Source organism: Arabidopsis lyrata (genome assembly GCF_000004255.2).
Source record: "Arabidopsis lyrata subsp. lyrata unplaced genomic scaffold ARALYscaffold_6, whole genome shotgun sequence".
In the NCBI taxonomy this organism is placed as follows: Eukaryota; Viridiplantae; Streptophyta; class Magnoliopsida; order Brassicales; family Brassicaceae; genus Arabidopsis; species Arabidopsis lyrata.
Window position 1 is genome coordinate 19154908 of NW_003302550.1, and position 117939 is coordinate 19272846.

At 35.4% G+C, this 117939-nt stretch overlaps 19 protein-coding genes and 2 pseudogenes across 24 annotated transcripts; 15 read left to right on the top strand and 6 right to left on the bottom strand.

Annotated features, from left to right (window-relative positions):
• The first annotated feature begins 4316 nt into the window (after window positions 1–4316).
• On the top strand, window positions 4317–5180 carry LOC9310629 (RING-H2 finger protein ATL39). The gene has a single exon (XM_002872380.2). The coding sequence runs from the start codon at window positions 4605–4607 to the stop codon at window positions 5004–5006; it is 402 nt and encodes a 133-aa protein (XP_002872426.1). The 5' UTR covers window positions 4317–4604; the 3' UTR covers window positions 5007–5180.
• A 1477-nt stretch (window positions 5181–6657) lies between these two features.
• Window positions 6658–7721, top strand: LOC9308496 (putative RING-H2 finger protein ATL35). Its single transcript, XM_021023122.1, has one exon. It carries the CDS (start codon window positions 6765–6767, stop codon window positions 7575–7577), a length of 813 nt encoding a protein of 270 aa, XP_020878781.1. The 5' UTR covers window positions 6658–6764; the 3' UTR covers window positions 7578–7721.
• Window positions 7722–7754: 33 nt separating this feature from the next.
• On the top strand, window positions 7755–9427 carry LOC9308497 (putative RING-H2 finger protein ATL36). Its single transcript, XM_002872382.2, has one exon. The coding sequence runs from the start codon at window positions 8069–8071 to the stop codon at window positions 9119–9121; it is 1053 nt and encodes a 350-aa protein (XP_002872428.1). The 5' UTR covers window positions 7755–8068; the 3' UTR covers window positions 9122–9427.
• A 10975-nt stretch (window positions 9428–20402) lies between these two features.
• On the top strand, window positions 20403–24459 carry LOC9308499 (annotated as a pseudogene).
• A 151-nt stretch (window positions 24460–24610) lies between these two features.
• Window positions 24611–26032, top strand: LOC9308501 (putative RING-H2 finger protein ATL37). Its single transcript, XM_002872386.2, has one exon. It carries the CDS (start codon window positions 24944–24946, stop codon window positions 26009–26011), a length of 1068 nt encoding a protein of 355 aa, XP_002872432.1. The 5' UTR covers window positions 24611–24943; the 3' UTR covers window positions 26012–26032.
• On the bottom strand, window positions 25995–30261 carry LOC9308502 (DNA mismatch repair protein MLH1). 2 transcript variants are annotated; one of them, XM_021022909.1, is made up of 16 exons: window positions 29956–30261; window positions 29657–29829; window positions 29496–29568; window positions 29269–29403; window positions 28954–29164; window positions 28715–28863; window positions 28441–28539; window positions 28275–28344; window positions 28026–28161; window positions 27717–27811; window positions 27523–27631; window positions 27218–27383; window positions 26908–27069; window positions 26639–26795; window positions 26342–26542; window positions 25995–26258 (listed from the first exon to the last, which is right to left on the bottom strand). In XM_021022909.1, exons 1-16 carry the CDS (start codon window positions 30193–30195, stop codon window positions 26245–26247), a joined length of 2190 nt encoding a protein of 729 aa, XP_020878568.1. In that variant the 5' UTR covers window positions 30196–30261; the 3' UTR covers window positions 25995–26244. The 2 variants fall into 2 exon arrangements, with proteins under 2 accessions (XP_020878568.1, XP_020878569.1); XM_021022910.1 differs by having other exon boundaries at window positions 26000–26258; window positions 26379–26542; window positions 29269–29568; window positions 29956–30257.
• Window positions 30262–30416: 155 nt separating this feature from the next.
• LOC110227692 lies at window positions 30417–31127 on the top strand (annotated as a pseudogene).
• A 1758-nt stretch (window positions 31128–32885) lies between these two features.
• Window positions 32886–38040, top strand: LOC9310630. Of its 2 annotated transcripts, none has more exons than XM_021021423.1 (12): window positions 32886–33310; window positions 33389–33507; window positions 33587–34031; window positions 34107–34222; window positions 34304–34985; window positions 35192–35330; window positions 35409–35569; window positions 35690–35878; window positions 35963–36190; window positions 36482–36806; window positions 37098–37281; window positions 37372–38040. In XM_021021423.1, the coding sequence occupies exons 1-12, from the start codon at window positions 33125–33127 to the stop codon at window positions 37829–37831; spliced, it is 3234 nt and encodes a 1077-aa protein (XP_020877082.1). In that variant the 5' UTR covers window positions 32886–33124; the 3' UTR covers window positions 37832–38040. The 2 variants fall into 2 exon arrangements, with proteins under 2 accessions (XP_020877082.1, XP_020877083.1); XM_021021424.1 differs by having other exon boundaries at window positions 32887–33310; window positions 35412–35569.
• An 11489-nt stretch (window positions 38041–49529) lies between these two features.
• On the top strand, window positions 49530–49881 carry LOC9308503 (defensin-like protein 155). Its single transcript, XM_002872388.2, has 2 exons — window positions 49530–49581; window positions 49706–49881. The coding sequence occupies exons 1-2, from the start codon at window positions 49530–49532 to the stop codon at window positions 49879–49881; spliced, it is 228 nt and encodes a 75-aa protein (XP_002872434.1).
• Window positions 49882–52393: 2512 nt separating this feature from the next.
• Window positions 52394–52786, top strand: LOC9308504 (defensin-like protein 155). 2 transcript variants are annotated; one of them, XM_021020868.1, is made up of 2 exons: window positions 52394–52445; window positions 52566–52786. In XM_021020868.1, the coding sequence occupies exons 1-2, from the start codon at window positions 52394–52396 to the stop codon at window positions 52742–52744; spliced, it is 231 nt and encodes a 76-aa protein (XP_020876527.1). In that variant the 3' UTR covers window positions 52745–52786. The 2 variants fall into 2 exon arrangements, with proteins under 2 accessions (XP_020876527.1, XP_002872435.1); XM_002872389.2 differs by having other exon boundaries at window positions 52575–52786.
• Window positions 52787–58864: 6078 nt separating this feature from the next.
• On the top strand, window positions 58865–59218 carry LOC9308505 (defensin-like protein 155). Of its 2 annotated transcripts, none has more exons than XM_002872390.2 (2): window positions 58865–58916; window positions 59037–59218. In XM_002872390.2, the coding sequence occupies exons 1-2, from the start codon at window positions 58865–58867 to the stop codon at window positions 59213–59215; spliced, it is 231 nt and encodes a 76-aa protein (XP_002872436.1). In that variant the 3' UTR covers window positions 59216–59218. The 2 variants fall into 2 exon arrangements, with proteins under 2 accessions (XP_002872436.1, XP_020876811.1); XM_021021152.1 differs by having other exon boundaries at window positions 59046–59218.
• A 2366-nt stretch (window positions 59219–61584) lies between these two features.
• LOC9308506 (defensin-like protein 155) lies at window positions 61585–62209 on the top strand. 2 transcript variants are annotated; one of them, XM_021020634.1, is made up of 2 exons: window positions 61585–61746; window positions 61871–62209. In XM_021020634.1, the coding sequence occupies exons 1-2, from the start codon at window positions 61697–61699 to the stop codon at window positions 62049–62051; spliced, it is 231 nt and encodes a 76-aa protein (XP_020876293.1). In that variant the 5' UTR covers window positions 61585–61696; the 3' UTR covers window positions 62052–62209. The 2 variants fall into 2 exon arrangements, with proteins under 2 accessions (XP_020876293.1, XP_020876292.1); XM_021020633.1 differs by having other exon boundaries at window positions 61585–61740; window positions 61865–62209.
• A 4813-nt stretch (window positions 62210–67022) lies between these two features.
• On the top strand, window positions 67023–70085 carry LOC9308507 (patellin-5). Its single transcript, XM_002872392.2, has 4 exons — window positions 67023–68667; window positions 68747–68871; window positions 68964–69114; window positions 69569–70085. The coding sequence occupies exons 1-4, from the start codon at window positions 67192–67194 to the stop codon at window positions 69824–69826; spliced, it is 2010 nt and encodes a 669-aa protein (XP_002872438.1). The 5' UTR covers window positions 67023–67191; the 3' UTR covers window positions 69827–70085.
• A 634-nt stretch (window positions 70086–70719) lies between these two features.
• On the bottom strand, window positions 70720–71383 carry LOC9308508. Its single transcript, XM_002874517.2, has one exon. The coding sequence runs from the start codon at window positions 71183–71185 to the stop codon at window positions 70811–70813; it is 375 nt and encodes a 124-aa protein (XP_002874563.1). The 5' UTR covers window positions 71186–71383; the 3' UTR covers window positions 70720–70810.
• A 323-nt stretch (window positions 71384–71706) lies between these two features.
• LOC9310631 (putative nuclease HARBI1) lies at window positions 71707–73748 on the bottom strand. The gene is made up of 2 exons (XM_021023112.1): window positions 73511–73748; window positions 71707–73015 (listed from the first exon to the last, which is right to left on the bottom strand). The coding sequence occupies exon 2, from the start codon at window positions 72776–72778 to the stop codon at window positions 71765–71767; it is 1014 nt and encodes a 337-aa protein (XP_020878771.1). The 5' UTR covers window positions 72779–73015; window positions 73511–73748; the 3' UTR covers window positions 71707–71764.
• A 286-nt stretch (window positions 73749–74034) lies between these two features.
• LOC110227792 lies at window positions 74035–75624 on the bottom strand. The gene has a single exon (XM_021023401.1). The coding sequence runs from the start codon at window positions 75444–75446 to the stop codon at window positions 74211–74213; it is 1236 nt and encodes a 411-aa protein (XP_020879060.1). The 5' UTR covers window positions 75447–75624; the 3' UTR covers window positions 74035–74210.
• Window positions 75625–82196: 6572 nt separating this feature from the next.
• Window positions 82197–84640, top strand: LOC9310632 (transcription factor bHLH81). The gene is made up of 5 exons (XM_002872393.2): window positions 82197–82719; window positions 83298–83444; window positions 83650–83715; window positions 84136–84204; window positions 84357–84640. Exons 1-5 carry the CDS (start codon window positions 82261–82263, stop codon window positions 84405–84407), a joined length of 792 nt encoding a protein of 263 aa, XP_002872439.1. The 5' UTR covers window positions 82197–82260; the 3' UTR covers window positions 84408–84640.
• A 1298-nt stretch (window positions 84641–85938) lies between these two features.
• LOC9308509 (putative F-box protein At4g09190) lies at window positions 85939–87728 on the top strand. Its single transcript, XM_021023186.1, has one exon. The coding sequence runs from the start codon at window positions 86384–86386 to the stop codon at window positions 87548–87550; it is 1167 nt and encodes a 388-aa protein (XP_020878845.1). The 5' UTR covers window positions 85939–86383; the 3' UTR covers window positions 87551–87728.
• A 4285-nt stretch (window positions 87729–92013) lies between these two features.
• LOC9308510 (nucleoside diphosphate kinase 1) lies at window positions 92014–93075 on the top strand. The gene is made up of 3 exons (XM_021021746.1): window positions 92014–92143; window positions 92281–92329; window positions 92555–93075. The coding sequence occupies exons 1-3, from the start codon at window positions 92093–92095 to the stop codon at window positions 92899–92901; spliced, it is 447 nt and encodes a 148-aa protein (XP_020877405.1). The 5' UTR covers window positions 92014–92092; the 3' UTR covers window positions 92902–93075.
• A 117-nt stretch (window positions 93076–93192) lies between these two features.
• LOC9308511 (ran-binding protein 10) lies at window positions 93193–96469 on the bottom strand. Its single transcript, XM_002874519.2, has 10 exons — window positions 96077–96469; window positions 95337–95483; window positions 95157–95243; window positions 95014–95059; window positions 94549–94625; window positions 94274–94430; window positions 94085–94153; window positions 93941–94000; window positions 93740–93826; window positions 93193–93634 (listed from the first exon to the last, which is right to left on the bottom strand). Exons 1-10 carry the CDS (start codon window positions 96397–96399, stop codon window positions 93344–93346), a joined length of 1344 nt encoding a protein of 447 aa, XP_002874565.1. The 5' UTR covers window positions 96400–96469; the 3' UTR covers window positions 93193–93343.
• Window positions 96470–110986: 14517 nt separating this feature from the next.
• On the bottom strand, window positions 110987–112254 carry LOC9310633 (NAD(P)H-quinone oxidoreductase subunit T, chloroplastic). Its single transcript, XM_002874520.2, has 2 exons — window positions 111586–112254; window positions 110987–111506 (listed from the first exon to the last, which is right to left on the bottom strand). The coding sequence occupies exons 1-2, from the start codon at window positions 111903–111905 to the stop codon at window positions 111083–111085; spliced, it is 744 nt and encodes a 247-aa protein (XP_002874566.1). The 5' UTR covers window positions 111906–112254; the 3' UTR covers window positions 110987–111082.
• Window positions 112255–117939: the final 5685 nt, after the last annotated feature.

Here is a 117939-nt window from a genome sequence, read left to right on the forward strand (position 1 = left end):
CGGGGTATTACATACATATATGTATATATTGTTATTTTTATAGTTATTCAACACTTTATCAACCCTTTGTTGATAACGTATTGAATATTACATAATAATAAAAATAATAATAAATTTTGTAAGAGGAAGAAGGAGACGAGAGACCAAGAGAGAGTTGTATTATTAACTTGTTTCTCTTCTCTTCTTCTGATTTTGTCAATGTATGACAAAGATTTTGAAGAGGGATAGATCTTCACTGTGATTTCTATCTTCCGTGTTATTTGCTGTCTCGTTAAAAACTTTGTCATGGAAAATCCTAGTGGAGTAAAAACCATGATAAGAAAAAAAGAGTGCAGCCACGCTCACCATCATATGTCTCCCACTGAAAGCATCATCTTCAACAACTGTATTTTGATATGTGAAGATGCTTTCTAAATGTTGTACTAGGAAGCGCCTTTGAACTAAAACTGCTACATTTCTCGAGCATATGAATCAAATTTTTGATTCTTCTCGGATTCTTGAATGTAAGAGAATAATCTTGGACATAGCTTCCTTTGAGTTGGAAAACATATGCAACAATGTCTTCTACCAATAATGCTGGCTCTGGTGAGTATCTTGCTTGCTTCTTGATACATTTGGGCATTAATTTAAGCCTGATGTATAAATCTTGATAGCTTCACCCCAACAATCTGGCGAAAGAGTAAAGCTCTTAATGTTGACCAGACATGCCTTATAAATCTTTTTAAGGATTTATAGGCAATGTATAAATCTTGATAGCTTCACCCCACCAATTAGTTTGTTCTAAATGGTTATTCAAAGGGAACTTCATGACCGATTAGTTTTAGTGACGATTTCTAGGGTTGTTTCGCTTACACTGTTCTTCTTCTATTCTTAATCTTAATGCATGTGATTGATGTCAAGAATTAATTGTTAATTCTAGAGAAGTAGAACTCGTGTACATCTATTTACTTAAACCTAGAATTAGACGAGTTTGATCTCATAACATGCACATACCCATTAGTTATGGTGTTCATGTGAACTTATCGAAACTTGCTTATAATGAATGTTTTGTTGAGTAACGGAGTATCTAGACCTTAGATAATTGCTTATGTAAATTGTAGGTCTTTTATTCACTCTTGTTTCGAGCTTGAGAACTTAGAAGTAAACGATTACATATCTTAAGTTTCCTTGCATGAAATGATCATTTGAATCCCCAGAAAAAAATCTTGAAGCCCAACGCTCATTTTATTGATTTCTTTAAGGTTCTATTTGTCTTGCTTACATCATTTATTTGTTGTTTTCGTTTGTGACAAAACCCCAAAACCAACTTCATATTTTTGTCCTAGCCTTATTCTTTTCTGACGGATTTGTAGTGCAATTCTCTCTCTCTCTGAGATTTGATCCTTAAATACTACACACGAATAGTTAATTGTGTACTTAGAGCTTTATGTAGTGTCTATTCGAGGTAAAAGATTGAGACACATCACCTATTATCAAGGACCTCTCCCAATCACAGAGATTTTGTTCTCTGGATTACACGGCCAAGATCGTCACCATCCTTTTCAAAACTAGGGCTCCCGTTGACCAAACTAACTCTGCTTTCGAATACATGGAGCAACACGGCACAACAAACACATTCCCCAAATGCTGAATTGACTACTTAGATGGCTCCTATTCTTTACTCTATCGTCGATCGTGACATCCATGTTTGCTATATCTTTAATTCCAGATATAAAATCCATAACCCTAGTCTTTACATTGATTGTTCATCCCTTTGATTTACTTTTGATTTAGGACATCATTAGAATGTGTAATGAAGATCCGACTAATCTTATAATTAATCCTTTTAATTGGTTTCTTGATTTTTATATGATTTCCTTGAGGTTTTATCTGAAAGATTGCTTGTTCTATTTGGTAAATAATGTGGGGAGAGGCCATGAGCAAACTTGAAGGAATGGATTGAATAGAAAGAGAGCGACTGTGGCCTCAGCTTGTGCAAAGTTTCAAAGATCTTTCTCATTGCCTTATGGTTAATTTCATCTACTGCCAAGTTTCTATGCATTTTGTTTGGTGGTTTAGTGCCTTGTCCAAATGTGATGAAGTGTTGTGTCGTGTTGTAACCAATTTGATTGGGCTTGCAGGATCCACTTACGTATGAAGAGTGTTAACTGAAGTTAGAAAAACCATGGTTGAGGAACGGACCTTATGTATCTTTAGAGGTTTCCCAAATAGGACTATAGGAGAAAACTGTGATTTGATTATTGCTGTTCTTGATTAAATATATACAAATCCTTCTGATCTCTTATTAAGAATTACTAGATTTCTAGCGGAATTTTCAGCATAATATATATTCATTAAAATTTAAAAGATAAATATTTGAGCATAAATATAATAAGCGATATACAATATATACATGATAATGTTTTCTTGACAAATAAATGGGTTGATATATATATCATGTGGTAACAAAGATCACTTAAGAAATTCGCGAAAATAATAAACAGTATCGACGACCATCTAATGATCCTTTTATCTTATCTCTAAAAAAGTTTTTTCTTATTCATATTCCATGAACACATTTCATTAAAAGTCTTGAAGTTAATTATTGATTGTTGACCTAATTATAGATATTTATGATTAAATTTTGATACGAACATAGCATCATTCCATATAAAATAAAAATATACCGCGTTTCATAAACATTATTTAGTGTAAATGTACATATATAATACCATGTTGCTAGAACAGCTGTAGCGAGCTTGTGTTATCCATCAAAGCAAGTGCATCATGCCATAAGAAATTTTTTGACTAAGTCATCAATGTGTCTATCTTATCTCCATGATTACATGGCTAAACGGTTAAGCCCAAGTTTGAATCTAATAATCTGTTTAATAATATATGTCATGTATTTTTCTAAGAAACTCATTCATACAATGAATAAGATCTCGAAGACTTTATCTTAGTCATGTGCATTACCTTTCTAAGTTTTAGAAATTTATTTTCAAATACTTTTAACTATCATTTCTTTCGACATCTTCTATGATAAACTCGTTGTCTCTTGACATCTACTTTCTTTTCACCTTCAATTGATTCACATATAATATATATTGGACTTTGAATTTATTTTCAATACATATCATAACTATTTTCTCTATAATTCATATCTTTCAATACTCAATTTTTTTGGGTTAAAAGCATTTGATTCAATAAATGAAATATCAAACTTGTTTTTCGTTTTGATCATGTTATAAAGTAATAGTTCTACTTGAGAATATGCTACACAAATTATATATTATTTTTTTAACAGTTTACATATTATTTTTTGTATATTTTGTTGTAGAACTCATGAATATGATCATTGATTTTATTTTTTAAAATGTATAATAATGTTTTAAAATTTTCAAGATTTTTTTTTTATAATTTCGCAAGATAAAATGTGACTCTTACAATATCTTTTGTTTTAATTATAAATTTAAGTTGAATTTAATAATTTCCTCTTTTTTCTTTAAGTAAAAATATGTAGTATAGTTTTCCAAGAAACTAATGTTTACTTTAAGTTTAATCTTTGTTTTTAAAAAAAAATTTACATAGAGTATTGCATAAATTTAGTTTTATACTTTTATTCTACAATGGATTTAAATTTACTTTCAATCTAATTAACACATTTAAAAACTGGAAGTATGATCATTTTTAGTTTTTTTTTAATCTAATAATAGTTTAATTATATTATTACTACTAATTAAATTTTTAGATTATTATTTTTCTTCTTTTAAAATCCCTTTTATTTTACATAATTTGTTTTTTATTTATTTTATTTTTTATTAATTATAAGTAACATAAATATGCACTAAGTGAATGTTTTGAATTATATTATTACTACTAATTAAATTTTAAGAGTATTATTTTTATTCTTTTAAAATCCCTTTTATTTTACATAATTCATTATTTATTTTTTTTATTTTTTTATTAATTATAAGTAACAGAAATATGCACTGAATGAATGTTTTGAATTTATTTTAATGTACAATAAATAGTATTGCTTAGGTTGATATGTTAGATGGAGTAAAGACTCTCTTATATATATATATATATATATATATATAGATTATTACTATTATTGATTATTATGTATTAGATTATATCCCACATCGAGAGATGAAAGATTTATGAAGAAATAAATATAGTACATGAGCCTCTCTACTCATGTCAACTGATTTTGAGTTGAAAGTCTATGTTTATTAAAACTTTGTGTTCTTGTAAATTAAAAAAGTTAAGACTTTTCGGAATTTTATTCAAACTCAGATCCGTATATTATATATTGAATGTGATTATGAATAACATGTTTACAAATGGACATATTCAAAACAATATCTCATAACTAACCAATCTCATTTAGATTCCGTCAAATTAGTTTAGTCTAATTAAGAAACTAAAAAAATATTAGCAACTGGGAAAGTGCAAGAGTCATTGCACTTGTTTATTATGAAACACAAAGAAACACGGTGGCGCGTGGAAATTACCTAGAAACTACGAAGCAGACGTGAACCCCACGTCTCTCTCTTTCTTCTTCTTCTTCCTTTACGTCTTCCCATTACAAAACTCAAGAAGATGTTAAAATCCGAAAAATGTCATACTTTAAAAGAAACGAAGGAGCAATTGTTTTTGCGTTAGCAAGTGTCGGGTTCATAGCGTTTTATTGCATTAATTACTACATTCGGCGATGCAGAAACCAGGCCGCAGCAGCCGGGGACAGTGAGGAAGCTCGAATGAGTCCGAGGAGGCCACCGCGAGGGCTTGACCCTGAAGCCATCGAGTCGTTTCCTTCTTTCATTTACACAAAAGCTAGAGGGATTGAGCCAGGAATAGGAGAGCTAGAATGTGTTGTGTGTTTGAATGAATTCAAAGACGATGAAACGCTGCGTTTGGTACCACCTTGTGTACATGTGTTTCATGCTGACTGTATAGACATTTGGCTTTCTCATAGCTCCACGTGTCCTATCTGTCGTGCTAATGTAGCTCCTTATTAATCGAGTCTTTTAATTAGCCTTTGACTATGCATTTTGCGGCGTTACATACTTTGCCTTTGTAAATAAGATTATCTTTATAGCGTTGATATTTTTACCAACCGTAATGATGATACTACTCCATGGAAGGAAAATATCTACAAAGGAATAAAAGGCATATTGAATTATTGTTCAAAATGGTGCTATTGATCGATCTGTGTAGTTTGGTTGAGTGTTAGAGATTTAGGTTTTGAATGATTCTTATCATCAGTGTTTTCACGCTCGACCCGAACCGTCCGGTCTGACCGGTTAATCCGCGACCCAAACACTTTTTCGGTTGGGGTTTAGTACCAATATCTGGCAATTTTAAAACCGGAAAAACCCACAAAAAACCCACCATTAACTAGCAATCCAGTGAACCGGTTGAACCGGCCGAGCCTCGGTTTAACAAAATTTATTTGATTTTGGTCTTTTGGAATAAAATATAAAGTTTTAGGCCTTTGGTGTATTCACTATTCAATTATTTTTAGATTTTTTTTCAGTTATTCGGTTCTTCTTAAACTGATTTAGTTGGATTTAAAAAATTTAATCACTTTATTATTAGTTAGACTTCATACCTTGTTAAACTTGATATAGTTATTTTTATTTTATATTTATAAAACTATATAATCTGATCAATCTCTATAATTGACCCGTAGTTGAACCGGTTGATGATCTAATTATCCGGTGATCCAGAAGGTAGTCCGGTTGACTGTCCGGATCGGATTTAAAACATTGCTTATGATCAAAACATATGTAAAATTGTTTATTTTTTACCTTCGAGATTTTTGAGTTTTATTTTGTTAAAAAAATATCTTTAATACACTAATATCTACAGTTACGCAAACGAGTGGTAAAAATCTGGAACTTTCTGTGATGCAAAGAAAGCCAAACCACAACAACACCTATTGAACCGGAGAGACTCGGTTATGAAGAAAAGAAGAATCGTTTCCTGGTTTTCATAATAATTAGATAAGAGTCTTTAGAGCTCCTTCCTTAGATATATGAGCTCATCTCCATAATTCCACTTTCTCATTTTCATTATTCAGTTTCCATATTTGTAGGATCGGTCAATTGTTTTCCTTTGTCTAATTATAGATCTCAATGTCATGATGATGAATTAGACTAGAAAATTACAAAACATAGTTTATATCTTTGGTTACTTGTCACGTAACACATCTATTTGGCTTTGAACAGGGACCACCTATTATTCTGTGTACAACAAATATGTAAGTTACAAGTTAATGAAACGTTCGGATATATGCCATACATTTAATTAGTTAATCATATGATGTAATACAATATTTGTTTTGGTCCGAATGATCTAGCTTGTACCAAATACATAAACCTTATTGGTCCGTCACATCCCATTGAGAGGACGTAAACATCAGAGGATGTAACTGACCAATAAGGACTAGGTCAAAACTGTTGGAAAAGTCTTGTTGCGTAGACAACAAGTTAATAGAGAGGGCATGAGTAATGTAGTACTTTTTCTACTTCTACAGTGAACGTAAAGACTTCTTCAAAGTCAAAACGTTAGAGGAAGAAGCCAAACCAATAATTCCGACCAAAACAAATCAAACTAAACATAGTAGTAATACAATATGTACTGTGTCGTGACGAGTACAAACAAAACTTTGTTTAGTATTATAACAACGTACGGCTTGTTCTTATTCTCTTCTGATCACGCTCTAGAAATGAAGCTCAAGTGATCCACCAAACAGCAAAAGGACGGTTCACATCATGGCTATCTTCGCGAGAGATCTCATCTATGGGATCGAAGCAAGGGTTTTGTTGCCGCTCTTCCTTGTCCATTTTTTGCCTTACGTAACATGCCAACAAGAGTCAAAATCCGCAGACCGCAACAGAAATACCAATTTTCCGACGGAATCGGTAATTGCAATCATTGCGCTTGCAATGTTTATCTCAATAACCACGCTCGCTTGTTTCTTGCACAACACATTCTATAGAGCAGAGCTTGAGGCCGCAAGCCAAGAAGTGTTTCACAGTAGAGCGAGGAGTGGGCTCGAGAAGGAACTCATCGAGTCCTTTCCATTATTCCTCTATTCAGAGGTTAAAGGGTTCAAGATAGGCAAAGGCGGAGTCGAATGTGCAATTTGTCTTAGTGAGTTTGAGGATCAAGAAACGCTACGTTGGATGCCTCCTTGTAGCCACACTTTCCATGCTAATTGCATCGATGTGTGGCTCTCTTCTCGGTCCACATGTCCGGTCTGTCGTGCAAATCTGTCTCTCAAACCTTGTGAAAGCTTTCCATATCCGATCATGGATCTTGAAACAGGAAATGCACGAAGAGATGTACTAGAACCCACCGACGAAACTAGATTTCATTCGACCGGACGTTCATTGCTTCAACTAGGTAAGAATCTAGATCGGTTCACACTACAGTTACCAAAGGAGATGCAAAGAAGATTGGTTAGCTTGAATCTGATAAGGATGAGAAACACGGCCTTACCTCGAGCCATGAGTTCGAGACAGGGCTACAGGAGCGAGAGAAGCGGTTTCTCTGAGGGACGCCTCATGCCAGAGAAAATTTAATCTGTGTAGCCATCTGCTCTCTTATCGCTCTACGTGTCATATCTTTCGTGCTGATGTAGTTCTTTAATCGTGTCTCTTAGCCTTTGACTATTGATTTTTTTCGTTCCATGCTTGCCTTTGTGAATAAAATTATCTTTGTGTTAGTCTTTCAATTTCTGTTGTCCACAAAGTAAGGATTAGGTCAAAACTGTCAAATAAAGTCTTGTTGCGTAGTCAACAAGTTAATAAAGAAGGCATGTACGGGAGTAGTACTTGTTCTACGTCTACCAAGAACATAAAGACTTCTTCAAAGTCAAAACGTTGGAGGAAGAAGCCAAACCAATCATTCGGACCAAAACAAATCTAACTTAACATAGTAGTAATACAATATTTAGTGTCGTGACGAGCAGATCTTATTGATCTACGATATCTAAAGTATAACGACTTCTTCTTCTCTTTCTCTCGCTATAATCAGAATCAGAATCTTATTGAGGACGTACACACTTCACATTATGAATATCTTCACGAGATATCGCCTTCATCGGGTCGTATCAAGTGTTATATTGCCGCTCTTCCTTTTCCATCTTTTGCCTTACGTTACATGCCAGCAAGAGTCGGGATCCGCAAAGCCTAATGTACAAACCGATTTCTCGACAGAATCGATTATCGCAATCGTTATGCTTGCAATATTTATTACATTAAGCATGGTCTCTTGTTGCTTGCACTGCACATTCTATAGGGCAGAGACCGAGGCGGCAGGCCAAGAAGTGTTGCACAATAGGGCAAGGCGCGGGCTCGAGAAGGAAGTCATCGAGTCATTTCCGGTTTTCCTGTATTCAGAAGTTAAAGGGCTCAAGATAGGCAAAGGCGGAGTAGAATGTGCAGTTTGTCTAAGTGAGTTTGAGGATCAAGAAACGCTACGTTGGATGCCTCCTTGTAGCCACACTTTCCATGCTAATTGCATCGATGTGTGGCTCTCTTCCCGATCCACCTGCCCGGTCTGTCGTGCAAATCTGTCTTTGAAACCCAACGAGAGTTTTCCATATCCAAACATGGATGTTGAAACGGGAGGTGTTCAAGAACCCCCCAATGAGAGAAGCTTGATAGGTAATATTGCAAATTATACAACACCTCGATCGAGGTCTACAGGTCTATTGGCAAACTGGAAAATGGCTGAGATATTCGTCCCTAGATCTCATTCGACCGGACATTCATTGGTTCAACTAGGTGAAAATCTAGACCGATTCACTCTGCAATTACCGGAGGAGGTGCAGAGACAATTGGTTAGCTTGAATCTAATCAGGAGAAGCCACATGGCCTTACCTCAAGCCATGAGTTCGAGACAGGGCTACAGAAGCGGGAGCGTTGGGAGCGAGAGAGGTGGTTTCTCTGAGGGACGGCAAACGCATCTGCGGGCCTTATCTATGTCTCTCTCTTTCTCTTTTCAAACTACTTCTGTTAGGTCAACACGTGACAGGAATGATCAAGTCCAAGAGACTTCCCAAGCCAAGGACAAATATTTTGGTGAACGGTCATTTGAACGCCTCATGCCAGAGAGGGTCTAATCTATTTACTTTTGTTTCCCTTCAATTGACGAATATAAGTCAATGAAAGGGACGAGTTCGGTCAGTCATGCGTGCCACACTTGGTTTAACCATTAACTAGTTCCAGTTTTTCATTCAAAGGTCTATAAACATAGTTAGAGTATAAGAAGTCTACTCATATCAAACGTTCCATCTCCGATCAGCCCATCAACGTTTTCAATTAGCATCGATCGTTCGAATAGCTTGTACAGTTTTTCAAGGGATGCTACCTGCAAAAGAGTTCAAAGAATGTAATTAATGTCTTTATAAGATTTGATTTTTCTCATCTTTGACTTTGCATTATCTTCCTTTTTTTTTTTTTTCTAAAAATGATATTACTATAATTCAATGTTTACGAGACTTTTCGACAGTTTTTTCAGTTGTCTACAAGTAGGATTAGGTCAAAACTGTCTGGATAAAGTCTAGTTCCACAAGTAAATAAAGAGGGTATGTGTGGCCGTGTGGGAGTTGTACTTGTTCCTCGTCTACGAAGAACATAAAACTTTTTCAAAGTCAAAACGTTGAAGGAAAAAGCCAAACTAATCATTGAATTCAGATCAAAACAAATTTTGACCAAAACAAATCTAGCACAATAAGAATATTATATACACAAAACTAAAGTTTCACTCTCTCTTTATTGATTTACTTGGAAATATAACTTAAAAAAAAAAATTATCAATTAAATAACAAATAAAACATATTTAATGATATTACATTTAACTCAAACTTTAATATAAAACTGAAATCATATAAGTTATGCATTAACTATATTTCTCTACTTCATTTTAATCAACACACAATAAATTAGAATTATATCTCACATAATTTACTTTTTAAACTGTAACTTCCATCACTTCTCATCCTATAAATACTCATATATTTTCATATTCTCATTCTCTCATTCTCTCATACTCTTCCATTATATTTCAAATCTTAAATATTTTTTGTTTTGTTTTGTGTTTTGTTTTTGTTTTTTTTTTTGTTGTGGTTGTTGTTTGGGTTAAAAAAATCAATTGAAATATTATTATAAAAGCTTAATTCTAAATTTTAATGTTAGAGACTATATGATATATATTTTGCGGGTTCGTAGGTTACCCGTAAATTTTGTTTTTAAAAAATATTAGTTGTTATTATTTTAAAAATTTTAGTAGTTCAAATTTAAAAATATAATATTTAATATAGAAACTTCTTAATTATGATTTTTTAAAAAAATTTATTTTCATAATTTATGAATTTACATTTTTAACATTAAAATTTACATATAAAGATTAATTTTATTAAAATGATATATATTTCAATTTTTAACATGATTTAAAAACTTATGGATTATCCACGGGTGTCCTAAAATTATAGTAGGATGAATGCGGATCAACTATATTAATTTACAAATTTGGCGGGTTGGGTTGGGTAGGTAGAAAACTTATATAACCCACTGCGGGACGGGTTGTGTGTTGGACCCGCTTGACAGGCCTAGGTCGTTCAAAAAAAAATGTAAAGGGTCGAACTTGTACTCTTGTTGACTAAAATGATAACTTAACCATTACATCAAGATAGAGTTTTTTAAATTAATGCTTTTAAAGTTTTATATAGCCATATATGGTGAACTTGATTTGAGGGTAATAGGTATTCAATTAAGGGAATATGTACAAAATAGCCAAATTTTTGAGGATAATTAAGAAAATAGTCATACGCTACAGTAACTTGTCGGTATCATGTCGAGAAGCACATGTAATTACGTACATGCCCTTTATAACAAGTTTTTTTTCTCGAATTACATGTGATATAATAATATATCTCTTTTATTATATTATTTTGTCGTATTACACGTTATTTAAAAAGAGCACATGGTATTTCTTGAAAAAAACACTCTATTCAGTTTAATATCTCTCTCTATCATGTTATTTTGTAGTAATACTCATTTTTTTTTATTATGATCACATATGATTTCTTTAAAAAAAGATTCTTATTTTATAATAATTCATGGTTTTTATTAAGATCACATGTTATTTCTTTAAAAAAAGATTCTATTCAAGTTTAATTTTTCTATAACAATGTTTTTTTTAAAAAAAACACTACGTAACAATGTTTTTTCTTAAAAATTCACAACGTTTTTTGAAATATCATGTCTTTTAGTTAAATATAACATGTGAAATTTAGATCTTACGTGCTATTTTGAAAAATCTCACGAAACAATCTCGCCTAATGTTGATCTCAAAACAAACGGAAGATGATTTTGTTATTTCACATCCTCTGACAACGTGGGTCCATCGTTGTTTTCCGACAAAAACCTTTCTCTATGCTAGTTTCTTAATTTATGTGTCTAATTTGGCTATCTACTAATATTACCCTTCAGTTAAATAAAATATATCTCACCGACGAGACTTCAGCCACAAATTATTTCTATCATTGGATTTCTCTTTTTTTTTTTTAACATAACTCATCACCGTTGAATCTTCTCTTTCTTTCTCCTTCTCTTTCTTTTCCATCGGATCTCTTCACCACCAAATCTATTTTTCTCTATCTTCATGTCTCATATCTTTTAACTGTCGTTTCTTTCTTTTTCAATGGAAATCTCTTCCTCACTCATCATTTGTCTGCTCTCTGCTTCCCTTTCTCGCCAGATTTCTCCACCATTGACCGGCATGATATTTGAATTTAGATCTAATTTTAATACACGTATCTGATTTTGAAAACACATGTATTTTAAAGATAAAGCATGCTATTAACATTGATATATAAATATTTGTCACGCTATCCAACAAAAACCCATGTATTTTTGGTAACAATTATACATATTTGTCAATACTTCATGATTTGTAATTGCATGTGTTTTGTTAATATATCATGCTATTTCACATAATCACGTGATTTTTCTATGACCACTACACACAATCATTAAAAACTCGTTAATCACTAGTTCACTACCATTGGTGTTGTTGTAAAAACAAGATAATAGAAAAATATTTTCGTATTTACCCTATCCCAGAAAACGTTATTTACCTAAAAATTCTGACGCAAAGCTATTCTCTTCATTATTTTTCTATTCTATGGCTAGTTACTAATATATATTACCCTAATATGTATACCCCATTTTATACCTTACCCAACCTATTATCCGTAACCGGCTCAATTTTATTAAAGTCCCTAAGCTTGGAAAAAAAATGGGCATTTTTCTCTATGGTTTTTGGAAAAAAAAAATTTTGGACCGTATTTTATTCAGAAAAAAGACAAGAAAAAGTAATAGACCCTGTGCCAAACCATGTGTGTGATTTGAGTTTGTGGTAACAAATATTGGATTTGATATCAAACTAAGATATATTGTTATTAGAAGTAGACAAAGAAAATATTTCTCTCTCGGGCACGAGCTCCCAAATAACTATAAAATGCAAAGAGTTTCAAATTGGGTAGATCTCACCCACCTTTTTTAGGTATTTTGGGCAAGTCTCCTTTCTCTTCTAAACCCTCTTGCTTTAGGTTTTCCAATGGACTTTCTTCTAGATCGCTGCGTCCGTTGTGTCCTCTCGTCTCCTTTCACCGCCTCTTTTCCCTCTGGTCTCCGTTCTTCTTCTTTCCTCTGCTTTTCCCAGTCTAGCCTGTGAGAGTCAAGAGTTGTGCTCCGTTTTGAAGATCTCCTGCAATAGCAGCGCCATTCCCTCCTCTTCTAGCGTAAAGCTAAGATTCTGTCTTCTTTTTCTGTGCTTCTACTCTCTAACCATGTCGAAGAGAGAGACACCAAGCTGGTATAGGGATTCTCCTCCAAAACAAGCTCCCTTTGCTTTTGAACCTGAGGATGAAGAGGATGTCTTTGTGCTCCCTCCGGTTGATAACACTGCTATTCTAGCTCGCCTTAACTTGAGTTTGGTGGGACGGATATTTCATCAAGGTGGTCGGAGCATCGACGCTCTTGTTTCCCTTCTCCCTAAAGAACACATCTGGGACGTTGAAGTACGTGTTAGAGGTTTTTCTCTCAGTGAGTCTCGGTTTCAGTTCTTCTTTGAATCTGAAGCAGACCACTTGAAGATCTTGAACAAACGCCCTTGTCACTTTAACAAGTGGTCATTTGCTCTTGAACGTTGGGTACCAAACTCTGGAACTTCCTTCCCAGAAACATGACCTTTTGGGTCAGATCTGAAGGTCTTCCAGCTGAGTTTTGGGAGGAGGTAGCCTTAAGGAACTTTGCCAGCACTCTTGGGGTGGTCCATAGAGTGGACTCTACCAATGGTAGGTTCCAAATCCCTGTTAAAGCAGATGCTCCTTTCCGCTTTAATAAGAACGCTCAGCTTCCCACAGGCGAGATGGTGAAAGTCAAATTGTTCTATGAGAAGCTCTTTCGATGGTGCACCTATTGTCGCCGTATTTGTCATGAGCTTGACTCGTGACCTCTTCTTGATTCTTCTCAACGACGCGCTCTGCTTGCTGAGGAGGAACAGAGGAACCCGCGGTTCTCCAGTAGAGGGGAGAGCTCAAACATTCCCCCTCTCCCTTCTCTTGACCTCTCTGTCTCGCTTCGTTCTGGTCATGGAAGGAGGAATCTTCTTCTGGCTGTAGGTCATTCGTCTGAGAAACTGCTCTCATCCACAATTCACGCTGCTAGAAGTGGGAGCTATCGTCAGCAACAACATCAGTCCCTTAAGACTTTTCGCCGTGTCCCAGTGTCTACTAACCTAATGAATCATTCGTCTCGAAGGCGCCCTCCCTCCTCAGAAGTCTCTAGGGGAAGCAGAGGTGAGGATGGTCGGAAACGACGCTTTGATTACTCTTTCTCTCAGGAGAAGAACATGGAACCAACCAGTAAGGGTCGTAAGGGTCTCACTCTCTATCATCCTTCACAACTTCCTAGTCACAAACCTTCACAAAGAGTTGAGCCATCGCCATCTCAAATCTCAGACTCTCAACTCACCGTATTAGACGCTCTTGTTGCTCCTTCAAGAGCAAAGCAAGGAAATTCTTCCCCGAAGTTTAACAGGGAACGACCATTTAAACTTCATCTCTCTAGAAGAAGCTCTTCTCTGGAGAAAGGGAAAGGCAAGGTCGGCGAGCAATCTCTTCCCAACCCAGCAGTCTCCTCGGAGACGGGGAGCTCAGCGAAGAAGTCGCTTAATTTTGATCACCTGATGCCCTCCTCTCAGATCCCTTTATCTCCAATCCACTGTGCGCCTCTGTCTATGGACCCTCATACAGAAAAACGTAAAAGCTGGTATGATATTACGGTGGAGGAGGAAGAGGAGGAAGCTAGGATTCTTGCCGTCGGTCCTGATACGATTTTGGCTGCAAAGTTTTCTCGGGCTGTCTCCTTTTCCAGTCCAGTTGGTACTCAACCAGCTCGATCTGAGTTCAATCCCCACGTTGACCCACTCTCTGAGGCTTTAAATCTTGAATGGACGGCGGAGGATGCAGCTGCTTACTTCGACGATGATGACCTTCTAGGCGATGAGATAGAAGAGAGCCTCCAGGTCTGTCCGGTTTCGACGACTCAAGAAGATAGCGGTCAGACTACGTTTCCGGCAACGACATCAACTCCTCCGGTGGCTGCGTTGAAGATTCAAGCGACTGGATCGAAGAAGGAGTCTGTTTCCGTGGATCCACCTATTGCTGGGCCTTTGGGTAAAAAGGAGCCCACTAAGAGAAAGTCTGAGGCCCGTCAAAGGAGAGCCCAGGACAATCCAGGCCTGCTGGTCAATATGGCCTCAAGAAAAATCCAGAATCTCAAAGGTAGATCCCCGAGTAAGAGGCTGGCCAACAATGCCGGTTCGTCTAAATTGGGTTCTTCTCGTCGTGCAGCCTCGGTTCCATGGGGAAGAGTTCTCCCGTCTTCAAAGACTAAGACTTCAAGTGCGCCCGGTGTTTTGGTGGGATCCCCGATTCCCCCTGCAACTAACCCATGAGACTTCTAGCTTGGAATTGTCAAGGGGCGGGTTCCCAGCTTACCACCCGCCGACTGGAAGAGATGTGTCGGATGTACTCTCCAGGTTTTCTGTTTTTTATCGGAAACTAAGAACGATCTTGTACATCTTCAGAATATGCAAGTTTCGTTAGGTTTTGATTGCCTTAAGACTGTTGAACCGATTGGTAACAGTGGCGGTCTCGCTCTTTTGTATTCGAATGATTATCCGGTTGAGTTTGTTTTTGTGAGCGATCGGCTTATGGATATTTCTACTATTATTGATGGAAACAGAGTTTTTATTACTTTTGTTTATGGTGATCCGGTAGTTCAATACCGAGAATTAGTTTGGGAGCGGTTAACTCGTATTGGCATTTCACGCTCTGATCCATGATTTATGATTGGTGACTTTATTGAGTTACCAGAAACCATGAGAAGAAAGGTGGTAAACGTCGATCGGAACTTTCTTTTCTTCTTTTCCGATGTATGATTGAAAATTGCGGGATGATCGAGGTTCCTTCCTTAGGAAACCTTTTCTCCTGGGTGGGCCGCATAAGTTGTGGGCCCTTAGGCCGTCGAGTTCGCCGACTTATCAAAGCCCGGCTTGATAGAGCTTTGGCAAATGAAGAATGGCATTCCATTTTTTCCCACAAAATGTGGAGTATCTAAAATTATGGGGTTCTGACCATAGACCCCTTCTAGCTTCAATTCAAAACAGTCCTCCCCGAGCTTTTAAGAAGTTCTTTTTTGATAAACGGTGGTTAGGTAAACCGGGGTTTAAGGAGTCAGTCTATGAAGGCTGGAATTTCCCTTCGCTTGAAGGAGGTATCTCTACACAGAAAGTAAAAAATTGCAGACGATCCATTTCTAAGTGGAAAAAATCGAACTCTACGAACTCAGAGAAACTGATTAAGGAATTACAAGATAAAATTGATAGCGCTCAAGAAGATGATTCCATTTCTGCTGAAGAGCTTCTCGCCCTAAAATGGAGACTCTGTGACGCTTATAGAGAAGAAGAGATCTTTTGGAAAATGAAGAGCAGAGAGACTTGGTATAACGAAGGGGATAAGAATACTAAATTTTTCCATGCTATTACTAAACAGCGTCGAGCCCGAAATAATATTTTGGGTCTTTTGAATAAGGATGGTATGTGGGTGGACAAGGAGATGGGTATTGAGCGCCTAGCGGTAGACTACTTGAAGGACCTTTTTACCACCTCTGACCCACAAGAATTCCATTCTGTTCTTCAGGATGTGCCAGCTATGATCTCGGAGGATATGAACCAAAAGCTCATTCGAGAGATATCCCCGGAGGAAGTTAAAAAAGCCCTCTTCTCTCTCCATCCAGATAAAGCTCCGGGTCCGGATGGGATGACGGCCCTCTTCTACCAGAAGTTCTGGGACTTGACTAGACCAGACCTGGTTAAATTAGTCCAAGATTTCCACTCTTCTGGTTCTTTTGATGACCGCCTCAATGCGACAAATATTTGCCTGATCCCAAAGACGGATAGACCAAGAAAGATGACGGAATTTCGACCAATCAGCTTGTGTAACGTTGGGTACAAAGTTATCTCGAAGATATTGAGTCTTCGGCTCAAGAAGCTTCTTCCTGATCTTATATCCGAGACTCAATCCGCCTTTGTGGCTGGCAGACTTATCACAGATAACATTCTTATAGCCCAGGAAAATTTTCATGCACTCCGAACAAATCCAGCTTGTAAGAAAAAATTCATGCTATAAAGACAGATATTACGATCGGGTGGAATGGTCTTTTCTCAAGGCCCTAATGCTGAAAACTGGTTTTTCTCAACATTGGGTAGATTGGATCATCTGCTGTATCTCTTCGGTATCTTATAAAGTTCTTATAGATGGGTCTCCGAGAGGCATCATCCGTCCTTCTAGGGGTCTTTGCCAAAGTGATCCTATCTCCCCATTACTGTTCATTTTATGTACAGAGGTATTAGTGGCAAAGCTAAAAGATGCTGAATGGAACAGTCGTATTCAAGGCCTTCAAATTTCCCGTGCAAGTCCTTTCACCTCACATCTTCTGTTTGCCGATGATAGCTTGTTTTTCTTTAGAGCAGATCCGACGCAAGGTCGAGAAAGAATTGATATACTCCGTACCTATGGCCAGGCTTCAGGACAATAACTGAACACTGCTAAATCTTCGGTAATGTTTGGTCATGACGTGGATAACTCAACCCGGAATATCATTAAAGCGACAATTGGAATTCATCGAGATGGGGGTATGGGATCGTACCTGGGCCTTCCTGAACAGATTCATGGCTCCAAAGTTCAAGTATTCTCTTTTGTCAGAGACCGGCTTCAAAAAAGGCTTAATACCTGGTCCGCAAAGTTCTTGTCTAAAGGTGGCAAAGAAGTCCTCATTAAGTCTGTTGTGCAGGCTCTTCCGACATACGTAATGTCGTACTTCTTACTCCCCAAAGCAATTCGCTCAAAATTAAGTAGTGCCATTGCAAACTTTTGGTGGAAAAATAACGAAAATAGCAATGGCATTCACTGGATAACATGGGACAAATTCTGTACACCTTATGTTGAAGGTGGTCTTGGATTTAGAACGCTAGAGGAATTTAATCTAGCCTTATTGGCTAAGCAATTATGGCGTCTTATCATATATCCTAACTCTCTTTTAAGTAGGGTCTTAAGGGGACGTTATTTTCGCTTTAGCGACCCTTTGCACATAGGAAGCTCGAATCGGCCCTCATATGGCTGGAGAAGCATAATGGCTGCCAAACCGCTTCTTGTCTCGGGTCTTCGGAGAACCATCGGCTCCGGAATGCTAACCAAAGTCTGGGAGGACCCATGGATTCCCACTATTCCTGCGAGAGCTTCCAAGAGTCTTCTTGATACTAGAGACCCTCTTCTCTATGTCAATGACTTGATTGATCAATCAACAAAGCTTTGGAAGTTGGATCGCCTTCAAGAGTTGATTGATCCTGCTGATATTCCACTGATTCTCGGGATTCGGCCAAGTCGCACCTACTTGAGTGATGGCTTTAGCTGGTCGTATACCAAATCCGGAAACTATTCTGTTAAATCAGGATACTGGGCCGCGCGAGAGTTATCTCGTCCTACATGTGACCCCTCTTTTCAGGGACCTGGTGTTTCGGCACTTCAGGCACAGGTATGGAAGCTAAAAAATACGCGAAAGCTTATGCATTTCGCGTGGCAATGTGTCTCAGGATGTCTAGCCACATACCAGAGATTATCCTATCGCCATATTGGCAATGAGAAAGGATGCCCTCGTTGTGGGGGTCCTGAAGAATCTATAAACCATCTTCTCTTTGACTGTCCGCCTTCGAGGCAAATTTGGGCCTTTTCACCCATTCCTACCTCAGGGCATATTTTTCCCAGAAGTCCCTTCTTCTATAATTTCGACTTTCTTTTCTGGTGTGGGAAAGAATTCGGAATAGAAGAGGACACTCTAGAACTCTTTACATGGATATTATGGTATATCTGGAAAAGTCGTAACAGATTCTGCTTTGAAAACTTTAAAGAACCTCCTCAGGAGACTTTGGCCCTGGCCTTACAAGAAGCCTCTGTTTGGAAGAAAGCAAACCCGAAAGAAGCGGAGGAGCCTGAGCCTCTCGCCGGTTCGGTTTTACTACACTCGTCCTTTTCCCGGATCTCAGAATGTCAGACGGATGCTTCCTGGCATTCGGAGGACTCCCTAAGTGGACATGGTTGAGTTTTAGTTGACCAAGACCATATTCTCCAACTTGGCTTAAAGAGTTCAAGACGAAGTCTCTCACCACTCCATGCGGAGATTGATTCTCTGCTTTAGGCAATGGATTGTCTGATCTCGCTAGGCATTACTACTTGCGCCTTCGCATCCGATTGCTCGGACTTGATATCCCTCCTTGACAACCAAGACGCTTGGCCAACCTTCGCAGCAGAAATGGCATCTTTCCGGTCACTCGTTTGTTTTTTTCCCTTCTTTTAGTATTAGATTCCTTCCTCGTAGTTCTAATACTCGAGCAGATTGTTTAGCTAAACATGCTCGATCTTGAAACAGTCTCTTTTCCCATGTAAGCTCGTCGGTTCCTGATTGGCTCTCCCTAGCGGAGAGTCTCTTTCCGATATCTTAATATAAATGGTGTTTGAGGAAAAAAAAAAAAAAAAAAGACCATGTGCTATGACACCCAAGGCACATGCCTAGAGCCGGGCGACCGTAACACTAGATTAAATATTCATAAATAGTAGATCATTATTTGAGAGGAAGCGGATATGAGACTGAAAATTGGGTACGTGATGGGATGGATTTTACGTCCTAAAATGGAAAGGTCAAGACATAGTCCAAAAAAGAAAACAAGTATTAATAGAGGAATTGGCTCATTCCTTCACAAATCCATGTTTAGGAGACTTTTTCGACAGTTTTTTTTTTTTTTCAGTTGTCTACTAGAAGAATTAGGTCACAACTGGGGGAAAAGTCTTGTTGCGTAGTCGACAAGTAATTGAGAGGGCATCACTGGATAATGAAGATGTACTTGTCTTACGCCTACGGTGATTCCGTGAACATATATACATAAAAACCTCTTCAAAGTCAAAACGCTGGAGATAAAATCCACTTAATCAATCATTCGGACCAAAACAAAACTAACATCGTATAGTGACAGGCAGATCTTAGTGATCTACGAATCAGAATTTGTATAGTATAAGAACTTCTTTTTTCTTCTCTTTCTCTAGCTCTTAACAGAGACTTGGAAGTTGGAACTTAAGTGATCCAACGTGATATAATCGAAGAGCCGTTCTATTCACATCATGACGACTATGTTCACGAGAGATCTCATCCATCGGATCGTAGGATGTGTTTTATTGCTGCTCTTCTTTATCCAATGTTTACCTCGCGTAACCTGCAAGAGGTTAAAGGGCTCAAGCTAGGCAAAGGCGGAGTGGAATGTGCAATTTGTCTAAAGGAGTTTGAGGATCAAGAAACGCTACGTTGGATGCCTCCTTGTAGCCATAATTTTCATGCTAATTGCATCGACGTGTGGCTCTCTTCTCGGTCCACATGTCCCGTATGCCGTGCAAATCTGTCTCTAAAACTCGGCGACAGCTTTCCATATCCGAGCATGGATCTTGAAACAGGAAATGCTTGAAGAGATGTACTAGAACTCCCCGACGAGATAAGCTTGACAGATAGTAATGTGACATGGAACAATAATGCAAATTATAGAACAACTAGATCAAGATCTACAGGATCAGGATCGGTCCGACAATATTTTCTAGATCCACGCGTGGCCGACACGCGCGCGACTTTTCTCCCAAATCGTCTTCTTCCGAGAAACCTAGATCCACGCCGTTGTTTGCCTCTCCGGCTACCGGCTCTCCTCGCCGTGGCTGTGAGAAGGCCTCCTTGAGTCTCTGCGTTGCTTGGGTGCCTCTCCTCTGGCGAATTGACAAGCTTTAGAAGAAGGTCGCGGTGGCTAGGTTAACGGAAAATCTCTTCTCCGGCTCCAATGGCTTCGGCTCGTCTTGACTCCTCTCGGTTAACACGGCAGCTCCACCTCCACGACGAGCTAGCTCTTCCACAGTCTTGCTCGAGGACAGCGGCTAGGGTAGCGTTAGTTTTTCCCGTGGTGGTTCACGGCGGTTTTCCCACACTCCGTTTCTCGGTGTCGTGACTGCTTGGCTTGGCTCAGGTGGTGTTTGGGTCTCCTCCGGCGAGTGGTTAGTGGAAGGTGGTCCTTTGATCTCTCTTTCTCTTCCCTTTTGGCGTTTGACGGATCTTCTCAATAGATTTCAAGGCGGTGTCTCTCGCTCCGTCAGGGGTTGGTAAGCTAGTCTCTCCTTCCCTCCGTGCCTACTACTTGTTCTTCCGATCTGTTCTATTTGCTCCCGCTTTGTGGAGGCACCGTTTGGCTCCCTGTCTCGTTGCGTCTCTCACGAGCGCAAGGAGCTCTGTTGATTGCTTGAGTTTTGGTTGGGTGGTTTTTGATTAGGTCGCAAAATCCCGGCTTTTCCGATCTTCAACTCTAGTCTTCGCTGGGGGAATGGATTTCTGGAGTTTGTTATTGTTGTGTGGCCTCCTTTCAAGAGCCGGCTTCTCTTGTTTCCTTGGGTCAGTCACCTAATAACCTCGCCAGTCAAGCCATCTCCCAAGCCAAAGTGTGGACTTGGCGTTGTAGACTTGATTTTGTCCGAGACTTGATTTGCTTGTACAAGTTTCTAGTGAGTTTCGGTTGGAAGGAGTAGCTGTCTCTGCTTGATCACGGGTTTGAGGACTGCCTGGCGTCGCAGATTTGATGGCAAATTCCACGCATCTCCGGCCATGTCACACTCGTTTGATTTGTTCTTGATGTTCGGGTTCTTTTGCTACCTTAGTTCGCCTCCACCTTTGCCATTTGCTCTCTTTCATCAGCTAAGTGAATGTTTTTGTGGCTCTTGAATCATCAGTTTGGCCGAGGTATTATGTGTTTGATCTTTGCGACATGGAGGTGTTAGTATGGTTTTTGGAGGATATGATGTTACTTTAGTCCATGCTAGTGACATCAAGGGGATATTGGTAGAGGACAGTATTGCCTGCCGACTTTAGCTCGTGTAGCTCCGCTTCTTCTTTGATTTGGGCTCACGTTGAAGGGACTTCCGTTTTGCTTCGTCTTTCGTCATTTGATCTCTTTCCCTTCTGCTCTTGCTTCTTGCCATGTTTTGCTTAGGATAGTCTTTTTATCGAATTCAATTCATAGCCTTGCCATAAGCCTCACCGCTTATGGTTTTAGTGATGATTTGAATTTCGAATGTTTATGCTTCCATGTTTTTTACTCTTTTTTGACATGGGACCATGTATTTAGGATTAACATCCTAAACTTTCATTTCTTGAAATGATATTTACATTCTTATCAAAAAAAAAAAAAGATCTACATGATCATTGTCGAGCTGGCGTAGGGCGGAGATATTCTACCCTAGATCTTATTCGACCGGACATTCATTGGTTCAACTAGGTAAGAATCTAGATCGGTTCAAACTGCAGTTACCGGAGGAGGTGCAAAGACAGTTGGTTGGCCTGAAGCCACGTCGGCTTACCTCGAGACAGGAGTTCGAGACAGGGCTAAAGAAGCGGGTGTGTTGAGAGCGAGAGAAGCGGTTTCTCTCAGGGAAAAAAAAAAACTTCGGCGGGACATATCTATGTCTCTCTCTTTTCAAGCTGCTTCTGACTTGGTAGGGACGATCTAGTGCTAGAGACTTCTCAAGCTTACAAAGATTTTGGGGAACAGTCGTTTCAACGCCTCATGCCAGAGAAGGTCTAATCTGTGTACACATCTGCTCTCTTATCGCTCCACGTGTCCTATCTCTATCTGTCTTATCCTTTGACTTTGTGAATAAGATTTATCTTTTTTTTTTTTTGAATCAATGTAAAATTACTTATTCAAAAAAGTCCTTTTTGTTACAACATATGCAGCTTTGAGCAGATTCCTTTTTGAGTTTCGGAAATTTTAAACCAAGAAAGCAGAGCATAGGTTTTGACGCTTAAGTTCTCGAGTGAAACCATACAATCTATAGTGGCAATGTGATTATCCTTTTGTTTTAGTCTTACAATTCTCAATTGTCTACAAGTACGACTACGTCAAAACTGTGAGAATAGTCTTGTTGCGTAGTCAACAAGTTAATAGATAGGGCACGAGTGAAGTAGTACTTGTTCTACATCTACATTGAACGTAAAGACTTCATCAAAGTCAAAACGTTAAGAGGAAAAAGCCAAACCAATCATTCGGACAAAAACAAATCCAACTTAACATAGTAGTAATACAATATTTAGTGTCGTGACGGGCAGGTCTTATTGCTCTACGAATCAGAATTTGTTTAGTATAACAACGACTTGTTCTTGTTCTCTTCTTCCCTCTAAACCTATAAACGGAGACATGGATCATCAAGTGAACTACCGTGAGAGATCATCAAGTGAACTACCGTGAAACGGATACTTGTTCTTGTTCACATCATGACTATCTTTGCGAGAGATCTCATCTATCAAATCGTTACAAGAATTTTGTTGCCGCTCTTCCTTTCCCATTATTTGCCTTACGTAACCTGCCAACAAGTGTCGGAATCCGCAGACCGCAATAAAAAAACAAATCTCCCAGCGGAAACGGTAATTGCAATTGTGATTCTTGCATTATTTATCTCATTAAGCATCGTCGCTTGTTGCTTGCACAACACATTGTATAGCGCAGAGATTGAGGCGGCAAGCCAAGAAGTGTTGCACACTAGAGCGAGGCACGGGCTTGAGAAGGAAGTCATCGAGTCCTTTCCATCTTTCCTTTATTCAGAAGTTAAAGGACTCAAGACAGGCAAAGGCGGAGTAGAATGTGCAGTTTGTCTTAGTGAGTTTGAGGATCAAGAAACGCTACGTTGGATGCCTCCTTGTAGCCACACTTTCCATGCTAATTGCATCGATGTGTGGCTCTCTTCCCGATCCACCTGCCCGGTCTGTCGTGCGAATCTGTCTCAGAAACCCAACGAGAGTTTTCCATATCCGAACATGGATGTTGAAACGGGAGGTGTTCAAGAACCCCCCAATGAGAGAAGCTTGACATGTAATAGTGTGACATGGAATAATAATGCAAATTATACAACACCTCGGTCGAGATCTACAGGGTTACCGTCGAACTGGCGTATGGCTGAGATATTCTTCCCTAGATCTCATACGACCGGACATTCATTGGTTCAACTAGGTGAAAATCTAGACCGGTTCACATTGCAATTACCGGAGGATGTGCAAAGTCAATTGGTTAGCTTGAATCTGATAAGGAGAAGCCAAATGGCCTTACCTCAAGCCATGAGTTCGAGACAGGGCTACAGAAGCGAGAGTGGTTTCCCTCAGGGTCGGCAAATGCACCGGCGGGCCTTATCTATGTCTCTTACTTTCTTTTTTTCAAACTACTTCTGTTCGGTCAACACATGACAGGAATGATCAAGTCCAAGAGACTTCCCAAGCTATGGAAAAATATTTTGGTGAACGGTCATTTGAACGCCTCATGCCAGAGAAGGTCTAAATTAGATTAGACCGTCTAATCTATGTACATTTTTCCCCTTCAATTGACGAAGATAAGTCAATGAAAAGTTCGAGTTTGATGACAGTCATGTGTATTGGGAGATGGAGAATCATATCTTCTGGCCAAATGTTGGCTTTGTCATCTGGCCCCGTCGATCTATGGTTCTCCATCTCCCAAAAATGTGTGCCACAGTTTGGTTTAACCATTAACTAGTTCCAGATTTTTAATTTATAGGTCTGTAAACATAGTTAGAGTAAGAAGTCTACTCATGTCAAAAGTTCAATCAGCGGTTTCAGTTAGCATTGTTCGAATATCTTGTACAGTTTTTCAAGGGATGCTACATGCAAAAGAGTAAAAAGAATGTTATTAATGTCTTTGTAAGATTTGATTTTCCAGACAAGTTTTTTTTTAAGATAATGTAACATTTGAAGCTCCTTCTTGTAATTATAGAAATGATAACCTTTGATTTTTCATCTTTGACTTTGCAATATCTTGCTTTTTTATTTTTTTAAAAAATGATATTACTCCCTAATTTCAGTTGTTTACAAGTAGGATTAGGTCAAAACTGTCTGGATAAAGTCTAGTTGCGTAGTCAACAAGTTTATAAAGTGGGTATGTGTGGGAGTTGTACTTACTTGTTCCACGTCTACAAAGAACATAATAAAACTTCTTCAAAGTCAAAACGTTGGAGGAAAAAGCCAAACTAATCATTCGGACCAAAACAAATCTAACATAGTAAGAATACAATATTTGTTGTCGTGACGGGCAGATCTTATTGATTTACAAATCAGATTTGTTTTGTATGATGAACGACTTCTTCTTCTTCTTCTTCTTCTCTATCTCTCTCGCTCTAAACGGAGACATGAAGCTCAAGTGATCCACCGTAATATAGCGCAGAAGAGCAGTTCATATCATGACTATCTTCACTAGAGATTTCAGCCATCGGATCGTAGTATGTGTTTTATTGCCACTCTTCCTTTTCCAATGTTTGCCTTACGTAATTTGCCAGCACGAGTCAGCAGATCGCAATGGAAGAAACAAAGTCTCATCGATAATTGGGATCGTTTTGCTTTCATTGTTCCTCTTTCTTTTGGTTTTTTACTGCTTGCACTATGGATGTTGTAGTGAAGAGATTGAGGCAGGAGGTCATCAAGTGTTGCACACTAGAGTGAGGTGTGGGATTGACAAGGACGTCATCGAGTCCTTTCCGACTTTCCTCTATTCAGAGGTTAAAGGGCTCAAGATAGGCAAAGGCGGAGTAGAATGTGCAATTTGCTTAAGCGAGTTTGAGGACGAAGAGTCGCTACGTTGGATGCCTCCTTGTAGCCACACCTTCCATGCTAATTGCATTGACGTATGGCTCTCTTCTTGGTCTACATGTCCAGTCTGTCGTGCAGATTTGTCTCTGAAACCCAGTGAGAGCTTTCCATATCCAAGCATGGATATTGAAACCGGAAATGCAAGGAGAGTTGTTCTTGAATCCCCCAACGAGATAAGCTTGACAGGTAACAGTGTGACATGGAACGATAATGCAAATTATAGAACACCTCGGTCGAGATCTACAGGGTTATTGTCAAGCTGGCCTGTGGCTGAGATATTCTTCCCTCGATCTCATTCGACTGGACATTCACTGGTTCAACTAGGTGAGAATATAGATCGATTCACATTGCAGTTACCGGAGGAGGTACAAAGAGAATTGGTTAGCCTGAATCTGATAAAGAGAGGCCACATAGCCTTACCTCGAGCCAGGAGTTCTAGACAGGGCTACAGGAGCGGAAGCGTTGGGAACGACAGAAGCGGTTTCTCTCAAGGACAGCAAACACTCAGTCGAGCCATATCTACGTCGCTCTCTTTCTCTTTTCAACCTGCTCCTATTCGGTCTACACTTGGCAGGGACAATCTAATACTAGAGACTTCACAAGCTAATGACGACGATTTTGGTGAACGGTCGTTCCAGCGCCTCATGCCAGAGATAATCTAATATATTTACAATATTTTCCCCTTCAATTGACGAGGATAGTCACACAAAAGGGTCGAGTTTGGTGATAATGGTTTTGGTCAGCCATGTGTGCCACAGTTAGGTTTAACCATTTACTGGTTCCAGTTTCATTCAAAGTCTGCATAGTTAGGGCAAATGGAAGCCTACTCATATCAAAAGTTCCATATGCGAACAGCGATTTCAACTAGCATCGTTCGAATATCTTGTACAGCTTCTCAAGGGATGCTACCTGCAAAAGAATAAAAAGAATGTAATTAATGTCTTTGTGAAATTTGATTCTCCAGAAAAAAAGTTTGTTTACTTAAACGTAACATGTGTAGCTCCTTCTGGTAATTGAAGAAATGGTAACCTTTACAAAAGTCCCATTTGAAGCCATGGAAGCTGGTGGCTTCAAGAACAATCTCATGGACGGAAACAGCACGTGTTGGATTGACCATTCACGTTGTGCCCATGCGTTTTCAGCATCTGACAGAAGATCTTTGTCAAGATTATCCTCCATCTCCACGTTACCATCTACAAAAGTTCAATGTAACATTAGATGCTCTCATCTTTTTTAATTGCAGAGGAACCAAAAGCGAAAACATTGGTCACTGCAGGAGGTTTACATACCTAAATCTGACTTTTCCTGAGAGCTCTCACCTCTCTTAGTATAGAACTGAATACCGTCACCCGATGGGTTAGGCAAAAGAGGAGGATACATGGCGTAAAAGTTCCCAATAGCCGCAGAAACTCCTTGAAAGCAACTCTTCTCATCTTCCCACTCAACCTAAAACGTACGTTAGGGTGACATTAGAACCCACTGTTCCTATGATCAGTAACACTTCAGAAGGCACAAAAAGGCGGATAATAATTGTACAAATTGTAATCGCGGAACTCACATCATTTCCCAAGCATAGTAAAAATTCGGGAACACGATCCATGTCAGGTGTATACTGGTCGAGAATGACAGGAAGCCGTGACAAATTTCCATCGGAGTCAATGTAAACGCTGAAATACTCCTCTAACATTTCCGCTTTTTCCTTGAGGAGTTCTGTATTCATCTATATATCAAAAACGAAACAAGTTAACAAAATCCATACGAAACATTACAGCCTCAGGAACTTGTTACTGTTGAGAATACGAGCTGAACAGAAGGAATAGTTGGTACAAAACTAGTAGCAGAAATACGATACAGAAAGCAGAAGTTACTTCAGCGATTCTTTCTTTCAGATCATCATTTTTATCAGTTTCTGGATCTAGATCCTCCTCTTTCAGAGCCAACAATATCAACTCGGACAGAGGGGCTGGATCGCTAAGCTGTATTGCATTAAAATGAGCAAAACGACGAAGAGTTTGCTGATACATAAGCTCTTTGCTGCAAAATCCAATAAGATGGTATGCTTTATGAGTTTCTTTTGCGAAGTATTACAACTCGTCAAATACAATTCAGATAGATTTTTCATCTTGATACAGTAGAATATCCTCTACCAAACATTAAATCTCAAGAATATTACCTGAGGTTCACCACATTGGCTAGATATAGATGGGTGTTATACTGAACTAAAGCAAAAACATCATCTGCCATTCCAACATATGTGCAGTTCCTCACAGTCTCCAGCAAACCTAACAAAGATTAATTTCGAGAAACGCAGTTACGAGGATTTGTTTAAGGTTATGTTCAGAAGAATAACCATGCAGAGAAAGCTACCTGGATGGCAGCAGCTGTCAACTCCAGCAATAAGTTCTTGGACACTAGAAAGATCAGCAGTTTCCTTTGGGTTTCTTCTTTGCCTTACCGAAGACCTGCAAGTTCAGTAATATATATCATGTGGAATATAATGAAGTGTAATAAATAAAAGAAATATCAAGCCATAGTAACACCGGCAGCAAATACTTTTCAAGGAAATCAAAGGAGTGCACATCTTTGGTAAATAAGATGCGATTTTTGAAAAGTGATGACTCGGGATCCAATTTTGTTTGTATGAAACTACATATCCGGTATCACATGAGGTCTTACCTAACTACACTCAGACTAGAAACCTTGTCAGGGAGATTATGTGGCTTGGGTTGCAAAAAGGCATGTAACCTTCCAGCTGGATCTGATGAATCCGTTCTCACCATTTTGTTCACAGGAACTTTCTGTGCCTTTTGTCCTAGTAAATGAGAAGAGCACAAGCTTTTCTATGAAGCGAAAAGGGACAAAAGTGCATGCAACGGGAAAAGTTTTAGGATATAAAAGGTTCAACCCAGCCAAATGATACAATACCAGAAGGCTTCGGAGAAACTGTAGAATCACTTCTTGGGGATGTTAATGTAGATTGAATGTATTCCACTTTCTGTAGCATGAAAATATTGAAAGGAAACATGATTATTATATAAGTATTCTTAACCTCCAGAGAAAAAGATTGCTTCAGGTTCTTTTGCAAGCATACCTGTTCTTGAAACGTCCTAGTATCATTTGCGTTTCTCAGTTTTACTTCAACCTCTGACTGTATCATCTCGATAATAATTTCCTGGTTTAGTAGGCTAACCTGCACGGTAGACCAAAACATCTATTATTTGATGTATAAATAAGGAGTTTATTTTTCAAGCAAAGTTAAGCAACAGATACACAATCTTCTCACTGAAATATTTGGACCCAGACATACATAAATCTGGAACATCTGCTAGGCCTCGAAACTAGTATAAAAGGAGGAAAGCAATAACCTCTTTTTTTGTTGGGTGAATATTGATATCAACATGTTCCCGTGGCAAATTGATTGACATGTAGACAAAAGGTTTCGATGCCTTTGGCAATGTTGCAGCATAAACAATTTCAATGGCTCTTTTTAAGGCAGAGCATTCCACCAATCTATCTGTTGTAATCAATAAAGTACGTCACATAGGCTTATATAGTAATAAATCAGATATAACTTTTCATTTCTACTAAGGAAGAAAATCCTCACCATTAATGAAAAGCACCAATATGGTCTTCTTAGAAACATAGTTTGAATTGGATATGAAACCCTCCATATCAAAAGTACAACCGGAGGGGTCACAGGAGGAAACTTCTACTTTCATCAAGTTCTTTGCAACTGATACCCCATAAACAGATCTGATGGAATCAAGCCTCGAAGGCGACATGACTGAGTGAACATCAGCCTTAACAGCTCCATGCTGGCAAGACAGCATCATAAAAGAATTCGCTCATTCGCTTCACAATTCCAAAACACCCAAAAGATTGCTATACGTAGACATGTTTAGTTAGTAAGTATACCAACCTTTCGACAAGAAAAGCTGACATTATTGTGATGAATAGCCATCCGACTTAGTAAGTCTACTATTTTCCCATAATCATCAGCAGAATTTTGAAGTGTTTTCCTTCTAGCAGTCATATTGTAGAACAAATTCTCCACCTAGATCATACATAAACATGGAAAGTTACTGGTGAAAGTCGCTTCCCCCGCTCTCTGCTCAACCAATTTGATGCCAAGAATTGAAGAATTACCATTATCTGTGTTCCTTTAACAGCTGCACACGCCTTTGGTTCATGCTCCATGACACCATCTCTATAAGACACTCTGAACAAAAAATTGCAGCTACAATATAACACTATCTTCACACATAGAGCAGAACAAAATATAACTTAATCAAACCAATGTTCCAAACCTGTAACCATGAATCTGGCCTTTAGTAATAGTAGTTACTGTAACATGAGCAACATAAGTCATACTAGCCAATGCCTCTCCTCTAAATCCCATTGAACTCAGAGAAAACAAATCCTCATACTTAGTCAGCTTCGATGTCGTATGTCTCTCGCATAATATCGGCAAGTCTTCACGCTAAAAACACGAAACAACAAGAACACAAAGTAATCATCTTCCACAAGAATTGACACAAAAACAAATCCAGAATCAGAATTTTCCCATTTGTGAAATTCAAAATGAGAGTGTGTAGAAGAACCGTACTCTAATACCGTGACCGTCGTCGGAGACTTGAATGAGTTTTAATCCACCGTCTTTAACAACGACGCTTATGGAACTAGAATCGGCGTCGAGGCTGTTCTCAACGAGCTCCTTCACCGCTGAAACTGGACGCTGGATTACTTCACCAGCTGCGATACGGTTGACCACTGACTCTTCTAGGCGTTGAATCTTCGGTGGCTCTCTCGGTGCAATCGCCGTCGCCGGAGAATTTTCCTCCTCCATCTCCACCGTAAGAGACGAACCGTCGATCTTCTCCTCCGCAGAAAATAAAACCTCGCGCCAGATACAAATTGGGTTCGCTTAAGGTCTACACTATAACATCATTAAAAGCCCAACTAAATTCCGAAGCCCACTATTGGCCCAACTTCGTTTAGGGTTTTATATTTCCTTTCCCTTAGCAGCAAGAAACATTTGTTGTTGTGAAGGTTAAAACAAAGACAACGATGATCTCCAACCTTCCAATGGATTTTGATAGAGGAGATTATTTCTAGAGTTCCCTTAAAATCTATCAAAGTTGTGAGACTAACTTGTAAAACTTGGAGCAATTTATCCAAAAGTGACAGTTTTACGAAGATGCACATTGGTAAAGTAGGGAATGGGAGACTATGATGATGCCTCACAAAATTTGTTTAATGAGCGGCGTGGTTGACTTTGATCCATCTATAGAGGTTAGAGGTCAACTTAGTTTCCTTCATAATCAAGTGAGTGTATATGAGATTATCCACTATGAGGGTTTATTGTTATGCATCTTGAAAGATGTTACTAGGGTTGTTGTTTGGAATCCGTATTGGGAATAAGGTAGATTAACCTCCGATATTCTCACGGATATGATAGGTTCAGTTATGCTCTCGGATACGAAGATAAAGAATCTTGTCGTAACATTAAATTCTTGAGGTTTCTAGATTATTTCTATGAAGCACATGGATTTTTTTGTATGAAATCTACGATTTTGACTCGGGTTTATGGACAACTCTTAATGTCACTCTACACTGGGGTATATATTGTTCTTTCAATAGCCTTTCTATTAAGGGAAACACTTACTGACGTGGAGCAAGTTCTTGAGAACTGATATGAGAACTAAGATAAATTATCCACACAGTTTCTTCATTGACGAGGAGAAGAAAGTCTTCATGGGTTTTGGTAGAAACTATGACTCCAAAACTAACTGTCTCAAAACATTTATTCACATCATTGGAGAGGCTGGATAATTTTGGATCTCGGAGGACATGAAGACCGAAATTGTATGCAAGAAGTTATCTCTTATGTTCCAAGTTTGGTCCAAATCAAGAAACCTGCACGAGGCAAAAGGATAAAACAAAGTAGTTTAGAACAGCGTCGATTTGATCAAAACATGTTGAGATTTGCCTCAATTGAAAAGCTAGTCTAGGAACAACATATATAAGTAGGAGGATACACAAAAGGAGAAAATAATAATTTTTTTTTGTGCTCTTATATCTTAGACAGACACAGCTCAAATTTCTACAAGACCCATAGCGAAAAAAAAGTTGGCCCCAATATTGCTACATATTTTCTTAAAAATAAAAGTTTGGACCCTTTTTACTGAAGAAAAAAAAAACCAAAAAATCTGATGGACCCTATGCAAATGCACTTCCAGCACATGCACTAGGCCGAGATCTTAGATATTTTACCGAAAGTGAGGCTTATGGGGATTACACTTGTGGTCTACATGAGCAGAACATTAAGAGTGGGTCGAGTATTGGAAACCATTCAAGATATTCTTCGAAACCATAAGGGACTTCTTCCATTGTGATGCGTAATAAAGAACCATATGATGTTGTTGGCATTGTTGGTTTCACTTTTACTTTCTGTTGTGTTTTTGTAAAATAATGTTTTGGGTTGTGAATGATTGAACTTGCTTGTGACAAAAAAAAAAACAGAAATGGTGTTTTGTTACCAGTCATTTCAATTGCAGATACAATGTAACACTATCTTCACACATTGAACAGAACAAAACATAAGTTAAACAAATAACTGTTCCAAACCTGTAACCATGAATCTTGCCTTTACTTGTAATAGTGGTCAGTGGTCACTGTAACCAGGGGCGGAGCTACTTTATCAATAGGGGGGTTAGCTGACCCCTACTAATTTGCAAAATTATACTACATGTTTTTAACATTAATCCTCATGACCCCAATTAAAACTTTTATTTGACCCCACTCATCCAACTAATTTAAATACATGAAATGCAAAGGCCCAATATCTTTAAAAATTAGACTCACGTTGAAAACAAAACCCAAAAGATTAGTGAAATCTTTATAATTTACATGGGTTATTAAACGAATTCGGTCAAATTAATTAATTTTATGCCAAAGAAAAACAAAACAAAATTTTTTTTGTCTCTTTCTCAAAACATAAAAAATCTCAAATTTAATTATTGCTGTGCTAACTCAAAATATTTTTCTTTTGCCTTTTATACTTGTAGGATAAAAAATCTAAAATGTTAATTATTACTTATGAGTAAACGTAGAATACGTGCAATTGTAGAATTTTTTTAGCATTTTATAGATTAATTTGTTTGATATATTTTTTGACCCCAGTAAAAAAATATTTCTGGCTCCGCCACTGTAACATTAGCAACATACGTCATACTAGCCAACCAGTGTCTCTCTTCTAATACTCATCGAACTAAGAGAGAACAAATCCTCGTACTTACTCGTACTTAGTACTTACTCAGCTTCGATGGTGTCACAACAAGAACACAAACTAATCATTTTCTACTAGAATTGACACAAAAACAAATCTAGATACAAAATTGGCGTCGCTTTTAAGCTCTACAATGTATGGGCCTTTAGCCCAATTTGAAGCCCATACATTAAACGACGTCGTTTTAATGGCCCTGATAAACCACAGACGAGAGAGTTCTGGTTCAAAAAATGGATACTTTTGGAAATTTCCAGAAATTACGGGTCGGATTGAGAAAAACGCGTATCGTCGTCTTCATCAAAAACCAAACAAATTCGAAAACAACCTAACGAAAAAAAATCAAATCTTCGCTCTGTTAACATCTCACCGACTAGAGAAAAGCTTTTTTTTTCGAAATTTCTCTCCTTTCCAAATAAAGTTACATTTTTTTTCTTTTTTTTGAACAAAATCACTTTCTGTGATCTACAATTGTGTGGTCGTGAAATCAATGACGGAACCAGAGCGATTAGGAGGAATCTCCCTGAGTTTTCCGGCGAATGAGGAAGATACGGTAACGACAACATCACCAAAGACTCTTCCACGGAGGCTCCGTCGTCGTCTTCTCGAACCCAAGAGTCCTGTCTCCGCCGAAGAGATCGATTCCAAACTCAGAGAAGCTGATCTCCGGCGTCAGGTAAATCTTAAAGTTTGAAACTTTGGGTTAAAACAGAACCGAATTTGAAAAAAGATCATTACTTTATGAATTTTGTAGCAATACTATGAATCACTATCGAGCAAGGCACGACCTAAGATGAGAAGTCCGAGATCAGCAAGTATAGAGGAGCTTAGTCAGAGACTTGAATCAAAGCTTAATGATGCTGAACAAAAGAGGTAAAAACAGAGACTTTATTTTTTGGTAATTTAAACAACAAATGAGGAAATGTGAGGAATTAATCAAAGTTATTGATAGGTTAAGTATTTTGGAGAAGGAGCTGGCTCGTTTGGCTAAGATGGATGAAGCTAGACAAGCTGCGAAGAATGGACTTGAGCAACGTGTTGAGAAGGAGCGTGATGAGTTAGAGAGTAAGGTTGAAGAAAGGGTTTTAAAGGCTGAGAAAAATAGGATGCTTCTTTTTAAAGCTATGGCACAGCGGAGAGCGGCAAAGAGACAGCGAGCTGCACAGAGTTTGATGAAGAAAGCTGTTCAGGAGATGAGGTATAAGGAGAGTGTGCGTGCTGCGATTTATCAGAAAAGAGCTGCCGCAGAGAGTAAGCGGATGGGGATTCTGGAAGCGGAAAGGAGAAGAGCGAATGCGAGATTGACTCGGGTTTTTGGTGCTGCTAGTTCTGTGCAGAGTCAAAAGGAAGCTGAAAGAAAGAAAATGAAGGACCGTTTAGAAGAGCGGCTTCAAAGGGTATGTGCAAATACTTTCAAGCTTTTATATTTGCAATTGGACGTACTTATCATTACTTATCTGGCTTCTGGTTAGGCCAAGAAACTTAAAGCACAATATATGAAGCGAAGGAGAGGCATGGACAGTTGTTCCTCTTCAAGATCAGAAACAATGCGAAAGAACCAAGTTCATCTCGTTAGGATGTTAGAAAGGTAGATAGATTGCTCTTTTAAACTTTTGTTAAATGTTTGATTGTCTTACATCGGTGGTCTGATTGTTGTTATAAATCTCAGATGTTGGAGGAGATTTACAAAATACAAGAAATCTACTTATGGCTTGGCTAGAGCCTATCACAGCCTCGGAATCAACGAAAAATCCATTGAATCTGTGCCGTTTGAGCAGTTTGCCATTCAAATGAACTCAGTTTCTGTAATTCAAACAGTGAAAGCATTGCTTGATCGCTTGGAGATCCGACTTGCTCTATCTAAGGCATCCAATGTGGAGAATATTAATCATCTTCTTAAGCACATCTTTCCCCCAGCTCGAAGAGGAAAATCACCCAGTTCCGTGAGTAAAGGCGAGCAAAAGTCACCCAATTCCAAGATGGGATATCAAAAACTTAAAAAGATTGCGAGATATCCGGCTAGAATTTTTCTTTGTGCCTATATGATCAAGCAACATCCGGGTGCAATTTTTAGAGGAAGAGGTGAACATGAGATTGCGCTAGTGGAATCTGCAACATATCTTATTCGGGAGTTTGAACTGTTGGTGAAAATTATATTGGAAGGACCAGAATGTACCCTCCCGGACAATGTATCTTTCGAAGCTCCACGTCCAAAAAAATTCAGATCTCAGTTAGAAGCATTTGATAAAGCTTGGTGCTCTTACCTGGAGGGATTTGTAGTCTGGAAAATAAATGATGCTAAGCTTCTAGAAAAAGATATAGCCAGAACTCAAGAGCCTGAGCTGTCTGAGGTATCAAAACATATTTCCTCTCCCACAATAGTAGACAGTGGCATGAATCAGAAGCCGGAATTTTTCCCATTCCCCTCTTTTGCATTTACGTTAAGTGACTCTGTGTACATGAGCCTAAAGTTAGCTTATTATGCTGCACATTTATGAATAGCAGACCATGGAATGTCAGAAGCTTGATAGGGAGAATAACCATTTTCTTTTTTCAGCTGAAGGTATCTTCTCCAACTAATCGGGCTTTATTCGCTGAAACTGATGGAGCACAAGAATCAAAAGCACCTGCAGATTCGCATCTTCCATCTTCATCTTCACAGGGCTCATCAAATTTGTCCCCCTCTTTGAACTCTGGTAGTATTTTCAATCTGGATTACCTTTAAAGTGCACAGGTAATCTGGCAAGTTTTCAATCTAACACAAGTTTATCTAGCAGGAATTGAGGGCATTTCTACTCCAAATGTGACAGCTAATAGCATTGATGCAGCGTTGGCTAGTGAGAACGAAGTAATCGTAAATGAAATTGTCCATGACAATAGCAGTAGTTTTGCTGATAGCTTTGACCCTAATACTGGGGATACAAACACCCTTCAGGTACATAAATATAAGCTACTTAAGGCTGTGATATATTTTGACTTCAGTATTCTAATTCGTTAAGTTGCACTATAATGTTTTCGACTTGACTCATATTTCTTCATTTTTGTGATATCCCAGGTGAGGGTTAAGGAGACAATGGAAAAGGCTTTCTGGGATGGCGTCATGGAATCCATGAAACAGTCACAGCCAGACTTCAGCTGGGTTCTTAAACTCATGAAAGAAGTTAGGGATGAACTCTGTGAGATATCTCCCAAAGATTGGAGACAAGAGATTGTTCAAACTATCGATACGGATGTGCTATCACAGGTTCTTGTTACTGCAGCCTTGTCTTCCTTGTTGGTAAAAAAGATATATTATGTACTTAATGTCTTTTTTCTTGGCTTGATTCAGTTACTTGCATCTGGAAATGTCGACATGGGTTATCTTGGAAATATTCTAGAGTTTTCCCTTGGCATTTTGCTGAAACTCTCTGCTCCAGCTAATGAAGAGGAAATTAGGACTACTCACCATAAATTAATGACAGAACTTGGAGAGATAGTTCCAACTGAAGGCCATTCGAATTCGTCATATGCAATCTTAATGGTTAAGGGGCTACGCTTTGTTTTGCAGCAGATTCAGGTATGCGCATTTTTTCTTTTTCTTACTTTGTGGACATAATAATTGATCGTTTTGAGCTTTCTGAAAATGAATAGAGTAGAGGACAAGGTTTCTCAAGTAGCTACCAATTTACAAACATAATTTATCCATAATCTCTACAAGCATTACTGTAATAAACTTCTCTCATGTGATACACTGTTAACTATGACAGCTAATTTCTTTTAAGTTTTTTACCTTCTGAATAAATGAATTCCAAACCTAGGGGCTAAATCTGGTAGTGCATTTTCACGTCATATGTCCTTATACTTGCAGATTCTAAAGAAGGAAATCAGCAAATCTCGTTTGAAACTCTTGAAGCCACTTCTAAAGGGACCTGCTGGTCTGGAATATCTGAAGAAGTCATTTTCCAGTCGGCATGGTTCCCCAGACCGAGCGTCTCCCTCGCTACCATTGACAAAGCGTTGGCTTTTAAGTGTTCGAGGAGAGGCAGAGAGGGAGTGGAAAGAACATAAAGATGCTCTTTCTGCTCTCACAAATAACCACTCTGGATCAACAGGTCTCCCTTCGACCACCATGCGAACAGGAGGCAATATCTCCTCTGTTTCAAAAGTCAATACCCCTTCGTCTCCATTTCCAGGTTTGGTGTCCATCTATCAACTTAGTTATCTTTATGGGATTATTTTTGTAAGAACTTGGTTAAGCGAACACAAACCAACTGGTAGAATTCACCTGTAGAAACCAAACTTGTTCACACAAGTTAATAAATATAAAATTCATTCGATTAGTTAATGAATGGTTTAATAAGCTATTAATCCCAGATTTGGCTATTGAATGATCCAAAACTATGCAGCCACATTTCGGTGAGTGCACCTTTGCCATTTGTTGATTTAGGTGATCATAGTTGCATGCTGGTGATTTTCTGTTGCAGGAATTGAACTGTCAGAGTGCAAAGGAGAAACTGTAGATCTTCTTGTTCGCCTTGGCCTGTTAAAAATGGTTAGCGAAATTGGTGGTCTTACTTTAGAAACTGTCCCTGAAACATTTCAACTTAACCTCTCTAGGCTGAGAGCTGTTCAATCCCAAATCCAGAAAATCACTCTAGTCTCCATCAGGTCAGCAATGACAAAACTTACCTTTTGATCTCTTATTCAAAATGGTGATTAAATAATTGTCATATTAACTGCTATGTTTCGTTCTTTTAGTGTGTTGATCCTCCAGCAAACACTTGTAAGCGAAAACTCATCCCCGATTGACATGGAGACCATTACATGGACTTGCATTAACCGTCTTTACGAGATGCTAGACGCAAAACCTGATGCAGGTCTTTCAGAAATCATGGAAACACTCTCCAAACTTCTTGATTCTGACGATGCAGAGACAAAGAAACAAGTAATCGCAAACATGCTTGTAAAAAGCTTACAAGCAGGAGACGCAGTATTCACACGTGTTTCACAGACCATATACCTAGCCATTAGAGCTGCGGTTTTGGCAGGAAACAACACGAAGAGAAAGCAGTTGGTGGAAACAATGCTACGAAAAATCGGAGCAGCTTCTCTCTCGGACAAAGTCATAGAGGTTTCAAACATTCTTGTTCTTGTGGCAACAGTGTCACGTTCTGTTCATGGATTGTGGTACGAAGAATTGCTGAAGAAACCGAATTAAGAGACTAAGTGGACCAATGGACCAGTGTGTGTTTGTTTATGGTTGGGTCAAGCTTTGTAGTGTTTGTAGATAAGAGTCAGAACAACACACCACGTTTGTATTTACTATTTATAACTATTAGCTGTGAAACATCAGTAATACACTGTACCTACAAATATTCCGGTTTTCTCTATTTTGATTGATTCTAATTTAACCGAGTCTAATTTCAATTTGAACCCGGTTTGGTAATTTTGGGGCCAATACCATTTAAATTTTGGTTCCAATGACAATTCGAACAAAGTGCTGTTGGGGAAATGTTATGTCCCTACAGACAATTACTGACTAAAGGTAAAAGCTGTTTATATTTTGATTATTTGAAACTGACTGAGAATAAAAGTTAAAAAAATATATTAACAAAAGAAAACAGTTCAGCTTTGAGACAAATATTATTTAAACTTAATTCATACAGCTAAACTTTTCTTTTGTGTACACAAAACTAACTATATTTTGGATTTTGGTAGCAAACAAATACTTCCTTTTAAAAGTTCTAATTCCAGTTTGTTATTGTCAAATTTGGTTTTGCATTAATTTAGTTGTTTATATATCTCCTTTCGGTTTAGTTTGTTGTATTTAATGCTTAATGTCTACACTTAAACATCTTAAAATCTTAAATTTTAAGATAACTCAGTAGTATACGTTGTTGTAAGATTTCAAAACTTTAATGATGTTTAACCTACTCACTATAGAGAGAACTAGAGAAATTCTAGCTAATCCAACAAAATGCTTATATTATGAATTTATGATGATTTTCAGCTATCAATTTAGTCGTAAATAAAATTATCATTATTATTCCGTGACAAAATGATAAAATTTTCTTACCTCTAAAAATAGTATGCCTCGACAATTCATAAGTGGAGTCGACAATTCATGAGTGGAGTTTCATTGTCTTTTCTCCGGTTTTCGGATAGACTGTCAATGGCCACACAAAATTTGACAAGAGAATTATTAAGTGTGTACAAAAAGATTATCATATAATAAAAATATATAACAAGTTTTACCGTTTAAAGATGTTGTTAGATCAAAAGTTGAGCAGACTTCACGAGACAATATGATCACTTTATTACTACCAAAAGCGTGCTAGATTCAGATATCTAGATTCTTCGACAAGGTCGACCTAAAAACATAAGCACAAAACAATGTTTTTGATCCCGGATCTAAAAGCAACACTACTCTGTTTTAAGTTGGATAAGGCTTCAGAAACAATTAAGCCCATCAGTCAAAACATGAAGCCCATTGACAGTTTAAATGTGAAGCCCATCGACAGTCTAGCAATACACTTTCTCTCCAACGGTAACAATGTGTGTACTGTGCAAATGGCCAAAAGAGAAAACTCCAGAAAGTTCCGTAAAGCTTCTCATAATCGTTTTGATCCTCAGCAGTGGCTAGGTGGCAATGATTAGATCGCAAGCTGTAGGGTTATGACTGTGTAAAACCTAGACTATAAAAGACCTCCTAGGTTGGTCTCTGTTTTGTATCTGAGAACGTTTTAATAAAAGACAAAGTTTCAATCTTTTTCTCTGTTTTCTTTTTCTTATCATGGTATCAGAGCAGTAATACCTTAACAGGTACTCCAATGGCTGCCTATCCTGATACTTATCCTTTCCCTTTTACCAAGCAGAGAATCCGGCGTATGAGTCATGGTTTTGCACGGATCAGCTTGTTAGTTCCTAGATCTTTGGTACACTTTCAGAAGAAGCATTAGGTGGCGTCTGCACTCTAACCACTGCGTTTGATGTATGGGCCTCCTTGGAAAATGCCTACAATCGGAGCTTTATTGGTCGAGAGTTCGAGCTACAACGAAAGCTCCATCTGGTGAAGAAACAAGGTCTGTCCTTTTCTGCCTATGTCCGTGAGTACACCTCCATCTGTGACCAGCTCAGCTCGATTGGAAAGCCGATTGATGTGTCTATCAAAATCTATGGTTTTTTATTGGCCTTGGAAGAGAGTATGATCCAATCTCTGCAGTTATTCAAAATTCTATGTCTCGTACCCCGACACCAACCATTGCTGAAGTTTTATATGAGATAGAAGGGTTTGACACTCGTCTCCAGTCGTATGATGCAGCAAATGTCTCTCCTCAGGTGGTGTTTCACGCAGAGAATGTTGCTGCACATCAAGTTTTCTATACTGATAACAATAACTCCAGAGGAAGAGGTTCCTATGGTAATCGATCTGGTTCAAACCGAGGAAGATGTGGCTTCACCTCAAGAGGACGTGGTTTCCACCAGCAAACTGTCAACACTGGTTAGACTTCTCAGTCAAACTCTTCAAACACTCGACCAACTTGTCAGATCTATGGCTGTGTGGGTTATACCGCTCTCAAATGCTGGAACCGCTTCGACAACAACTACCAGAGTGATGATTTACCTCAGGCCCTCGCTGCTCTTCACGTCTCAGACAGCTCTGGAAGAGAATGGCACCCAGATTCAGCTGCTACAGCTCATGTTACTTCCAGCACCACTGCTCTCCAATCTACAGCTCCTTACAACGGTCTGGATTCAATCATGGTAGTTGACGATAATTGTCTCCCTATTACTCATGTTGGATCTGGAAACCTCTATGTTTCAACAGGTAGTTTGCCCTTTAACGATGTTTTGGTCTGTCCTTCTATCAAGAAACCATTACTGTCAGTTTCTAAGTTATGTGAAGATTATCCATGTGGTGTGTTCTTTGATGCTTATAAGGTGTACATTATGGATCTTCAAGCCATGAAGAATCAAGACGTGAGGGACTGTATGTGCTGGAGAATCAAGACTACAAGATCTTCTACTCAAACAGACAAAAGGCCACAGAAGACTCTATTTGGCATCATCGCTTAGGTCATGCTGGTCCACAAGTTCTCCAGCATCTACACAACAACAAGGCTATTTTAATTAAAAAAAAAAAAAAAAGGAGCAGCATCAATCCTTTGTGAACCTTGCCAGATGGAAAAAAGTTTAAGTTTGCCTTTTTTAGTTTCAAAGTCTGTTTCAACTGAACCACTAGCTCGAATTCATTGTGATTTGTGGGGTTGTTCTCCTATTGAGTCTGTACAGGGATTCAAGTTCTATGTGGTGTTTATTGATGATTTTTCCCGATTCAGTTGGTTTTATCTTCTGCGTTTAAAGTCAGACTTCTTCGATATCTTTGTGTTGTTTCAAAAACAAGTTGAAAACCAATCCAACAGGAAGATTAAAATTTTTTAGAATGACGGTGGAGTTGAATTTACCAGTCTAAAGTTCAAGCAACACCTTGCTCAATGTGGCAACAAACATCAACTGTCATGTCCATACACCCCACAGGAAAACGGCTTGGCTGAGCGCAAACACCGCCATATCATTGAATTGAGTCTCTCCATGATGTTTCACAGTCGTGTTCCTTTGCAGTTGTGGGTAGAAAGTTTCTATACGGCCAACTACCTAAGTAACTTGCTGCCCTCTGCTCCGCTCAACTTTCAGACTCCTTATGAAGTTTTGTTTCAACAAAAACCAGTCTACACTTCATTGAGAGTCTTTGGCAATGCCTGTTATCCATGTCTTCGGCCTTATACGGCTCATAAGTTTGAACCAAGGTCGCTGCAATGTGTCTTCTTAGGCTATCATGCAGCTTACAAAGGTTATCGCTGCCTCTATCCGCCTACTGGTCGTGTTTACATCAGTCGCCATGCCAACTTTGACGAGAATAAATTCCCTTATCAAGATCAGTACAAGCACTTGCTTCCTGCATACTCCACTCCTCTGCTAAAAGCATGGCAAGCTGCTACACCTGCTGACTTAGCTCGTCAGGATCAACAACCGACTGTGTCACTATTACCTACATCACCAGATCAACATGCAGCACCAAATCAAGACTCTGCAACTACTGGTAATACTCTTCTGGAAGAATCAGAGGAAGAAAACCAGTCTGAACAGAATAATGTTGGCATTCAAGAACCAGAACAGCCTGTCAATACTCACCCCATGGCAACAAGAGGGAAAGAGGGTATCCACAAGCCTAATCCAAGGTATGCTCTCATAACAAGTCCTTATAGACCAACTGAACCTAAAACTGTTGCTGCAACCTTAAAAGATCCTCGGTGGACAAATGCAATGGAGGATGAGATGGAAGTTCAAAATGAAAACAAGACTTGGCATCTAGTACCACCAACACCTACACTGAACATTCTTGGTTGTAAATGGGTCTTCCGGATCAAGTTAAATGCAGATGGCTCTCTTGATAAATTCAAAGCAAGACTAGTGGCAAAAGGCTTTCATCAGGAAGAGGGTGTTGACTTTCTAGAAACCTTCAGCCCAGTTGTTAGAACAGCCACTGTCAGAATTGTTTTTGGTGTTGCAACTGCAAAAGAATGGCCTATTACTCAACTTGATGTTAAAAGTGCCTTTCTTCATGGAGATTTACATGAACACATATGGTGCAGCCTCCTGGTTTTGAAGATCCCAAGCATCCGTCATATGTATGCAAGCTGGATAAAACAATTTACAGCTTAAAACAAGCTCCTCGAGCTTGGTTTGATAAGTTTAGTACATTTCTACTTGAGTATGGATTCATTTGCAGCAAAGTTACGTTGATCCCTCTTTTATTTGTTTATCACCACAATGACAAGACTTTAGTGCTGCTACTCTATGTGGATGATATCATTCTAATATGCAGTGATACAAGCTTACTCAAGCATTTGGTGGAGTCTTTCAGTCAGCAATTTGCCATGAAAGACCTGGGATCTCTTCATTACTTCCTTGGTGTTCAGGTTCAAACTACCTCAGAGGGATTATTTCTCAGTCAAACAAAGTACACTGAAGATATTTTATATCAAGCTGAAATGTCTTCATGCAACCCTATGGCCACTCCCCTGCCATTGCAGTTTCCCGCTTCAAACAGTGATGATGAGCTCTTCCTTGAACCTTCATATTTCCCCAATCTCGCAGGTAAGCTCCAATATCTCACATTGACAAGACCAGATATACAATTTGCTGTCAACTTTGTGTGTCAAAGAATGCATTCACCAACCATGTCTGATTACGGTCTACTTAAGCGCGTTCTCTGATATCTCAAGGGCACAACAGCATTTGGTCTTCGCATCAACAAAATAAGTTTTCCTCCAGTTCTTGCATATAGCGATAGTGACTGGGCTGGCTGCAAGGACACTAGAAGATCAACAACTGGTTTTTGCACCTTTCTCAACTCCAATCTCATGTCTTGGAGTGCTAAACGTCAACAAACTGTCTCCAGGTCCTCCACAGAGGTTGAATACAGAGCCATGGCTAAAACAGCAGCTGAACTGACTTGGATTGCTTCCCTGCTAAAAGATCTTCATGTTTCTCAAACAGGTCCAGCAATTCTTCATTGTGACAATTTATCTGCAGTTCATCTGACAACAAATCATGCCTTTCATGCAAGATCGAAATAATTCGAGACAGACTGGCACTACATGAGAGAACGTGTAGCTCTCGGCTTTATAGAAACTCGCCATGTTCTAGCAGCCATGCAGATAGCAGACATTTTCACAAAGTCTCTCCTGAATGCACCATTCGCAAATCTAAGGGACAAACTTGGCGTTGGTCTGCTACCTATCGCAAGTTTGAAGGGGAGTAAAAGCAACACTACTCTGTTTTAAGTTGGATAAGGCTTCAGAAACAATTAAGCCCATCAGTCAAAACATGAAGCCCATTGACAGTTTAAATGTGAAGCCCATCGACAGTCTAGCAATACACTTTCTCTCCAACGGTAACAATGTGTGTGCTGTGCAAATGGCCAAAAGAGAAAACTCCAGAAAGTTCCGTAAAGCTTCTCATAAACGTTTTGATCCTCAGCAGTGGCTAGGTGGCAATGATTAGATCGCCAGCTGTAGGGTTATGACTGTGTAAAACCTAGACTATAAAAGACCTCCTAGGTTGGTCTCTGTTTTGTATCTGAGAACGTTTTAATAAAAGACAAAGTTTCAATCTTTCTCTTTGTTTTCCTTTTCTTATCAAGATCAAGTACTAATCTATTAAATACTTTTCTTACCATTAAAGTTTGAGGAAAAGAATTTTGTCACTTGAGAGAATCTAACTCTTTTTTTTTGTTGAAATATTAAATTGATTTATCAACAAAAAGAAAAATAACTACAAGAGTTTGAAAGTGTTTGGAAACCATACGTAAGAGCACTTCCAATGGTAGTGTCTCCATAAGACATCCATAATAAAAATAAATCAAAAATAAATAAAAAATAATTTTTTAATCAAAAAAGATGAGACATTTTGAGACACGTTTTTCATTTGAGAGAGAAACTCTCTCTCGCATACAAATACTTCCTTTTAAAAGTTCTAATTCCAGTTTGTTATTGTCAAATTTGGTTTTGCATTAATTTAGTTGTTTATATATCTCCTTTCGGTTTAGTTTGTTGTATTTAATGCTTAATGTCTACACTTAAACATCTTAAAATCTTAAATTTTAAGATAACTCAGTAGTATACGTTGTTGTAAGATTTCAAAACTTTAATGATGTTTAACCTACTCACTATAGAGAGAACTAGAGAAATCCTAGCTAATCCAACAAAATGCTTATATTATGAATTTATGATGATTTTCAGCTATCAATTTAGTCGTAAATAAAATTATCATTATTATTCCGTGACAAAATGATAAAATTTTCTTACCTCTAAAAATAGTAAGCCTCGACAATTCATAAGTGGAGTCGACAATTCATGAGTGGAGTTTCATTGTCTTTTCTCCGGTTTTCGGATAGACTGTCAATGGCCACACAAAATTTGACAAGAGAATTATTAAGTGTGTACAAAAAGATTATCATATAATAAAAATATATAACAAGTTTTACCGTTTAAGATGTTGTTAGATCAAAAGTTGAGCAGACTTCACGAGACAATATGATCACTTTATTACTACCAAAAGCGTGCTAGATTCAGATATCTAGATTCTTCGACTAGGTCGACCTAAAAACATAAGCACAAAACAATGTTTTTGATCCCGGATCTAAAAGCAACACTACTCTGTTTTAAGTTGGATAAGGCTTCATAAACAATTAAGCCCATCAGTCAAAACATGAAGCCCATTGACAGTTTAAATGTGAAGCCCATCGACAGTCTAGCAATACATTTTCTCTCCAACGGTAACAATGTGTGTGCTGTGCAAATGGCCAAAAGAGAAAACTCCAGAAAGTTCCGTAAAGCTTCTCATAAACGTTTTGATCCTCAGCAGTGGCTAGGTGGCAATGATTAGATCGCCAGCTGTAGGGTTATGACTGTGTAAAACCTAGACTATAAAAGACCTCCTAGGTTGGTCTCTGTTTTGTATCTGAGAACGTTTTAATAAAAGACAAAGTTTCAATCTTTCTCTTTGTTTTCCTTTTCTTATCAAGATCAAGTACTAATCTATTAAATACTTTTCTTACCATTAAAGTTTGAGGAAAAGAATTTTGTCACTTGAGAGAATCTAACTCTTTTTTTTTGTTGAAATATTAAATTGATTTATCAACAAAAAGAAAAATAACTACAAGAGTTTGAAAGTGTTTGGAAACCATACGTAAGAGCACTTCCAATGGTAGTGTCTCCATAAGACATCCATAATAAAAATAAATCAAAAATAAATAAAAAATAATTTTTTAATCAAAAAAGATGAGACATTTTGAGACACGTTTTTCATTTGAGAGAGAAACTCTCTCTCGCATACATATGTCACTCCTAGATTGGTTTAGCAATTTCTTTTTAAATTCAATTACTCTAAGATTTATAATATCAATTAAATAATTTATAAGTTTTTATTTTTTATTTTTTATTTTTCTACAATTCATAAAATAAAATTATCTATAAATCAAGCTCCATTATACAAAAGTTTAAATTTTTATTATTATTATTTTAATTGATATTAGTTAAGGTTAATATAAATATAAATTAATATTTTTAGTTAATAAAATACTACTCCCTCCGTTTTCGAATAGTTGTCGTTTTAGAGAAATTTTTTTGTTTTTAATTAGTTGTCGTTTTCAGTTTTTGATGCAAAATTTATTACTTTTTTATTTTTTATACTCCCTCCGTTTCGTTTTAGTTGTCGTTTAAGGTTTTCGCACACAAATTAAGAAAATCATTAAATTTTTTGTTTTACCCTTTATTAATATATTTTTTAATTTTTTTATTGGTCAAAACATTAAAACATTAATGACAAAACATGAATTTTCACCAAACATTTGCATTGAAAACCTAAAACGACAACTATTATGCAACAAAATTTTAATCCTAAAACGACAACTAAATTGAAACGGAGGGAGTATTTATTTTTATTATGCAACTTTATTTACTATTCGTTAAATTATGTTTAGGTAGATAATTAATGATATTTTTATATTGAAAAACTAACAACATTAATAGTTTCTTAATTTTTGTGCATATAGTTAAAACGACAACTATTCGAAAACGGAAGGAATATAATATTAGAAAAAAAATCTGAGATGAATAATCTGATATTTTGTCAATATTTTGATATTTTGATAAATAATGTGTTATCTTATGTCATTATTTACAAAATGTCCAATATAATTAAAATCTATTTGATAAAATGATGTGTAATTTTAATCATATTGTTTTACAAAATTTCTAATATAATTAAATGATATGTTTAAAATTTAATATAAAATTTTTATTAAAATATTAATTTTATGTACAAGACTATCCTTTTTGGTTTTTAGTTTTTATTTTCTTGAATTTTCTGTTGTTTAACTGCTCTCAATTCAATAACTCTTCTCATTTTGTGTTTAATATATCTTTATTATGGGTTTATATGTTGTTTAAAATTCAATTTATGTTTAATTGTGGTTTTAAAAATAATAGTCTCTTTAATATATTATTTATAATGAATAGTACTATTAATTAATGTTTTAAATATTATTAATATTCATTATATTATTTACTTCTATAGAAAATATAATTATTTTGTTTGAATGACTATATTTAAGATATAATTTGATATGTTTAAAAATATTTTTGAAAAAATAAATTTAATATAAAAATATAAATATTATATTAATGAGACATCCATAGAGATATCTCACCAATGGAAGTAGAATTTTAGTGTGAGTTTCTCGAAATAAATTAAACATAAAAATATTAATATTATATTGGTGAGACACTCTATGAGTGTCTACCATTGGAGATGCTCTAAGTGCTAGAAAGACAGAGCATGTGAAACAAAACATTCGAATATAATTTTATAAGGGTTCAGGTCCATTATCACTTCGGAAGAATATTGCTTTCGGTGAAAGAAAAAATTTATATAAACATTCTAAACACTAACTATGATTTATCAACCTTCAACATAGTGAGATGAGTTAAAAATTGTAGCCCCTACTTCTAAGTTATCCATTTGAAAGGAAAAAGTTAAGGGAATTATATTTATGGGTAATATTTAATCAAATTTATATTTGCACTATGGATAATATACAAATTATTAAACAGTATATTTGAAAAGTGAAACTTAAATTTAAGTGGTTCCATTAACTAAAAAACACATGTGTGATTAGAATTTAGACATTTCTCACAAATAGCACAAAAATAATTTTTGTTTTCAAAAATAGCACATATTTTAAAATATTCCACAAATAGCACAAATTTAATGTTAAAAGATGATATGCTCAAATTTCCTTAGAGATACTCACTCAAACAAAAGATCATTGTAACGCTTAAGGGTCAAATTTCCACGAAGTATTTTTGTTCACACAATTGATTTCTAGTTTTCAAATCAAGCTAAATAGAAATTATTAAAATTAAAATAGCAGAGAAAATAAAATTAGTTTTAAATTCAGATGGAGAAATAGTTAGGCTCAAGGAATTTCTTAGGATAATTCAGAATTGCATATTAGATAAATTGTTAGAAACTAATTAAGAAAAATTCTAGAACTCGAATCACAAAAGGTAAAATCGATCGATTCTCGTTGCATGAATTTATTATGTCTAAAATCTAGAATTCCAAATCTCTTTGTAAATTCCAAAATCTAGATAAGTATTAAAAACATGTGTGATTGGTTCATAAAAAGCCCTAAACCAAATCTCATTAAGAATACTCACCTAAGATACTCAGGAAAAATCACACTCTCGTGCTAATTAATCCTAAGATCAATTTCTAGGTAGCTAATCCAGAATAAGAAATAAGAACAATCCTAGATGAAGAACTCTGTTGATTTATCCTAACAATTTAATCAGATTTAACAATCCATCATAAACCTTATGTGAATCCCTAATCCTAACAAGCAGACTACTCAAACATGATCAGAGAAAGAAAAACATGTTTGAATAGAATTGCATTAAAAAATCAGTAAGAGATAATAGTTAAGAAGATCTTATCTCTACAAGTACTGAATTCTGAAATCAAGCTCTCTCCAATTCTTTCTCAAAAGGTGTTCAAGCTCTCAAAATCCAAAGATTGCAAAAGATAAAGATAGACTTAAAACAATGACCAAATTTTTTATTTATAAGCTAATAAAAATGTTCGGGGACTAGGTTGCAAATACAAAAGTCTTCAGAGATGATTATGTAATTTTTCAAAACTTGTTAATTCTTATTTTTTGCTGAAGCCGGCGAAAATGTTGACCAACACTAAGTGTGGTGTCGATCGACACTTGCACCTAGATTCGGCACCACATTCGTTTCTTCAACTTAACTCTATGGTTTCGTTCCAAAATTCTCCATTATCACCAATCCAGTCTCGATCGTGCAAAATTCTGAAAAACTTAAAATTAAAGGACTCTAAAAAAAATGAAATACTCTATAACTAAAACTTATATCAAGGTATAAAACCGTAAAAACTATGATATATCCAAAAACTAAAATATCCTTGCTTAAGAAGGTCTTACTTAATTATTGGAAATAATTAAGTAACAATTGGGGAAACTTTATTTAATTGTTCAAAGCTTCCTAAATAATTTGTCTTAAAAAAATTCTATGAACTAGAGTCAACAATATTTAAAATGTTTTAAATTAATTCACTAAGTTGTTGAAAACAATTCAATATTACATTCATAAAAATGTAATCTCATGTTACTATGATGTGATTTACAACTGTTAATTATTGAAAAACTTCTTAGATAAACACAAAATAGTCATTGTATCAACAACTATTAATATTTTTAAAATTTTGTAAAGTATGTGCTATAATTGTCTATAAAACTTATTTTGAAGTTATTTTAAGATATTTTAAGATATTTTAAGATATTTTACTTCAATTTCTATTTAATTTAAGATATTTTAAGATATTTTCTTTTAATATCTATTTACCACCTAAAATTTGTGGCTCTTTTATTATTTTTATGTTGTCACATTTATTTCAACATTAGCCAAGACTTTAATGTTAATGTAATAATTATTTGTTTGAACTTTGAGTACACTTTGTAAGTATAGAAATTGATAGAGATAAAACGTATTACACATGAAAGAAGCATCAGGAAAAAAAAAAAAGTTTTTTATATAAAATAAGATAATTGCTATACTACAATGAGAAAGCACAGATCGTAATCAATGTAGTCAAACCCTTCATTTATCATTCACGTTTCTTTTGGTTTTATTTCTGTTTATATTAATACCTATATATATATAAAGACAAACGTTATATAACAATAAAACAAAGAAAATAGTTTTTCATTTATCATCCCTAATTTACAAAAAAAAATAGTAGCTTTATTTTGTTTTGATACATTGATCATGACCAAGATATCATGTTCTTATTTCCTCATACTAATGCTTGTTTTGTTAGGTAATTTCATGTTTCCACTTCTAAACATCGAAAATTAGTTTTCGTCTTTACATTACATAACATATCCAAGCGTGTACACATATATAGTTTTACGTCATAACATATGGTATTTTAATTTTTTTAGGTTTTTCAATTGTTGAGTCTAAGGGAGATAGGCGTTGTACTCTAATCATTGATCTAGCTCCATGTCACCATGTACACTGTCGTCTAAACTGCTATGCGGAGCGCAATGGAGTTGGAGAATGTATTGCATCAAAAGTTGGTAGTACTCCTAATTGTGTGTGTACTTATGATTGTTGACGAAATATTTTTTAAGTAATAATATTTTATAATTAATAAAATAAATTTCTTAATCTATGTGAATAATTTTGGAAGTTCTTCGGCCCTTCTTATATATATGATTGAATAATTAACTTTGAAAATATTCAGAAGATTCGAATCACTTTTTTTGGTATTTAAAACAAAAATCACGGCCATGTCCTAGGTAAAATTAATTAACTGAAGGTTTTAAATATATAATTAATCTTAAAATTTTAAATAATCAATTTTCTGTAATTGTTGATAAAAAAAATATGTTCATGAAATTAAATATATAATTTGCCTAATCTGTATGAATATAATTTTCAAAGACCTCCATCATTTTTAAAGTGCTTCTGATGAATACTTTATAAAAAAATGCATAATATTTCGATTGTTTTTTTTTTTTTACATTGTTTTCTTTTGTTTTGTTTTTGTATAATTAGGAGATTCTGGGACTAGGCCCATATATCCTCTTAGGTAAGGGACTAGGTGACTTTCCAAGTGTCACTCGAATCGACGAATTTTAGGGTTTGCTTGAGAATCTTTACCATTTGAACTATATACAGCGTTTTTTCTTTGTTTTTTGCATCATCATTCGTAAAGTTGTTGGATGATTTTAACAGTTTACAATAATCTACTGTACGTATATAATGATTTTAACATTTTACAAGACAACATGTATATAATGAATAAATTAATAATTCACAATAAAAGGCGATTCAACATACATTATAAATTAGCAACATAAAAAATCTTATGGGAAGGATCAAAATTATATAGTCTTAGCTAGTATTTAACATCTTAGCTTAAGTAAACGCACTTATCTCTAATTAGTCAACCATGAAATCAAAAACATTTTATGACAAGGTTGCTAATTAATATTAGATTAAACAAATAAATTTATTTCCAACTTAAATTTATATATCATTTTCACTTTCATGTAATTGATGTTTGCCAATACTAGCTTATGTTGTGAATATCATATATCTTAAAAAATTTATCCACGAGATTGCTAATAAAAACTATCATCTCTGAAAGATCCCTTAAAAGTAGAGCTAAAGCTTAATAAACCTCATGACTATAAAAATAGCATCTCTTACGAAATATAACTCGAAATAAGAAAATATGAAATCAAAAGAAAAAAAAAGAGAGAACCTCTTGAGGATTCTTGTTATTATATCTTTATATTATATTTATCTTCTTGAACAAGCTCCTATTTATAATGGAGAAGAGAGGATGCTGAGTCATACTTTTGTTGAAAAGACAATCACAAGTGTAGAGGACAAACAATAAGTGGAGAAGGTGTGTTTACAAGTGTTACTCCTTCAGGATTAGTGTCCATTTTATGGACATGTGTATATGTCATGTGTTGTGATAGAGAATTACACTTGCCTCACAATATTCTTTCTTGACTATCTATCACCTTTGACGAGTCACGTACTGCATTGTTGAAAACATTATCACAGAAAAACTCCTTGGGATCAAAACCTTGATAACGGAAAAAGAGCACAGTCACGTAAACTCTCCCTCGAAAATATATATAACCATTGTATTATAGGTCCCGTATATGACACATTCCGATACTATAAATATGTTTTCTGAATGTGGTAGTCAAAAACACTTTTGTGAATAGATCTGCTGTATTTTCACTTGAGAGGATGTACTAAATATTGACTTTCTTGTTCTTCTCGAGTTCTTGATTGTAGAAGAAGCATCTTGAAAGGATATATTTTGTTCTCTCGCTCTTGATATAACCTTCTTTGATTTGGAAAACACATGCAACATTATCTTTGTATAATCTTGTGGATTATTTTCTGATAAACAATATTTAAAGTGTTTTAACTTAAATCACTAAGTTTTTGAAAACAATTCAATATTACATTCATAAAAATGTAATCTCATGTCACTATAATATGATTTACAACTGTTTAGGAAGTCCTTTACAACTGTGATTTACAACTGTTTCCGAAGAAAAATACTACTATAATGTTATTTACAACTGTTTCGGAAGTCCTATAATTGTCCGTAAAACTTATTTTAAAGTTAATTTAAGATATTCTTCTTCAATTTCTATTTACCACCTAAACTATGTGACTCTTTTATTATTTGTATGTTGTCACATTTATTTCAAAACTAGCCAAGACTTTTATGTTAATGTAATAATTATTTGTTTGAACTTTGACTACACTTTTTAAGTATAGAAATTGATAGAAATAAAACGTATTACACATGAAAGAAGCATCATGAAAGGAAAAGAAAAATTATTTCTATGAAATAAGATAATTGCTATAATTTTACTACAGTGAGAAAGTGCAGATCGTAATCAATGTAGTCAAACCCTACAATTATCAACATTCATTCACGTTCCTTTTATTTTTATTTCTGTTTATATTTATACCAGTATATATAAACACAAACGTTACATAACAATAAAGCATAGAAAAGATTTTTTTATTTATCATCTCTAATTTATGAAACATTAGTAGCTTTCTTTTGTTGTGATACATTGATCATGGCCAAAATATCATGTTCTTATTTCCTCATACTCATGCTTGTTTTGTCAGGTAATTTCATATTTTTTACTTCTAAACATCAAAAATTAGTTTTCATCTTTACATTACATAAACTATCTATGTGTATATATATAGTTTTACGTTATAACATAGGGTATTTTACTTTTTTAGTTTTTTCAGTTGTTGAGAAGGTTAAGGGAGATAAACGTTGTACTCTAATCATTGATCTATCTCCATGTTACCCTGATGATTGTCGTCTAAACTGTTATGCGGAGCGCAATGGAGTTGGAGAATGTATTGCATCCAAAGTTGGTAGTACTCCTAATTGTGTGTGTACTTATGATTGTTAAGGGGTAATTTTTTATATAATAATATTTTATATTTAATAAAATAACTTTCTTAATCCTTTTTTTTAACGCCTAACTTCCTTATTCTATATGAATAATTTTGGAAGTTTTTCGGTCCTTCTTATATATATGATTGAATGGTTAACTTTGAAAATATTCAGAATATTCACATCACCTTTTTGTTATTTAAAAGAAAAAACACGGCCATATCCTAGGTAAAAAAGTACATTATAGAAATTAAATAAATAATTTGTTTAATCTATATGAATAAAACTTTTAAAGATCCCCATCATTTTTAAAGTTCTTATGATGAATACTTTTAAAAAATGCAGAATATTTCATTTTTTTATTTACATCGTTTTTTTGTTATTTTTTTAATAATTAAGAAATTCTGGGCTTGGGTCCGTATATCCTCTCAGATCAGGGACCAGAACCTTTATATGGTCTCTTCCCAAGTGTCTCTCAAACCGACGACCTCTAAGATTTGTGATACAAGTCAAATTGATCCTAAAGCCTACTCTCTCAAATAAGAGATCTATTGCAGTACTTAAGGGTCAAATTCCACAAAGTTATTTTGTTCACACAATAAGTATTAAGTCTCAAAATTATGCTAAACAAAATAACTAAAATTAAAACAAAACAAAAGCAAGCAATGATTTCAGGTGAAAAGATCAATAGATTAAAACGTCAGATTTAGGGAAATTCTCAGGAAATAAACTATTAGTAAATCTAGCAAGTTGATTAGGATTATTTAGTGAACCGTTCTTGAACTCAAATCACTAATGAATAGCTAACCACCTCTCGATGCAATAACTAACAAGCCTAATATCAGTAATTCCACCTCTCGATGCGAATTCCTAGATCTAGACTAGCATTAACTACAGGTTTGATAAGTTCACCTTAGTAGATAGGCCGATTCTTATTACACACCTATAAACCAGGCTCATCTAAAGTAGTTCCAGTAACAGGTGCCCTCTCGGATCAAATACCTATTATCCTAAGATCATGTTCTAGTTAGCTACTCTAGAACAAGCATTAAGAACAACCTAGATGAAGAACTCTATGGATTAATCCTAACAGATAATTGATTTACTAGTTCATCTAAATCCCTAATGGGAATCCCTAAACCTAACAGGGAGATTACTCAGACATGATTAATGAAACAGAAAACATGTTGAATAAATTACAAAATAAGAAATTAAAAGAAGAAAAGAGTTTAGAATAAATCTTCTCTCTAACAAGGTATTGAATCTCTGAAAAGTTGCTCTCTCCAATTATCTTCCAAAGGGTTCAAGCTCAGAGAAATACAAAAGCCAAAGACAAGATAATGAAATAGAAAAACCCTAAAAACTATATATAAAGTCTCAAAAACGTGTAGGGACTAAAATTGCAAATAGGGAAGTCTTCTGGGTAAATTCTTCGGGCTTTAAAACTCTAAACCGTCGAGACTTCTTGCTGGGCCGTGTTTGGTGTCGAGCGACACCAAGGTGTCGGTCGACACTCATGCCTTGGTTCGAACCGAATTCGTCTCTTCAGCTCCAAATCTTCAGTTTAGCTCCAGAATGATTCCTTTTCTCCAATTTCGTCCCGAACGTGCAAAAACCTGAAAAGACTCAAAAAGACACTGGAAACAACAAAAAGACTCTAAAACTAACACGTAAATCACGGTTAAAACCAGTAAAATCCGTGTTATATCAATTTGCCTGAGAAACTTTACCATTTGAACTATATACATAATCTCCTTTTTTTTCTTTGCATCATCATTCGTAAGATTGTTGGACGATTTCAATAGTTTACAACAATCTACGATATGTATATAATGATTTTAAATTTTACAAGACAATTACTGTATACAATGGGTAGATTAATAATTCACAATATAAGATAACTCAACATAGTGTATAAATCAGCAACATTAAATATCTTGTGGGAAGGATCAAAATTGTATAGTATGAGAATTTAACATGTTAGCTTAAATATGAGAACTTAGGTCAAATTAGTCAACCATGTAACCAAAAACTTTTTATGACAAGGTTGCTAATTAACATTGGATTAAACAAATAAATATATTTCCAACTTAAATTTATACATCATTTTCACTTTCATATAATTGATGTTTGCCAATATTATCTTAAATTATTTATCAACGAGATTGCTAGTAGAAACTATAATCTCTGAAATCATACATATAAAAGTAAGGTTTTACTCTTCCCTTATTGGTCCACTTGGCATTTCTTTTTAAAAAAATAAAATTAAAAATAATAATATTTACATCCAATTATATTATAAATACAACATATTTAATAATATACATTAATATACTTTTAAATACTAAATTGTAACTGAAATGATTTAAATATTTTTCTACACTCAATGTCATTCAACAACACTATTAATTGTAATTGTAACCCCCCATTTTAATTATTTTATAAATGTAACTTCCTTCACCTCTAATCCTATAAATAATCATTCTCTCATCCTCATCTATCATATCTCAAATCATAAATATTTTTCTACTTTTTTTCTTTTCTTTTCTTGTCGCTGCATTGGTTGAAAAATCAATTGAGACATCATTATAAGAGTTTGCTTCAAATTATATGTTTAGATATTTTACATTTTTTCTTATTTTGTTGTAATTCTAATGCATTAATAGAATATTCTTTCATTTTCATATTTTAAATTCAAAATTATTATGTATAATAAATTTTTTGTTGGTTATAACAAAAAATTCATATTTATTTATGGAGATTTGTAAAAGAGCAATTCAATCAATAACACAATAAGGTGATTAAGTTGAAAAAATCCATCTCTAAGATCCACATTAGACATTGAGTTATTTGTTTTACATATTCATGTATCTTTAAACTGAAATAAATTATTGTAATACATTTATTAAAGAAATTGTACCTACTTTTTTGTTATTTTTATCTCAATAACTCTTTTATAATATTTTTAATATACTCATCATCATTATGTTTAATTTTTGTTAATCCAATAGACAATTATATAAATATTATTATGCTACTTATTTTATTCAATTTTGTGTGCTTTAACTTCTTTACTTCTTAAATTACTTTTTCTTATGTCAAAATTTACTTCCCTTATTGGTCCACTTGGCATTTCTTTTTAAAAAATAAAATTAAAAATAATAATACTTATCATTGTAATTTTTAGTTTATTCAAGATTTGTGGTTTAAAGTTTTTTTTCTTCTACAACTACTCATTCTTATTATCTCAAATATGTTTTTGTAATATTTTTAATATACTCACCATTACATTTAGTTTTTTATCCAATAGATAATTATACACAGATCATTATGCTTATTTTATTCAAGTTCCATAGTTTTAAGTTTTTTCTAAAACAAATCAAGTTAATTAAACTAATTTGATAATCACCCTTATCAATGTAAATTCTACAAAAATGAAATCATTATAATGAAATCTAGTATTATAATTTAAATAGAGTGAAATATAAAAAAGATTTTTTAAAATGGGAGTATCCATGGGTTTAATCCAAAATAATGTATAATTTTATTATCATTAATATAATATATATTTTTCGTTTCTTAAATTTTTTTTTCAATTAAACCACAAATAAAACACATGTAATCATATACATTTAACTCATACTTTAATATAAAACTGAAATCATATAAATTATGAATTAAGTATATTTCTCCACTTAATTTTATTCAACACACAATAAATTAGAATTGTAACTCCCATAATTTAATTTTTTTATTTTAATTTTTCTCACTTTTCTTTTTATAAATACTAATTTTCTCATCCTCTTATCCTCTCATTCTCTCATCCCCTCATCTTCTTCTACTATATCTCAAATCTTAATTTTTTTTTGTTTTGTGTTTTTTTTTTTTCTGTTGTGGTTGTTCTTATATGGATTAAAAAATCAATTTAAATATTATTATAAAAGCTTAATTCTAAATTTTAATTTTAGAGACTATATGATATATATTTTACATTAGTTTTGTTTTTATTTATTAGTTTTTAAAGATGTATCTTCATTGTCTATTTTAGATTATCATCTTATAAGTAATCATTCTCTCATCTTCTTTACTATATTTATGTGTCTAACGTTTTTGTTATATGGATTAAAAATCAAATATTTGATTCTAATTTTATTTTAGAAAGTATTATATATATATATCTAACATTGTATTCATTTTTGTATATTTCTAAGAGAAAGTCATACTAGATTCTACTTATTTCTTCTTCTTTTTTCTCTTTTTTTTTTCATCGGTCTAATACATAAAGCGAGAGAGTAAACAAGATTTAATACAGAAAACAAGATTAAACAAAGCATAAATTAAAATCTTCTCTTCATACTCTGAACATGTATCTAGCTCCTTTCTACATATCCTTCCAGATCCACGTACCATTGCCGCAAATGCTATTATACGTGTTATATGTAGATTGATTGACTGCTGCCATAACCGTAAAACCTCTATCGCTCAAATCTTCAAGCGTGCAGGTGAAATCATTATCATTTGTCACCAAGAGGATGTTGCGTGGCATGTTTTGCTTTGTGGTTGCCCCAATCGCGTGGAAGACCATATCCTTCACGATTTCGATATCGGCGAAATCGGTCTTATAGTCGTGAGGATCATCATTGGGAAAATGGAATGATTTTCGGATATACTTTCCACAAACCCAGACAAATGACCGTTTTTGTAACCACGTTGTTCATTTGGAAACCACATTTTCTCAGCGCCAGAACAAGAGCTCTATTATCTTGTTTGATTTTTTCGTAGCCAGTCGGTTTGCCATAAATGAAATATCTAGAGTCAAGTGTTTGCAATGATTTTTCAATGTTATCAACAGACTCTCGGGACCCGTTTCTTCTACCAACTTGTACTCAAAATCCCACACTATATGAACCCCCCCCCCCCCCCCCGATTCTCGAATTTCCTCATCAGAACGAATCTTTTCGGTGGGACGTAACCTGCTGCTTATAGCTCCGATCCGTAACTCTGTGAGATCCGAAGAACGAGTCAGAGATGAAGAAGACTAGGTTAGAAGTTTTGATGTAAAATAAAAGTTTTGATTTTCATATTTTCAATTTAAATTCACATATGTAAAATAAAATTTTTGATGGTTATAACAAAACTTTCAAGTTTATTGGTGATGGAGAGTTACATATATTAATTCCAAAATATGAGCAAATGCAAGATTTCAAATCTTAAGAAACTTCTAAAAAAATTTCAATCATACTTATTTTAAAAATTTATTTAGAAGAAAATATTCCGCCGCGTAGCGCGGACTTCTATCTAGTATCTCTTAAAAGTATAGCTAAAGCGTAATAAACCTGACAGCCATAAACATAGCATATATTGTGAAATATAAATCGTAACATTAAAATATGAAATCAAAGAAAAAGAAGAGAGAACCTCTTGAGGATTTTTATTACTTTAACTTTCTATTATATTTCTCTTTTTGAACAAGTTCCTATTTATAAAGGAGAAGAGAGGATGCTAACTCATGCTTTTGTTGAGGAGACAATGACAAGTGTAGAGGAGAAACAACAAGTGGAGGACGTGTGTTTACAAGTGTTACTCTTTGAGGATTAGTGTCCATTTATGGACATGTGTATATGTCATGTGTTGTGATGGAGAATTACACTTGCTTCACAATATTCTCTCTTGAGTATCTATCACCTTTTGACGAGTCACGTACTGCATTGTTGAAAACCTTATCCGGAAAAACTAATTAGGATAAAAACCTTGATAACGGAAAAAGAGCACAGTCACGTAGACTCCGCCTCGAAAATATATATAAGTATCGAAATTGATAGAGATAAAACGTATTACACATGAAAGAAGCATCAGGAAAGGAAAAGAAAAATTCTTTCTACGAAATAAGATAATTGCTATAATTTTACAGAAAGTGCAGATCGTAATCAATGTAGTCAAACCCTACAATTATCAACATTCATTCACGTTCCTTTTATTTTTATTTCTGTTTATATTTATACCAGTATATATATATATATATATATATATATTAACACAAACGTTACATAACAATAAAGCATAGAAAAGATTTTTTCATTTATCATCTCTAATTTATAAAACATTAGTAGCTTTCTTTTGTTGTGATACATTGATCATGGCCAAGATATCATGCTCTTATTTTCTCATACTCATGCTTGTTTTGTCAGGTAATTTCATATTTTTTACTTCTAAACATCAAAAATTAGTTTTCATCTTTACATTACATAAAATATCCATGTGTATATATATAGTTTTACGTTATAACATAGGGTATTTTACTTTTTTAGTTTTTTCAGTTGTTGAGAAGGCTAAGGGAGATAAACGTTGTACTCTAATCATTGATCTATCTCCATGTTACCCTCATGATTGTCGTCTAAATTGTTATCCGGAGCGCAATGGAGTTGGAGAATGTATCGCATCCAAAGTTGGTAGTACTCCTAATTGTGTGTGTACTTATGATTGTTAACGAGTAATTTTTTAAATAATAATATTTTACAATTAATAAAATAACCATTTTAATCTTTTTTTTAACGCCTAACTTCCTTATTCTATATGCCTAATTCTGGAAGTCTTCGGTCCATCTTATATATATATGATTGAATGGTTAACTTTGAAAATATTTAGAAGATTTCAATCACCTTTATATTTTTAAAAGAAAAATCACAGCCATATACTAGGTAAAAAAATATGTTACTGAAATTAAATATAGAATTTGTTTAATCTATATGAATAAAACTTTTAAAGACCCCCATCATTTTTAAAGTGCTTATGATGAATACTTTTAAAGAATGCAGAATATTTCGATAATTTTTTTTATTTACATCATTTTTTTTGTTTTTTTTTTTTTTGAATAAATAAGAGATTATGGGGCTGGGTCTATATATCCTCTCAGATTAGAGACCATAACATTTATATGGTCACTTTCCAAGTGTCTCTCAAACCGACGACCTCTATGATTCGCCTGAGAATCTTTACCATTTGAACTATATACATAATCTTTTTTTTTTGCATCATCTTTCGTAAGATTGTTGGCCTATTTCAATAGTTTATAACAATCTATTATACGTAATAATTTTAAAATTTTACAAGACAATCTACTGTATACAATGGATAATAATTCACAATAAAAGATGACGCAACATAGTGTATCAATCAGCAACACTAAATATCTTGTAGGAAGGATCAAAATTGTATAGTATGAGAATTTAACATATTAGCTTAAATAAAAGAACTGATGTCAAATTAGTCAACCACGTAACCAGAAACTTTTTATGACAAGGTTGCTAATTAACATTCGATTAAACAAATAAATATATTTCTAACTTAAATTTATACATCATTTTCACTTTCATATAAATGATGTTTACCAATATTATCGTAAATTTTTTATCAACGAGATTTCTAATAAAAAGTATAATCTCTTAAAAGTAGAGCTAAAGTATAATAAACCTCACAGCCGTAAACATAGCATATATTGTGAAATATAAATCAAAACATTAAAATATGAAATGAAAAGAAAAAGAAGAGAGAACCTCTTGAGGATTTTTATTACTCTAATTTTCTATTATATTTCTCTTCTTGAACAAGCTCCTATTTATAAAGGAGAAGAGAGGATGCTGTGTCATACTTTTGTTGAGAAGAAAATGACAAGTGTAGAGGAGAAACAACGAGTAGAGAATGTGTATTTACAAGTGTTACTCCTTCAGGATTAGTGTCTATTTTATGGACATGTGTATATGTCATGTGTTGTGATGGAGAATTATATTTGCTTCACAATATTCTCTCTTGAGTATCTATCACCTTTGACGAGTCACGTACTGCATTGTTGAAAACCTTATCAAGGAAAAACTCGTTGGGATAAAAACCTTGATAACGGATTAAGAGCACAGTCACGTAAACTCCCCCTCGAAAATATATATAACCATTGTATTATAGGTCCCATAGATGACGCATTCCGATACTATGAATATGTTTTTTGAATGTGGTAGTCAGAAGCACTTTTATTAATAGATCTGCTGTATTTTCACTTGAGCGGATGTACTAAATATCGACTTTCTTGGTCTTCTCGAGTTCTTGAGTGTAGAAGAAAAATCTTGAAGGGATATGTTTTGTTATCTCGCTCTTGATATAACCTTCTTTGATTTGGAAAACACATGTAACATTATCTTTGTATAATCTTGTGGATTCTTTTCTGATAAACAATATTTAAAGTGTTTTAACTTAAATAACTAAGTTGTTGAAAACAGTTCACTATTACATTCATAAAAATATAATCTCATGTCACTATGATGTGATTTACAACTGTTTAGGAAGTCCTTTTATTAATTGTTGAAAAACTTCTTAGATAAAGACAAAATAGTCATTGTATCAACAACTATTAATATTTTTAAAAAATTATAAAGTATGTGTTATAATTGTCCGTAAAACTTATTTTAAAGTTATTTTAAGATATTTTAAGATATTTTACTTCAATTTCTATTTATTTTAAGATATTTTCCTTCAATTTCTATTTATCACCTAAAATATGTGGCTCTTTTATTATGTTTATGTTGTCACATTTATTTCAGAACTAGCCAAGACTTTTATGTTAATGTAGTAATTATTTGTTTGAATTTTGACTACACTTTTTAAGTATAGAAATTTATAGAGATAAAACGTATTACACATAAAAGAAGCATCAAGTGAAGAAAAAAAAAATTATTTCTATGAAATAAGATAATTGCTATAATTTTACTATAGTGAGAAAGTGCAAATCGTAATCAATGTAGTCTTACAATTATCAACATTCATTCACGTTTCTTTTATTTTTATTTCTGTTTATATTTATACCATTAGATAAATATAAACACAAACGTTACATAACAATAAAGCAAAGAAAAGAGTTTTTCATTTATCATCTCTAATTTACAAAACATTAGTTGCTTTCTATTGTTGTGATACATTGATCATGGCCAAGATATCATGTTCTTATTTCCTCATACTCATGCTTGTTTTGTCAGATAATTTCATGTTTTCCACTTCTAAACATCAAAAATTAGTTTTCATCTTTACATTACATAAAATATCTAAGCGTACACACAAATATAGTTTTACGTTATAACATATGGTATTTTACTTTTTTAGTTTTTTCAGTTGTTGAGAAGGCTAAGGGAGATAGACGTTGTACTCTAATCATTGATCTATCTCCATGTTACCCTGATGACTGTCGTCTAAACTGCTATGCGGAGCGCAATGGAGTTGGAGAATGTATTGCATCCAAAGTTGGTAGTACTTTTAATTGTGTGTGTACTTATGATTGTTAACGAGTAATTTTTTAAATAATAATATTTTATAATTAATAAAATAACTTTCTTAATCTTTTTTTTTAACGCGTAACTTCCTTATTCTATATGACTAATTCTAGAAGTTCTTCGGTCCATCTTATATATATGATTGAATGGTTAACTTTGAAAATATTCAGAAGATTCCATATCCTAGGTAAAAAATATGTTACTGAAATTAAATATATAATTTTTCTAATCTATATGAATAAAACTTTTAAAGACCCTCATCATTTTTAAAGTGCTTATGATGAATACTTTTAAAAATGCAGAATATTTCGATCTTCTTTTTTATTTACATCGTTTTTATGTTTTTTTAATAACTAAAGAGATTCTGGGTCTGGGTCCGTATATCCTCTCAGATCAGAGACCAGAACATGTATATGATCCTTTCCCAAGTGTCACTCAAACCGATGACCTTTAGGCTTTGCTTGAGAATCTTTACCATTTGAACTATATACATAGTCTCTTTTTTTCTTTTTTTTTTGCATCATCATTCGTAAGATTGTTGGAAGATTTCAATAGTTTACAACAATCTACTATACGTTTATAATGATTTTAAAATTTTACAAGACAATCTACTGTATACAATGGATAGATTAATAATTCACAATAAAAAAATGACTCAACATAAAGTATAAATCAGCAACTTTAAATATCTTGCGGGAAAGATCAAAATTGTATACTATGAGAATTTAACATGTTAGCTTAAATAAAAGAACTTATGTCAAATTAGTCAACCACGTAACAAAAAAATTTTTATGACAAGGTGCTAATTAACATTGGATTAAACAAATAAATATATCTCCAACTTAAATTTATACATCATTTTTACTTTCATGTAATTGATGTTTACCAATATTATCTTAAATTTTTTTATCAACATGATTGTTAATAGAAACTATAATCTTTGAAATATCTCTTAAAAGTAGAGCTAACGCGTAATAAACCTCACAACCATAAACATAGCATATATTGTGAAATATAAATCAAAACATTAAAATATGTAATCAAAAGAAAAAGAAGGGAGAACCTCTTGAGGATTTTCATTACTCTAACTTTCTATTATATTTCTCTTCTTGAACAAGCTCCTATTTATAATGGAGAATAGAGGATGCTGAGTCATGCTTTTGTTGAGGAGACAATGACAAGTGTAGAGGAAAAACAACAGATGAAGAAGGTTCTTTTACAAGTGTACTCCTTCATGATTAGTGTCTATTTTATGGACATGTGTATACGCCATGTGTAGTGATGGAGAATCACACTTGCTTCACAACACTCCTCCTTGAGTATTTATCATCATTGACGAGTCACATATTGCATTTGAAACAATCCGACCCGCCTTTTTTTTTTACTTAATTAACTAATATCCCTATAAATAATAATTAATTTTTCCAATTAAAAATCATGCCAAAACCAACATAACTCATATTAAAAATCCAAATTCAGTCTGAAAGATGGGATCACGAAACGAGATCTATCCGTCCACGTTCAAATCCCACCGTTGCAAATCTTCTTCTAGGTGTCTTAAAGCTACCGACAAAATTTCGTGACGATCAGACAAAGGGTTCGCTCGCGATCTTCTATTGAATACACACTGGTCCAAATCGCGTCTAAAACAGAAGAGCTCACGAAAACAGTGATAATTCTTAGAATATTGACTCAAATCAATATCGGCAAAAGGCCACAACTAGATATAAGTCTTACCTATAATACCTGAAATTTTAGTTACCTTTAAAAACGATTTGATACATCGAAACTCTGTTTACCAACACATGTCTGGTCTGTCTCTCTCTCCTTTTACCAAACTTCAACCTCTCCCTCTTCCTCACACAAAACTTAGCTCTCTTTCTCTTCTTTTGTTGCAGGTCACTACACTTCTAAGAAAAGAGGAGGCTAGCGTCAACTTCTAAGGAAAAATAAGGGCTTCTTGGTTTAATTTGGTTTTTTTTTTTTTTTGGTAGGATCTTGGTTTAATTTGGTTATATCATGATTTAATTAAATCAGATATTAATTAAATCATTCTTTGGTTTAATTAATCACTCCAACAGCTTAGTAAACTATTTGGAATTGAATCGATTTCACTCCAATTTCCGATATAACACAACTATTTCATTCTTTTTGGAACACGAGTGTTGTAGCATTGTTAAAAATTTAACCACGGAAAACCCCATCGGAATAAAAACCTTGTGAATAAATCTGCTGCATTTTTACTATAGGTCTCGTAGATGAAGCATTCTGATACTATGAATATGCTTTCTGAATGTGATAGTCCGTAGTGATTTTGTGAATAAATCTGCTGCATTTTTACTTGCGCAGATTGTACAGAATATTGACTTTCTTGTTTTTTTCGAGTTCTTGAGTGTATAAGAAGAATCTTGGAGGGATATTTTTTTTGTTCTATCGCTTTTGATATAATCTTCTTTGATTTGGACAACACATGCAACATTATCTTCGTATAATCTTGTGGGTTTTTTCTGATGACTATTCCACTTGGTTTTTGTATAAGCTCAATCATATATCTTAGCCATACATATTCTATGCATGCTTCATGAAGGGCAAAGATTTCTGCATGATTTGAAGATGTAGCGACTAAAGTCTGCGTTTGAGAACGATACGTGATCGTAGTTCCTCCAATGGTGAAAACATATCCAGTTTGTGATCAAAATTCATGGAGATCTAATCGATAGCCTGCATATGCGAAACAACAAAACCAAACTCGGAATTTTTAGGATAAAATAATCTTAAGTCGATCATACCTTGAAGATAACGGAAAATATGCTTTATTCCATTCCAATGTTCCGAGTAAGAGATGAATTGTATATTGCAAGTAAATTGGTGGAAAAGGCTATATCTGGTCGAGTACAATTTGCAAGATACATAAGTCCACCGATAATACTCATATAAGGGTACTTCGGGACCAAGTATTTTTTCGTTATATTTACAAGGTCAGAATGGATCGGTTTCATCATTCAATTATCTATTGACAATTGGAGTACTTAATTGATTGATGCTCAAATATTCCATCTTGGAAATGTTTTATTTGGAGCCCTATACAAAATTTAGTTTTTCCAAGATCTTTCATTTCGAATTCTTCTTTCATATGAGTTCTTACATCATCAAGGTCCTTTCGAGTTTCAATTATATTAAGGTCATTAACATATACAACAATGATCATAAATCCCAATGGAGATTTTTTAGTAAAGACGCATGGTATATTTCATTATTAACATACCTTTTCTTCAATAGGTATTCGCTTAAGCGATTATACCACATGCTTCCAGATTGTTTTTATTAGTAAAGTGATTGTTGTAATTTGACTGCACATATTTCATTAGACTTTGAGTCTAATGCCTTAGGAACTTTAAATTCTTCTAGAATTTTCATATATATATATATATATATATATATATATATATATATATATCACTATCTAGTGATCCATATAAATATGTCGTTACAACATCCATAAGGTATATTTTGAGTTAACACAATCAAGATAAGAAAATGAATGGAGCTACTAAGCTGAAGAAAGTATGAAAACATTGAGTAAGTGACACTGCCCTCTTTGAATTTTATATAAACGTGTATGTATTTCTAATTTACAGCGGTCCGTATGAATTACCACCTTAAAAATACACTTTAGCTTTCATATGCGTTTGTGTAGAAGCTCCAAAAGAAACACTTTTAGAACTTCACCCCCACGTACAAAGCTTTGGAATCAATAAAACGTCTGGTTAGCGTTTTTAGAGTCAAATGTGTCAAGATCTCGTGTATATGATTAAGTATAAGAACTAGACATGCAACTGGATTCCGAAAGCTAAACTCGCGTATGTTTGTGGAGAAGCTCCAAAAAAAACACTTCTAAAACTTCACCCCCACCCACAAAGCTTTGGGATCAATACAAAGCGTAGTTGGCGTTTTTGGAGTTAAATGCGTCAAGATCCCGTGTGTATGATTGAGTATAAGAACTAGACATGTAACCGGATTACGAAAGCTAAAGTCGTGAATGTTTGTGTAGAAGCTCTATAAAACCTCTTTTAGAACTTTACCGGCACACACAATCTTTGAAAATCAATACAACGCTTGTTTAGCATTTTTGAATCAAATATGTCAAGATTTCGTGTTTATGATTATGTATGATTGAGTAAAACACAAATTTAATATTTAAAAACTTAAATATCCTTGTTTAAAGATGTCTTACTTACTTGTTAGAAAATATTTAAGAAAACCTTATTTAATTGTTGAAAAACTTTCTAAATAATATGTTTTAAAATAATCATATGAAATAGAATAAATAATATGTAAAGTGTTCCAACTCAAATCACTAAATTGTTGAAAACAATTCAATACTACATTCATAAAAATGTAAGCGTATATTGTGATTTACAACTATTTAGATAAACCTTAATTAAATGTTCAAAAACTTTTTAAATAAAAACAAAATAGTCATTGTATAAACAACCAATATTGTTTTTAAAAATTTGTGAAATATGTGTTATAATTGTCCAAACATTGTATTTTGATGTTATTTTACGATATTTATCTTTAAATTTCTATTTACCATCTAAAATATGTGACTCTTTTATAATTTTTATGTTATCACATTTATTTCAGAAACTAGCCGAGACTTAAATACATTTGCACAATATTTGATGCTTCTGTTACATTTTCTAATCCTGCTTCTGTTACATTTTCTAATCCGCGAGCCTTCTCTAACTTGCTAACTTGAGTGCTAAAACTATCTTCTAGAAGCATTACGCTACTCACCAAAATCGTCACATTACCTTATTTACCAATAAATCTACTAACAATTCAACCTCGAAATGTTCTAGAAGACCATTAGCTAAACCCAAAAATACATGCACGAACATAAATCATTATTTTGGTAGTTACAACAAGTAGCATAGTTTAATAAAGTACTGGTTACAAATTTATTATTTACTTTAAAAAGGAAAAGGACATCTTTTACTTTATTAGGACAGCTTTTTGAGTTGTTAATTTAGAACCAACACATTGGATACCTCTTCTTTGACCATTCCTCTCAACCTGAATAACCCGTAACACTATCTCTCTCTTTCTCTCTCTCCCTTTCTTCTGCTTTTTTCAAGAAAATAAAAAAATGCTTCAAGATTCTGCAACTACTACTACTACTCCGCCGCCACCTTTAACCTCCGACGTTTCAATGCCTTCCGGTGAAGAACAAGAGCCAAACCATGTTACTTCGGAAGAAGAGGCACCGGTGACTTCGGAGCCAAATCTGCAACTACCTTTAATGCCGGAGCTAGAGGAGTCAAATCATGCGGCGGAGGTTGATTCAGAGAAGTCACATGAAATGACGCCGGATACGGTGACTTCGGTGTCAGAGGGTCTTAACCACGCGGCGGAGGATTCAGAGCTGACACATGAAGTGACGCCGGAGACAGAGACTTTGAAGCCAGAGGTTCTCAACCATGCGGTGGAGGATTCAGAGCAGCCACATCAAATGACGCCGGAGACAGAGACTTTGAAGCCAGAGGTTCCCAACCACGCAGCGGAGGATTCAGAGCAGATACAACAAATAACGCCGGAGACAGCGACTTTGAAGCCAGAGGTTCTTAACCACGCGGCGGAGGATTCAGAGCAGACACATGGAGTGACGCCGACGCCGGAAAAAGAAACTTCGGAGACAGACACGTCATTGCTTGTAATTTCGGAGCCAGAAGAGCTTAACCACGAGGCGGAGGATGATTCAGAGACGCCGGAAACAGAGCCATCACAGAAACTGATGTTAGAGCACCGGAGAAAGTACATGGAGGTAGAAGATTGGACAGAGCCAGAACTACCAGACGCGGCGGTGTTAGAAGCTGCAGCGTCAGTCCCTGAGCCTCAGGCACCACCACCTACTACTACTGCACCCACCGTTGAATCTAGATCTTTAGCGGAAATGATGAATAGAGAAGAAGCAGAAGCAGAAGAGAAACCAAAGATTCAGATTCCTCGTAGTCTCGGTTCATTCAAAGAAGAAACAAACAAAATCTCCGATCTTTCAGAACCAGAGTTAAACGCACTTCACGAGCTTCGTCACCTTCTTCAAGTATCACAAGATTCAAGCAAAAGCTTCATATGGGGTGTTCCACTTCTTAAAGACGACAGAACCGACGTCGTTTTGTTAAAGTTCCTAAGAGCAAGAGACTTTAAACCTCAAGAAGCTTACTCAATGCTCAACAAGACACTCCAGTGGAGAATCGACTTCAACATCGAAGAGCTTCTTGATGAAAACCTCGGTGACGATTTAGACAAGGTTGTGTTCATGCAAGGACATGACAAAGACAATCATCCTGTCTGTTACAATGTCTATGGTGAGTTTCAGAACAAAGATCTTTATCAGAAAACGTTTTCTGATGAAGAGAAGAGAGAACGGTTCTTGAGATGGAGGATTCAGTTTCTTGAAAAGAGTATAAGGAATCTTGATTTTGTAGCTGGTGGTGTTTCCACGATATGTCAAGTAAATGATCTTAAGAATTCTCCAGGACCTGGTAAGACTGAGCTTAGGTTAGCTACTAAGCAAGCTCTTCATCTTCTTCAAGATAATTACCCTGAGTTTGTCTCTAAACAGGTATGAATAATTATTACACATACCAATGACTTTATGATTGCTTAGGTCTGATATTGTTGAATGTTGAATGATTGATCAGATATTCATCAATGTTCCATGGTGGTACCTTGCGTTCTATAGGATTATTAGTCCTTTTATGTCACAAAGATCAAAGAGCAAACTAGTTTTCGCAGGTCCTTCAAGATCTGCAGAAACCCTTTTCAAGTAATAGCCAAAATCTTTTGAAGTGTTTTTTTTCGAATTGTTTCGATTACTATTGGAAATGTTAAGTGACTCTCTTGTCTTTGGTTTTATAGGTACATATCGCCAGAACATGTTCCGGTTCAGTATGGTGGACTAAGTGTGGATAACTGCGACTGCAACTCCGATTTCACACACGATGATATCGCTACCGAGATTACTATTAAACCAACTACTAAACAAACCGTCGAGATTATTGTTTACGAGGTGAGACCCTTTTGTATTGGACATTTTTATACAACTGTTTTAAATGCCCATTTCTGTGATTGTATATGTTAAAAGATGTCCAAAACCTACTTTAAAACGGAAAAACATTTTCAGTTTTCATTATATATGTTTGCATAGTGTGCAAACGGAGTTTTTCCTTCCATTCTAGTTTTGCGTTTGCGTTTTCGATTTTACAAGTGAATTTTGTTATAAATGCTACAGATTATGATTTTGTTTGGAACAAAATTAGTTTGTTGTAACATGTAAACGAAGAAACAAATGCAACATTATTGCTTTTGGCGTTTATATGTACAACAAACAACTAAATTTTGTTTAAAATGTTGAAGATTGTGGTTTCCATTTTGAAAAGATTGTGGTTTCAACTCTAAGTTCTCAAGATTCAGCTAAGTTTGGAGTCTTCTTACATTTGTGCCTTAAAACACTTTGTCTGCAGAAATGCACGATCGTTTGGGAGATAAGAGTAGTGGGATGGGAGGTTTCGTATGGAGCAGAGTTTGTGCCGGAGAACAAAGAAGGATATACGGTGATCATTCAAAAACCGAGGAAGATGACTGCGAAAAATGAACCGGTTGTGTCTCATAGCTTCAAAGTTGGAGAAGTTGGCAGGATTTTGCTAACCGTGGATAACCCGACTTCAACCAAGAAAATGCTTATCTACAGGTTCAAGGTTAAGCCTTTACTATGTGAGTAACAAAAGTCGCATCTTTCTTGAGTGTTTCTTAGTTTAGAACTTTGATCATATGATTGTTGGTTGTGTTTTTTTTTTCTTTGTCACCGACTTATATGTTTGTTTGGTTCTGTTTGCTAAATTCTTTTGTTTTATATTTGTATTTTGCTCTCTTCTTTTTTCATTTTGCTTCCAAATTTCACCGAGGAATGTTATGACTTTTGAGTGTTGAATGGCTTTTAAAGGAAACCATGCCTTAGGCTTCAAGTGGTATCTTCAAAAATTAAGTGTCCAGTGCATAGTCTCGTCTCTAAAGTCTTAACATTCATGTAAATGCTATGACATAAGAAAATTTGGAACATTTTTACTACACAACACAAACTAATTGTGGTTTTCAAATTATAACACAAAAATCTTCAAAATTCGGCAAATCCGATATTTAGTAATACGTTCTGTTTAAAAACCCCAAAATCATGTTTTGTTATCGCGATTAAGATGACTCAGAGATAGACCTATTAACCTGAGAAGACAAAAAAAAACCATTAAACTTGGAATAAATAAATAATTTATAAGACCGCTACGATCAATTGTGACTAATTTCAATGATAAAAGATGGATACTCTCTCCGTATCATTTAAATGATGTTTTCGAGAATATTTTTTGTTTTATTTTAAGTGATGTTTGTCCACTTTAATTTTTATCTTTTGACTAATGATATTTTATAGTTTTTTATGATTTGTTGAATTAATTGTAGTTAATGATGTTTTTATGTAAAAATAATAAATTAAATGAGTTTTTTGTGATTTTTTTAATATGTGTGCAAAAACTTTAAATATCATTTCAAATGAAAAGATGAAGTGTATGATGATAATAACTGTCACCAAGATTTCAAGGAAAAAAAAATCATAAATTGAGATTTTTTTTTTGTGGTTATTATCATAAATTGAGATTAATCGAAAGTATATTCTATCTATATTTACATTTTACTAGTTAAAAAAAAAAAAAGATTTACGACAAAAGAGGAACCCTAATAGAATCACTATCACGATCGCCGTCATCTTCGCAAATGGATTTAGCCAAACTCAACTGATCATCTAAGTATCTATCAAGCAAACTACTTTCTTCTTTCTCATCTTTTTCTTTCACTCCAAATCCTTCTTCACATCGCCGGAGCCGTAAATCATCTTCATCGACGGCAAGGACTTCCGACACGGCGGAGGAAGTTGGAGCTTTCACGATACAACTGAGGAGGCGGCTAAAAATCTCGACGGCGCAGAGGAGAGGAATTGAAAGGCAGAGAAGAGGTAGAAGAAGAGGTGAACAGAGGAGCAAAAAGACGATGCGACTCCACCGTGTAGAGAAGGTAGATGCGCAGGTTAGCATGACGTTAGCGTTTGTTACGGTGGAGGAAGACGGCGGCGTTCATGACTTGCTACTTTTATAGTTTTTTTTTTTTTTGTAATATATTTGATTCTTGCCGACTTCATGTGACATTTTTTTTGGGTTAAATTGTGTAGTAGGTGATTGATTATAAACATTTGGGTTGGAAGAAAAAAATAAATAAATTTGGTGAATGGTTAAACTTAGGGTCCGAATGGTAACAGCGTTTTTTTGTTGTGCGGGAAAAGCGGTATTATAGTGCGGTACGGTTCAACTGCGGTACGTGCGGGAGAAAAGTATTTGCGGGACAAGTGCGGTTTGTACAAAATAAGCGGTGCGGAATAATGTTTGATTGGTGAAAAAACTAATTGCGGTACATAATAAAATGTTTGAATGGTAACAAATCAATAAGCGGTCCAGATTATAGATTATATATATATATATATGATTAATTAATTTTTTTTGTTAACGAAGAAACAATAACATATAATTATAAACCGTTAATACACAAAGTGATCAAAATATAAACTTAATTTTTTAACATACATATTGTTAAAAGTACAACATATTAAAAAAAAAGTATTATCTATTATTTTGATTTTCCCATAACATATTTGCAATATTGTCTTTTATTTCCGTCATATGTTCTCCATCTGCTAATTCTGCTGCATCCATGTCACCTACATCATGCTCAAAATCTCCATTGTTTATATTTGTTTCTGTCACTACATCTGCGAAATCTGCATCTGAGAAATTTGAAATTCTGATGAAATTATGTAATCCCACTGTAGCCATTACTACTCTTTTTTGAATGTGAACATTATATCTTGGGAAATCAGAAATAATCCTCCATTTTTTCTTCCAAACTCCAAAAGTTCTCTCGATAACAGAACGTAATGATGCGTGGCATTGGTTGAACAGTTCATGTTTATTCCTTGGAGGAGGACCATAATAGAATTGTGACATATGATATCTCACAACTCGGTTTCGTGATGATCTATAAAGAGCCAAAAACCCTTGTTTGTTTGGATAGCCAGAATCAACAAGATAATACTTCTCTGACGGAGGCAAAGGAAATTTAGAATCACTTTGTTGTGCCATTTGCAAAACAGCTATATCGTGACATGATCCAGGTGCTCCATTCCAAATATATGTGAATAACATATTCAAATCACATATTGCCATTATGTTCATTGATGCATTATCGTGTCGATTCCAATACATTCCTTGTAACTCAAGCTTTACTTTTACGCATACATGAGTTCCATCCATAGCTCCAACGAATCCACTAAAATATGGCCAATATCTCCGGTCTACCTGAAGTCTTTCAGGAATTCGATAAAGTTCTTGTCTTGTTGGAGTTCTGATATAATCACATGCCAATAATTCAGTAGCCGTAAGAACTTCCCTAAATTTTCTCTGCACAGTTTCTTGATTTCTGCCAAATCTTAAACCAACATCTCTTTGAACTTCATTGTGTCCACATATCCGTAGAAACATAGCCACACTTTCTTCAATGCTTATATTTAGTGTTGGTTGTAGACCGTAATTTGTCTGCAATATATTACACAATGTTGTGAAACATGGAAGTGACATCCGTAATAACTGAAGACAGGCAGCATCATCTTGTTGTAATCGACGCCAAATATTTCTCCATCCCAAACCTCCATCGGTTTGGACCGGTGCTCTTTGAAAATATCGATCATAATAAGTCAAAGCTGGTTGAATTACTAACTCTTCAAATTGTTCGTTTTCTAAATTCCACAATTCAATTCTTTCTTCGTAAGTTAAATTGTTGAGGCCTTGTGATCGTAACTGACATATACGAAATGCCTGAAATTTAATACAAACGATATGTTATTAATCATAGATTATTTTACAATAACAACCTAAACATAATTCAAAAATAAACTAAAAAAACATTATTTATTTCAAAACATAAGCGAGATTAATAAAACACCAAAATATTATATGTTTTTCAATATTAAGCAACCAACAATAACAAATAAATTATAATATAAAATTTATATTGTCTACATAGTTTTTAATTTAATTACTTATAATATGTTATAATTATTTTTCAAAAAAAAAGGAACTACGTTTAAGAAAAATGGTAACATAGGTTAGTTCACAACTTTAATAAAAATAAGGATTTTCTAAAAAAATTCTTAGAAAAAATATATTCAAACATTAAAAGGAGAAGAATGATATTTTTTTTTTTCTAACAAATACTTTTAAATCCACCAAATCATTTATCAAATGTATTCTTTATATTAAATTATTAGATAAATATATTGAATTAAGTGTTTAAGAAAAAATAATTATTACCTGAAAATGAAAATGAGAACTGAAGAGAAAACTATAAAATTTGACGCAGTTGGAGTATGATAGAATGCACGAACTTTAGCAAATGATTATAGAGGAGAGTCGAATGAGAACAAATAATAAAGAAAATTGATGTGGTGGAACTGTAATATGATTTTGATAGAGAGAATGATTTTGTTTTCTTAAGTATTGTGTAGTATCGGTCATATAACATATATATAGGGGAGAGTAGGTTTATTATTAAAAAATAGAAATTTAAAAAAAAAAAAAAAAAAACGTTATCTTTTGCGTTTTTCAAAAAAACACTGCATAATAACTTGAAAGGCGGTCCACCGTTTAATCCTCTGGACAAAACCGCATTTCTGTTTTTTTTTTTTTTTTTTTAAAAAACGCAAATTTCGAGATACACACTTGAATGGTGACATAAAGCGTTTTTCAGTACGCAATGGAAAACCGTCCCTCCTTTTTAGCTACCATTCACGGCCTTAAATTGGGAAAATGGTGTTTTTAACCTAAATAAATTGCACTTTTTTTTTTTTTTTTTTTTTTTTTTTTTTTGTCAAACAAGACTTGTATTCATTCAATCAAAGCCCATAAGGGTAGAGTTTACAAGGTCTTCAAGGGTGAAAAAGATTACAAAGATCTTCGAAAAACATAAGCTAGCAACAAAGATAGATATAAAGATTGGATAGGCCATTGAGAGTCATAGACAGAGGCAAACAAGCCACATACCACAAGCGACCTCAAAGTGTGTCATAGACACTTCCGCGAGCAAATCGGCGAAATTTGTCGTAGTCACTATCAAAAGATCATGTGACGTTGAGAAAAAGTCCTTTGCCTCTTGGTTCGTCGACACGAAACGCAACGAGGACGTTGGGACAAAAAGTAGAATATCCTGAAAGATATAAATTTCTTTGGGTACGATCTTGAGTTTAAAAATCAGAGGGAGCGGATATGAAGGATTGAGGAAGTTTCGGTAATCACCGCTCGTTGGAGACGGGATCATAATGCCGTTCTTCTTCAAGCTTTTATATTCAAGGGGAGAATTCCTGATGATGCTAAATAGCAATAGCAATTCATTGGACTTGGTAACCAGATGAAGTGGGGATGAAAAGTTGAAGAAGTTTCGGTAATCACCGCTCCTTAGAGACGGGATCATAATGCCGTTCTTCTTCAAGCTTTTAAATTCAAGGGGAGAATCCCTAATGATGCTAAATAGCAATAACAATTGATTGGACTCGGTAAACAGATGAAGTGGGGATGAAAAGTTGAAGAAGTTTTGGTAATCACCGCTCCTTAGAGACGGGATCATAATGCCGTCCTTCTTCAAGCTTTTAAATTCATGGATAATACAACTAGGTGGTTCTAAAGGCAGGGTTCTCAAATAAATCTTGAACCAACATAGCAACAATGAAAGATTATGCTCCAATTGACGTCCTCGATCAATAGGTGGCATGAATCGGCTCAAAAATTGACTAAGGAAGAACAAGAGAGGGTGTGGACCAGACCTGGACTTTTGCAAAAAACAACTTGAAACACACCTTTCAAAAATGGGCCTCGAGGAAAAGGAAAAAGGGCCTAAGCCCACCTGGGGAAAAGAAGGGTCCTCTCGTGAGACACCCACGACAATTAGGTTTGCGCTGCCGCTCATCTTCTTTTCTTTCACCGGAAGAAGCATCGGTCGGAAACTCCCCAACGGTAAGCATCCCGAGAACTCGAAGACGAGACTTGGGAGATTTGGTTGAATCTTAGGGGGAGGTGAAGAAGTAGCTAACAGCGACGAGATCCGGTGGGAGGAGGCTTTAAGGGATACCGAGAGAGAACCAGCGTCTTTTGAATTGTGAACGATGGAGGATGAGACGCCGCTCTCCATTCTAACACACGAGATTAAGCTAGATGATTGAGTGAATGGCCATACAAAAGAAGAAACGGAGATCATTGTGAAACAAAAGAAAGCTTGAAAGAACTTGTCCCGACGCCGGCAAGCAAGAGCTATACCGGCGCCGGAGAAGATGGTCAAGTGACGTTTCTCGATTGTTGGGCCAGAGAGAAAAAAAAAGTGCGAAGGTGTCTTGTCTAGTTTAAGATTTCACCAGATACGAATTCTAGATTGAAATAAATTGCACTCTAAATTTTTATATCTTAATAAAAATACAATATCTTTTTAATTTCAACGCTAAAATAATGTAAGTCAACTATCTAAAATACAATGGGCCAAATTATAAAAAAATTAACAAAAATCTATTGGGTTAGAGGCTAGGACAAAATGTATTAGGCTTAAATGTAGGTTTGTAGAGAGTTGACCACACATTTTCGGTTCGATTTGGATACCCATGGATATTCGGTTCAGTTTCGTTCGGTTCGGTTATTAACCATATCCAGTAGATAGTGTTACTGAGATCCATTCGGGTATGTAGTAGTATCGAGAACCGAACCGAAACTCTTTTCGGTTCGGTTCGGTTTGGTTTTTCGGTTCCAACAAAGTCTATCAAACTATTGCCTAAGGAAAACCATTTTAGTGTGGTTGATTTAACTAAGGCTATGAGAACAACATCCACCAACCTTTCTAATCCCATAGAGAATGCTTGAAATAAAGTATTTAATGGAGTTCTGACCAATTGGTTTTGTTGTGTAAAAAAGAGGATATAGTTCCTCAGAAATATCATGCATGGATCCTTGCTTCTAATCAACTTGATCCCTTCATAAATAGTTCAATAGTGAATTGTATGATGTGTGGTGTAAGACTATCCCCAATAGCCTATGATCAATCTCCTAAGGCCACTTCAAGAACGATGGACAACTTAATAGTCTCTCTGTTTCACAAAGAGTGTTCTAGCATTTTTCACACAAATTAAGAAAAGTTAACAAATTTTATTTCTATTTCTTATTAATACACTAAATAATACACTCTTTCTAATTAAAAAGCTAAAATAGTAGGGATAAAAAAGAGAATTAGTCTTAAAAACTGCATTGAAAACACAAAACTACACTCTTTATGAAACGAGATTAAAATCTTAAAACGATACTCTTTGTGAAACGGAGGGAGTAGCATTCATTAAGCATGATTTGCAAGTTGCATAACTTTGTTTGTTGATTTCTCTCGTTATAGATTGTTTTTTTCTTCAATTATCAAAATAAAAACTAAAATTGTGGGTCTACTGTAAAACATGATGGCCTATTTTTACTAGATTTAGTTCAACTATTATTTATATAATTGTGGGTCTACTGTAAAACATGATGGCCTATTTTTGCTCTTGGACTAAACTTTTGTGATAAATATGAGACACTAATATGTTTTTTTTTTTTGGTCTAATTTTATAGTATTTGTGCCCAACAAATCACAATACTTAGAAGAACTCACTTTGTATGATGAAATCACGGACGGTTCATGGTCGTATAACACTTGGAAAATAGTTGTTTTAATGGATGAATGATAAGTCCTGTTATACCAGAACTTGGCCCAAGGCAACACTGAACTCCACTGCTGTAGTATGTTTTGAACGAAACATCGAAAAAATTGTTCAATGCAATATTAACAACCTCCGTGTATCCATCTGATTGTGAGTGATAACTTGATGATACATGCAGGTACCCGCCAATTTCTAGATTATCGCCAAAATAAACTCACAAAAATTCACAATCATGACATTCCAAATAGACTTATGACAATGTCTATAAACTTTGTTGCAATCATCTTAGCAATGTAAAGATGCCACAAAAGAACCAAGAGCTACCTAAAATGAGAGCTAATCTTTTGTCTTTCTCAATACTCTCAAGATTTTGCAACCTATAGCAATATCAACAAAAAGTCTCTTTTACAAATGTATCAGCTTGGCTCACGAACAAAATCTTCAAATGTATTTGTTACATTTCTATCAAATGTTCCATCGTCATCTTCTCATGTCTTTATTCTTATGGGTCTCCAACGAATGTGTTGACCTCAACCTTCAAAGATGAATAACAAATTTAGCCGTTTATAAAAAATCAACATCTAATAATAAATAAAAGTTTCCAATTTCAATATGTATTTTATGTATCTACAAGACTACATGTACATATTGTTTCCAAAACAATTTCATATATGTTCAATGGATGGTATATATGTTTGTACGAGCTTTGCTTAGCCTTTAAAATTTTCTTTAATTGTGATTTTTTTCCAGTTCATATTTATATTATCAAAAGAGAAATAAATTTGGACCATTGTCCAAATTTATAGACTTAATTGTTTCAATTGCCATTGAAATTATGTTTACAATGAGTTTAATTGCAATTAGAAATGGTAAATTTAGAATTACAATAATTGAAATAAAAATCAATTTTATTTTGATTTTAACTAATTAATTTATTTAAGGAAATATTCAAAATTCTATCTCCTCTAATTTTGTCAACACAAATATTTATTTTAATTAGTTTAGAGATACTTCTTCTCATCTTTTTTGACCACATTTTTAAGACATTTGAATTAATAAATAGTTCATCTAACATATATAAATCTAGATTATTTTGAGCATATGTTGTGATATGAATTTTTAAAAATGGACATAATTTCCCGAATCGATCATATTTTAAAACATTTGAGTTAATAAAAAAAAATTGCATTTTGATTGAATTTTAAAGAAGAGACATAATTTACTTAATTAGTGAAGAACATAAGTGTGAAATAAATGTCTCACGTCGATTAAACATTTTGGGTGATGGTTCAAATACATATTATATATATATATATATATATATATAAACTAAATTGATTTTAAATCTGAATGATCCGGAAACTCTGATTTAATATGCAGCAAAATTTTAATAAACTTTTATTCGGTTTTTTTTATTGAACCGCAATAAATATTCATAAATATGTTTTCTAAATATATCAAAAAATTTATTTGCTAAGATATTTTTTTGTCAAACCTCATAAACATATATATCTAATAAAAATTAAGATACCAAAAATTTTTTTTATGGTGTGGGTTTTTTTATTCTTTTACCTAAACGGCAGTGCGACTAAATAAAAGTCGCATTTTTCAAACATTTTATAGTCGCTAATAAATAAGTTCACCTGAAATTGAAATCAGACTGAGAAGGTGGAATCTACGCGCTTCCATCGCGAGTGGTGTAAACCATAATCTATTACATAAAAATGGATAGAAAAGAGAACAATGACGTTAAAGCAATGTTTCTCTGTTACGCGCTGACGCATATCTAACCTTTTTGGTTCTGTACTATCTTTATCTTAAGTCAAATGTTAGGAAAGTATCTTAATCAGACGGTTAGGGTTCTTTATTAATTACTAGCCGCAATTTTTTTATTGAAACAAATAAATAAAAAATAATCCAAGAACAACAGAGAAATAAAAAATTCAATTTTTTTATTGAATTTAATTATTAATCTACATATACATTTTAGCAGTACTTTTTTGCTTTAATTCTTTTGGATGCGGGTTTGACCCGGTTTTAGTCTGTTCGGATCTTGGATAAGCAATTTTAGGGATGTTGTCTTAATTACAAACTGATAAATGAAGCCATGTTGTCTTTAATTCATCTACTTATTCCGTTTAATGTTTCTTTAATTACAAAGAAGTTACCTATTTTAATGGTAAATAATCTTTCATATTAATGACCCTAATAAATAGCCAATTTTAATGGAAAATCGTTTTTCAATATTTATGCTCATAATAAATATCCAGATTTTAACAATAAATATATTATGAAATTATAAAGAAAAATGTATTTATTTTTTAACAGTATATATATATATATATATATATATATATATTATGTTAATAAATTTGTGTAAATACTCCAATAATAAGCTACATCATTTTTCTTTTACAATAACAGATTAAATATAGGCAATTCCCCATTTAAATTGCAATAAATTTAAAATCAAAATAACAATTAATATATACATTCATAAGGAAATCATAATAAAATATGTTTATTTGAAGATTATATATCCTAATCTTCACATAATCCGTAATTATGTTTTTGATATATTTGAATATCTAATATTAAATTTCTAAAGGATTCTCAAAATATTTTTTATAATAAATATTGTTTTTACGAATAATATTTTGTTTTGTTATAAAAAGTAATATTTGTTATTTTTCTAAATTATTTTTGTAATTAAATTACATAAATATTAATAATAATTTGTCTACACCATCAAATGAAAATAGTTATATAATCTTTTATTTAATATTACGTAATATATATATATATATATATATATATATATATATATATATATATATATATATATTTTGGTAATATTTTATGATGTAATATTTTATGATGTGGGTGAACAAATTATTTTCGTATTTATGTAAACAAAACAATAAAATCTAAATTAGTTTAAAATTTGAGATACTATAATCCCAAAAATAAAACTAATTGGAAACTAATCGCAACAATCATTCTACATAAATGGCATATTCTTTACAATATTACTAAATCGCATTTACTGCATTATTCGTTTCCAATTATGATTACAAATCTTTGATTAATTTAATGGTATTAAACTCATATCTACATATATATTTTTACAGGTTTTATTTGCTTTTAATCATTTGGATCCGGGTTTTACCCGGTTTAAACCTATTCGGATCTAGAATAAGAGATTTAAGGAATATTATAATAAAAACGACATTTAAGACTAAATTAAACATACAATTCGTTTTAATCTTATTTCCTTAACTACTTCCCACATTAATTGGTTCTATTCCTTTTTTATCAATAGTAGCATTAAAGATTTTCCGTTTACGAATCTTGCAAAAATCTCTGCTTAGTCCACGATTAGTTTCTAAAATAAAATCTCCGAGATATTTGATAGCATTTAATTAATACCAAATTATCATTTAATTCTACATATCTCTAACCAAAAAAACGTTATTAATATAGATAATTACACATATATTTATGTTTCCTTATTCCTTAACTTCTTCCCATATTAATAGGCTATATTACTCTTTATCTTGAGATGATTTTCGAATATTTATGCCATCTTAACTAATTACCATATATCATCTATATTCTCTTTATATTATGCAATAAAATATTTTTAAAACATAATTATGGCTAATTAAATTCTTTCCATTATATGGTTCCCTTCTCTAATTGAATCCATAATTCCCGCCCAAGAAAATCTCAACGATGATACCATAATTATATACTCTTCGATATTTTTCTTAACATTTGATTTTAAGAAACAAAGTTATGACTATAATTATTTTTTTTAATTCGGTTTAATGTGATTTCCTAAACTAATTACCACATTAATCGGCTCTATTCCTTTTAAATGGTTGCTTAGCTTTTTTGTAAGATTCTCTGCAAAACCAAATCATTTACAATCTTTTTCAAATAAATTTTGTTATATAACGATTTCCTAATCTTTCCTTAAACATATCCTAAACTTTCGTTGTATATAATATCTTTGATTTTCTACTTTCTCTCCAAGATATTATCAAACTACCTTAACAATAAACCTAGATGCCTACCTACCCTATAAATACCACAGTTTTACTCGATTAGAAGACTCATCAAACAAATACCTCTTCTTACCCATTCCAATCTTTATTTGTTATATGAACTTTCATTTTTCTGATTCATGAATTTAATAAACATTTGATGTCTTGCGCAGATAATCCTATACAAGATGAGCAACCCATTGATGATTGCCATTATCAAGAGCATATGCTTTAAATTTACGTCAGATTCTTTCATATGGTTAGTTTTTTTTATTCACCCTATTTTTTCTAGGTAAATCTTCATGTTTAATGATAATCTTAATATATATATATAAGATAACTACAGTTTGATAGCATTGATTTTTAAAAAACTTAAAAGAAAAAATAAAAAACGAAAATACAAACTATAACCCAAATGTTTTGAATTCCACTCATGCTTACAAATGAGATCAACAATTTCATACATCCAAATTGTAAGACATATATAATTGATTGTAAATTTTATTACTGTAATAATTCTTATTAAAGTATACTTATTAAACTCATAAACTCTAATTTCTATAGTATATAGTATAAATGTGGATCCAAATATTTAAAATTTATTAAAAAATTAAATATTATAATTATTTAAACTTTTAAAAAAGTCTAACTTTATTAAACGTTTTAATTATTTATAATATTATAACTTTTATGAAGTTTCAAATATTATAAATATTTGAATTTTATAAGAATTTATAAGTAGTTTAAACATTATAAATATTTATAAAAGATATTAATATGAGACGGTATACTACGGGTGAAATCCTAGATATAACAATCAAAATACAATTATGAAGTTTGGGTCATATTAAAACTTTTATGAAGTTTCAAATATTAGAAATATTTGAACTTTATAAAAAAAATTACAAAAATGATGTTTAATTTCACGGGACGGGGTTATATAGTGGGACGGATTTAGATCGATATTAATACGGGATGGTATATTACGGGTAAAATCCTAGAATTAGCGATCAAAATACAATTATACAATCTTAAACACTAAATAAAACAAATACAACTTAAATTTTGATTTTTTAGTTATAAAATATTGACATGCGGTTTACCATATATCTATAGATCATTCTAAAAAAATCATTTTTTTATTTAGAGAAAATATAGACCCGCGGTGTACCGCGGGTTAATATCTAGTTAAAAAAAAATAAAACAGAGCAAGAAACAAAAAAAAAATGTAAAGAAAGAGAAAAAAAACTTTTGTAGTCTTGTCTATTGAAACCAGAGAAAAGCCAAAGGGGGGATGCAATCAACATCCGTCGGTAGTAGCGGCGGTGGTGATGACGGAGGAGGTGGCAGAGGAGGAGGAGGAGGAGGGCTGAGTCGAAGTGGACTATCTCGGATACGTTCAGCTCCAGCGACTTGGCTTGAGGCTTTACTTGAGGAAGATGAAGAAGAGTCTTTGAAACCTAATCTTGGTCTCACCGATTTGCTTACGGGGAACTCGAACGATTTACCGACAAGTCGTAGTTCGTTCGAGTTCCCGATTCCGGTTGAGCAAGGTTTGTATCAGCAAGGTGGGTTTCACCGACAGAATAGTACTCCGGCGGATTTTCTTAGTGGTTCTGATGGATTTATCCAGAGCTTTGGGATTCCGGCGAATTACGATTACTTATCGGGGAATATCGATGTTTCTCCGGGAAGTAAGCGGTCTAGAGAAATGGAAGCACTCTTCTCTTCTCCTGAGTTTACTTCTCAAATGGTAAAAGATATATGTTCTATTAATCATTTGAGTCAACCAAAAGTAGTTCTTAAAATTAGGGTTTTTTAGTTTACCAAAAATAGGAAGGACTTAACTGAATTAGTACTTGTTTTAGTTTTGTCAAGTTGTTTGAAATTGTAGTTAAATTGCTGACTAATGTTCTCGATATTGAAAAGACCAGTCTTGTCTTAAAATTGACAACTTGTGTTTTTCTGAACCAAACTCAGCAAGTTGCAGTTTCTATTTTAACCCAAAAAAAAATGTGGCAGTTTTTATTTCTCTTTTTGTTGTTGCCTCTGTTGCTTTGATGTGTGAATGTGAACATTAAAGAAAGCTCATAAGGGTAACTTGTTGAGAAGAACATAAGGCCACATGATGATATATACTTCTTTGTTCATGTTGATTTTGGTGGCTGATGTGTAAATATGTATTGATCTTCCTCATCGTTAGGATTGTGTTACTATACTTGATACACAACTTGGATTATATATGTAACCTATGTTATGTATTGAGTGATGTTGATTAAGGTTTCAGGCTTAGTGCTGATTGCCTCTTTTCGGGTTTTTTTCTGGAAGTAGAAAGGAGAGCAAAGCAGTGGTCAAGTTCCTGCCGGGGTATCAGGCATGACAGATATGAACATGGAGAACCTTATGGAGGACTCTGTTGCTTTTAGGGTTCGTGCTAAACGCGGTTGTGCAACTCATCCCCGAAGCATCGCCGAGAGGGTAAAAAATATTCAATCTTTATTTTAAATTTGTGAAGTTTAATGATAAAGTGGTTTTATCTTAAAATTCAATTCGTTGAAGTTTAGTGATACAACTTTTATATTTACTTTCAATTCACGGATGTTCAATGATTCACTGTATGCTTCATTGAACAGAGAATTGTTCTGTTCTGGTCAGCGATTTATGTCTACCTTTCATTGTGTAGGTACGAAGGACGCGGATTAGTGATCGGATAAGGAAGCTACAAGAGCTTGTACCTAACATGGACAAGGTAATATCTTTTTCAGCGTATATATAATCTGATGATCTCGAATGTCTTACACAATAATATTGACTAGAAATGGGTCAAAGATTATATATGCTTAAATCAAGTGTAGAAGTTAGAGGTTAATAGGTTAGCCGTATAGAAGACAAATTAAATATGACTGTTGATGGTTTTGATGCAACTTCAGAGACACGGTTCTCAGCTCCGCAACTTAAGTAATTTACAAACTGTGGTTTAAACTATTAAAACCCAATGGGAAGGATCTTGATATCGACTCGAATTGTTGTCACCTCGATCAAATATGTATGAATTTGGTTTCATCTCTATAGATTATGAACAACTGATGATAACTTCGGTTTCTGGCATATATAAAGATCTTGAATCTACGCTGTGTGTATATCGGTTTACTTTTTGTCTTTGTTGCAGCAAACCAACACTGCAGACATGTTAGAAGAAGCTGTAGAATACGTGAAAGTTCTTCAAAGGCAGATTCAGGTAAATTATCTAAGTTAATATGTATGTGCGCATAAAACCTTCAAGAAGAATCCAATAGTAAAATTGATTAGTCAAAAAAGTATTTAGTAAAAAGAGTTCTTAATATTGAACTATACATTTTGAGTTTGTTTTACTTGGTGTGAAAAATTTAGGAGTTAACAGAAGAACAGAAGAGGTGCACATGCATACCAAAAGAAGAATAATAAGGTTTGCTCCTGATTTGTTTTATATCTGCTAAATGGCAATGATCTGATCGAAAAAAATCGAAAGATGATCTTTTTGCTCGAATTAGATGGATGTCAGGTTGAAAAGTATATTATTTGATAAAATGGATGTAGGTGTAAAATAAAAATTTTGTACAATAATGAAGAAAGTTCAAAAAAATTAATGAAAACATATATTCTTTATAACATTAGTGAAATGACTTTTGAGGATATTTTTATTTTACTTTTCATGTTGTTTGAAAGATTATAGTAAAGTATTTTTTAAAAGTTTAGGGATGTTGATGTTATCTATAAAACTCATTCAAAATAAATAGTTGCTGCTTATAATACTAGATTACTAACCATCATGGAATAAGAATGCTTTGTGGTGCAACCAATCCGGAAGGATAGAGTTTACAAACGAGGACAGAGTTGCTCGAGTTTTGTCGAACGGGCAAGACAAGCTAGCGGCTCTGTGTTTATTGCAATGAAGAAAAAAACTTATAGCGAAAGAAGGAAAAGACTTTGAGGAGCTTTAATCATCTTACTAAAGCCGCTCCACATAGTTTCGAAAAGGAATTAATCAACATACCACATTACCGAAAGTACTGTCAGCAATTCTGAGTGTAAAGACATCAAACATATTCCAAATCCTTTCAAACCAATTAGATGAATATGGTTTAAGCCATCAATCAAAACCAAACTGGCTGCGCATTTAGGTTTAATTTGTTTCCATGAACTATCAACTTGAAAACAAAGAACAAGGGAGTTCAAAACATAGGAGGGATGATAAGCTCTGGAACGACTTCCATGCCTTCACGAACATGCCTGGCTAACGACTCGCATCCAAACTTCGTGTTCATCTCCCGCTCACAAAATATTTTGTTAAGGAGATCTGGCTGCTACATATTTAGTTATATCCATCGTTTTCTAGTTATACCAAGCTAACTAAGGGTAGAAACCACTACGTTCCCTTGTTCCATCTTGGTTTAGAACTCTCCAAAATAGAAAGTCCAAATTCACCACATGTGCTGAGGGAAATGAGTCAGTATTATACTTCTTTGTCTCAGTTACGAGCTAGTCAACTAAAATGGTGAAACTATGGTTGTTGATGGTTATTTTCATACTTAATTAGATCTTGAATTCGTTTTATGTTCCACCATTTAGTCTCTTGGTCAATCAATGAGTCAACACTAAAATGGGGATATCAATCTTGTAGTTAACAAGAAAATTCTTACAATAAATTCTGAAAATGATAGTCTTGCTATTATTCTTGTTTGATTGTCCCGCTATAACATTAATCAAACTATAGCATATAGAACTTATCACACGGATTGTTTCGTCCCATTCAACCATTTTTGGAACTTTGCCTAAATTTTTGAATATAGAGTCTATAATAAAGTTAAACATTACAATGACATGTAGGCCTCATATTTTTACCAAAGATACAAAGTCAAATTTTCAAAGATACCCACAAAAAAAGTTTTTCTTTTTCTGTTTTTTGTTTTGTTTTAAATTTAATCTTCACCGACATATATATAAGGTTTATATGATAGCTAAATAAGACCACATATTTTCCCACTGGTTCTATGCCCACTACTGTTATAACAACGACTTTTTTTTATATGTTGAAAGTATACTGAAAGATGAAACCATAGTTGTTGCTATTGGTGAAAACAAGGACATTTGTGAAGTTTGTCTTTATAAACAAGGAGGGATATTTTGTCAATATCAAACTTCAAAAAATCACTAAACAGAGAAATGGAAGAGAAGAGAGCTTTGTTAAAGTTAAAACCCTTCAAATTATGCTTTTTTTTTTTTCTCGCGCAAACTCCCAACTATTTTATTATTTAATATTTTTAGAAAATTTTACGGACTCGGATATCCAAAAACAACGGATCCGGATACTTTCAAGGTTCAACACCCAAGCATTGTAACAAACGGAAGAACAAGCTAGGGTTCTAAAAGTTAAAACTATGGAGCCATCAAGGATGAGAAAAATCCAGAGAACAACACAATCTTCAGATGATAATGATAGATCTCAAAGAGAGCATATTCCTCTCGATTTAATCGTGGAGATATTCTCAAGACTGCCATCAAAATCGATTGTGAGATTTAGGTCCGTTTCTAAGCTCTGGTCTTCAACCACCACCACTCCATATTTCACCAGCTCTGTCGTGACACGGTCCTTGTCATCGCGGCCTTGTGTTCTGCTAAACTTCAGAAAAGACGACAAGCTGTTCTGTTTTGCGTCTCCAGTACACCAGAAGAAGACTTGTCCTAGAGTGGAGAATTTTCAATTTACAATCCCCAATAATGGTAAACTTCAACGTTATGAATCCGTCCACGGCTTGATTTACTTGGAAACTTCTACAAATGTCATGTTTATTAGAAACCCTATCATGAAAACCTTCTACACGTTACCGAAACTTGATAGCAACGAAGGCAGACCCCTAACGGGATTTTTGGGATATGATCCGATCAACGGTAAGTACAAAGTACTATGCATACTTAAAGAGAGAAACAAGATTGGGATTCTTACATTGGGAGCACAAGAATCATGGAGAATATTAACTAAAGGCTTCCTTAGTCATTACAAAGTGACAGGTTGTGCAAAATGCATTGATGGAGTCATCTACTATGAAGGTTCTTTTGGTGATGGTTTAAGACAAGAGCTTGCCATAATGAGTTTTGATCTAAGATCTGAAAAGTTCAGTTTGATTAAACATCCGAAGAAAAATAGCATAGCTACATTTTGGTCATGTTATGAGGGGAGATTAGCTTTGGTAAGTTCCATTGCTTCTGGAGTTGAATTATGGATTTTGGAGGATGCTGAGAATCACAAACAATGGATATCTAAACAATTTCCTTCACATCGTGAATTCATCAAAGGGAGATGGAAGTTGAAGGGTGTTACTCATACTGGTGAATTCATTTACACATCTTATAGATCTTATTTACTTACGGTTTCAGAAAGGATTTTATATCATTGGTTCCGTATTTTGTATGTTGATCCGAAGAGAAACAGTATGAGGGTAGTTATGTATGGAGGAATTGCCGTTGACGATATTAGGCGACTTGATGAAGTTGGATCTGATCTTATGAAAGGCTTGACTGTCATACCAAGTCACATTGAGATTTGAGGGTCTGATCACCATGTTGTTGTAAGAGTTTTCTTCATTTTTCTTTTGTTCAAGTTATGCAAATTTTGTTAAGAGTTTTTCTTTTAATTACTGACTCACTGAATCCAATTGAGGGATTTTGTCATGATATAATAAATTCCTTAAAATATCGTGGTAGTGAAGTAATACCTGACTCTGACCCAAGAACATCACTAAAATGTTTAGCTTAGTCTTCTATATTGGTTCTACCTTCTTACATAAAACTATATTTAGATAATGTTCTTGAATAAATATACCTCATGAGCAGAACTCAAGAAAATATATTTTGTTTTTATATAATTAGTTCCTTAATCGCAACATGTTTTTATGTGGATACTGCTTACGTACGCACAAAATATACAATTTACAAACACAACTCATCCGCAGAACTCAAGAACATACTTTTCTTGATTATAAATATGTATCCGCACAAGCAAGAAAACTTCATAAAGAAAATGAACGTGTGTGAGTATATCTAGGAGAGAAGATACGTGGTAGGGGGCCTAAACATCACCAAGCTGCTTGAAGTATGATTCATTACTATATATAGCTGCTTGAAAGAGGATCTCAGAGTATTCCTCACTCATTGACTCTATCACTTGTAGATTCAACAGTTGAGCAGTGAAGACCCTATCGTTTGCTAGTAGATTACTGTAGTACTCTCAACTTCTTGTATATAGAGATCTCTGTAACAGGTTTTTGTGATCTGGTTCTCTACTTCAGCACACTGGCCCTTAAGTTTCTTGGAAGGCAGTCTGCTTACCTAATGTTCGTCTTGGCTTTAGAAATCACAGAATCACCAAGAAGCTCAGCAAAGCTTAAACGGCTTATGAATTTTCAACAACATGCTTTCACAACAGCACCTCCTCAACTGTGGCTGAGGTTTTCAAGTCGACTTGGCAGAGAATAGAGGAAAGGTTTGCTCTTTGGTTCACTACTTATGCGTAAAAAAATGTTTTCTCGCCTCTCTGCTTCTGCTTCTGTTATAGTCTTTATTTATCTGTTCTTTTCCTTCTCAAGTCTCTATGCGCAAGTAAATGTAATTTAAACCGTTCATTTTTTTGGTAAATTAATTCACATGTAATCCAAAAAAAACAACATTGAAATATATTTAGGAATTTGAATCCCAGGTGAGTGTAGATGTATACTACAAATAGTTTTAAGATTCATATTTGAAGCCATCTCAAATATAAGTTTATGTTTATGACTAGTCTATTTTTAAATTGATCCGTCAAGTACTTTGCAGCCATCATTTTAGGTAAGAGAGAAAGATAGAATAACTAAGATAAGCAAAACAAAGATTACGAAGTACATGCATTGATGGATATTGAGATATGTATGATCTCTACTTCTTACTTTTAGAACGTTGAAACTTACACAAAGACTAGCTAGTATCAAGAAAAAAAAAGTTTACGATTTCATTGACGGGCGTAGAGTGAGCCGGTCACTTCAAACTGTCTGAGAACTCGCTTGAGTGAAGAAGATCGCTGGTCTGTGTTCAGGAATTCACTATAACAGTGAAAAGTACCTCTATGATATTTTTCCTTTGATGCAATTCAAACTCATCAGAACCATCTTCTTGTGCAATATCAGTATGACGAACTATACTTGCAGCCAGATTGAAAGCTCTAAAGGTATCTTCATATCCATACCAAATGAGGTAGGTTTTAACAAGCCATGAAAAAAGAAAGCTTTAGCACAAACAGAAACAAGAATTACAATTACAAACTGACAGAAAAAGACACTCACCCATTAGTGATGCTGCGAGACATGGGAATCTTTTTAATTTCAATTGACCAATGTGTTTGAGATCATTTTTTCAATTTTTGAAGTAATTGGCTACATTGAACAATTTATGTGCAATCATGCATGTAGTTTCTAGATTGAATTCCTCCTACTTGCATTCAAGTATGTTTGTGAGAGGTTATAAATGTTGTATGTGACTTCTGAATAAAAAAAACAACATTCTCCATCTCTTTGTATAAAGTCGCAAATCATCCAAGAAGTACGAACCCATTCAAATCTCACTAATCAAATGTTAACAAAATTAGAAATCATAGGAAACGAAAGACACAAAAAATTTGTTTAACATGTTCACTCCAATCGGTGTGATCAAATTCATTATACAAAAGTGTACAATCTCAAGTTTTATATGAGCGATGAGATTCAAGAATAAAGAAGAAGAGAATTAATCTTAAGATGATAGAATGTAAAAATCCTTATATCCATTTTTAACAACAAACTCTCTAAATCATATGGAGTATTTTAATTCTTCTTCAATGTTCACTTCGAATCACCAAATTGGGTGAACCAACCCAACTCCAATCTAACAGTCAAAAAAGAATTAAATCAAATAAGCTTTAGAAAATTTAACAAAAGAAATTAAATAATTTTAAATATTTGATATATACATTATTTATATATATATATATATATATATATATATATATATATATATTGATAAATATATTTAATGACATTGTAGTCCTAAACTAATAAGTAAAAATTACAAAAAAAAAAAAAAATAGTTTGATTATTCAGGGGATGTATTCAACAAAACTTTTTAAGTGGTTTGTCTTAACAAATCATATGTTATTCAATCATGGATTTAAAAAACGTTTTCTAAAATATACTGTTATTAAACTAGTGATTTGAAAAAATAATTTACATTCCAGTATTATTGAAAACATTTAAAAGCATTAGATTCGTAATGAATTTAAGGTATTAGTTTTGAGGATTTCCTTATTTGAAAACACATAAATCTAAATAACATGATTTTAAGTGTAATTTGGGAGGATTTTCTATCAAACAATAACAACTACTCTAAATTCACTTAAAATCATCAAAATCATAAAACTCAAATCGTTTAAAACATAGGGTTGCATACACCTTAAAACTTGCAACTTATATATTGGTTGGTTGTTTTTTCTTATAGCCGATTGTTTTAAGAAAAATTATATACCTTATACATATATTAATAAAATTAAAAATATTTAAAACTATAAACTATAATTTTGTTGTGAAAGTGTGTTGTATATATATTCAACGGAAAGTCGGCCATTTCATACCCAACCTAAACAGCAGTGTTCTATTCATACATTACAGTTTACTATGTGCCAATACATACCCAACCTTTTAAAATATTCAAATTTCATACTCAAATTTATTAAATCGTGTGAAATCACACATCTTTTGTCTATACTGCTGACGTGGATGGCACGTCCTTCATGACGTCGTTGCCACGTCATCATCATTTTAAACAAAATAAAAATTAATTTTTTTTCTTTTCTCATTTTTTTCTCCCCACTATCATCCGACATAACTGTGAAAAAATATATATATTTAATGTAAGAATTTAAAATCTTCTTTTCGAGAATTATAACCAATATTTCAACCTAATGTAATATTTAAATTGAGTTTATAAACCCAAAATTCAAAATTCTTCTTCTAAAAATCTTCAAATCACTTTTAGTGAAAAACATAAACCCGTACAATAATCTTTTATATTAATTGAAAGACATTTTTAAGTTGATAACAAAAAAAAGAGAACTTAATTACATATATTACCATTAAAATAATTGTATTTTAAGAACAAAATACAATTTCTTATCAATGGTAATATTGTCTTTGTATCTTAACTTTTTTTTTTATATATATGTATGTATATATATATATATATATATATATATATATATATATATATATTCAAACAACCCTAATTGCCAATGATAATTAATTTATAAGAAATTATATTTTGTTCTTAAAATACAATTATCAAATGACAATAAATGTAAACAATGTCTTTAAAGATTAATATATAAGATTATTGTAGGGTTAATGTTTTTTATTGAAAGCGATCTGAAGATTTTTAGACGAAGAATAACTCGGTTTAAATATTAGTTTCGGTTGAAATATTAGTTATAAGTCTCGCAAAGAAGATTTTAAATTCTTACATCAAATATATAATTTTTTTCACAGTTCCGTCGGATGATAGTGATGGAGAAAAAAATGAGAAAAAATAAATTAGTTTTTATTTTTGTTTAAAATGATGATGACGTGGCAACGACGTTATGAAGGACGTGGCAACCACGTCATCAACGACGTGGCGGCATCTACGTCAGCAGTAGAGACAAGAGATGTGTGATTTTACACGATTTGATAAGTTTGAGTATGAAATTTGATTTTTTTTAAAAGGTTGGATATGTATTGGCACAGAGTAAACTGTCATGTATGAATCGAACACTGCTGATTAGGTTGGGTATGAAACGGCGACTTTCCTATCTTCAACATGAGAGAATGCATCATTTAGTGGTGTGATCAAACCTTTTGTGTCTTTCTAACCCACATATAACAAATATTTCCTATAATTGGGCCTTAAAATAATAATAGTGAAGGCCCAATAACACCTAAAGATGCAGCGAATATTCTAGCCCTAGAATGTTCTTCAACAGAATTAGGGCTACAAATTTGTGCAGAGTATATATAACTCTTTTTGCCTCCTACGAGTCACAAGTAAGCAAAAAAATGGAGCAAACTTTCATCATGATCAAGCCTGACGGCGTCCAGAGAGGACTCGTAAGCTTCCCTTTCCCTCTTAATACATAAGAATCTTTATGTGACTTTGGTTTTGTTTTTTTCAGTTCTTTGGATTGTTTCTGCTTAAAAATCAAGACTTGACAAAGATTTGTATATGTTTTGTCCTTTTTTTTCAGATCGGTGAAGTCATCTCCAGGTTTGAGAAGAAGGGTTTCACTTTGAAAGGTAAGGATTTCGATTACCAAACTTATTAGATTGATCAGATAATTGTAGTAGGTTATGGTTTGTCTAGATTCTCTATGTTGTGTAATAGATTTTAGACTATAGTATCTGTGCCTAAGAATGAATTGTGGACATGTCTGAGGTTATGGTTATGCTTGGCTTGACAAAGATTATGTGTTGTGTAATAGATTTTGGATTTTAGTATCTGAGAATGTGTTGTGTGTACAGGTCTGAAGTTGATAAGTGTAGAGCGATCTTTTGCTGAGAAGCACTACGAGGACTTATCTTCAAAGCCTTTCTTCAGTGGACTTGTTGATTACATTGTGTCTGGCCCTGTTGTTGCCATGATCTGGGAAGGAAAGAATGTTGTGTTGACGGGAAGGAAGATTATCGGAGCTACCAACCCAGCAAACTCTGAGCCTGGAACTATCCGTGGGGACTTTGCTATTGACATTGGCAGGAATGTTATCCACGGGAGTGACGCTGTCGAGAGTGCGAGAAAGGAGATTGCTTTGTGGTTCCCTGATGGACCTGTCAACTGGCAGAGCAGTGTTCACCCTTGGATCTATGAATGATCTTGTTGATCTGTTGCTTTTTCAGTAGTGTGTTTTCGACATTATCGACATTGCTTGCTTTTTGATGATCAGACTTCTATATTTTAAGTTGAATCTTATTCTCCTCTACATTGCGTATTTGCTACATATGGATACAACAACTACTCAATATGATCTAAAAATAATCTTCCCTTCTGTTTCGTTTAGCTTAGCGGTTGATGGCAACATTAACTTCTACCATTGTGTTGTTCCACTTTATTTCTATCTGATATGTAATAAACACTTCGATTTGCCTACTAAATCAAGCAAAGCTGTTTGAATAATGTCAAGCCAAATTTAAATAAATAGATAAATTTTACAATTCTTAGGTGTTCTTCAACTCTTAGAGAAAAAAAAAAAAATCAAATGCCAGGTTCAACCACTGTCAACAATCAAAGCCAAGTTTGATCCCAAATATGAACAGCTAAAGCTTACCAGTCTTTTTTGTCCTCTTCCAATTGGTGGTCGTAAGAAGCCGGTGAAGCGAGAACGCTTCCCCTTGACCATCGTTAAGTGACCGCAGTTCCAGACATCCAGCTGTTAGCTGTCGGAGAAGTGTCTCTAGATGAGAATGCAATTGATTTTTGTTGTTTGGATTTGTAGATAAAATAGCAGCATTCACTGCGTCTGCGACTACTTCCCTTTGAGACTCTTCTAGGAAATACCCTACATTCGATTCTTGGGGGCGTTCGTACACTAGCAGAGCAAAGCAGTCCTATAATAGATAACAAGATAATCTCATCTCTTGACTTTTGAAACCAGTAAAGATCGGAAAATTTTCCAATCCATCACGTTTTAAAGGTTGCAGAAGCATCAGTACCTCTACAATGACTTGGAAAGCAGCTAAACCAAGGAATTTGGCTAATTCCACTCTTCCATATTTCACAGCTTCTTCGAGTGCTCCAATCTAAAGTATGTGTATGTCACATTATTCCAGAGTAATTACTAAAAAAGAGAGAGTCTAACCGCAGTGGATCTAATGTGTACTTAATATTTAAGGAATGAAGACTGAAGAGCATACCCGTATTAATTCAATGAACTTTTGACAGTGAAGGAGGAAGCACACTTCTGATTTATCGTTCTGCAGATGATACAATTGAGGTAAGAGTTCATATTTTCAATGTAACAATATGAATAAAACAATATGACTCGTTCCTCAATCCACCTGTACAAGTTGGGGATAGCAATCTCGGAGTTTCGCAAGAGCAGCATCAATCTCACCCTTCCCTATAAGCTTTACCAACCGAAGTATGGATCAGTTCAATACTAACAAAACAGATGTACTAGTAATGAAGTTTTCTTTTAATTTTGGACAAGAAGTAAAAAAGGTTAAGATAACTGTCTAATTCAATACCTGTCTAAAATTTTTTCTCTCATGCAATGCATATGATGTATCTTCAATACCATCTTCTTGTGTTCCATTAATAGGAGGAACTGTACTGTTAGTAGCCAGGTCTAAAGCATGAAAAGTCTCTTCATACCCATAATGAAGCAAGTAGTTCTTTACAAGCCTGATGACCAAAATAAATCTGAAGCTTTTAGCTATGCAGAAAGTTCATTACCAATCCGATAACAGAATAGAAGAACAAAAGCTTCACCTCAGTTACTACAGAACAAGAGTGTACTCACCCAAGACTCATGTTCGAAGGTATGGATATCTTTTCAATAGCTATTTGTTGCTTATTCCTCTCCGCTGATTCATATCCCTAACACAGAAGAAAAAGGGTAACAGCTAAATCACACGTAATCGCTCCTGGAACCTTACCGTCAAACAAAAACATAACTACGACAGTAAGGGAACAACATGTAAGAAAATTACCATCTAACCTATACCTCAACTTTCTTATAGACTATATGAATCTTAATCGTAGAGTCTAAGAGGTGATGCTTAATCATCAGGGAATATCATTAAACATACAATCGTGGACGAAATATTTTACAGAGAAACACTTGCCTAGTGCCACATTATATGTTTGTACCATTTCGAAAAGATGCATATGTTTCTTTACTATTCGGTAGTACTTCGGAATATCCCATCTTCAAATAACTCAAACTAAGAGCTGGTAGCTCCACTCAAATGCAAGAGGATCTTACCTTAAAATCAAAAGCAAACTTCTCCTGCCCAAAGTTGATGGTAACCCTACCAAGATTCAGCAAATTATACAAAGAACACATTCAAGCATTTGAAATAATTCACGCTGACATCGATATTAAGAATTAAAAAAAAAAGAGCATACTCCTCGTTTTGGCTATGTACAGCTACAGTAGGGAATAGAGGACCCTTGATGTACTTCGAGACTGTCCCTACAAGAGTTCCATTTACGCTAGCATCTCGTAAACGAGTATATGTCAGAATTGCAACTTGAAAACGATCTTGATCTTTCTTTTCAGTTGATAGCAAAACAATTATGACTTACGTGAAAAAGAATTCCTGCGAATCATAGTTTATACCACCACCAACTGTATCACCGGTTGTATAAGTCGGACCAAAAGCTTCACCTTGTCGTTTTCCAAGATATATAAGTCCATCATCACCATGATAACCACAAGTGTTGAGTTCCCATCTAACCAGAAGAAATAGACACAATTTGAATGCTCAGCAACATTGATATAGATGATAACACGATTGAAACAAATTTCCGATTTTTCTCAACCTAATCAAATCTAAATAGATCTAACACAATTGAAACAAATTTCAGATTCTCATGAACCTAATCAAACTTAACACGAATGAAACACGATTAAACCAAATTTCAGATTGTCTTGAACCTAATCAAAGCATAATTTCCTCTCAGAAACACGATTGAATTAAACACCAAATCAAATTACTTCATCAAAGAATCAAGTCTACACAATAATCGGAAACGGAAAATCAACAATACCGAGGCTGTCTCGGAATTCTGAATTTTATCCGATTTAGTGATTCATATGACCATAAAACAGAGCATATACATATGATTAAATTCCAGATATTCCTAAACCTAATCAAATCAAAATAGAACTCACACAATTGAAATCAAATTTCATATAGTCCTAAACCTAATCAAACCTAAACAAAACTCACAAAAATTAAACCAAATTAGAGATTTTCCTGAACCTAATCAAAGCATAATCGAATCTCTAAACGCAAAATTGGAAACGAAGATCAAACAATTACCCAGGATGTCTCGCAATTCTGAAACTATCAGTAGTGAAACCAATAGAGACACGTCCTTCAACACCAGCATCTTTGATATAAATCTCGAAGTAATAAGCGATACGATTACACGGAGCAGGTTTATTAGCTTGAACAACGCCGACATCGTGACCGTGTTGAGAAACGCCAGTGTATTTGAGAGATAGCTTATCGGGAGAGATAACTACAAAACTGCTTAAACCATTGATCGTGTTTAGCTCCGTTGGTGATTCTTCTTCTTCGTCTTCCATTTTATATGGTTTTGCAGAGTGACGAAATTTGTGAATGAAGTTGGATTTGTTCATTCAAATCGCAGAGAATATATGGAAACCCTAAAAATTTCTGATTCGTGATTATAAAATCAAAATTGTTTTGTTTTTTTTTCAAATGATCTCTTATAGAAACATGTTTTATTTGCCCAAAAAAAAAAAGAAACATGTTTTATAAGTTCCAAGATTTCGGTTCGGTTTTGATTCGATTTATTCGGTTCGGTTCGGTAATGAGTAATGGAATGGTATCCAAATTTTATGGAGGGTTTAGTACAGTTTTCATTGTGGTTCGGTTTTGAATTTTTCTGTCAAAGATATCGATTTGAATTTCAGTTTTAATTTAAAACAGCGTTTTTTCGGTTCGATTTGAATTCGGATCGATTTCTCGGATTTAGAAAATTAAATCAATTTAAACCATATAAACAATATTGATTTCGATTTTCAGTTACCATCGGTTTATCCGCAACAACTTAACCAGAAAAAAAAGTACAAGAAACCAATAATAACTGAATTTTAGTGACCAAAAGTACAAAAAAGTACAAGAAAAAAAGTACACTGACCAAAAAAATACATTATTCAATTTTTTTTATGGATTTTAGCGAAAAAAATCTCCTGAAATATCATTGATCTGAATTTTCTTTTACAAACAAAGCTTGGATTCGAGTTTCTCGTATATAACACTATTAAACAAAATTTATACGACAATACTTAGTCTAACTGTCTAATACTAGTGTTTATTTGGTTTCTTTGAACTTGTTTACTTCACTTGATGAGTTCTTAAAGTGAGTCATACATCTGAATCTGACCCGTTTTTAAGAGATTGAAAATTTTCCAATCACATGTGACATGTAGGGTTCGTATAGTTGCTGCAGTTAGTGACATGCTATCACCCTGCGCAGTGGTAAAGAACTTCCAACCAGAGAGGGACCTAAGCCAGCCACTGAGGACAGTGCAGACCAAGATGGGGAGGATTTCAGTCTCAATGAAGATCAAGCTGACAAGCCAACAGAAGTACTCGACCCCCTACTCGACTGTGTTACTCGACCACCAACTTCAGTAACATCATCTGCTGCTTTTAAACCAGTTGCTGCTAAGAACAAGGAGAAGGTTTTTGTTCCTCCTCCTTACAAACCCCCACTCCCATTCCCTGGACGACACAAGAAAGCATTGGTAGATAAGTATAGAGCTATGTTTGCCAAGAACATCAAAGAAGTTGAATTAAGAATACCTCTTGTCGACGCTCTCGCGCTTATTCCGGATTCCCACAAGTTTCTGAAAGACCTGATCATGAAAAGAATTCAAGAAGTGCAAGGAATGGTAGTATTGAGTCATGAATGCAGTGCTATTATACAAAAGAAGATCATTCCAAAGAAGCTTGGTGATCCTGGTTCATTTACTCTACCATGCTCCTTAGGTCCATTGGCTTTCAACAAGTGCCTATGTGATTTAGGAGCATCTGTCAGTCTCATGCCACTCTCTGTTGCTAAGCGATTAGGATTCACTCAATACAAGTCCTGCAACATCTCCCTTATTCTTGCTGACAGATCAGTAAGGATACCTCATGGGCTACTTGAAGACTTACCAATCAGGATAGGAGTTGTGGAGATACCAACTGACTTTGTAGTGCTTGAGATGGATGAAGAACCCAAGGATCTTTTAATTTTGGGAAGACCTTTCTTGGCAACTGCTGGAGCTATCATTGATGTCAAGAAGGGGAAGATCGATCTGAACCTTGGTAAGGATTTTAAGATGACCTTTGACATTAAAGATGCAATGAGGAAGCCTACTATAGAAGGGCAACTCTTTTGGATTGAAGAAATGGATCAGTTAGCTGATGAGTTACTGGAAGAACTAGTAGAAGAAGATCACCTTAAGAGTGCATTAACCAAGAATGGTGAAGATGGGTTTTTACACTTGGAGACTTTGGGTTACCAGAAGCTGTTGGACTCACACAAAGCAGTAGAAGAGTCATAATCCTTTGAGGAATTGAATGGGTCAGCAACAGGGGTAATGGCAGTGAATGACGAGGACTCAACTCAGACTCAACCTGCTCACTCGAGCACCTACTCGACTGAACACTCGATCACAGCAGTTGACATCCCTGCGGAGCTAATCATTCAAACATCAGACGACTGGTCTGAACTCAAAGCACCAAAAGTTGAACTTAAGCCGCTTCCCAAAGGACTCAGGTATGCATTTCTAGGTAACAACTCTACATATCCTGTCATTGTGAATGATGCATTAACTGATGAACAAGTGCATCTTCTGTTAACTGAACTGAAAAAGTATAGAAGAGCCATTGGTTATTCACTTGATGATATAAAGGGCATCTCACCTAGTTTATGCACACATCGCATTCATCTTGAAAATGAGTCTTATTCAAGCATTGAACCCCAAAGAAGGTTGAATCCTAACTTAAAAGAAGTTGTAAAGAAGGAGATACTTAAACTATTGGAAGCAGGTGTAATTTACCCTATTTCCGATAGCACTTGGGTATCTCCAGTTCATTGTGTTCCAAAGAAAGGAGGTATGACTGTTGTAAAAAATGATATGGATGAGCTCATACCCACTAGAACTATAACTGGACATAGAATGTGCATTGACTATAGGAAGTTGAATTCTGCATCTAGGAAAGATAATTTTCCACTTCCATTCATTGATCAAATGCTAGAAAGGTTAGCTAATCACCCATACTACTGCTTTCTTGATGGTTATAGTGGTTTCTTTCAAATACCAATTCACCCTAATGATCAAGAGAAAACTACATTCACATGTCCATATGGAACCTTTGCATATAAAAGAATGCCTTTTGGTCTCTGTAATGCACCAGCTACATTTCAGCGATGCATGACTTCTATCTTCTCGGATTTAATTGAGGAGATGGTTGAGGTATTCATGGATGACTTTTCCGTGTATGGCTCCTCCTTCTCTTCTTGCTTGTCAAACTTGTGTAGGGTACTTTCTAGGTGTGAGGAGACAAACTTGGTACTCAACTGGGAAAAATGCCATTTCATGGTCAAAGAAGGCATTGTATTGGGGCACAAGATTTCAGAGAAGGGTATAGAGGTTGACAGAGCAAAGATTGAGGTAATGGTGCAGCTGCAACCACCTAGGAGTGTCAAAGATGTGAGAAGTTTTCTGGGACATGCTGGGTTTTATAGAAGGTTTATCAAGGATTTCTCCAAGCTGGCAAGACCAATGATGACAAGGCTGCTGTGCAAGGAAACAGAGTTTGATTTTGATGAGGAATGCCTGAAAGCTTTTCAACTCATCAAGGAAGCTCTGATTTCAGCTCCAATAGTCCAAGCTCCAAACTGGGACTATCCATTCGAAATCATGTGTGACGCTTCAGATTACGCTGTAGGAGCGGTCTTGGGACAGAAGATTGACAAGAAGCTCCATGTCATCTACTACGCAAGTAGAACAATGGATGATGCTCAGGTGAAGTATGCCACAACAGAGAAGGAGTTATTAGCAGTGGTTTTTGCGTTTGAAAAGTTCAGGAGCTACTTGGTGGGTTCTAAAGTCATAGTCTACACAGATCATGCAGCCTTGAGACACATTTATGCAAAGAAGGACACTAAGCCAAGACTATTGAGATGGATACTACTTCTGCAAGAGTTTGACATGGAAATAGTAGACAAGAACGGTATAGAGAACGGTGTAGCTGATCATTTATCAAGGATGAGGATTGATGATGAAGTCCATATTGATGATTCGATGCCAGAGGAGCAACTCATGGTTACAAAATTCTTTGGCAAGAATTACAGTGGGAATGAGTTTCACCAACTGAATGCTGTTGAAGGAAGATCTCCATGGTATGCTGATCATGTCAATTACTTGGCCTGCGGAGTAGAGCCTCCTAACCTGACCATTTATGAAAAGAAGAAGTTTTTCAGAGATATCAACCACTACTACTGGGATGAGCCATATCTTTACACTCTCTGTAAAGACAAAATCTACAGAAGATGTATCTCAGAGGAGGAAGTGGAAGGCATCTTGCTTCACTGCCATGGTTCAACATATGGTGGTCACTTCGCGACATTCAAGACAGTATCTAAGGTACTGCAAGCAGGCTTCTGGTGGCCAACCATGTTCAAAGACGCCCAGCAGTTCATTTCAAGATGTGACTCATGCCAGAGGAAGGGAAACATCAGCAGGAGAAATGAAATGCCACAAAATCCTATATTAGAGGTCGAAATCTTTGACGTCTGGGGAATTGACTTTATGGGACCATTCCCTTCTTCCTATGGGAACAAATACATCTTAGTAGCAGTAGACTACGTGTCCAAGTGGGTTGAGGCCATTGCAAGTCCCACTAATGATTCCAGGGTGGTTCTGAAGATGTTTAAAACCATAATCTTCCCAAGATTTGGTATACCAAGGGTTGTCATCAGTGATGGAGGCACACATTTCATCAACAAAGTCTTTGAGAACTTACTAAAGAAGCACGGAGTGAAGCATAAGGTAGCCACTCCTTATCATCCACAGACAAGTGGTCAGGTTGAGATCTCCAATAGGGAGATAAAAGTAATTCTGGAGAAGACTGTTGGGACTACAAGGAAAGACTGGTCTGCAAAGCTAGATGATGCACTATGGGCTTACAGGACAGCATTCAAAACCCCTATTGGTACAACTCCCTTCAACCTTCTCTATGGAAAATCCTGTCACTTACCTGTTGAGCTCGAATACAAGGCTATGTGGGCAGTGAAACTCCTAAACTTTGACATCAAAACCGCCGATGAGAAGCGGCTGATCCAACTGAATGATCTTAATGAGATTCGCCTAGAAGCTTATGAAAGCTCTAAAATCTACAAAGAGAGGACTAAGCTTTTCCATGATAAGAAGATCATCACCAAGGATTTCCAAGTTGGTGATCAAGTGCTGCTATTCAATTCTCGCCTAAAACTCTTTCCAGGCAAGCTCAAGTCTAGATGGTCTGGTCCTTTCTGTGTTGCTGAAGTTCGCCCTTATGGAGCAGTCACTCTAGCTGGTAAGAGTGGAGATTTCACAGTGAATGACCAAAGACTCAAGAAATACTTAGCAGATCAAATCCTTCCAGAGGTGACCTCAGTTCATCTCCAGGACCCTCTTGATGTTTAAGGGAGTAAGGAAGTCAAGCTAATGACTTAAAACGAGCTCACTTGGGAGGAAGTCCCATGACTATCTCTGTAAATAATTTTTCTTTCTTGTTATTTTTTATTTGTTTTGGTAGTGTTTGTGGTTCTCAGGAATGGAGAATCAATCTGGAGATAGAGTAAATATTTTTTTTACCATGGACCTTGAGATCGAGTATATCAGCCCAGTGGAGTCCAAAAATTTGAAAATCTTTTGTTGCACCTGGAGACTCCGCCATCGAGTAGGAGAGTCGAGTATAATGGTCAGTTTGGTGCAATTTGATTGTCTTGGAGCTGAAAAATAGAAGAAGGATCAAGTGTTAAAACAAGTTTGGAGGTACAGTAATCAAGTCTAATAAGTTGCGATTCTGCTAATGGTGTTTAAAGAGATTCCCCACTTGAGTCAATGGAGGCATCCCATCATGTCTCCAACCAAGCTAAAGCCACCAACTCACCCACTTCCTTCCCCCACGTTTTTAATGAGAACTCCACTCCCCTCCACATGATTTCAACCCTAAAGTCTCATTCATTCTCCTCCACATCTTCAAGGGCAACACTCACACCAATCCCCTATATATACAAACACTTCCAAGCTCTACCTCTCACTACAAAGCTCACTTCTCTCTTTAAATCGTTCAAAGAAAACCAACATCGCAGCCTCCAACACTTCTGCCACTCCGTTTACTCGATCACAAGCTCATTCCTACCACCATTCGCTTACTTCACTTACTCGACCAAGCAGCCCCAGAACCGCTCCCATCAGCTATATTCTAAGGTTTACTCAAGCCGTTGTCTCACCCAAACTTTAACTCTTTCTTCTATCTTTGTTTTGATTTGTTTGGACTCACTAACCTACTAATCTGTAGCTTTGAGTTTGATTCATTCAGTTCGAAAAAAAAAAAAAAATGAGTTCATACAATGACCAGGTGAGCTACGCCTCTAGCCAGGATCACGATTACAATGTTAACGAAGACGAGTCATGGTCTACATCTCTTCCAGAAAGAGAAGGTCAAGAGTACTCTAGGCTTAGAGACGACATCGCCCGCAGCAAGAAAACCATGATGGAGATATCCAGTTCGTTGAAGGACATTGTAACGAAGCCTTGGAAGACGGAGAAGAACAAAATCTCAATGGAAGAGTACTGTGAGCTCTTCAGGCGTCATCACTTCGTCGGGACTAGGTACCTGCATCCAGGGACGATGGTGGAGCTCGGTATCTATGAAGATATCGAGTATCTCTGTGAGCAAACCAGTCTATTCTCCCTCATGAACCATCCCTACAACGCTTACAAGGAGGAAACAATCCAGTTTCTCTCCTCCTTCCAAGTTGAGATCTTTTCCGAGAAGAAGAAGAAGAGAGAAAGGGATTACGGGCTCGGTTACTTGACCTTCACTATCCATGGCCAAGATTACATCTTCACCATGAAACAGCTGGAATCTCTCTTCGAGTTTCAGAGCGGAGTAGGCACTGGCCACCGTGTTGACCGAAAGGAGTTAGTTGGACTCTGGGAAACAATAGGAGATGACGTCAAGTTCTTCTCTTCCCGCTCCAAGAGCAACACCATCAGAAGCCCAGTCCTTCGCTACTTCCACCGCATCCTAGCCAGCGTTCTCTTCGCAAGGGAAATAACCGGTACGATCACCAACGGAGAGATGGAAGTGATGGTGATGGCACTGCAGGAAACCCTGGGCGTAACCAAAAACAATACCGTGTTGTTGGGCACCTTACTCGGGCACCTGTGGAGCTACAAATCATGGGCAGTGACGAATGCCAAGAAAACTACTAAAGGAAAATTGTGTATGGGTGGGCTGATAACACCCATATTGCTAGCATGTGGAGTACCTTTAGAATCAGAAGAAGTCCTTCCAAAATGGGTCGACATTGAACATTTAAGGAAGACTACCTCAGTGGCTTGGGGAATGCTGGATGGAAGGTATGCCTGGATATTTGATCTTCCAGAAGCAGAAGGGGCGAAGTTTCTCCTCCCTCACTAGGCATACACCACGATCACAGACAGAGGAAATATTGACTTCAGGCCACCTGTTCAGATGCTCTATGGCGTGAACGAAGTTGTTCAACCTGCTGAAGAAGAAGGAGCCAATGCTGAAGAAAACAAAGCTGAGGAAAAAGAAGCAGACCTGGATATAGAGGAATATAACACCAGGAGGTTCCACTTCGCTGAGCACATCTCGCCATCAAGAGAGAGCAAGAGTCTCACAGAGAGTCATGAGAAGATCGGCAAGCTCCAAGCCTGGTGCAAGTTCCAGGACAAGTTCATTGGTAAGTGCTTCAAGATGTACACATCCATACAGAAGAAGTTAAACCGCTCCTCTACTAGCACTACTGCACCAAGGGTAAACCCTCCTGAAGAGATATACTCCAGACGTTATGATTCAGATGCACCAAGGGAATCAACCTATGAACCGGTTCAAGACGTCTACGAAGTGCCCAGGCAATCCACCTATGAACCAAGGGAAGCAGACACTTCCCACGCACCAGCAAGACATTCTTCTCACGAACCTAGAGAGCACAGAAGAAGAAGGAAGCAAGCACCGGTTCGCTCCAGCAGTAAGGCGAGGCTCCTCAATGCTAGGCGACCACTCAACCGCCGTACTGACCGCCAAGCCGACCCTGAGATCGAGCACCATGCACCTGAGGAGGGAGAGCAACAACAAGGTCCCAACATTCCATGGGAATACACCAGAGAGGAGATGGATGACTACATCTCCAGGACCTTCAACTGAGGTACCACACTCAACCACCATTGTTTATACCATCTCTTGTTTTCTTTCTTTATTTGGTGTTGTCTTGAGTACTCTCTTCCAAATTTTTGGTCGCAAAGAGGACTGTGTGATTTAAGTTTGGGGGAGGGCTCAGGAAGTATCTGATGTGTTTGCTTTGTTCTTGTTTTCAAATTTTTCTTGCATTGTACTTATTGTCTGCATTCATGTCATTGAAAAAAGATTTCACAAAAACAGAGTGGCTGCATTGTCATTTTAGGATTGAGTCTAGAATGTTTCATATAGGATTGTTGCATATGCATAGGGGATGATGATGATATAACCTTGTAAGCTTGCTCATTTACTGAATGAATTCAATGCCCTCGTTGTTAGTTGTTTAATGCTTGTGATAGAACTTGAAGTAAGACAGCACCATATTTGGAATTCACAACTTGACTCTCTTGTTTTAATTGAAGCATGCTTGATGTGATTCTTTTCCCTATCTATATGAACCTGAACTTGACTTGTAATTATCATGTCTTTGCATTGTTGTTGAACTTGTGGCTACCAATATACATACTTGGATTTTCTTTCACCTTCCACCACTCTTGCTAATCCAAGTAGCTGATTCCCATTATTGGAACAGTTTTCCCTACCCTGAACCTAACTTTTCTTTCAAGCCCTGAATAAATTTTTGTGTGAGGCCTATTTCCGGATTGAGCTTGGTAGAAAGTGTTAGGTATGAACCGACAAGAATGGTATCCCATGTAGTTCTAGTCCACGCTTTTTGGGCTAGATAGGACTAGGTGGGTGTTTTACTTTGGGTTTGGGAATGTGTTTGTAAAGAAAATGAGAAAGAAAGACAAGTGTTATTGTTCTTAGGAGATGGAAGTGAAACAGAAAAGAATATCATGTTAGTCTAGTAAAGGATTTGGGAAGCTTGAAAATAAAAGAAGTTAGGTTATGTGCAAAGTAAAAAGAAAGGCAAAAGCCTAGAAATGTCTTAAGTCATGAGATGAAAAGAAGAGCCTTAGTTGTTAAAGAAAGTCCCAATCCGCTAGAAAGTCTAAAAGAAAACCTCTCCTTAGAACAAAACCAAAAAGAAAGAATGGGTTGATCCAAGAGATTATTGAAGCATGCCTTGAGTGCAAAGGGTAGAATTAGGATCATTTCTGGGTTTAGAGATAGGACCATCTATGGAGTTTGATATACTTATGGTTATTTGGGTAGATGGGGTCTGTTCTTGTATGCGTAGGTTGGTTCTAACCTTTAGCATTCTACTAAAGCTTTGTCTATTCATGAGAGTTCCCTGTTACTGTGAAAAAGTCTGAAACCATTTACAGAGGAACCATATTTGTTTCTCAGCCTTGTCCTTAAAACCAAATGAGTTCTTCAACAATGTTTTGCTTGATTCATGGTTTGAACTTAATCAATGTTAAGGGGAATTGATGATCTGAAGGTGTGTGTAGATTGGAACAAGTGTTAGGTTGTCTTGTGATGAATATGGCTAAAGTTTTTAAGTAGAGTTTGGTCTCTATGCATTCCACAACTACTAACTTGGACATTGAGTTCATTTGCTTTGTCTGCATGCTTTGGTTCTGAATCCCCGCTTTCAAACCTCTCCTCCAGCTTGTTCTTAATTGTTTGCTTGAGGGCAAGCAAAGACTAAGTTTGGGGGAGTTGATATGTCTATATTTTACTTGTTTTGAACTTTCATTTGTCGTCACTTTAGCATCATTCCACCACTGTTTCATACCATTTCTCATGATTTGTCATCACTTTACATGTTTAGGATAGTTTTGCATGCATGTTGCATATTCGTGTTGTTTTCAGGTGATTTGGAGCTATTGGTGAGCAAATTGGAGGAAGTGGACCGGAACCAATCAGTATACTCGACCACGAGGTCGAGTACCATCATCCTGGCCACTGAAGCTGATGCTCGACCACAACACTGAAGCAGATGCTCGACCACAACCTGCCATCAACACTTGATCGCATCCTCTGTCATCATACTCGACCGTGTGATCGAGCAACCCAGCGTCCTTGTGTATCTGGATCACTCGATCAGCCACTCGATCGTGTCAGTCGAGTACACCCAGCAAGCTTCCCTCAGATCACTCGACCAACCACTCGATCACCACCTCCCCGCAGCCACTTGATCATAAGCTTCAGAGTCTTCTCAGATCCCAACTCAACCAGACATTGAGCATAAGGAAGATAAGAAGATGAAGCAGAACTCGAGCACATACTCGACCCAAGTGCTCGATCTCACCATGCCCAGAGCAAGAAATCGCAAAGGCGCCAACTTTATTCAACCTCTCTACTCGATCACAAGGGTCGAGTATCTCCGTAAACCGCTTTAAAACTTTATCGTTTTGTGTTTTAGGGCTTCCTAGTATTTGCTATAAATAGGTTGTTTCTCATAATTTTCAGTCTAAGTTTTATTATGCAGAACAATTAGTGTATTCTTCATCTTTGTAATCCAGATTTCTCTTAATCTATTGAGTATTTGCTTTTGATTTCTTCTACAAAGTTGTTCATCTTGTTGAGATCTTGCTAATATGAAGTTTTTATGCATTTCTGGGTTTGTGTTCTTGGTTATGAATTTTGAGTAGTGATTAGGGTTCTTGAGGATGGGTTAGAGTAGCTTAGAATCTTTAATCTAATAGGTGGTTGAGTTTGATCGGTAGATCCCTTCTGGATTAGTTGTTCTTAATGCTGATTGCTTTCTGATCAACTGGAATCTGAGCCCAGACATTTCCGCACCCAAAAGGTGTTCGATGAAATGTCTGAACCACTAATTCCAGAGATTCGTGGCTCTGTACCAAGGTATTGGTTACAGGGAGCGTTTTGGCTTAGACTTGTTGTTTCGTAATGCCTGTTAAGTTAGCTCTCGTCAATGGTGATTGAGTCTTGGACTAGCTTTGCTTGAGGATCTCTGTTGCGGTAGCACTTGGATTTGGTTATTGAACTCGTTGTCTAAGGATAGTTTGTTGAGCATGTTAACCACCTGTTAGATTAAGGAGACTTCACTACTCGATTACCCCATCCTCGGGAATTTTTCTTCCAATTGATTTCTTTGTTTACATCGCTTTTGATTGCTTGATCTTGTCACTTGTTGCTTAGTTTTATCATTTCTAGCCTGTTTCATTTGAAGTACTCGACCACACCCAGTAGTTTGGTAACAAACTGTGCAGTCGAGTACCCAGTTTACAGTTTCTGTTAAGTTACTCGACCTGATACTCGACCACACCCAGTGCTTGGCATCAAGCTGTGTTGGTCGAGTATATTGCCTGTTATTGTTAGAATTTCTGTTATCTGAATGAACACTAGAGCTGTTGACAACATCAAAACCTGTTATTACTTGGCTTGACTCTGTGATATCTGATTGCATCTTGATTGCTAGCATCACACCCATTTGGATTGACACCTTAAATACTGCAATGACATGATAGTGATTTAAGGATAATTGATCTTAGTTAAAATCATACTATCAATGGTTCGGACCACTTTTTATTTATCATTCAAAAACTATAATCCGTAGAATGTGGATTGAAAAAAATAGAACAAGCTAAGTCTACGGTGGACTAACTACGGACCGCTTTTACGTAGAAATGAACTTGGTCCTCTTATGCATGGCGTAGCATATTATTTGGTACTTTGCAAATATAAGGCTAAGTACTTTGCAAATAAAAGCTTCCTAGATGCGAAAATTGGGTATAGACCCTCTTATGCATGGCGTAGCATATTATTTGGTAGAGAACTTCTTGAAAGAGGTCTCATGAGGACTATAGGGGATGGTCAACATACCTATGTCTGGGTGGATAAATGGATTTTAGACACATTCCCAAGGAGACCGATTAACAAGGAGCTAATGATGGATTTAAACCTTAGGGTGTCATCTTTAATAACATCACAGGGTGACTGGAATGTTCAAAGGCTGAATGAAATCTTTCCTCCTTGCGATGTTACCCACATTAGATCCTTTCCGCCTGAAGTTAGTGTATTAGATAAATGTGCTTGGGCCTACACAAAAGATGGGAATTATTCTGTAAAGAGTGGCAATTGGGTTCTCACGAGGGAAGCGGAACTTATGGAGGTTATCCCTGCAGATTTACAAGCAGCTAACAAGACTAAAGAAAGGGTATGGAAGGTTTCTACAGCTCCAAAGATCAGAGTTTTTTTATGGCGAGTCTTATCGGGTGCCCTTGCGATTGATGATTGCTTGAGGAGACACGGTCTTAATACTAATCCAGTGTGTCAACTCTGTAATGGGACAAATGAAACAATCTCTCATGTTTTGTTTGATTTTTACTTGGCTCACAATGTCTGGATTATCACAGGCTTGCCTTTGTGGCCATATGGATCGTCTAACTCCATCACTGAACGGATTGATTATCTTTTGAATTTAATGGAGAAGCAGGATCTAGATAAAGAGCTGCGGGAGGCTATCCCTTGGTTGTTGTGGGAGATTTGGAAGGCAAGGAACTCTACTCTGTACGCGGCGAAGACTAACTCTCCACATTTTGTTGTGGCTACAGCGTTGGAAGAGGCAAAAGAGTGGCTGCAGCAAAATATCCTCTCTCAGCAAGGAAATGTTCTAAGAAACCAGAGACAAATGGTGGGTGAGAAGTTATGGACTAAACCGGCGTTTGGGAAAATAAAGTGTAACATTCATACTTCTTGGATCAAGGACTCATGTCATGTTGGAGGAGCCTGGATTGTACGGAATCACGCGGGGGATGCAATTTTTCATGCGCGGGATGCTTTTATTCCTATGTTTAATCGTCTCGCTGCGGAGCTTCATGGCATACTTTGGTGTCTTTGTGGTTTAAAAGATATCCGTATAGAATCGTGTGAATTATGGTCAGATTGTGGTGCGGCTATTGATGCGTTACGCAGACCAGACGAGTATCTTAAATACCGTTCTCAGCTTATAAAGATACAACAGGTAATACGGGTGATGCGGGAGGTTAGTTTTCACCTCTCTTCACCGAAAGCCAATTCTTTGGCTAGGGAGATTGCTTGTAGTGTTACTCGAGAAGGACGGTTTACTTCCTACTTAGCGCGAGGTGGTCCGGCTTGGCTGCATAACCGGATTGAGGATGAGCGGCGAGATCGACGTTGATTGGTTTTCTTTTGCTCTGTTTTTATTTTTTCAATTGCTCTGTTTCGTATCCCTCTGTTTTACAAACTCCTTTTGGTTTAATATTAAGACGACAAAAAAAAAAAAAAAGAGGTCTGAGCCTAATCAAGCAAAAAAGATTGTCTTTCTTGTTTCTCATCATATACTATTGCCGTTAAAGATAGTAGGAACCACTTTTCCCAGTCTCCTGTTTTGTAGGAATCCATATTCCCATATTCACTTCCACGTTGTATATCTACAAGAAAACAATCAATTGTTTTTAAGGATCCTATTTAAGGATCAAAAATAAAAATAATAAGCACATAATTTCTCTACAAATTAACTATTGTTTTTATCAAATTTCATCCTTGTTTCGATTTAGTACCAGTGCACAAATTCATAGGATGAATGCGAGTAACAAAGACAGACTTGATCTACTCAAAGTTCGCTTAGCCGACGTTCAAGAGGAGCTCGTGAAGATGCATGTTGGATTCAATGAAAAAGTTGCTCACTAAAACAGCTCACTGAGACTATTACAACACAAGCCATGTTCCAAACAAAGTTCACGAACTTGGAGTTTCCTAAATTCTCAACAGGAGATCCAACAACTTGGCTGAGTAAGGCGAATCAGTTTTTTTGCGTATCAAGATATACCGGAGGATCATCTTCGCGTGCAATATGCATCTTACCATCTCGAAGACGAAGCATACCAGTGGTGGCTATCAATGACCAAGACAATTAAGGAAGATAATAGGGTCCTTACTTGGAACGTATTTGAAAACGAGATGTTGGTTCGATTTGGTGCAACCGAAGATTTCGATGAAGCTTTATGCAAGATTAAACAAACGGGTAGCCTCCAAGACTATTTACGGGAGTTCGAGCGTCTTTTAAGTAAGGTCAACGGTTGGACACAAAAAGCCTTGGTGGGAACATTCATGGGAGGTCTTCACACATCAATTTCAGATAGTATTCGGATGTTTCGCCCTCAATCCGTAAAGGACGTGATCATGCTGGCTAGAATGAGAGACGAGCAACTACAAAAGGCGAAGAAGAGTTCGGCCAACAACTAGAATTATTAGCAATATAAATTCTTATTGTTAGTTGACAAGGCCAGACTCTATTTGCAATGTCCAATTACTAGTTGAGATAGATTTTATTTGTACTTCATTCATCAATATAACAAGTACTTTCCCAAAGTCAAGTACAAGTTTAACCAATTGTGTGTAGGTTTGATCATGGGGTAGTTCCTTAGTCAATTGATTGATCATAATGCATATTTTCCACCCTTAATTATCCCTACCTCTCCACTCGCTAAAAACGTAATGCTCATCGAACACGTCTAAGGAGGATTAAGTTAAGTTCTACACATAAAACTTGAAAGCTTGTGTTCCCAAAAACTAGTTTATTTCGCATTGGTTATCGAAAATGACTAGTTTTTTCCAATTGTTTATCTATTATGTACATGCTGAAGTGAAGTATATGACTATGTGAATTAGCAAGCTGAAGTATAAAACAAAGTTAGATAGTTTAGCAGAAAAAAGAAAGAAAAAAAAAACTCAAAAAACATTAAAACTTCTACGTATGTTCTTGAAAATTTAAGCTACTCCCTTTTGACATTTGATCTTTTAAAATCTTTGTTGTTGTGTCCAAAATGAAGCTGATGAAACATAACCACTAGACCACTTGTTTAATTCAGTTTTTGCTATAACCTGTATTTGTTAATCTTCCATCTTCTTTGTATATACAAAGCCCCTTACCTAGTAAGAAGGATCTTTGAAAACAAGCACAAACACTATACAACAAACCGCGAATAATATGATCAAAATATCGAACGTGAGAGCAGTCATGGCTTGATCACTAAGCTCCATGTTTCTTCCACCTAACCGGTCAACCATATCAGGTATTGATTCATAGCCCCTAAAATCTTGCTCTTTCGGATCCTCAAGCTTCATTCTCATCTTCTCAGCTTGACGACTCGCGACCTCTTGAGCCAATGTCCAGTCATAGAACCTTCGAGTCTCTTCATCGCTCAAAACATTGTACACTTCTCTTAGTTTCATGAACTTGTCTGAAGCTGTTTTAAGTGGTAATGAAGTTGTGTCGGGATGATACTCTTTTGATAATCTTCGGTACGCAGATTTTATCTCTTCTAGATCAGCATCCGTTGAAACACCTAAGAATCTGAAAATTATTACAGTTACAAATTATGAAAAAGAAAAAAAAAAAGATATGTAATAAGAAAATCTTTGTTTTTGCTAACTGGTAATGAGAATCAAAAGAGTCTTTGATTAGTTCTGCAAATTTTTCATCACTAAGGAGATTGGTTTTGTCCTCATCAACGGATTTGGTCGGGTCGGATCTTCCTCCGATCCAGCCTTCGTCCGGGCTTTCCCAGTGGATTCTTGTGTCTACTCCTGGCGATGGTTTTGGCGGTTTTGTCGGGCCTTGTGACGCGTACGTCACTCTTCTTGCCGTTATCCTTCTAAATGCTCTTGTATCGTCCCTGAAATGCGTGCCGTTTTGGATTTTGGGAAGGATAATGCAGGACGTTCGAGCATAGGTAGAAGTTGCTGAAGCCATGGCTCTGTGTTGAAGATAGTTTGTTCTTTTTTTTTTCCCTTCATGTTTTTGGTTTCTGTTACCGCAGAAACTTGTTCCACAACCTCATGATATGTGTGGTCTGGATTTTCTTTATATCTTTATTGTCCTATATCTTGTATCTAGTGTCCATAGGAACAAAAAAAATTAAAATAAAGACAGATCAACAAAAAAAATGTATTTTGTAAACATGTATGAAGCGTAAAGATATAAAATACAAAACTTTGAGGGGGAGAGACAATAAGAGGATCACATAATTTAGAGAGATATGATTTCCTTCTTTGGAAGAGGAGTTCAAATATGTATGGTATATTTTACAACAAATGTGTGCCTTTGTATAAACAAGTACACTATATATTAGTGGCGGAGCGTAGAACAAATTTTTATTGGGGTCAAAATTATACAAAACAAAAAAAAAAACACAAATTTCTTGTATTTCTCAAACAACTTTTCTATAATTATAAGCCCAAATTTTAAAAGGTTTACATGGCCTAAATTATGTATTATGGATTTGGGTTTAATTTTAAAGGATTTAAGTATAATCTTACCTCGAGAATGTAGGTTTTGGGTCTTTTTTTAGTAAAGCATATGTGGATGTCGGATTCACAAACTGAAATATTTATTTATTCGTGGATTTAATCTCTCAAGACGAAAAAATATATGTGAATTAGTATAAAAATGTATGCAAAATATAGTGAGAAAATATTATAGTATTGATAGTATATCGAGATTTCGATGTACCCACTTTGGTATACGAGGTCTCATATTTATACACAATGATTTACATTAATTGCCTAATTAATGTAATAATTTTCAATAATTGTGTCTGTTTTTATTTTGTCATAAATGTTGTAACATCCTCATTTTAAATCCATTCAACCCCTTGATGGGCCTTCAAGTGTTCGGCCCACTGCTTGGGCTCGAAATCCTCCTTCACCTCGTCATAATCTCCGAGCTTTTCAGTTCGTTTATCGCTGGTTCGAGATATCTGCTCAGGTATTTTTCTATTGACTCTTCCCCCCCCCCCTAAGTCTTTCGAGTTGCTGCTCCAGTTCGGAGAAGTTAAATATTTAATCCCGAAGATTGCTGACCCGATCTTTGATTCCTTAATTTACTCTGTCACGTTCCTCAGATTTTGGAATTGCCATGAGTAGCTATCTTGACATCTGTGGTATTATATATTTTGATTCCATTACTTTATTATTAAAACGGGGGAAAACTGTCCTACTTCCACACTACTTCCAAGACGGTTTTCTTCTTCACTGGTTAAAAGGTAATTTCTTCTCCCGCCTTCTCAATAACCTTATTGCTTTACTCTTTGTCCAAAAATACTTTCATTTTTGCTTTTCTTTTTGTTCTGAACTTTCTCCGACCTTTGAATCCTTTTGTTCGATTTTTCGTTTTTAAGAAGCAATCTTTGATTCATCATGAGTTCTCTTTCTTGTTACATCGATTCTCCTAGACCCAATCCCCCAACAGAGGGTGAAATCATTGTCTCTACTGGCACCGTTGACTGCACCCATTCAGGTAACATCGCCGGTTGATGTGCGATTAATTTTGCCTCAAAGTTTTATCTTAAAGACCACACGTTAACTGCAAGTGCACAATAATCAGCACTAGTAGTTAAGGATCGATCCCACAGGAGTGATAGATATAGAGATTGAATCCAAAGAAAAAGATCTGGTAAGACAAAACTAAACTTGGAGTTTTTTGTTTTGGGTTTCATCTCCGACCTTTGAATCCTTTTGTTCGATTTTTCGTTTTTAAGAAGCAATCTTTGATTCATCATGAGTTCTCTTTCTTGTAACATCGATTCTCCTAAACCCAATCCCCCAACAGAGGGTGGAATCATTGTCTCTGCTGGCACCGTTGACTGCACCCATTCAGGTAACATCGCCGGTTGATGTGCGATTAATTATGCCTCAAAGTTTTATCTTAAAGACCACACGTTAACTGCAAGTGCACAATAATCATCACTAGTATTTAAGGATCGATCCCACATGAGTGATAGATATAGAGATTGAATCCAAAGAAAAAGATCTGGTAAGACAAAACTAAACTTGGAGTTTTTTGTTTTGGGTTTCATAATGACTAAGCAATCAATTAAGTAAATGAAAGAGATTGTAAGCAATACTATTAAGACGACGTTAAACGTTTTAGGGTTTCTCAAGGTATCATGGTTTTCGACTAATTAGTGTTAGGATATATCAAGTTTCTATTTTTTTTTATCTAGTTCTCAACCATGAAACACGAATAAGCACTGTTAGATCAACTGTAACAGTGTAATCTAACTGTGAACGTGGAAATGGATACTGATTGACACCAACAAGAGTGATTCAACAAATGCAAAAAATTCAAAACTTAACCAACACATACACGTAATTAGCTAATGTAAAGACTGATACATAGTTAACATGTTATAACAATTATGAAAGTGGAATCTACTGGTCTCTGTGCAATGAGGACAAGGTCATCGAAGTGGTTGCTTGAGGGATTCTTTATTCTTTTTTTTTCGTCAACTAGGGATTTAACAATTTGCGGGTCCGCGTCATAAACGGTGACCACTAAACTGAGACTTTGATTATGGGGGCATATATAAATTGTCAATATTAATGAAACGTTTTTCCATGTTCTATTATTAATTGTTATAGAACTTGTTGTTCTTATTGATTAATGAATGAGGTTTCAATACATATTTATACATGACAAGGGAGACAAATCTCCATTGGGCTAGTAAACCCTAAAGCCCAAAAGCCCAAAAGCCCACTAAGTATAACATAGACGTCATAAGGAGAATCCTCTAGAACATGGACATGGGCCTTCTAGAATATGGATTAGGCCCACGGTTATGGAGTCCATCCGACCATGCGGTCTACAACACTCCCCCTTGGATGACATAACCGTGTAGATGCCAAAGGATCTCAGTAATACGCTCGGGGATGCTGCCTCATTAAAACCTTACCAGGAAAACCCATTGGGACAAAACTATGGTTAAGGAAAAAGAGTACAGCACGTATTACTCCCCCTGTTTTGGTCATCCCTGCAAGTCCTTAAGTCTCCGCATTCCAATTTGATGCGTGAGCTTCCTCAATGTCGATGTTGGTAACGCCTTGGTGAAGAGATCGACTGAGTTGTCGCTGGATCGAACTTGTACCACTCGAACTTCTCCATCCCTTTGCAAGTCATGCGTGAAGAAGAACTTGGTTAGAATGTGCTTCGTCCGATCTCCCTTGATGTAGCCGTCCTTGAGCTGAGCGATACAGGCTGTGTTGTCTCCTCATATGATGGTCTTTGATGTTGTAGTAGCTGCGCCTTGAAGAAGGCTGCCTACGTACCCTTGGAAGGGATCAAGCCACACGTAGTTCCTATTTATTGACCATGCCATAATCTGATTTTACCTGCATTAGCAAAACAAACTAAACCAAAGCAAACTAGACCTTCTTTGGTTAGATCAGTATAGAATAAAACCCAAATAAACAAACATAGGAAGAATAGAATTTAAAATTTAACCAAACCTTCCTTCAAACCTTTCTAGTGCCTTTGGGTTGATCATGAACTAAATTTAGACAAAGGAGGTTCACGGCAAAACATATGTCTGGTCTAGTGTGGCTAGCCAAGTACATTAACGCTCCTATGGCACTAAGGTATGGCACTTCAGGATCGAGAACTTCGTCCTCATCCTTCTTTGGACCGAATGGATCACTATCCAATCCGAGGCTTCTCACCACCATTGGGCTGCTCAATGGGTGGGCCTGGTCCATATTGAATCTCTTGAGTACTTTTTCAGTATATGCCTTTTGATGCACAAAGATTCCATTATTCACGTACTCAAGTTGCAATCCCAAACAGAATTTTGTCTTGCCTAGGTCTTTCATCTCGAATTCTTTCTTTAGATATTTGACTGTTTGGGCGATTTCCCCAAAGGTTCCAAGGATGTTTAAATCATCCACATATACTGCTATTATCACAAACCCTTTGTTTGCAAATTTCTTTATGAAGATACATGGACTGATGGGATCATTCTTATAACCTTCTCTGACTAGGTACTCGCTTAATCTATTGTACCACATGCGTCCACTTTGTTTCAGTCCATAAAGTGATTTTTTCAGCCTTATGCAGTATTGGTCTCGAGACCCTTTCTTATCTTTATCTTTGAGCTCAATACCCTCTGGTAATCTCATATATATCATCCAGTGGACTTATATAAATATGCAGGCATTACATCCATTAGCCGCAAATCAAGTCTTTTTCTTTATATAGCCAGACTTAGCAAAATTTAAATGTCTTAGCATCCACCACAGGGGAGTATGTTTCTTCATAATCTATCCCCGGTCTTTGTGAGAATCCTTGTGCTACAAGCCGTGCCTTATATCTCACGATTTCATTATTCTCATTTCTCTTCTTCACAAAGACCCATTTGTGTCCTACTGGTTTTTACATCGAATGGTGTCCTTAAGGTCGGACCAAACTCATTCCTTTTCTTAATGATTCTTAGCTCCACGTTTTATGATCTTGTACCATTTAATCAATCAAGTCTTTGAGTGCACTCTAGTATAGACGTGGGCTCCTGATCCTCATTTATATTCATAAATTCAAGTGCTACCTTGCATGCAAAATCATCTTATGTCGAGATTTCTTATATGTTCCATTATGTTCCAGACATGATATAATCGATTTGAGATTTATTATGGTCAGGACCTTTAATACTTTGCAGCTTGGCGTCCCAAGCTACATTATATGGTACCTGTACCTTAGAGCCGGCCGGCCTTATCTCCATGTCTGGGATGGTTTCCTTAGTAACCTCGGATTCCTATTGCACCTTTCTTTGATTTTCGAGGATTTTTATCTTTGGAACCTATTGGTCTACCACGTTTCTTTCGTGTGTTAGACTCGGTAGCAATTTCATTGATTCCCTTTTGGATATCAATACGTACTGGTGCATTACAAGCTGGTATGTACGTTTTTGTAACTTTCTTTGGGTCAGCAAAGGAATCTGGCAATTGATTAGCTAGCTTTTCAAATGTATAATCTTATGGACCTCTGATTCTCATGCCAGAGTCCGAGGATCTTGCCAATTTAAGGATGTTTGATTCCATTATATTTCTTTTATTGCTTTACCCAGCTTGTTCGTCTCTCCACCTATAGTAGGAAATTCGGATTCATTCAAATGACAATCCGCGTATCTAGCCTTAAATAGATCACCTGTAGTTGGCTCTAGATACTTAATAATGGTGGGAAAATCAAATCCAACATATATTCCCATCCTCCTTTGAGGTCCCATCTTTGTTCTATGTGGTGGAGCAATCGGTACATATACGGCACACCCGAAAGTCTTTAGATGGGATATGTCTGGCTCATGACCCATGAGTAATTGGGATGGTGAATATTTATGTTCACTAGATGGCCTTATGCATATAAGCTCTGATGCATGTAAAACAGTGTGTCCCCAAGCGGCTACTAGAAGCTTCGACCTCATGAGTAATGGTCGAACGATCAATTGAATTAGTTTAATGAAGGATTCCGCTAATCCATTCTGTGTATGTACATGTGCTACGGGATGTTCCACACTTACCCCCATGGACATACAGTAGTCATTAAACGCTTGGGACGTGAATTCACCGGCATTGTCTAGACGTATAGTCTTAAGCGGAAAATCTGGAAAGTGGGCTCGCAGTCTTATTATCTGGGCCAATAACCTAGCAAACACTTGGTTTCTAGTAGATAGGAGACAAACATGCGACCATCTTGTCGATGCATCAATGAGGACCATACATATATCTCCTTGTATCCTTTCCAAAAATTTTAAGGTCTCTTTATTTACCTTAGCCGGTGATGGCCTTATAATGAGTTTCCCTTGTGAACATGCTTCACACGTGAGATTCTTAGGGATAACTCTTTTCTCTTTTAGGGTGTGCCCCTTTGAATTTATCATAAGCTTACGCATCATACTATGACCCGGATGGCCAAGCCGGTCATGCCATAAAGTGAATTTCTCGATGAAATCTTTGTTCATTGC

Coding starts and splice junctions, on each gene's coding strand:
- LOC9310629 (XM_002872380.2), top strand. CDS start 4,605: ATGTCATACTTTAAAAGAAACGAAGGAGCAATTGTTTTTGCGTTAGCA.
- LOC9308496 (XM_021023122.1), top strand. CDS start 6,765: ATGGCTATCTTCGCGAGAGATCTCATCTATGGGATCGAAGCAAGGGTT.
- LOC9308497 (XM_002872382.2), top strand. CDS start 8,069: ATGAATATCTTCACGAGATATCGCCTTCATCGGGTCGTATCAAGTGTT.
- LOC9308501 (XM_002872386.2), top strand. CDS start 24,944: ATGACTATCTTCACTAGAGATTTCAGCCATCGGATCGTAGTATGTGTT.
- LOC9308502 (XM_021022909.1), bottom strand. CDS start 30,195: ATGGAGGAGGAAAATTCTCCGGCGACGGCGATTGCACCGAGAGAGCCA. Junction 29,404..29,495: donor TTAAAGGAACACAGATAATG/GTAATTCTTCAA, acceptor TGTATGATCTAG/GTGGAGAATTTGTTCTACAA. Junction 27,384..27,522: donor GCCAATGTGGTGAACCTCAG/GTAATATTCTTG, acceptor TGGATTTTGCAG/CAAAGAGCTTATGTATCAGC.
- LOC9310630 (XM_021021423.1), top strand. CDS start 33,125: ATGACGGAACCAGAGCGATTAGGAGGAATCTCCCTGAGTTTTCCGGCG. Junction 35,331..35,408: donor GTCCCCCTCTTTGAACTCTG/GTAGTATTTTCA, acceptor AAGTTTATCTAG/CAGGAATTGAGGGCATTTCT. Junction 37,282..37,371: donor ATCACTCTAGTCTCCATCAG/GTCAGCAATGAC, acceptor TCGTTCTTTTAG/TGTGTTGATCCTCCAGCAAA.
- LOC9308503 (XM_002872388.2), top strand. CDS start 49,530: ATGACCAAGATATCATGTTCTTATTTCCTCATACTAATGCTTGTTTTG. Junction 49,582..49,705: donor ACTAATGCTTGTTTTGTTAG/GTAATTTCATGT, acceptor TAATTTTTTTAG/GTTTTTCAATTGTTGAGTCT.
- LOC9308504 (XM_021020868.1), top strand. CDS start 52,394: ATGGCCAAAATATCATGTTCTTATTTCCTCATACTCATGCTTGTTTTG. Junction 52,446..52,565: donor ACTCATGCTTGTTTTGTCAG/GTAATTTCATAT, acceptor TTACTTTTTTAG/TTTTTTCAGTTGTTGAGAAG.
- LOC9308505 (XM_002872390.2), top strand. CDS start 58,865: ATGGCCAAGATATCATGCTCTTATTTTCTCATACTCATGCTTGTTTTG. Junction 58,917..59,036: donor ACTCATGCTTGTTTTGTCAG/GTAATTTCATAT, acceptor TTACTTTTTTAG/TTTTTTCAGTTGTTGAGAAG.
- LOC9308506 (XM_021020634.1), top strand. CDS start 61,697: ATGGCCAAGATATCATGTTCTTATTTCCTCATACTCATGCTTGTTTTG. Junction 61,747..61,870: donor ATACTCATGCTTGTTTTGTC/AGATAATTTCAT, acceptor TTTTACTTTTTT/AGTTTTTTCAGTTGTTGAGA.
- LOC9308507 (XM_002872392.2), top strand. CDS start 67,192: ATGCTTCAAGATTCTGCAACTACTACTACTACTCCGCCGCCACCTTTA. Junction 68,668..68,746: donor CTGAGTTTGTCTCTAAACAG/GTATGAATAATT, acceptor ATGATTGATCAG/ATATTCATCAATGTTCCATG. Junction 69,115..69,568: donor TCGAGATTATTGTTTACGAG/GTGAGACCCTTT, acceptor CTTTGTCTGCAG/AAATGCACGATCGTTTGGGA.
- LOC9308508 (XM_002874517.2), bottom strand. CDS start 71,185: ATGCTAACCTGCGCATCTACCTTCTCTACACGGTGGAGTCGCATCGTC.
- LOC9310631 (XM_021023112.1), bottom strand. CDS start 72,778: ATGTCACTTCCATGTTTCACAACATTGTGTAATATATTGCAGACAAAT.
- LOC110227792 (XM_021023401.1), bottom strand. CDS start 75,446: ATGATCTCCGTTTCTTCTTTTGTATGGCCATTCACTCAATCATCTAGC.
- LOC9310632 (XM_002872393.2), top strand. CDS start 82,261: ATGCAATCAACATCCGTCGGTAGTAGCGGCGGTGGTGATGACGGAGGA. Junction 82,720..83,297: donor CTGAGTTTACTTCTCAAATG/GTAAAAGATATA, acceptor TTCTGGAAGTAG/AAAGGAGAGCAAAGCAGTGG. Junction 84,205..84,356: donor TTCTTCAAAGGCAGATTCAG/GTAAATTATCTA, acceptor TGAAAAATTTAG/GAGTTAACAGAAGAACAGAA.
- LOC9308509 (XM_021023186.1), top strand. CDS start 86,384: ATGGAGCCATCAAGGATGAGAAAAATCCAGAGAACAACACAATCTTCA.
- LOC9308510 (XM_021021746.1), top strand. CDS start 92,093: ATGGAGCAAACTTTCATCATGATCAAGCCTGACGGCGTCCAGAGAGGA. Junction 92,144..92,280: donor ACGGCGTCCAGAGAGGACTC/GTAAGCTTCCCT, acceptor CTTTTTTTTCAG/ATCGGTGAAGTCATCTCCAG. Junction 92,330..92,554: donor GAAGGGTTTCACTTTGAAAG/GTAAGGATTTCG, acceptor TTGTGTGTACAG/GTCTGAAGTTGATAAGTGTA.
- LOC9308511 (XM_002874519.2), bottom strand. CDS start 96,399: ATGAACAAATCCAACTTCATTCACAAATTTCGTCACTCTGCAAAACCA. Junction 95,060..95,156: donor GTACATAGCCAAAACGAGGA/GTATGCTCTTTT, acceptor GAATCTTGGTAG/GGTTACCATCAACTTTGGGC. Junction 94,431..94,548: donor CCTTCGAACATGAGTCTTGG/GTGAGTACACTC, acceptor TTTGGTCATCAG/GCTTGTAAAGAACTACTTGC.
- LOC9310633 (XM_002874520.2), bottom strand. CDS start 111,905: ATGGCTTCAGCAACTTCTACCTATGCTCGAACGTCCTGCATTATCCTT. Junction 111,507..111,585: donor TCTTTTGATTCTCATTACCA/GTTAGCAAAAAC, acceptor AATAATTTTCAG/ATTCTTAGGTGTTTCAACGG.